This window comes from Cavia porcellus, unplaced genomic scaffold, assembly GCF_034190915.1.
Source record: "Cavia porcellus strain 051 isolate PalLab524CR breed Dunkin Hartley unplaced genomic scaffold, mCavPor4.1 scaffold_1, whole genome shotgun sequence".
Taxonomy (NCBI): domain Eukaryota; kingdom Metazoa; phylum Chordata; class Mammalia; order Rodentia; family Caviidae; genus Cavia; species Cavia porcellus.
In genome coordinates this window covers 147,160,883-147,305,061 of record NW_026947484.1, presented here as the reverse complement: position 1 = coordinate 147,305,061, position 144,179 = coordinate 147,160,883, and the positions used below count along the sequence as shown (strand labels likewise).

Below are 144,179 nucleotides of genomic sequence, written 5' to 3'. Positions count from 1 at the left end.
ATCTTCCCGCCCCTGGAAATTTACATATGGCGCCAAACCTAGGACCAATGGGCTACCTGTGCATCTCTAATGCCCGCCTTAGGTTCCACCCCAAACTGAGGCTATTTACATGCCCCCACACCACGTGTCCGCAGGAGAGATCGCTGGACGCCAGTGGTGGGGGTGCCGGTCATCTCTCTCCGTGTTCTCAGCATAAAGGCCGCTTTTTATTTTATACTTCTCAGCTTTTGGAAATATTTTTCATCTTTTGGAAATAATCCTAGCACAATTGATAAAAAGGGAACTCTTCTACAAGTACTTACTTGAACAAACATCTGTGAGGCTATGTGTCAGGCATAGCCTGATACAAGATGACCAGCCTGGTCCCTGCTCTCTGAGGGCTTGCACTCTAGTGGCCATATCTGGACTAGGCCAGGTCACCAGAGACCTCAGGATCTTAGATTTGAGGAGAATGAAAGCAGTAGGGGGATTCTCACAACTTAGAGGCATCCTGACCACTTTAAAGATTACCAATCTGGAAATAAGCTGACCCCCAGCTGCTAGTGTGTTGGCATGGAGGAATGGAAATAAAGGTATTACATTCTCTCCTTTAAGAGATTTGACTCCCTTCTTCAGGGTTCCCTCAGTGCAAACCCTCCTGCTTGAAGCTGACAGCGTTACTGTTCTAAAACTCAGCTAGCCTTGCAGAGCCCAACACAGCCATCTTGGCTCTTCATTTGCTGCAGGAAACTCCAAGCACAACCTCACAGGATGATTTCAGCCTGTTTTTCTCATCTCATTCTCCACTTCACCCATATCCATCCTCAAATAGTCCTGGAGTGTTCATCTACCCTTTTAGCTATGGTTCATGCTCTTGCCTTGTTTCTTGATGGTCTCTATTCCTCCTCCTTAAAGGACCAACTTAAACACCATCACTCTTGAAAGATTCTCAATGCCTTTTTTTAATAACTCAACAAAACATTCAGCATATTCCTTTTCTCCTAGTGCCTAGTACAGTGCCCTGATACACACACAGCCTAGTGGGTTAAATTCTTAGAATATAAAGTGACTTCAGCCAGAGATATGTTTTAGTGACACAGCACCTGCCTGGAAAACACAAGGTCCAGAGTTTGATTCCCAGTACCAAAAAATTAAATGAATGAATGAATAAATAAATAAAATGACTTCACATGAAATCACCAATGGAAAATTCCAAAGACCAGAAATTTTGCTAAACCTTGTCCATTCACAGAAGCTAATGGAAGATTATACAAAGAATTTTCATGCAACATTTCTGTCATACAGAAAGTACAGTGATTGATTAGTGATATTTTCATAAAAAGGATTATTTTTCATCCTTTCACTGCACACTTCCAAAGCGCATATACTCTTTTGTCATTGTCCGTGTAATATAATCTTGGTTGTTTATAAATGTTTTAAGGGTAGTCTGGACTTGGTTGTTTCTGTTTTGTAGCTCTCTGCTGCCCTTCTCATTCCCTTCATCCACTTTGGCCTGTTGACTCCTGGACGCTGCCATAAGAGTTCCTAACTTTTAAGCTCTGGCTAACTAATAAAAAGAATCTTTTTTAAAAGCAGCTGTATTAAGTGCCTTCCACTGATATTTGAAATTAGTAAGGTATTATTCCTTGGAGCCTTAGTTTTCAACGTTCTGCACCTCAAATGCTGCTGATCTCTGCAGAGCTAATCCTGCCTCTCACTGTCTCCTACATTTGATTAATAATGTGTTCTGGATACTTAATAAGAAAGCACAATCTGGCTTTCATCCAGATATTTGGAGAGCAAAATGCTCTTCCAAAGAGACAAATATACCTCTTTCCATCCTTTTTTGAGCAGATGCCCACAGCAGGACTATTTACTCCTAAAGCTCAAGCCAGTTCTCTTGATTTTGCACAGAATACTCTACTTGAGGTCTCTAATGCGAATCACGTGGTCCCCACAGTGCCCTGTGATCAAAGTCAATGCACATAAAACAAGAGAACCTCCGGAATTGGGGGTGAACGCAGGTTTTATTTACTCTGGGTTATTTTTTACTTTTTCCATAGGCACTGAAAGCGATTATCTTCCCATTCAACGAACCACTGCAGGGGAACGCAATCCTTGAAAAGCCCAAGGGCACACAGGTTTCTCTGAGCAGAAACATGCTCCTGCCTGGAGAGGCCACCTGGGATGGCTGTACCGCCCAGGAAAGGCCAGGGAACCAGGACAAGGCAGGGAGGCCATGCTGAGGCTCCCCTGGAGGGGAGGTGGCTGCCATTTGAACTAAGCTTTAACAAGTCTCCTGCTGAGGAAGGAAGAGGTTCTGACGGATGTAATGAACCAAGCCTCCCAGGGATGTGCAAGAGACCAGTCCCATTGGCTGGGTCCCTGAAAATCAGAGCAAGAGAAACGCTCTGGCAGAGAAACGCAGAAGAGTGAGCAGTACAAGGGCCCCCCAGGAAATGGGCTGGAGCCCCAAAGTCGAGGGCCATCAGTCAGCCCTTCCGCCCCCTGTGTCTCTCCAGCAACCGAAGGTGGACCAGCAGCTCCAAGCAGGAGGCTCTGTGTGTCTTAGGATGGGCTCCTAGCTGGTGGGTGTGGAGACTGCAGCCAGAGACAGGGAGCTATGCTCTCCTCCACTGATGCCCCCTCACAGGGTTCTGCATCCCAAGCCCCCACCCTTCCCTCTGGGCACTTAACCAGTCCCCTGCTCTCACTGTGGCCCCAAAGTAGTTTCTCTTGCTGCTTTAACAAACTACCACACACTGAGTGGCTTCAGACAGAACCCATGGATTCTCCAACACTTGTGAAGGTCAGATGTCTGAAACGGATCTTCTCTGGCAGGCAAAGGTAATCTCACTGGGGTTTTGTCACTCCTAGAGTCTTGGAGGGAGGATCCATTGCCTCGTCTTTTCTGGCTTCTCGAAACCCCCTACTTTTCTGGGCTCATGGTCCTCTTCTTCATCTTCAAAGGCAGTAGTGCAGCATCTTCACTTCTGTCTTTTCCTCTTCTAAAGATGTTTGTGCTCACACTGGGCCACCTGGATAATCTAGGATAATCTTCTCATCTTAACATTTTTAGCTTAATCGTGTCAGCAAAGCTCTTTTCATGGAATCAAGTTCTGAGGGCTAAGCTCTGGCACCTTTGGCAAGTCATTCTTCTGCCCACCACATGCTCCCAGAGTCTAATTCAACAGCTGGAGTAGCAAAGAGCCAGGCTGTTTCAGGGCTGGGGCTCAGCAGGGCGCGGGGAGGAGAGCCAGGTGGTCTGGGGTTGGCCCAGCTAGCATTTCTTACTCTAGCAGTTCACCTTGGCCTTGGCTGAAGTTGCACCTCCAGGGAGAGGCTTTCTCTTTGGCTACCTTCTGAATGGTTACTGGAGCATGAATCCTCTCTGTCATTGTCCTGAGTTTGGGCCTTTAGAGGCCTCTTTTCTATTATTGCCTCAGTTGGGCTCTCCACAAGGGCCTGACAGATACAGAACATTAACAGACCCTCTTCCCTGCCCTCTTCTTCTCCCACTTGCTAGAAGCAGCTCTTGGATCGCCATAACACAAGAGGGCATTGGGTTCCTTGACATCCTACTGGAAATTAATGCGCATTTTCCAGTGAAAGCAGTGTCAACGATCACAGAGAGAAATCACATTCTATTCAAAGTACATTATGTCGGGTGGCTGAGAACAGCCCTTTGCCCTAAACTTACTTCTGGGGCAAAACTGCTACGTCCTCAACAGCAGACATTCATCAGCAAGCTCTGCCTCAGTGACGCTTCCCAGCTACCACGCAGAACCTGCTATTTCACTGCATCACCTGCTCCACACTGCTGCCTCCGTTACGGCTCTGTGAAATTGCTCCCTTCCAAGGAGTTTTATGATTTCAATGGGGGTTTCATTTTCTTCACTAAGCTATTTGGAGATATTGCATGTGCTTCTTTGCCTTGCACACATAATTTACAACAATGAGACTTTGATACAAGGTTAAGGGAGCAAAGAGGGAAGAACAATTGATAGTCAAACTGTTAGAGTGCGTGTAGTCTTGTATAGCAAATGAGGAAAGTATCCTGTGGTGACAGAGTCTAGGCTGAAGATCAGACCTTCCTGGATTTTAATCCTAATTCTGTCTTCCCAGCTTTGTGACTTGAACCAATCTAAGCACAACCTCTCCTGGCCCAGCTGCCTTTTTTGACAATGGAAGACAACAAAGGTACTGCAACTGGTTCATCCAGGTCCATCTTCCTTGCCCAGAGCATACGTCCCATGTTGCCCGATTCTCCTTTGCTGCCAGGGAGAGTCCTACATCCAAGCTGCAGTTACTGGGCTGGAAGTCCAAGTCTGTGGGGAACCTGAGGAAATAATTTCCTTTAGAATAAATAACATGCATCAAGGGAGATTCCTTCTCTCCACTTTCTTGTCTTGTAGCTTTGGATGTTGTCAGGTGACACTGTGATGGAGAGATGCTGTCCTGGTCCATTTTCTGTTGTTGTAACAGAATACTACAAATTGGGTAATTTATAGAGAAAAGAGCTTTATTTGGCTTATAGTTCTGGAGGCTGGTCCATCCAAGATCAAAGGGACACTTCTGATGATGGCCTTCTTGCCATGGCATAAGATCACAAGACTTATCCTGTGTGTGTGTCTGTGTGTGGGGAGAGAGAGAGAGAGAGAGAGAGAGAGAGAGAGAGAGAGAGAGAGACAGACAGAGAGAGAGAGAGAGAATGAATTTTATAACAAAACCACTGTTGCCTGCCAGATAGCCATTAATCCATTTTATATTGACCTAAGCACCTCTTAAATATCCCACCCCTTGACACTGCAGCAGTAATAAACTTTATGAGTTTTGGAAGAGACATTCAAGCTGTAGAGGATGCTCACCTAGTACCCTAGCAGCTAAACCACCCTGAACTGCTGACCTCTTTAAATGAAAAGATGAAAAAGATGAAATGACTGTGGTTTCAGCCACCCTCAGCTGACTATTCAGATTCTTGCAACACAAAGCATTCTAACCAATATGAATTCCTGTCTTGGGGAGTTTTTAAAAAGATTAACTGAGATAGGCAAGTCAAGTACCTGGCACAAAGGTATCATTTCATGGATGGCAACTGAAAATTATTATTAACACATAGGGATTTAGTGTTATTTGCTTCCTACCTTCCTCCTTTTCAGTATCACCAGTCCATCAATTTATGCTGATGCTGGGAGAAAAGGCAAAGTCTCACAAGCTCGGTTGCACTGGTTCAGTAGTTGATATCCTCTTTTGGGATCTAGGACAAGGGCTCCTTGCAGCCAAAGTCTCTTTTATTCACCAGTGAGTTCTGTGCCTGGGGCTTGGAGTTCCCTGGTGGCTGGATGGAAGGAAAACTGTATGGACAAGACAGATGGACAAATGAACTAACCCCAGAGTCTTTGCAGAGTAGCTTCTTACCCAGCATTAGCCCTGGACCATCTATTGTTCTGTGTAGCACATTAAAAAATAAAAAATAAAAATTAGATTTTTATAAGAATTTTTTATTTTTAGCCTTGAAACCCTAAACGATGATGACTTATAGTCTACTCAGGGATCTTTGTACGGGGCTAAGAGTACAATTTAGTGTCAGCATGAGCCAACCTGTCGATTGCTTTGATGAAATGTCTAAATATGCTGTAAGGCTTTTATATAATGTGTGTCTTTTTTTTTTTTAAGGAACAAGATGACTTGCACAGAGGAGTGTTAAAAGTGCTTACTGCAAAGAAAAAGTGATGTTTTTTGAACTATCAGGGCAAAAATAAAAGGTTTTCAATAACCCACTTCTGTTGAGGCTTCTGCAAGGCAAGGTAATCTGATTTCTGAGTGATTGTAATTATTCTCTCGTTTGCAAAAAAGTAGCTTAGGAAATAGATGTTGAATCAAGAATTGAGGATCAGTGCGAAGCACACACAGAGCATGCTTCAAAACTACTGATCATTAGCTCAGGCAATATTTCTTACTCTGTGTGGCCTAATGTAGAAAGAACATCTATGCAGATAAACCATCCTGTGGGGTGTGTGTGTATGTGTGTGTTCAGTCTGTTCTTATTTCTAAGTTTTCCTGCTTATACACAGAAATTTTATAAATGAAGACAAATGGATCTTTTCTTACCACCATTTATACTCTGACGCTCTTCCTCACTCTATCTCATGCCTTCCTGTCCTCCTGTATCAGGTAGAAATCCCTGTTGCCTGCTAATCCCAGCTGAGGACGTGTGAAGAGTACATGACTGCAGAGACAGCTTAGGTGTGGTCTGGAAGCTCTGTGGCGCCTCCAGGAACTCGGCCCTTTGTTCTTGTTTAGCAGATGCTTTCCAGTTCCAGGACTGCCTTGTCCACGATAACTCCAGCCAGTATGCCTCTTTTCCAAACAGGAAGCAAAAGAAAAAGAGAGCAAATGACTTGCTTTCTCCCATTCTCCCTGATACACCACCAGCCAGAAGGTATCCCTGTGTGAACCACAGCAAAGGAGACTAGGAACGTGGCCTTTTTGCTGGGCACATTACTACCACACATAAAGCTACATTGCTGAGGAGGAGGGGAAATTGGATATTGAATAGAAATGATTGGTTTATGCCTCCCTCCATTTTTGTTTATCTCCTGTCACTTTGATGATATATCTAAGTTGTGACTTCAGTTGAGACCTTGGATTTCAAGTTTTCTTAAGTCACTGTTTTGTTTTTGCGTGCATTGACTGACTGACTGGTGGCACCACTAGTGAAGCACTTCAGCTAGACAGACTTAGCAACTCCACCAAGCACTCACTCCTTTTAAGAATCCCAGTGCCTCCAGGAGACCTACTCTTAATATGCTATCAAAGATCCTAGTGAACAAAGAAGCCAAGAATCTATGAATTGAGCCTTTACTGTGCCATCTCATTATAAACCTGTTTCATAGGTGAGAGAAGCATCAGATAGGTTAAGTTGTGAGTGGGATTTAAACGTGAGTGTGTTCTATTCCTAAACTTTCCCCACTATATTGTATGGTTTAGGAAATTCTAGGTGGTCTCAGAAAGTGAGGCCGGAACCAAGCTGAACCTCACTGGAGGGGTGGGGAGGAGTCTGCTCAGAACACACCATCCCCAGTCTGGTTAGAGTTACTAATTTCAGAGGTTGCTCTTGGCCCTTCGCCCAACTGCAAGATGAAAACAGGAGGGATGGTGGGAATGTCTAGCCTCTTCTGATCTAGTCTCCAACCTCTGTGCTTGCCCAACTTCTTTCCCGCGTGGTGTAGTAAACAATGGTGCTATTTGTACAGCCTGGGGCTAGCAGTGGCTGGCCTAAACTCGATCTTGCTGGAAGCAGAAAGGTCCAGATCTTGACTAGTTGGCCCCACGACCCTTTCCCTTACTGTCCAGAAACACTGACGTCCTTTTTCGTGATCTAGGATCCAATCTAGAATCTCATATTACATTTTGCAGACATATCTCTGTTGTGTCCCCCAAACTGTGACACCTCACTCTTTCTTGACTTTGACACTTAAAAGTCTGCCCAGTTATTTTTATACTTCTACAAAATCACAAATGGTAGTTTCTCAAATTGAGGTTCACTGATGCTTCCTTATGATTAGATTGAAGATACACATTTTTGGCAAGAAGGATGTGAAAGCCATGTCCCTTTTAGCCCATCCCAAAGGGGGGTGCCAATATAACTTTCACTGGTGCCAGTATAACTTTCACTGAGCTGTTGATGTTGACCTTTTGCTTAAGGTTATGTCTGCTGGGAAAGTCCCTTAGTAATTAGTGAGTGTTTTAGACAAGACACTTTGAGACTATCTATATATCCTGTTTCCTTTCAACTTCTTCCCAGTAAGTTTAGCAGCCACCTGTGAATCTTGGTAGGTTAAAGGTTATTTTATATGTCTCTCATTCCTTATATATGAATTCTCATTCTGTAAGGAAGGTTTGTCCCTTATTTATTTATTTATTTATTTTTATTTATCCAATTATGTATTTAATCAGCACTGACTCATGGTCTTTATTCTGTGAATTAATTCAATGCCATCATGATTTGCTGCTCATGCCATCCCTGCAGTGACCCCTGGAGACTCTCTCGGCTCAGCTCCGCTGTCCTACTGCTGTGCCAGCATCACTTTGGGGGTATTTCCTTACTTTCTGGCACCTCCAAAGCCTCCAGGCTCATCTTGGATTTTCCCAGTCCCAATCCAATAATCAACTACTTTCCCCCAAAGAATTTCTAGTTCATTTTACTGAAGAATAGTGCTTTAAAAAAAAGACATGGTTGGTGCTTTGTGGAATTTCATATGCTGCCTTTCATATGGCTAAAGCAAAGGCTCAGGGGCATGGCAATTTGCATTTGATGAGAAGGGGAGCGGAATGGAGGTCTGCTGGTTGGATCCCCATCTTCATTGGACCTTCACAATCCCCAGACCTAGCCTTGTGTGAACAGGGCCACCAGAGGATTCTGTATTTCATGGCCAGGTCTTTGGGTTATCTGAGGTCCCTGTCTATACAGCTGGAAACTTCCGCAACTTCATTCCCTCTCTGTGTTTAATTTGCAACACCAAGTAGGCTTCTTGCTGCAGTCATGGCTAAGACTCAAGACAAAATGCCTAGAGATGGGGAAATGTGATAGCTCATTGAGACTGGTTTGTAGCCCTGGCTAGAATGCCAGAGGTTTGCACTTAACTGGTTGTTTACAGCAGGCAAACTCTTTCTTCTCTTTCTGAATTCTGCCTTCGGGCATAAAATGACGTGGTTGGCCTAGATGACCTCCTCTAAGGTCCTACTCTGTCTTTGAAATCCTTGGGATCCTCAAATTCTCTTCCAGAATTTGCCTGAGGGTGCTGAGAGCCCTAGTTTCATTGATAGAGCTCTTCTGCCACCTAGTGGCTGACTCGTCCGCCTGGCTCGCCCAAGGATGCTTTCCGCTCCCAGGTCGCGATTCAGTCACAGCAAGAGAACAAAGCCATTTCAAGCCTTCCTTTGCAGGAGAGTGGCAAACTGCCAGGCCCAGGAGGAACACATGTTTAATTCATGTCCTAGAGAGATACGCTGGGTGAACACAATGCCACTTCCTATGGCAAAGGCCTTGGCGCAGTGGACATGTAGTCACAAAGCAGACTCCTGATGTCAACAACACCCAGCGAGGTGCCCTGATAAATGCAACCCAGAGGAGATGTGTTTGGGTTGCTCCCCGTGAGCTAATCTGTTCCACGCTGGTTTGTAATGCTTTCAGCTGCTCCCCAGTTAACACTCATTAAGCATGCGTGCACCTCCTGCATCCTGAGCCTTCCCTGCTGTCAGAACACTCTTCCAGACACCTGACGTAGAAAGCCATGGGAAGGATTCCCTGGGTCTCATCACTAAACCGGAACAGTCCTTTGTCCAGTGGAAGGACCTTTTCCTGACATTCCCAAACACATAAAAACTGCCTCTGAAGCCTGCCCGACTTTCAGAGTTTGAACCATCTGGGCCGCGGGATGTTTATCCCACATACCCTAGTATTCGTTAACTGTTGACACAGATCCCAGAATTATAACCCCTCCATCTGATTGCTTAGCTTGCTCTCATGGCCTCTGCCTTTCACCTGGGCCTGAAAGTTCTGTGTCTTTTGCATTTGGTTTCCATAGTCAGAGAGGCCAATGCAGGCAGTACTATTGGTGCCTGCTGTATGGAGGAGAAAGCCAATTCTATGATTGGGTTAGGTGACTCACTAGGTATCCAGACGAGGAGAGGTAGAGTTATACATAATAAAGCGAAGATGTTCTGACTGCCTTGTTCAGTCATGCAGTGTTTGGGGGTTTGTTTTTCACAGTTCAGTGAAGCGTCATTGGTTTACATTAATTTTCACCACAAACACTATTGAAACCATTAATTACCTGTACTTTATGCAGCAATGTAGGTTTTTGTTTAATTTTTTTTCTTTCCAAGCCAGATAATGTAGTCAGTAAGTGGAAGAAGCCAGAAAGCTTGGGCTCTTTTTTGACAGGGCCATCTCCAAGCTAGTGGCCTTGGAGAATTAAAAACCACTGAACTTTCCCCTCCCTTTTCTCCTGGTGATCTGGAAGACAGGACAAAGGACACTTCCCTCCTACAGGTACAAGGTACAGGTACAAGAAAAGGGTACTTCTAATTTGGACATGTTTTAGTGTCTCCAACCTTGGATCTACCCATATAAATCGATGTAGTGGGATATCTTTGCCTAGCAAATGAGTACCATTCACTAGGTAGCTCAGATTGTTCAGGTGGGTCCATTATTTATTGGTCTTTTCACTTGTTTTTAATGATCTGGCCTGTTCTTGGTGCAGAATCCCAGAACTCCCAGGTGCTACATTTCTCCTTTTCAGGGTGGCAATGACAAATATATTTCATCTAGAGTGCCCTTTAAATCAGTGAGCAGTAGGAGCTCTGGATTAAGGTGGCTGAGACCACAGCAGGCCATCTTGTAAGGCTCCGATGGAGAGGGATTGATTAGCCATGTCTGCCATGGGCAGAGGCTGTGAAGCCTAGAAGGCAAGGGCCCTATCTCTGATAGAAAAGCAGAGTAGGAGAGGGCAAAGGAAACCAGGCCAGGTGCAAAGGCAGAGAGCTGCTCAGAAACACAGCAGGATGGGGACCCAGCCCTCCACCTTCCAGTTCAGCTGCCTTGCATCCCAGTCTCCTTTCTACTTGGTTCTTACTTGGCGATCAACTGCTTAGAGAAGCTTTCTGGGGATGATGATGATGATGACGTGATGCTGCAGGTGGAGGAGGGGAAAAACCAGGGTAAAGATGGGAGGATGTAGAGTGAGAGGGGTAATGGGACAATGAAACCGGCCTTCAGCCTCTCAGAGGACTTTTGAATGAGAGGCTCCTGGCCTTCAGATGGTGAATTCCCTTTCTGAGAGAGGCTGGCTAGAGAGACTCCCTGCCCAGAGGGACCTGCTCTTCTCTGAAGGAACACACTGTGTTTCCCAGCAGGCAGCGGGAGCCCAGGCCATCAGCTTGCCCTGGCTGCACACTGAGAGCCCCAGCAGCTTTCTCACTGGGCCCAGAACTTCTGACCCAACTGAATGCCTGGGACCCGCAGCAGGCCATCTGTCTTTCTCTCACTGGGGAGGCCATATGCCACCTTGTGTGTGGGGAGCTCTCTCTGCAGGCCCTGGGCAGATGCTGCTGGGTGGAGAAGGCCTGGAGCCTGAATGTCCCCTTTGTTTACCATGAAATAAAATCTACCCTTTTAAAAAGCAAAATATCCACACTGCCAAATTCCCAGGTAAGTGGGGTGCAGCTGGCATGCAGCTCTGGAGGAATTCTCCAGCTCTGGGGGCTGGGAGCCCTCAGGGAGGCCCAGCCTAGCTCAGTTGATTGTTTCCCCTCTGCCACAGGTGCCTCCTTTCATGGACCTCAGTGGAGGTGAGGCATGGCCGGACCCCTCTCAAAGCAGTCAGAGGAGAAGCTCTCAACCCAGAGGCAATGTACTTTGCAATTGGTTCTCGGGACAAGGGCTTTCCACTCCCTCCATGGCTGCCCCTCGCAGCTCTAAGGAATGCTTGGCTCAGAGTCAGGCTCACCCCACATCCCACACCCACCTGACTCTGATCATTTACAGTCCTGACTCTGACAAGAACCCAGTTGTTACTTAAGCCCCAAGGCACCTGGCCTGCTCCTCTAAGGTTATTTATTTGTTTGACACCATCACCACACATCTCTCTAATAAGGATGGCAAGTCTGCAAATCTGTTCCTTCCCATGTCATGATCATTCCCTGGGGGATGTGACAGACTTTGGATCAGTCAGAGGTGAGCCTGCTGTTAACCAGCTGAGGCCAGAACTGTTTCTGTCTTGGAGGATGCCATGGAGAAGGCAGAGCAAGAGAGAAGGAAGCTCTCATTCTGTAGGACAAGCTGAATTCCAGCTACTCAAGCCACCCTTGCCCCTGGGATTGGATAAGGTGGTTTCTGTAGGGATTCCCCTCACAAGCTGTCACTGAAGCCAAGCATTAAAGCATTAAAGACTCTTTCTTTCTTTCTTTCTTTCTTTCTTTCTTTCTTTCTATCTTCTCCAGTACTGAGAACTGAACTCAGAGAGTACTGAGCTCTATCCCTAGGCTTGTAAAACATTATTTACTTTGAGATAGGGTTTGGCTAGGTTGCCAGGCTGGCCTCAAACTTTAGACCCTCCTGACTCAGCCCTCGGAGTAGCTGGGTTTATGGGTGTGTGACACCATCCTGACTAGAACTCCAGATTTAACTGCACCCCACTCTTACCTTTCTTCTTTGGGCAGCTATCCCTTCCAGCCTGTCTGTTGTGTGACGTATCAGGAACTGCAGGTAGATACATTAATCAGTAAGCAAAAATAATCACTTTTTCTCAAAGAACTGAAAAATATCTTGCAATGTGATTAAAACCACCAAATGTACATCATCCGGGCACAAACCTGAAACCTTTGCTGGATGTGAGAAGGCACTTGCTAGTCTGTGAACATTCATCACTGGCTGGTGTAAAGTGCTTCTAAATAGGCTTTCCGTAAGATGGACTTTGAACCGCAGTCTTTTATCTTCTCAGCCAGTAAGCTTTTCAAATGAAGTCACCGTACATGCCTCAACACGGTGTGTCTTGATTTAATTTGCCTCTTGAGTGGGAAGCAGACAGATTTGGGTCTGGTAGCATCACATCAGACTTCTGAGAACAGTGCTGCTCAGAAAGCCCCAGTAGAGCTTTTCTTCAACGGAAGATATGATTATGTAAGAAACAGTCCAGGTTGGGGAGAAAAAAGTGAAAGAGGAGGGGAGGGGAGAGGAGAAGAGAATAGAAGAGAATTCAGAGAAGGGGAGGGGAGGAGAGGGAAGAAGAAGAACCTGTCCATTGCCAGAGACCTAAACATGGCCCAAGAAATCCAGCAAGCCTTGTCCAGTGACTCCGTAGACACGTAACTTTACGTGGAAGTTAAAGGAAACACTCTTCCACCCCACATATCTGGGCCTGCCCCTCACATTAGTACAGCAAGTTACATTCTCCACACACACGTTCATGATGCCAGGCTAATACACTTTTCATGACATCTGTTCATGGGCCTTATCCTAGACTTAGAGCCACAGTTACCTTGTATATCACGCGGTGTTAGCGCGGAAGCAGTGTTCACTCCACAGATAATGATTCACCCCAGGGCCGAACCCAGCTTCCCCTTTACCTTGCAGATCCCGCTGCTCATTGTAGACACTGGAAAATTGAATCGTAATACAAGTTACTGCATGTAGAAGTAGAATTACTGCATTTCTTTCTCTTTTTTTTTCCTATTTGTTATTTAATCTTTCACCTCATGCTCAACTTCTCTTTCTCAGGCTTTGGAAGCTGCACATCTGCTTGTAGCAACTTGTGAAAGTGCGTATCATCTACAAGCATTGCATTTAGAGCCATCTAGAGCCATCTCTAAGATCAGTTTCCCCTGGTGGCCGAGGTGCATTATTGTGCAGTTGAATTATCTCGCACCCATTTACCTCCCATTTGGATCTTCCAAGCCAGAGAGCCCAGGAGCCCGGGGGAGGCAGGCCCAGGTTGTTTTTGTGCATACTGACCCTGGCTTCCGGTGGCCTCCTCCAGGCAGCAGCAGTAAAGAGGCTGCTGTCTGCCCACGGTGTCACCTCGCTGCTCTGCAAGGTGCCATCCATGGAGCAGTGATGTGTCAATCACAGCCAGCTGCACCCCAGTGCAGCCAGCTAGAGCTAGGAGTGAAACCCTGTCTTGCTTTTTATTTACTGAAAATCCCAAGTGAGCGCTGTGCTGCCATTAAAAAATAATTCCTGAGTTTAAAAGCAGCAAATTGTCCATAGCCATCGGTTAGTCTGAAGACATGATTTTTTGGCCTTGAGAGAGTGCATGAGGTAATAAAGAACCCTGAGGGAAGAGTGGAAGGCAGAGGCTTCCATGCACACCAGGGTGGAGAGCTCTGGCCTGGCGTCTCTTCAGGCTACAGGTCCCTAGCAAAGAAGCTTAGCAATCCCTTCCAGCCCTGCACGGTGATTGCTTGGCCCTTCTGGGCTGTGGGGCTTACTGAGCACAGTGCAGTGCCTGGGAGACCAGTTCTTCTCATCTCTGCACTGGTGGCTCTGATGCCCAAGGCTTGTCCTCGATATGCATAGGTCCAGTGACCAGGGAACAGTTTTCAGCTATGCCATTGAGCTTGATCGTAATCTAAGCAGGAGAGAAGCCACAGCGCATTCACTTGCATACAGTGTGTATTTTCTTGACAACAGGAATCCAGCAGTGAACACAACACAGTTGGTATCTTGGGGCTGTAGTGAAAGGAGACAAAAAAGAAGCAATTAACCCCGTTAATATGTAATGCAGCCCTGGGCAATGATGCTATGAAAAGGATAATGACTCTAGGCTGTGGTTAGGGGAGCTCTGCTGAGCTGGCCTTTGAGCATGGTACCCACAGGAGAGGACTGAGCTGTCTGGGGCTGAGTATTTCTGGGGAATCAGCAGGTGCTCAGTAGAAGGAAGAATCTAGCACTAGGGACTCTCCAAACAGCTGGTGTTTAAGGAGTGCTTACTATGTGTCAAGAAACCGTAATTGTCTGAACAGTCCTGAGACATAGATACAGTTATTCTCCCATTGCACAGATGGTGACACAGAGACCAGAGGGTCCCCTAGTTTGCCTCAGATCACGTAACTGAGACACAGCAGGTAAGGCTTGAGCCTGTGTCAGCTGAGGCAAAGACCTGTGTTCCCAACCCCCACTGCAGAGGTGAAGAAGCCCCCGAGAGCCCCCGGACAGGGCTTTGTAGGAGGAAGAAGGCTTAGAGGGTAAGGGCTCCCTGGAAGTCACTTGCTCTTTATGCAAGCCCACTTTATTTTTTCATTATGTTTTCTTTCTTGTTTAGAAATATCGTCCAAACAAAGTTGCTTTTTACAATGGCTTCGTTAGGGCCTGGGGATTTAGCTCAGTGGCATAAGCGCCTGCCATGCAAGCAGGTAGTCATGAGTTCGATCCCTGATACCGATAAAAAAAAAAATTGATGGTACAATGGCTTTCTGAATGTTCGTTGCTTCAGTGTTTTATGTGGTAAATGTGGCTACCATCAGGAGGCAAACACATGTCACTGGGGTGTCCAGCTTCATTTCAGGAATTCCTGGGGTTGAGGAAAAGCTACATCACTGTTTCAAGAACCTGGTGGGTAGAACTCAGCCTGGTGAGGTTGCTAGTTCTGATGTTAGAAACAAAGATCCATGGGCAGAGGTCCTGGTGGGCACCTCGTTAAGTAGATCCACAAGGACACAAGGGTGGAGAGGCAGAAATAACAGCAGTTTGAAATCAGTCAGTTCGCAGTTTTGTAGCTTCAGACCAAAGGGCGGGGGAGCCACATGATCCTAAGCAAATGAACCCAAAACCCCAGGGATCCACACTGAGCCTGCAGACCCTCATCTTAACAGCAGATGGTCTTCTGTTCACCCTTCCTCAAGGATGTGCTTCTTACAAAGGGCCTTGTCCCTCGCTGCCTCGGCCTCAAAGAGTGAGAAGGGAGGCACCATGAAACCCCTGGGGTGGAGCCCAGTTCCTGTCCCTTGGGTATGAAATGCCAGCATACTGCAAAATTACCCCAGAATTTATCCATGTTGAAAGGGTGGTTTCTTCTGTTGGCTGCCTTCTGTCTTCAGCCAGCCCACAGGAGGCAAAGCAAGGTCAGCAAAAGGTGTTGCTCCAGGCAGGAGCTGCACAGAATCCATCCTCTATCAGGACATGTGGGAAATATTTCACAGAGCACATTCTGAGTATTCCCATGTCCACTGCAACACTGTTTATGGTAACCAAGTGTGGAAACCAGCTAATCACCTGTTGATGGATGAGTGGGTAAAGATATTGTGACATGCATATGCAGTGGAATATAAGTTAGCCTTTAAAAAGGAGGTGCTAACATTTTCCACAGTCTGGAGGAAGCTGGAGGGTTTTGTATGTTAGCCTGACACAGAAAGATAAATAGTACATGATCTCACCTGTGTGGAGAATCTTTTTAAAAAGGTCAAATGCACAGAAACAGAGTAGAACAGTTATTGCCATGGGTGAGGGCGGAGAGGGGGAATGAGGAGGACTTGCGAAGGGTAAAAGCTCCCAGTTTCATAGGATGGACAATTCTACACAACCAAGGTACAGAGGCCCATAGCTAATTAGCATTACTTGCTACTTACTAATTTTATTGAAAATTTGCAAAAAAAGTAGATTTTTAGGTGCTTTTGATGTATACTCAAAAGTAGAGAGAAAGTGAGAGGGGGAACGGGACTAGAGAAAGTAGGGAAGGTGATGGATAGATTAATTACCTGTAATAACTATTTCACCATGTATAGTCATATCAAAAACATTTTATACTTCAAATACATACAATATAAAATAAATTTAAAAAATAAAAAAAAAACACTCTGGGAGGCTGAGGCAGGAGGATTGTAAAGTTCATGCCTAGCCTGGTTAATTTAGGGAGTTAGCAAAAACCTAAAGCAAAAAACCTCTCATATATATATATATGGGGGCAGCTGGGAATGTAGCTCAGTGTGAAGGCCATGGGTTCAATTTCTACAAATATATATATATATATATATGTATATATATGTCATGGTTTATGTCAGTGGCCCCCAGGCCTCATGCTTTTGCAATGTGCATTTGTGATTGGTTCATTGTGTAGCGCTTGGATTGATGGTGTCAGTGCTACACCCACATAGGGGTGGAGCCAGCATACACTGGCTCCACCAGCATTCCTACCTAATGGCAGGAAGAAGGCATGTCGTTCTCTGTTGCTGGTTTCCGCCTTGCTGTTTGGCCCCACCATGCCACCCTGCCTTGGAGCCAGTTGAGTAGGGACTAAAACCTCCAAAAACTATAAAATAAATCTTTCCTTTCCCAACTTTGGGCAACAGGTATTTTGTCTCAGTGGCAAATAAAAAGTAACTAAGACAATATATATATATGAAAAATACATTTTGATTTTAAAAATCCAAGATATACATGTACACTTGGGTAGCTGTAGATGTCATTAGTATTTAGTGCACGATTTCTGAGGAAATTCCTTATATGTTCAGATTATGGCGTTTTCACTTTCCAGGAGCTTGATCTAAAGTTACTTAAGTGACATTGCTAAACCTTTATTTCACCCTTTGTAAAGCTGATGATAGCCCCTACCTCAGGATTATTATGAATAACAGTAAAAGAATAACGTACACACACAGGCTGTTGGCCGGGCGTGGATTACAGCAGGCTGGAAGAGCTCTCCGGTAACGGAGCAGGAGGACTGCTAAGTGTATGCTGCATTGTCGTTAATTAATTTCTCAAGAGCTGCAGTAATCAGGAGGCTCATTAATGTGTTTCAGCCTGCCTTTCGTTTAGAGAATGAGTGCTAAATGTAAATGCAGTGCATTTAGAAATCTTAAAAATCCTCCAGTGCTGCAGAGGGAGGGAGAAATGGTGGCAAGTCTCTGAGGAAAAGAAAAAGCCCACAAGGGCTTCTTTAATCACATGAAAGAGGAGCAACTCTAACTCAACAGCAGCAGAGGCTCCCTGTGGTTTTTCAAAATATTATCATTTGGACCTGGCTGCTCCTCTCCTCTTGAACAATGTTTAAAGATGCCACACTCCATCCATATTTATATATCTCCCAGCGGGGAGTGGAATCCTGAAGGACAAATCCCTGGGCTGGGGCTTGGCAGGGCCCTTCCTAAGGACGCTGCCTTGAGGTTCCTTCACAGACCAGACTGATTCTGCCCCCTACTCAGCGAATACACAGAAGCTTAGTACAATGCCTCCCATGTGCAAGCCCTGTAAAAGTGTTTCTTAGTCTCAAGACTGTTATTGCTAACTATTGGTACACAACGGGTCGCCAAATTTGGGGGAGGGGCTTTATTCTTCTCCAGTTTTCCATCTTGACTTTTTTTAAAATAAGGGGTGTGTGTAATATTATTAAGAAGTTTTAAATTTTTTATTTATTTATTTATTGGTACTGGGGATCAAACTCATGACCTTGCGCTTGCCAGGCAGGCGTTATGCCACTGAGCTAAATCTCCAGCCCCTGGTCCTGACCTTTTTTGATAATAATCTTGATGTAGGTGAGCACACAAACAACCACACTCGGATGTGCACTGGAACCTCCAGCCTTCCTGTCTTTGCATCCTCATCTTCAGTCCACGTAAGACAGAAGCACCTTCTCTCACTCTCTCCCGTCCCCAGTGAAGCAGAGAGGGGGCAAGGCCTCGGTTTACCCCATCCTCTGGAGTAGGAGGCACTCTGATGGGGTCTCAGGAGCCCATGGGAAGCAGAGCTTCTTCTGGATTGAAGAGGAATGTCAAGTAATCTGTGCTACCACCCACCCACACACACTGCTCCACTTGTCCCCCACCTCTTCCGGGGGAACCTGGGTGAAGCTCCTCCCATGTGACCCCAGTCAGCCTTTCCTCTTGAGTTCAGTCTGACAAACATCTACGGAGAACACACCAGGCACCGAGCACTATGGGAGGTGCTGGGAATACAGCATGAATAAGATTTGTCTCTACTCTTAAGAGGGTGGTCTAGAGAGGAGTCACAACCAGAAACATGAGTCCAGTGAGTCGGGGAGCCTGGGAGAGGGCTGGGAACTCAGCCCAGGCTCCCAGGCAAGGGGTGGGAGCTGAGGGTGGCTCCCTGGTGCTGAAGGGTGGGTGAGCTTCCAGAGGTGAGCCGGAAGGGTGCCGTCTGGTTTCAGGTACCTACGGTGGTAGTAGTTGCTCAGTGCACAGATCCGGCTGACTGATGTGAAAGTTGTTGCCTTGGTGGAGGTGGCACTGAAACTCATGCACAAGGAAACCCTTGAGTGCTAAGCACTCATTCCATGAGACTGTCCAGTGAGGACTTGAAGCAAGAGGAATAGAGCAAGTTTTCATCTTACTTGCTCACTATTATCTTACCCCAGAGAAAGGCTCGGGAAAATTTTGAAAAATTGGCTTCAAAGACTCTTTAATATTTAATCTTGGGCTACTTGGTCTGAAGTCAGTAGAGCTTTTGAGTTTTACTGAGACGTTTTCTCTTACGAACTGTTCCTCCTAGTGACGAACCATCCTGCTGCCTGTGCTTTCTGTGCAATGCCTGTGGCCTCACGAGCACACTTCACACACTGGAGCGCACAGTCCTCTTTGTCAGCTTGTAGTTCGATTATTATTATGCCGCAGCCTGGATTGATGTCTCAAAAGTGTAAGCAACATGGTACAGCATGGAAGAGAGTCTTAATTCCAGTCCTGGGCACTAACTGGGCCAAGACTGAAGTTCAGAGGAGCGATGTTTACTGTGATGTTAGTTTTATAAGCCTGAAACAGGCCTCAGCCCCTTAAGAGTTTTACTAAATTTTAATGCTTTTCTTTTTCTTATTTTATTTTTATTTTCTTTTATCTTGAAGGCAGTAAAATACAACAAAACAAGACAGAACAAAGCCAATCAAGACAATGCAGTGAAACTGATACAGAACTATAGAGCAGGAGAGCAGAGTACCAGGATACCAGTAGTAGGTACCCTGGAATAGCTTGTTACCTTCACAATAGTTGTCCATTCAACCAAGTATAGCAAAATCAAACCAAAAGCAGAACACTATAAAACCAATCCAAACAGAATATTTGAATAGAAAAAAGCAATTAATCAGAACAAAGCAAAACAGTGAAAACAATATTTGCCTTCAAAGACAAGATAGAAGAAAATCCCTCATATTTGCTATATTGCATACTGTCCTCCTCCCAAGAGATGCTCAGACCTCTGGCCTCAGGTCAGCATAATCAACCCAACAATACAAGCATTTAGTTGCTGTAGTGCCTTAGTTGCTACCAACCCCAGCTGACCGACACCATCCAGTTGCTAAGGTGGGGGTGGCACAGGCTCACGGGAGACTCTGACCTGTTCTCTCCCTGACGCGCCCTCTGCTCACTTGAGCCATCGCTGCTTTCCAGGCAGGAGAGCTCGTTGCTTTCTTGCTCAGCCCCCCAAGTTCCAACGTGGCTGGCTCTCAGGAGACTCTGACCTGTTGTCTCACTGGCAGGCACACTACTCACTCACACCACTGCCACTTCTGCTTTTACTGAAGACTAAATGAATTAGTGAGTAATGTACTTCAAAGATGCTCTGCCTGGGTAAGCTTTCAATAACATTGCTTGGGTTAATATTGTTAATAACAATGTTTGCTGAGAAGTGAAGCCACTTACAGTCCCATGGGTAGATGGAAATGATCTACTGTGACAGAAAAGTTTGGTGTTTTTTGTGTTGAGTATTTTGTTTTTATTTAATGGTCGACTCATTCTATAATGCCTTGTGTTTATGTCTTGGTACTATAATTTGACTGTAAGGATTTTGAAGGCAAGTATCTTACAGATTTTTCTTTTTGTCACTCAAAGAATTTAGCACCTGCATGTAATAGATGCTCAATAAACACACGATGTAGATTGACTGCCTGTTAGTTTGTAAATGAGTATGAAAATGTTGATCACTACAGGACTTGGCAAAGGTTTTTATTGCTCCCTAGTTCTTTTCTTTGCCTCTGTTTCTCCTCTCAGGGAAAGGAATAGGACAGGGATTCATGGATGGGTAATGAGCCCTAAAGACTGCAGACCACGCTGCTTGACTGGTTGGTTCACATACCTTGGCTTATTGTGTCTGTTCCTCACACTGTACACTGGCCCAGCAAACCCTGTGACCGTTCCTGACCCCGCTGGGTTTAGGGCCCACACTGTAACACCAATTCCCCAGGCTATCTGTGGTGCTAAAGTGCAAAAGGTCTCTCCCGGTGTCAGCAGAAGTGCTAGGGAGGGTGCTTTCTTCTTAGACATCACCTGTAACAGGTTGGGGCAGACTAGTTTGGCTCCATCCTCCTTTTCAAATAATTAACCATTCAGTCTTGAGGAGAGGGATGAGTCAGCAACCCCCAGGCCATTCCTGAGGCCCAGACAGCTGCCAGGTGGACCGCCCACTTCAAACAACCAAGTAGTTTGAGCACCAATTAGTATGAGCAAATCCAGGCACCTCTCTCTGCAAGTCCTAAGCAGGCACGCAGGTCTGCATGGCAAATGAAGTGGTTTCACCCTCTGTGGCATGAAGCCACTCCAAGAAGCCAGCTTTATTTCTCTCATCTGTGATTTGTCAGATGAAAAATGATGACAAGTGACTGAAGTCATCTGCTAAGGGAAATGAATCCAAGCACAGTACAAGACATTCTGTTGCTTTTTCAAAGCACATCAGTCAACCAGTCTTAGAAGAAATGCAGAATTTTGCTACCGGGTAAGACAGGAGTTATTTCAATCAACAAATGTATTAGATATAGAAGGTAATAAGGAATAAAATGCTGAACCCAGTCTGGTGATATATTCCTAAGCTTCTTTTTCTGGTTCCAGTCAGGGTAATTATAAACACAGAGTGGATGTAGCTGTTGGACAATAGGATCTTTTCTTGCAAGTGGATGGAGTCACAAGTGCGCTGTCTGCTAAAGAGGCAGCATGACCCTGAGGACTATATAGACAAGGACGCTAACAACACAATATTCAGCCCGTGCTAAGCCTAACACTCTTTGGCCCACAGTGACCCTGGCTGAAAAGCGGGCAATGAGAAGTTGTGTGTGTGTTAGTGAAGCAATAGCCCAAAGATGGCTCCAGCTCCTTTACTGCAATGAACTTTTTCAAATGAATTATAAGCACCTTCAGGATTTTTATTCAGTGTCTTCATGAATCTTCTTTTTGATTTTCACATATAATACATTTCTGAACTTGCAGAAAGGAAAAGAGAGAGGATGAGAGAATGAAGGCCAAGGCCTCCTTGTACCAGGAAGACTGGCGAAGCTGGCTAACGTGGCAGAAGAGACTGAAGCAGCTGAGAGTCTTTTTGTACATGTAGCACATCTGAAGTTTCTGCTTTGATTAGTGTCTCTCTGTGTTATCCGATAAGTCTATCACAAAAGAAAAATCTGACAGTGCTTCAAGGAGCAGTTGACAAATCCAATCTTAAAAGGGGAGCATAACTTCCTTAATAATTGATAGATCAAATAGCAAAAAAGTTCAGTAAAGATTTTGAACAATATGATGAACCAGTTTGGCATAAAAGACATAGCCCTGCAAACAGCTATCGGAGAATACCCAACCTTTTAATTATAGTTAAGTGAAATATATCTTACCGGTTACTTTAGGTGAGTCATGAGATCCAAATCATAGCACATCTAACATTTTTAAGACACATATATAACATTTGACTAGGAAGAAATTCTAAGTTATTGTAGACAAACAATAGACATTGCATTTATAAAACCAATCTTTTGTTATTATCTCAATCAACTAACAAGCTCGATGGAAGTACATTACCAACTATAAAGACATCTTTATTCATATCTTGTTAACTCATTGTTAACCCTGGGAACAAATATTTGGGCTATAAAGTAAGTGTCTACTTATTTATATACCAATTAAAATAGAACATATACCTGGAAATTGACACACAGAAACATACACAGCAACTCAATCATATATAACCTTTATGCTATCAAACTTTCAGGCCTTTATTTGTAAGCTACTCTGAGTACATTTACTGTTAGGTTACACTATAGATTCACAACAGGTCAAAGTCAGAAGGGTGAGAAAAGAGCTTTGAGGTTTAGTCCTTTTACTCTCTAATTCACCTCTGGATTCAAATTAACTTTAAAAATTCTCTATCTTAAATTGGTCCCAAGTTCATAAAATATGCATTTTGTGGATACATATTGAGTTATCATAATCATATAAGATTTGTTACATGCCTCTAAGATCTCACTTGTGTACCTCTGGAAAGAAAAGAAAAAAAGAGAAAGGATAAGACCTTATACCTCCAGGTCAGGCTTCCTGAGCTACCTGCCCCCAAACCGTGTTATATACAGGTGCAGCCCACTCCATTTTCCAGAATCAAAACTTCCTAGGAAGTAGTTCTGCTCTGTTACCCCAGGGAAGAACCTATTATGCAAACATCAGAACAGACTAAGGGAGCAGCCTTGCTCAGTTTTCTTGACCAAGTCCAGAGTTAGCGTCCTTGTTTCTAGAACACGACTATTCCAACAGATCAGGAAAGCAAGAAAAGAAGTTGTAGACACAGTTGGGCTTTATTCAAAAATTTATCCTGAAGATTTTTTTTTTTGGTCTTTTTCGGTACCAGGGATCGAACTCATGACTGCCTGCTTGCAAGGCAGGCGCTTATGCCACTGAGCGAAATCCCCAGCCCCTATTCTGATTTTTATACAGAGAAGGTACTTAAGAGGATTTGTAGAGTCTGGAGATTTCATTTAATAACTAAAGAATATATATCAGGGAAAACAGAGGCCACATCCTCCCCTTCCCAACATGCTATACACATTATTCCCTATCTCTCCCTAGCAATAATATCAGAAAAATGTTAAAAGGTTTGAGTTTTCTGACAGATGAAGTTCTGAGTGTAAGACAATGGACAAAGAGGGCCTTAGGGCTTTCTTAGGAAAGACTCTACGTGAGTGGGGCAGCGAGCAATTAGGGTCCTCATTGGTCTGAATCAATAGATTTCACCAAGTTTCATGGATAGCATCAGCTATCATTCAATTGACCACTCATGGAAGATCACACTGGGTTCCACAGACCCATCCTTTACTTTTCTATTGTAAATTTTTATTTTAATGTAATACTAGCTGGTTGTGCATCTCAGCACCTTTCCCTGAGGGACACGGGAAGCAGTCTTTGTGTTTACCCACTTAATACAATGAAAGGCAAAGTATGTGCACATGTGCAAATGTGTCAAACCAGGATTTATACCCACATGATGCTTTGTGGAACAGTTGTTGCACGTGTTTACCTAAGCATCACAGAGGATATAATAGACCCTATCACTCTGGGGGTTTCTTGCGGGGGTTAGTTTTAAGACAGAGTCTTGCTCCATAGTTCAGGCTGGGCTTAAACTTACTATGTAGCTAAAACTCAGAGCAATTCTCCCACCTCAGCAGCCTGAGTGCTGGGATTACAGACATCCATTACCAACTTTGCTAGGGTTAGTTTTAAAAAGAGTTTTCTTTTTATATTTCTGGTAGAAGTAGCCCAATTCAGTACAATAGCACTTGAAAAACCAGATTTTCAGGTTTTGGTAGAGGTCAAAAGTAACTCATCAGATTACTCTTGCATGGATGATGAAGATGATCCATTATAAAAAACTACATGTTTTCCTAACAGAACAGTGGTGTGAGTGGATGATGATGATGACTTTGACACCGGCCATGCAAGCCAAATTTCCTGTGACAATGAAATGGAGCAAGAATTGACAGACACAGGCAATGAAGACTTCCTTGAATCAGATGATGAAGGAAACAACATTTGACTAGCTGAAAATGATCACACAACCAAATAGAACAACTCAGTGCTAGAAGAGGATTTGAAAATACAGTGAGGGCCTGGTGGAGTGAAACATATTGGATAGAATGCCAATAGTGCCATTCAGTGTTGGAATTGCAACAGACAGAATGCTACAAGCTGCTGTGAAATACGCAAAGGCTAAAATGCAAGTAAAATGTCTATGTGCACCAATGGCCACATTCAAAAATGTTTTTGTTATGACACTTCACTAGCCAAGCTGAAAGCTTTCATTGGTCTGCAGTATGTAGCAGGGATTTCTCATGGTAATAACAGGAATGTAAAAGATGTATGGAAGAATGATGAGTCAAAATACAGCATAAAAATATGCCGTTGTAGATGTGAAAATTTATTATGCTTTAGATTTAGATATTTATTCTGGAATTCAGCCATCAAGTCCTTATTCATATAGTAATAAATTGAATGATATTGTGAATAGACTTGTTGCTCTCATCTCCCAAACTCATCAGAATATGACATTCAACAGTAAGTTTACCAGTTTCCAATTGATGTTATATTTGCTAACCAAGCACAAGCTGACTAATGTAGAAACGGTACACAGGAACAAAGCAGAAATTCCAGATGAAATGTTGCAATTTCAAAACACAGAATTGTATATTACAATCTTTGGATTTCAGAAAGATAAAACATTGGCCTCAAATATGGCAAAAGCAAAAAAAAAAATAATAACCTGGTAATGCCGATGTCAATGCCTTATTATGATGGGAAAACATTGTTAGGGAATCCTCAACAAAACTGAAACCTGAAATGGCAACTTTCTACAACAAAATCAAAGGTGAAGTAGATGTTGTTGAATTCTGCAGCATCAATAATGTCATTGAAACAGAAACCACTGTGCAACAGCTGTTTTACTCAATTCTAACATGTCTAGCATACATAGTTTGATAGTTTACAAAGAAAATAACAAGTGGACAATATCACAGAGAAATTTTCTTAGAGAGTTGAAATTGGAGTTCATAAGAGATCATTTACAGTAAAGGAAAAACAAAATGTTTCTGCCTATGGAACTACATAAAATATTGTGGAGCACACTGGTGAGCTGACAGGTGAACAGGCAGGTACAGCACCACAAAGACCTACTAGACAATAGGAAAACCGAAAAGATGTCAACTGTGCCCTACAAGAAAGGACATGAAAAACAAATGTATGTGGTATTAGCATAAGAGATACTTGTATATGAAACATGCAGTTGTCATATGTGTAGACTTCCTTGGGTGTGACAGTTGAAGTAAAGATTAATTCTGTGGTAGAAATTTGTTTGTGCTTTCCTTGTGGTTCACATAGATCTTTGCTTCTGATGTTACCTCTTAGGTTTTGTAAGCAAGTAAATAGGTGATGTGAAAATGTTGGTATCTATTCTAAGTACTCATTACACATTTTGACATTTTATGCTATTGATATCTTATTTCCCTGCTAAGTGCATGTTGCACAACATAGTGGGAAGCTCCTGAAGAAACAGGAAGAAAAGAAGGGTAAGAAGGATGGCCTACCACATACAAAAGGAAAGCTATGCACATGTGCTGTCAGTGTGAGGCATGTTCATGGAACATGAAGTCATGTATGAAGACTGCCTTGAGTATCACAGTTGAAGCAAAGATTATTTCTGTGGTAGACATTTTGTTTGTGTTTGCACTGTAGCTAACATAAGATTTTATTTCTAATGTTACATCTCAGTTTTTGTAAGCAAGCACACAGCTGATGTGAAAATGTTGATGTGTGTTCTTAATGCAGAATACATTAAGAATTTAATACTTAACTTTATTGATATTTTATGTTCTTGTTAACTACACAATGCATAATACAATAATATAATAAGAACCGCCTGCCAAAACAGCAAGACCAGCCCATGTCAAGTATGCTCAACCAGGAAATTGAAATAAAGTGATATGTGTGTATGGAACATGCTTTGACATGTATGAAGAATGCCTTGGGTGTGCTAATTAAAGTAAAGACTATTTCTTTGTAGAGTAGTATCCATTGGTGTTTTCATAGGAATTTATTACTATTGTTCTTTTTTAGACTTTATACCCAAAAAATCAGTGCATGTTGACAATGTTAATGTTTTTTATATGCAATAAATATAAAAAATGCAATACTTTATTTTTGTGATTCTTTTTCCTGTTAATCACACCACATTATTTAATATGATAAAATTCATAAAATTAATAATTCATCAGTAGAAATATTCTAAAGAATAAATATGAGTGTGACATAGCTATGGTTATAACAAAAAATGTGTATATCTGCATGGCTTAAAACATGTTCCATCAGGTGGATTGAGCATATGCCCTTTGGTTTTTAGAGAGAGAGAAATAGAGAGTGAGAGAAAGAGCAATGTAGAGAAACTCCCTCAAACTAAATGTGTTTAGGTCCCTGCAGATGTACATGCTTTCGGAGATTGCTTTCTCCAGTGTGACCCAGAGGCCAGTTCTACCAACTGTGTCTCAGGACTGAGTTTACCACGCTGGGCACATGAGTGACTTTGCTTGTGAGCCCACTGGCCTTCATCTTTACTTTGCTTTCCCTGGATGAGAAAGCTTTCTAGAGGAATCACCTAACTTAGCATGGGGCATTGTGCTAAGTTAAAGGAATACCTAATGAGGCTGCTACCTGTATTGGAGAGTGTCTCCTGAATTGTTTTCTAGAGGTTTAGGAGTCTCTAACTGCTGGAAAAGAAATTTTAAAAGACCCTGTGGTTACAGAGGGAGAGAAAGAGAAAAAGATAAACTGTGCTTTAAAGACAAAGGGATTGGGGAAAAACTATACACTTCAGAGGACCCAGGAATTAGGGGGAAGTAGGTGCAAGGAAAGAAAATGACTAAATAAATTAAAAGCCATTTGGCTGGACTTACCAAACCAAAGCTGAGGTCTCTGCAGTTTCCTTGTCTCCTTTTAGGTCCCCTTGTGGTTGCCAAGATAAATGTCACTGGGCTGGGTCTGAGGGTCTCCATAACTAAAATAAGGAACTTAACCCACACTTTTAAAATAATTTTTCGTTTGCAGACTCCTGTTGTGGAAAAAGAATTTTCAGAACATGTCAATAGAAGAGACATGAGAAAGACTGATTAGAGGTAGATACAGTATGTACTCAAAAGCAGAGTGCAGGTTCTCAAGGAAATGAGCCAAAATACAGTTGGGAACTGGGGACTTTTTATGCATTTTGGGTGGTAAAAATCTGTAGAATTTGATAATCTGTAATCTTAGTCTTGTTTAGTTGGTAGAAATGGATGGCCCATAGTGAGATAATGGTCTATTCATATGGAAAATTCTTTTTAAAAAATCTATTCATAGGTAAAAACAAAATGGACAAACCTATTTTAGGGTACCAGGTCTATTATGTTTTGGGAAAAGAGAAAGAGAAAAAAATAAAGTAAGCTGACTTTGTGTCCTGAAGCTGCAGTTTTCTTCAAAGTATAGCTTTTAAAATCTCAATCCTTGTTTCCTTTCTGTCTAGCTTTTATTTCTTCTACCCTACCTCAAAGTAGGGTATGTCAGTGAAGAAGAATGTTTTTGTGGCTTTGCGTAAGGAATTTTTTTTGGTACTGACAATTGAACTCATGACCTCATGCTCGCCAGGCAGGAGCTGTGCTGCTGAGCTATATCCCTGGCCTAAGAATTATTTTCTAAACATGTCTTAGTACTTTTCTCTCATCACTGAAAAAAAAAAAAAAAAAAAAAAAAAAAAAACACCTGATAACCCAAGTTAAAGAAGGAAAGGTCATGGTTTGTGGAGGTTTCAGTCCATAATCAGCTGGCTCCAAGGTAGGCCACATGACACAGGAGCAATAATTCAAGGCATCAGAAGACAGCAAAAGCAACAAGATCAAATAAGGGGCCTCTTTTCCTCCTTTATATTGCATGCAGACTACCCACCTGGAGCAGGAGTAACATTCATATCCTCTCTCTGCTCTCCTCTTGTACAGGCTCAGGATGTTTACAAAGTAAGGACCCTGGTCCCTGCTGAGTCACTTAAACTTTAAAACTTCTCAAGTTGATATGATGTATCAACTATACAACATCCTGTGCAGTAAGCAGCCTCCCTAGAGCATGTCCTCTATACTCCAGGATGTAGAACTGCCCAGTTACTTAGTTAAGTTTTTAAACTTCTCAAGTTGACACAATGTATCAACTATTACAAAGCAAGACCAGAACATACTAGCCATGATGGAAAAGATTGACAGACTAGTGAAATTATAATTATGAATTCCTTTTTAATCAAAAGACACCATAAGTAGAGAAAAAGACAAGCCTTAAATTGAGCGTGGATATGTTCCATGCATACAATTACCATGAACATGCAGAATTCATGAAGAACTAAAAAATCTGTAAGCAAAATAGAAACTACCTAATAGAATAGGGATAAAGGAATAAAAAAGCTTTTCACAGGAGAGGAAATATAAATGGCCAATTCATATACAAAAATGAGTTGAATTTCATTGGTAACCAAGAAAAGGCAAAATGAATATGCTATAGGATTTGGGGGTACTGTAGTTTTCTTCTGGAGGAGTTCTAGGTTCTTTCTGTCCTGAGCAAAGAATTGGTCAAGACAAGCACAAACAGTAGCAAAGTTTTATTTAAAGCAAGTCTCATTGTTTATAATTTCACTTAGTGGATTCAAAGCTTTGGCTTAACAAAAAATAAGTGCTAAGTGTACTCTGGGCTGGAGAGTCAGTAGGAGGGTCTTCCTGGCCTCCTGGGGCAGGCCAAGTTGTTTGTAGCTTTCCTCTTATCTCTGTGTTCTTGTGGTGATTACTTCAACCTATTCCATAACAAATAGCCTTTGCAGGAATCTGCTAGGTCAGGCTTCCTACCATCTACCTTTCATAATGTCTGAAAGTGTGGTGCTTTATGCAACTGGGAATCCACTTGCAGTTCATGTTTCAAGCCATACAAAATTTGTAACCATCAAAGCTCTCTCCTATCCTCCAGCTCACCTCTCCCAGAGAGAATGTCACAAAAGAGAGCACAAAGAACATCAGATTAAAGAGGCCATTACTGTAGTATAAAATCACTTGCCCTGTCTGTGGGAAAGAGTTTACCGGAGTGAAGAAAGCCTTCATAAAAATTAAATGATGAAGACTCCCTACATAAAGACACTTCTTGAAGTTAATGCATAAGAAAATGATAAAGAGGGACCAGAAAAATGAGGGAAATTTTCCAGCATAACACGAATAGCTGGGGGCAAAAAAGGGAGTGATTCCATGTATACAGAAGAGATTCCAACCAGATCTGTCATTAAACTTTTCCTGGAGACAGAAGCCAGGTCAGTCTGGCTCACGGCTGCATTTGCAGTGTTTACCCCAGGGACTGCCAAAGAGTTGTCCTCAGTACACATTTGTGGGTGGAATCAATAAAGAATGAAAGCAGTAGCAGAGGGAGTATTTAAGGTTATTATCAGATCATTCTAAAGGTGGCATTAAAAGGTCACACCAGAATCTGCCTGCTGATGCTCTTACAGACTTCACTGTGTATCAGAATGTAAACTGCTTACTGATTACAATTTGAAGTCTAGGTTTGTAAAGTCCTGTTAAAAGAACTCCTGGTAGAAATCTATGTATCTATACTAGCCAGGAAATGTGACCAGAATGGGCAGAACCAAAAATGCTTCTCCAAGAGACCTCGCTGATTTTCTCCGTCAATCCTTGCAAATCGTTCATTCAATAAACATTTATAAAACATGTGCCAGTATACACTTGAGGTAGCATTAAATAAACAACCACTAAGTAGCAGGTCCAGTGTTAAGCCCATGACTTAAATTATATATGCAGATATTGTTATTATCATTTTTGAGGATGAAGACCCTCAGAGGAGAACAGGACATGATCAAGAGCTTCAAGAGGGCTGACCAACATTTGCAAATACAAAAGCAAAAACTGATCTGAGACTTCCCAAAGGGAACATAAAGTATGTCACCTAAGAAGCTGTCCTTAATCACCCAAATTGGTACTTCATTGTCATGTAATTAATCACATTACCACTAAATTAATAGCTTCAAACAACACACACTTATTTTCTTATAATTCCAATGGATCAAGAGTCTGAGTATAAACTGGGTCCTTGGCTACAGAGTGTCATTTTCAAACTGTGACAATGTGTGGGCAAGGCTGGGTTCTCTTTCCTACCTGGGAAGCAGAAGCATTCACTTTCATGCTCTGGCTCTGCAGCACCTTGTGGACTGAGTATCTCCCTTTCTTCCCTCCTGTCAGCTGTTGCCTGCTCTTAAGCCTTTGCATGTGGCATCTTCATCCTTACCCAATATGCCAGCCTGCTTCTTCACTCCCCAAAGGAAAGTGTCCCCTAGCAAGATGGGCATTATCATCATATGTAACATAACCCAGAAGGCACATTCTATCTGTCACTTTCACCAGGTTACAGTAGTTGAAACCAAGTCACAGGTGCAGGTACAGTGGTGGGAGATACAGTCTAACGAGTTGGTCAGCTTGGAAGTAAATGCAGATTTTAGGACTGGCAGCTACACACAGGGAAACCCATGATAGAGCAGCGGTGAATGGGGAACTAAGTCCTAAAGAGAAAAGGTTACCGCTTCAGGGTAATTATTCTGTGGTTTTTGCTGTAGGGACAAAATTGGATCATCAAATTAAACAATGTTGGGCATATTGGTGTATGCCTGTAATTCCAGCTCTCAGGCAACCGAGGCAAGTCTGTGCTACATAGTGAGTTCAAAACCATCCCGAAGATTTGTAGATTGCAGTGGGAGAGAACCAGGAGGTGATCCCCTTCTGGAAACCATATCATTTTCATTGCTTTTTGGGTTGGGTTTTATTCTCTTTTGTTTTGTTTGATTATGCTAAATCTGATGACATGAGCAGCTATTTGAAAGATAGCAAGACATATTATGATAACCATTTTGGATTTACTGTTTATTTTATAATCCTTTATTGCATTCATTGTTTTGCTTTCATTGTTTCTGCTCTCTTCTGTTCTGTTCGATTTTTATGGTGTTCGAAGGAAGGGATCTGCAGCTATTTTGAAGACCACAAGAGGCATGATGGTAACGGTTGCTGATTCTGAAAGGTTTTGAAGTCTTGTATCACTTATACTAGTTTACCTTGACTGGTTTCATTCTGTTTTATTTTCCTTGGTTTTATCCTCTTTAAAATAAATTTTTTAAAAATGAAAAAAAAAATAAGCAAACAAAATCAGCCAGAACTACACAATGAGACTGTCTTAGAAAACTACAAAAACAAACAAACAAACAAAAACCCACTCTCTAAATTAAACAAAATAAACAGGCAATCAAATACTTGCTTGACTGCCACCTTCACCGAGTAGTCCTGGGAAGGAGAGCCAGGAATGAGGGACGCCAAGCTTTGATGGGATGCACATTATCTGCTCAGTCACTGGAGGCCTTTGGACCCGACGTTCCTCTCTGTGGCGGTGGAAAACAGTCACTTTGACTCAGAACAAGCACACTCACCAGGGATTCAGGACCGTCAGCTCTCAGACCGCAGCATCGATCTCCTTCACAGTGTCTGGACTCTGATCCACTTCTGCTGACTGGCTCCCCTGGCTCTGTTCTTGTAGGATGGAACAATTAAAAAGTTTCTTTTATGTTTCTTCTATTAAATCTGAGCTTGTGGTGCCCTCAAGGGCTGTTTGAGGGCAGTAAAAACTGTTAAGAGGTTAATGTTGCTTTTAAAATTTAATATTCAATTTATTAAAGTTACAGATTTGAAAAACCTAATTTTTCCCAAAGCTTTTAAATTCAATGACAAATCTTAGTGTTCTTTGCATGTTGCCACAGCCTGCAACATTTTCAAAAATTATGCCAGGGTTCTTTGAATGGCATGTAAACTTATTTCTAAGCTTAGCTAATTTTAACATCTTCAAATATTTTAAAACATATTTACAAAGGAAAGTATTCTGCTTACTTTTACAAATTACTTCATTGTTTGATTAACCTAATATAACCTTCCTGAGTATCCCCCCCAAAAAAACCCCACAGAACATTAATAAATCAAACTCATAAATAGGGCTAACCTTAACTTCTTTAAATATTTCAATACTGTCTATAAACAGTAAAAATTGTTACTTAGAAATCTAAGTTTAAAAAAAAGAAAAAAATCAAAGCCAATTACCATATATTATAAAATGGTATTTAAAATCTGTTAATTCTAATCTTAGTTCAAATTGTCTTAAATATTACAGGCACATAAGACACCAAAAAGAGGCTTCTCCATCAAAATATTAATATACAACACATTGACCTCCTTGAATCCACCCATACTTTGTTCTCCCATATCAAGACAGTTGTCCACAAATATTTTAATATGTATATTTAAATCAATCAAAGAAAGCATATATACAAATATGTCCATAAGCATTACATTTTTTAATAAAAATGTATAGGTGGGACATTGTTTTCTTGGAAAAAAATAAATCCACTTGGAGATGAGCTATAATGGCTTCTGAAGACTGATGTAGCAAATCACCAAAAATTGAGTGCCTTAAAAATAACAGAAGTTTATTGTCTTACATTTCTGGAAACCAGAAGTTTGAGATCAAGAGTCAGCAGGGTGCTGCCCCCTCTGGAATCTCTGGGGGAGATCCCTTTCCTTGCCCCTTACCGCTTTTGGGTGGCCTTTGGCTTCCTCGGCTTCTTTGGCTTATGGCTACATCAATTTATTTTCTGCCTCCATCGTATTGTCTTGGTGCCATCATTCAACCTCTTACCCTACCAGAAGAGCTGTCTTTCCAGTGAGTCATGGCAATGGCCAGAGGTTGTGGCCAGTATACTGACTCTTTTCCTGGCAGCAACACTGCTGGAACATAGTTGAATCTATTCATGGCAACACCATCAATGCCCTTCTGATGAGACTGTCTTGCAGTACGGGACCTCAAGTCTACATTCTGCTTTTTTGAATTTCTCTATCTTCTATGGAAGTCTGTGCCTCACTTCTACCCTCAGACTACACACTTCTCTTGGTTAAATTTTGGATGTGTTAAGCATATATGTAGGTTCTGGTTATCTCTAAAGACATCTCTCTTAGTCACTTTCTTGTCACTGGGACAGAATACTCAACATCCATAATTTAAAGGAAAAGAGGTTTATTGTGACACACAGTTTCGGAAGTTTCAGTTCATGGTGAGCTAGCTCCAAGGCAGCAACAGCATGGTAGAAAGACCTGGACAGAAGAAAGCTGTTTGCATGAGGGTATCCAGGCAGCAGAGAGAGAGGAAAACCAAGGAGGTGATACATCCTTCCAGATTATGCCCCACGAGACCTGCCTCTTCTGACCAAATGCATCAATAAGTATAGAGTTCCCATAATTGGACCACCTTCCTAACATGTGAGACTCTGGGGGGCCAATTCAGATTCAACCCATAATACAGTGTAATTTTGCATTCTTTTCATAACCTTCCACTCTATTAAGATTACCAACTCTTACTGGTCACTAAAATGGCATTAAATTGAATTCTGGCATCTCTCTATGGCATTGCATGTCTAGCTGATTAGACCTTGAGGTCTTTCTATTGCCATTTTCAAACAGTTGGGTAGGAATTCTCAGGGTTTTGAGCAAACTATTACAAAAGATCAGTCCTAAGAATAGGTTTTATTTAAAGGAGATAGATTTGTGGAGTGGTTAAGAAACTCTCCCATGACCAAAAAGCAAGCCCTCCCTGCAAACCAATGTCATGTGTGGGCTACTGCTGCTGGCTGGCAGATGGTCAGACCCAAACCTTTCCCCATAAGTCAGCACCATTTGTGGACTGTGGGGGAAGAGAACAAGGATTCACCAAGAAGCAAGCCTTCCCTGCGAACCAGCGCCATGCATGGGCCACCACTGCTAATGCAAACAGCCAGACCCCAGCCTTTCCCTGTGAGTCAGTGCCATTTGTAGACTCTGGTAGGGGGTAGGGTGGGGAGAGTACAAGGCTTCACTAAGAAGTAAGCCCTCTCTGGGAACTGTGCTACACACAGGCCACTGGCAGCTGGAGGACAGTCAGACCCCAGCCCCTTCTGGTGTGTGGGCTGGCATACAAGAAGAGCCAACACCCCCCCCCCCCACTCTCCCACCCCTGGTAAGTGACTGGCTGATTCAGAGAAACACAGGCTGCGATGATGTGTGATGCAACTTGATGCTTGCAGTATTTGGTGTTTCACTGACCTTGCAGGTCTAGGGCTGGTGGTCTCATCATCTATTCAGAGGTTAACAGTATGCTGTATGGCATCTAGAGGAATCTAGCCATTGCTAATTCCCTACTATCTTGTTTTGAAGCCCCGTGTCATTTTCACTGTTTTGTTGGCTTAGGTTTTATTCTGTTTTGTTTTGTTTGATTTTGTTATATCCAATGGCATGGGCAACTACTTCAAAGATAACAAGAAATATTGAGAACTCCTGAGATCTAGCCATGGTGGGACTCAGGCAGCTTATTCACCCACCCTCTTGGTAAGCACCCGTGATGTGGGCTAGGAAGAGAACCACTATCTGTGAGCCTACTGCCACTCGGGCTGAAGAATTAAGCACCCTTTACCCGCCCCCCAAAGCTCCTGAGGATAGATGTCTCAGCATCTTGGGAGGATGACCATATGCAGTATAGCAAATATAGGGGATTTCCTTCTATCTTCTGTTTGAAGGCAAAGGTTGTTTTCACTGTTTTGTTATGTTTCTTTTGCTCTATTCAGTATTCTCAATTGGTTTTATAATGTTCTATTTTTGGTTTGATTTTGCTATACCTAATTGACTAGACAACTATTGTGAAGTTAAAAATATACCACAGTACCTATTACTACTATCCCAGTATCCTACCATGAAATCCTGTACCAATCTCACTGCATTGTCTTGATTGGCTTTGTTCTATCTTGTGCTGTTGCATTTTTACTACCTTCAAAATAATATTTAAAAAAAGAAATACTATGGTAGCCATTTTGGATTTACTATTGTCTTGGTTTGAAGTCCTTTATTGCATTCATTGTTTTTTTCTTATTAGTTCTATTCTATTCTGCTGTTTGATTTTTACTATGCATGAAGATATCTGCAGCCATATTGATGATAAGAGGCACTATGGTAGTAGCTATTGTTGATTTTGTATTGTTTTGAAGTCCTGTATTACTTACACTGATTTGTTTTGATTGGATTTATTCTGTTTTATTTTCTTTGGCTTTATCCTCTTTAAACTAAAGTAAAATAAAAAGAATTTTTAATAAAGCCCAGCTAGTATAGTGTCTCACTACAAAATTACAATGAAACAGTGATTTTTGACTTTGCTCCTTGTCATGGTTTATGCCAGTGGATCCCCAGCTTCATTATGAACTCAACCAAATCTAGCATTTGTGATTGGTTTGTTGCTTAGTGCTAGGACTGGTGGTATGTGTGCTACACCTACCTAGGGGTGGAGCCAGGATATGATGTAATGGTGGGAAGAAGGTTTCTCTCTCTCTCTCTCTCTCTCTCTCTCTCTCTCTCTCTCTCTCTCTCTCACTGGTTTGTACTTGCTGTTTGCAGCAGCCATGAACCATGCCATGCTGCCGTGGTGCCAAGTATGGACTGAAACTTCCAACAACTGTAAGAAATAAACCTTTCCTTCCCTAATCTTGGGCGAAACTTCCAACAACTGTAAGAAATAAACCTTTCCTTCCCTAATTTGGGGCTTCAGGTATTTTGTCTTAGCAACAAGTAAAAATAGCTAAGACACTCTGGTAACAAAGTAATCAAAATACATGTGCTCAGCTTATTATGGTACCTAATGTGGCTCTGACTAAAGTCAAAAGGCTATAGATGAGCTTTGTCTGTTTGAGTCATAAGGGCCATGAAGTCACTTAGATGGATGACTTCTCAACGAGAGCAGCATAATATTTTTGTACAAGACAAAAAAATCTAGCTTGGCACCAATAGACTGTGATCCTAGCCTACACTCAATATTCATATCATGACTATTTAATTTATCTGTCAATGACTTGCTCCTGATTTGCATTACACCTACTTGGCATCTTTCTACCGACAGTAGAGAATAGCAATTTTTTTTCAATGCAATGTAGAAGGATCATTCTGAGCATGTGAGAAACATTTTTTCTAATGCTGTTTATTTTATCAAAACACAAATTATAATTGCAGTTGTTAGAAATTAGATATAATGGCATGTGAACTGAAATCCATAAATATTCTAATAATCTTGCAGTTTCAAAGTGCTTTAAATTAAGATATGGAATTCAAATGCTAAAACATCAACTAAAATGGAGTAAGAAAGAAGATTATTGCAAAACAGGTCTAATACAAATAAGGAAGAATCAAGTTTTAAACTTACATGTAGAACACAATTTATAATCTAGTAGAATGCAAGGCCATATTCTTACAAAATGTCAATTATAGGATTGTGCTAACTCATGAATTCATTACATCAAATTATTTTTATTAATGAAGGCCTAAACATATAAGAGCAATTTTATTTTCCTTTGTTTTATTTCATTTTAATGATGTATGTTTAGATAAAATATTATTAGCTTACCACCTACTGATAATGTAGATATGTCTAAAGCTTTAGAAAATCAATATCTTTATTTGATTAAGAAATTGTGATAAACATTGAGGAAAATAAAGAAAGAAAAAAACTCTTCAATATACAGAATCTGACAAATAGCATATGTATACACTTCAGGAAAAGAAAAATATTATATTTTTCAACAGATGATTTTACTCTCATATGGGGGACTATGCTGTATATTGCAGAAAAACCACTACCCTGATCGGCCTTACAGAAGAAATTGAAAATGCATGTGCAATAATCACAATGACCAAGTTTAGACAAGTAGCAGTTCACCATACTAACAAATGGAGGCTCAGGGTCACTATTTTGAGCATTGCTTGTAATCGTAAGACCAAAGGTAACTTGTATTAACCTTATGGTACTTCAGTATATTCAGCATTAAAATATTTATACAAGCTTTTCTTTTCCTGGAGTGTGCATACAATTTTTTGATGGACTTTCTACGTAAACTGTATGGCTTAGGGGAATTGCTCTTTTTGTGCTCCCACATTGGATGTTGCAGATTACAAGAGATGGTGTACATATAGTGCTTCCAGCTAATAATAAGCACACAAAAAGTGTTAGTGCTTAGGATACTAAAATTTGTGTACCTGGTAGTTGTTTAGTCACTGTCATTAACTTCCAGAAAGTTTTAAATTTCTTCTGTGATACACTGGATGTTTAGGAATATATTGTTAATTTTCAAGGAGGTTTTACCTTTTCTGAAATTTCTTCTACCATTGATTTCTATTTTAATTATACAATGACTTGATAGCATGCATGGGGTAATTTCACTTCTTTCATGTTTATTCAACATGATTTTGTGGAATAGTACATGATCTATTTTGAAGAAAGTACTATGTGATGCTGAAAAGAATGTATATTCTGTTGTAGAAAGGTAGAATATCTATTAAGTCCATAAGTTCAAGAGTACAATTCAGCTCTGATATTTCTTTACTATTTTGTTTGTTTAGTTGATTTACCTTTTTGCAAAAGCAGAGTGTTAAAATCTCCAGTATGTTATCATACAGCTGATGTGTATTTTTTGTCTATTCTTTATTACCTCAGTAGTGTCATGCTACATATTATAGCCAACCTATTGCCTATGAGAAATATGTAAGATAATGCATTTATAGCCATGGTTATAAGTATATATTTTTCTATATTGCTTTATATATTTTTTGAATGTTATGTAATAATTGTATTCTTGATTATTTTCTGTGTATTACTGAAAAAGATATAAAATTCACAATTTTGATAAATGAAACTTTCTGATTATTTATGGTACTTATGGTACTGGGTGTGCTGTCTTTTTAGTTAGCTCATTAATGAACACTTTAGATACTTTTAGGTTATAGTTGGAATTTTACATGCATTTCATTTTAATTCTTTTGTTCTTTGCTGTTCTTTTAACCCATAGCATTATTTTAATAAATGTTATAATACCAACCTACTAAAAAGAAATCTCCTACTATGATTGCTTTAGTGTTTATTTAATCTTTCAATTATAGCAGGTTTTGTTTTATGAAGATACGTGCTCCAGTATTTGGTACATATGTGTTTATTAGTGTTATTTCTTCTAATCGAATTGTTCCCTTAAGTAGTATGTAGTGACTTTCCTTGTGTCTTCTAAGTAGTTTTAGCTTGAAGTTTACCATGTCTGATATTAAAATTGCTACTTCTACTTTTTGGGGGAGAGAGTCCTCTGGCAAGAAATATTGTTTGCTATCCTTTAATTTTTAATCTATGAATATAGTTTTGGATTAATGAGTTTCTTGAGTGCAACAGACTCTTGGATTCTGTTTTTTGATCCAGTCTGCCGATCTGTGTATTTTTAATTGGAGAGTTGGGGCCATTAACATTGAGAGCTGTTACTGAGTGTTGGTTATTTACTTTTTTCTCTGTTGCTAAATGCTTTGTTTTTCTTTACCTGATGTTTTTTGCTACTGTTTACCAAATTACCTCATTTATTTCTATTTTTGTGATTTCTATAGAGAATATTTTGAAGTACTTTTGCAAAAGCTAGTTTTTTTTTTTTTTCCTCAGTGCTGGAATCAGACTCGTGGCCTCATGCATGTTAGACATGTGCTCTACTACTGAGCCACATCCCCAGCTCCTCCCCATCTATTTTGAAGGAAAGCTTTGCTAGGAAATTAATCTAGGCTTGAATTTATAGTACTTCAGTCCAAGTTATCCTGGTCTTTAGGACTTACGTTGAGAAATCTGTTGTGATTCTAACTGGTTTAACTTGATGCATGATTTTGTGTGGTTGCTTTTAAAATTGTGGGGTTTTGCAGGATATCTGATAATCTAATAATGATATGCCTTGTTGAACTTCTTTTGTCACCATAATTGCTTGGTGTCTACAAACATCACTTAGTTGCATTTTAATTTCTTTTCTTATATTTGTGGAGTTTCTGTCATCATGGTAGTAAATCCATCTGTGCTATCTTCTAGTTTTTCTCTAACTCCAATTATCCTTAGATTGGTCTTCTTACTGTTATCTAATAATTGCTGAATAATCTGCTCTCTTGTTTTCTTTTTGGCTTCTTTGAGCTTTTCATTGTAATTCACCATTTTTCCTGAGTATCAGACACTCCATCTTCATATTGGTCATTTCTTCAATTTATTAATTCTATGCAGTGTTTTTTTTAAAGGTATTTCTATCTGAAATTATTCTCAAGGATTCTATATCCTTGTTAAATCTGTCACTCAAATCTGAACTCTTTAGGTTAGCTTATCCAGTTTTTTATCTATTTCCCCAACATTCACAGTGGGCTTATTGAGTCAAATACCTGTGAACATTTGTTTAATTTGTCTAGTGTCTTCATCCCTTCTATGAACTTTTTATAGAGTTCTGCTACCTGGTATTTGTTTTCTTTTCCTTTTGTGATCACCTCTCTGCCTTGGGAGATTTAGATGAACTTAGAGATCTTCTATTGCCTTCCCCATGCATTCCCCCTCCTTTTCTGGAGGGTACTGCAGGTTGAGGACTAAGAAAGTAAGGAGAGTTTAGGTTTACAGCTTGAATGGAGATTTTTTTTTTAGTATAATGTTGCCTTCCTGTGAATAATTTTCATCTTTGTATGTCCAGTGCAAGTATTTATTACTTTTTTTTAACTTTACTTATTTAGACTTTGTCCCAATATCAGATTCAATCATATAGTCTGCAGTTACACTTTCTCACTTTGTCTACCTTTTATGCACACTGTGACCATTTATTATTTGTAATTATTCCTCAATGAGGCAGGTGAAATGGAGAAAGGAGAATGGAAGGAGGTTGGATGAGAAGTATAAGACACTAAGGGTGATGTTGGAAGGGGAGATAGTGACAAATGAGAAAAATTTGATGTGAGATCTGATGTGTTTTGTTGGACTACTTTTAATGGAGTTGAAGGACTAGAATTGAGAGTTTTCAGAGGATATTTGTGGGGGCAAATGCGAGATGTGGGAGGATAGAGGTTTACTTTGTGATTAAGGTAAACTATATAGTTGTCAGACATTGCTGATAGGACAGTAGGCTAGGCAAGATAAGTGAGCACTAAGGGCTTACGATGGGAGGGTTGATGTTTAATACTAGGGAAGAAAGGAGTGGCTATAGAGGTACTTAGTATGGGATGTTAAAAACTTGGGAGAAAGAGTTTATGTATTTGAATAAAGAATCAAGAAATGTGATAATAGCATTGCTTAGAGGTTTGAAATGAAGAAGCTAAATAGGAAGCAGAGATGAGGGAGAGAACTTGGTCACCTGTTAAGTCAGAGGCAAGGGAAGAAAATATATACAAAAGTTAAAACCCAATAAACATACATACACAAAAAACAACATAATTCCAAACTACTAAATAATTCAAGGAACAAAAACCCAAACGTATCAGATATCCAATGGGAACACGGATTAAATATCTCATGAGAGAGTGTATATGTGGTTTACATGTAGTATGCTCGCACTCCAATCTTCCATTGTACTGAAGCTAACTTACACTCAGGGCTCCTTTCCACCAGGTCACAGAGATGCTTGCAAACTCTGAGCCAGTCTGAGTTCTTGGGTTAGGAACTCTTGCCATCTCTCTCACTGCATGTTAGCAGTATTCCTATGGAATCAAATCAGCTATAACAGTAACAAGCTAATCAGTTACAATATTACCTGTCTGGGCACAGTAAAACAATACAATGAGACTCACTTTTGTACCTCTGTTTAGTTTAGAGATGAAATCCACAGATATAGTGTAAGCATCATAACACATCCAAGTATCAAATATACACTATACACGGCAGATGTCTCCTCTTACAGTAAAAAAAAAAAAAAGAAAGCATTCAATAGTAATTTTATAGAATCAACTATCTAAAGCTCAGAGGATTGGCGATTGGGTAGTGCCACGAGGCTGCAGTATGGAGGGTGTTTAAAGTCTTCTGCCCTGTGGTATACGAGGAGGTCATAGGAGGGAGGCGAAGGATCCTAGTGGTGGGAGAGCACTATGCTATATATTTGTATAGGACAACACAGAAAGCCGAGTATAAAAGCAGCAGTGAGAAATGGAGGTAAAAAAGGATTCTGTGACTGATACAAATATTAGAGAAAAAGTTAAAGGGAGACAGATAAGGGGGGGAGAAAAAATAGAGAATAAGGAACAAAAGAAAGAAGTCAGGTGAAAAGATATGGACAAAAGCAGAAGGAATGAAAGGAACAGGGAGAATTTCCTTAGCCTCTATAAGCTACACTGGAAGAAAAAAGCAAAAGGAAGAGAAACACATACGCACTCACACACACTCAAAAGAAAACAGAGGCAAATAATGGAACAGAAGCGTGGGGAGGGGTGAATAAAAAAAGGAAACCAGTAATAAATAAATAAGTAAATAAATAAATACAAGGAAAGATGGAGAGAAAGAAAACTTTCTATTGCATTGGACCTGTGATTCTTTCCACAGCCTATGCATAAGGAACAGAGCTCAAACCAAGACTTGACCCTGCGCATGCTGGAGTCTAAGGTGCCAGCCCACCCCCAAACTGGTGCTGGATGCAGACATCCACATATAATGGACAACAGGTCACCAATTTGACTTTCCAACCCTGTGTGGCTCAGGTTCGACAGGCTTCTGACTGCTCAAAGCAGCTCTGTGTTCACCAGTGCCAGCTCCTCAGCAGGACTCCCTCCAGCCTGCGGTCCAACTGCCAGCTGTTACCTGTGGCTGTCCTTCCTCAGTCCACACTGGGAACTTGACTGTGTGGAGTGAGACTTGGAGTCAGGAGGTTGCACTGGAACTCATGTTCAAACACTGAGCCTTTTCCTACGATTAGTGTCCTGACTAGCTCTTCCACAGTTGTGGTGACAGGCACCAGACCAACATCGTTCCTCAACTGTGTACTGTGGAAGGCCACTCTGGAAGCTGAATCCCTTGTTTTCCTTGCAGGTTGCAACTGTCACTGATTTTCTCAGTCTCTCAGTTCTCTCTTCTTTGTGGAATGTTCTATAGTTGTCTCTGAATACTGTTCTTTGGGTTGGACTCTTCAAAGTAGAATTTAGACAAAGTCACAACACTGTGTTTGGTTAATACATCTCTTGTGTCCCTTTTCCTTTTATGATAGAGTCTCCTGTCTGTGTTTCCTTGAGTCTCTCCAACATAGTTTCTCCTCTACTCAGCCATGTTGGACCTTCCAGAATGATCATTCTACTCAATGGGTCTTTCCTCATCTTCTATCATGTGACGCCTCCTCTAGTCAGCCATGTTGAATTCTCTATTTCAGACTTTTGCCTTTTTTGAATTCAGGTTCGTTGTTTCTGCTATCTCATACAGAGGGGAAACAACATAGAGGCTCTTTTGAAGGATTTTTGTTTGTTTTTTTGCCTTTTTTCTGATTTCTACCTCATATGGAGTAGGCTCTGCTGACAACACTAATAGCTGGTAACACCATAGGCAGCTACCTTATTATAGGCACAATCAACAGTCTACTCTAGGCCTCTTTCTAAGGAGAAAGAATAGAGGAGATAAAGATTCATTTTGCCAGCAAGTTCTAGTTTTTCATGTGATTCTCAGTTGTCTTTAGATTTTTTTCCTGCACTCAGACAGTTATAAAATTGATTGGTTGAAAGCTAAATAAAATAGAACACAGTAGCCTACTTTATCATTTGATACTAGCTATTTATTATGAGCAGTGCTGTGTTGGGATATCGACCCTGAGATTAAAGCTGGAGAAATATAGATTCTGAGATTCCACGGGCACATAAAGCTCCCAAACCATGGTGACAGATGATAATGAGTTTACACTTAGAGCCCATCTTTTATCTCAGTGGAGCCCAATAGCTATCATTTTTTTAAAAAATAATGAATTGTGCAAACAAAGCATAGCACATTCACTTAGCAGTTTTGAAATGCAGCTTCCATGGGTCTCAAATACATTGTTAGCTGCTAACTGTATGACTATTGAGAATAGATTCTCTCAGTGCTTTAATTTGTTCATTGGATTATTTATTCCTTCATTTACGTCAATCCACCTGGCCTTAGGGAGAAATACCCTTCTCTCCGAGTATGCCTTACACTCATCACATTCTTCCTTGCATCCTTGCTAGTTTCTTCTGACTGGAAAGGCTTTTTGCTTCTCCAGAAACAAACCTCACTCCTTTAAGAGTGAGACACAATTCAAGTCTCACATCTGCCATGAAGTCTTAATTTGAATCCTGAATTCTGGTTTTGCTGGTTATTAGTTATGGAGCTATGAAAAACTCTGATTGCCGTCCTGAGTCTCAGCTTATTCACTCTAATATAGAGGTTGAAATCTTTATCTCCAAGGGTTATTTCAGGATCAGGGGTATGAAGTGCTTAGCACAATTCCTAATCCACTGTAGGGATCTAACTAGCATTAGTGTCCTGCTCCCTTGGCTCCTACTCTTTAAGTTATGATTGTGATTAGATGTACAGTCCACCCCCAGGTAGTTAAGCATCACTGACTTTTTTTTTTTTCTTGGTACTGGGGATCGAACTCACAACCTCCTGCTTGCCAGGCAGGCACTTATGCCGCTGAGCTAAACCCTTGGCCCACATCACTGATCTTTTACAGCTGGATTTCCTGGACTTCAGGCTCTTCAGTGCACTCACTTTTCACTTTTCTGCTTTCATCTGTGATTCTCAACACTGACTGTACATCACAATCAGTCTGCATGCAGCTACCCAGAGATTTGGATTTAATTGGTGGATAGAACAACTCAACTCCTTTTTATAGCATGACAGCCAGGCAGATGGATGTGAGGGAGAGGTGCATAGCCCTATCCGAAAGACTGCACCCCAAATCGGTACTGTAGGCTCGAGGTGGGCCTTGTTCTGGCAGCCCTGCTCAGTCCTCTGGCTCACACTCTGTGTTGCTCCTATGGACTGTGATTTATTACTTTGTCCTCTTCTCTGATCCCAAACTTCTCCTAACTTATCATTATTTTCTGGTGATGACTGGGATATTCTTTCACCCATAAGAGAGGAGTAAAAAAGTGTACACCCCACAGCTACATCTTACAGCTTCCTGCATACATACCCTGTCTTCTCTCCTTTTACTGTTGGTGCAGTGTTCCTGTGCGGGCCCAACACCGGTACTTCTGCCTATACACCAGAATCTGTTTCTTCCACTTACTCCATCTCTATTGGGCCTTTCCCACCATCACATAATATGCTGCAATGATTCCCACTTAAAACAAATGCCTCCCCAGTCTCATATGTCCTTTAGCTACTGCTCCATTTCTCCTTTTCAGAAAAATCACACACACACACACACACACACACACACACTCAAAAATCATGTCCTGGTAAACCCCATATCCTCTGTGCTGGTGGAGGCCCTAATGCGAAAAAGCAAGGAAGTAATGCAGCCCCCACACCCTGTGCACTGGGGAGGCCCTAACAGCCAGGCAGCAACAATACGGAAGCCATGCAGCCTCCCTGCGTGCTGATGGAGGCCCTGCTGGCTGGGGAGAACCAGCAGGGAAGCCACCTCTGCCCCCTGCCTCCCCACAACCCATAAGCAGCCAGATGCGACACAGGCTAAGATGACCATAACTGAAGTATGCAAGCAACCTGACATTTAAGTTGTTTAATTGACTTTGCAAGCCTGGGGCCAGTAGCCTGAGCAACTAATTAGAGGATAAAATTATGCAATATAGTAATGACTGTGGATTTCCCACCGTCCTATCACTGTTTTGTTCTTTTTTACTTTACTGTTATGTTTTACTCCTTTTAAAATAAAATTTAAAAGTCATCTGTCCTCATGATCTCCAACCCCTTCTTCCCATTTTCTCCTGAACTCCTTTCAGTTGGTCAGGCTCTTATCCCCACAGCTCCATTGGTGTCGAGGTCACCAATAACCCCTAAGATCACATCAACAGTTCAGTCTGAAGCAGTCTTTGCTTTGCTGTCTTCGACAAAAATTTTTGTTCCCAGGTCTTCACAAAATTCTGCTTCTCTTTCTACACTCGTGACTTCTTTTCCGTCTCCATCACTGACTTATCATTTGTCTGACTTAGGAGGTGAGCTCTCAGATCTGTTCTTATCTCTATCTATACTCACTGTCCAAACGATTTTATCCAATCTCACCATTTTAAATACCACCCACATACTGGTGACTGTGAGACTGATATTACCGCCTGGACCTTTTCCCTGAACTCCATATTCATTTATCTGGCTACTTCCTTGACATTTTCACTTGGCTCTGTCTCTGTGGCATCAAACATAACACATCTAAAACTGAATTCCTGAATCCCACTCCCCCCAACACATTAGCCACTCCTACCTTGTTCTCTTACTAAAAAGCAATTCCATTTTTGTAGTAGCTCAGTATCCCTTGAAGTTATTCTTTAGACATATCTCTTAATATTAAATTCATCAGTAAATTCTAAATTAAATTATTTTCAATGCTAGTAAGTTATGTATACTAATAGCAACCACTACACATACACAATGCCCTACTCTGTTCTAAATGCTTCACATATAACTTCTTTAATCTCTATAACCCTATGAGACTGATGTGATTACTAACCCCATTACATAAACAAGCTAAATCACAGAAGTTGCCCAGTCATCCAACTAGCATGTAAAAGAGCCAAGATGATTTTAGCATTTATGTGTTCAACTCTCTTGACTATGTTTTACTTTATTTAGATTATTTAGAAGCTTGAAATGGTTATAAGTCATGTTTTATTTTTGTTTGTTTTTTTAAGACAGGGTCTTGCTATGTAGTACAGTTTGGCTTGGAACTCATTATGCAGCTCAGGCTGGCCTCAAACTCCTGAAGATCTTCCTGCCTCAGCTTCTGAAGTGCTGGGATTAATGGAATACACACCTGGAAAATCATGTTGTTTTAATCACCTTTGTGTACAAAGCCTTTTCCTTGGTTAGAATCATTTCTTTAGCATGTGTTTTCATAAGCTGAATTGCTCAAAGAGCACAAAGATTTTTTAAAATTAAAATTTTACTAATTTATTTATTTTTATCTAGTTGAGATGGGGTTTTACTATGCAGTGCAAGCTGGCCTTCAGCTCACTCTGTAGCCCAGGCTGGCCTCAAACTTACAGCCATCCTCCTGCCTCTCAGCCTCTTGAGTGCTAGGATTATAAGTACGCACCACCACACTCTGCTAGCACAAAGATTCTTAATTACTAAAATGACTAGTCCATTCTTGGTAAACATCACTTTTTTGAAATCTAAAGTTACATGAGATTCTTAGAAAACTACATTTTTTTCTAAATAGAGAACAATCTAAAAAATTTAGTTAGTTTTGATCCTCCAGTTAGTTACTATGTATCATAAACATTCAATTTTATGGTCTTCAGTTTCCTCACATGTAAAATTGAGATAAACCTTACATTAAAACTTCTCCGTGGGTGCATTAATTTGGCCTTCATTTCTATCAAACCAAGAATGTTATTTCTTCCCCAAACCATAAACCCTGGAATTTAGGTCTATTACTATTCCTTTCTGAAAAGGAGTTTGTCTATTGCACTGTGTAGGTGCACAGCTACACTGAAGTCTGGCTTTTGATGACTTTGCCTATCTGGATTATATACCTACTTTTGCCCATTCATTAATGTTTCAAGATCTGGGGTCCTGAAGGAAAGATTATGTCATATGTATGTGCCATAGTTGTGTATCAACTGTGACCATCATAGTTTATACTTACAGTCTCGTCTTAACCTTGATTTTATAGATCTACATAAGGAATCTGTAATAATCTGTAATAGTAAGTAACTTACATTCCTATGCCTTTTTTTCTTCAGGTTTCAGAAAATCCCATTTCTATGCTATGTGGCTCTTCTATGTACTAGTATTGTATTCTCTAGATAATTTTCATCCCTTATTGTAGACCTAATTGTAGTGTCTTCTTTCTTCAATCAAGAAAAACTACTAGAACTGGTACCTTCAAAAGGAGAAAATTCCAGAAGCCAAGAATCCTCCTCCTTTCCTTCTTTTCCTGCCAGGTACGCTGGCTTGTCTGTTGGCACTCAATTCTGATGCTGATGTCTTCTGTGCCCTCCACGGTATTTCTCAGAATACAAATCCAGTAGATCTGCCTGCTTAGATTCTGCCAGCACCTACCTGGCAATTACGATGGCGGAAGAGGTAGAAGGACGCAGCAGCGGCCATATTCTTCCTCTAGCAGTGAAGGTGAAGATTGAGGCTTCCATCAATCTCCTGCCTCTGGAAGCCGTTTCTGGAAGTTCCTGGCCTGTGCAGCAGTGATTTCCTAAAACTTAGCTGCAAAACTGAAACCTAATTGTGGGATTTCCTTCCATTTCCCTCTTCTAGCCTTTCTACCTTTTTACAGACACTGAACTGGCTGTTTTAAACGCCTTCCTGCTTCAGATACCCAAGGTGATTTCTCTTTTTCTGACTGAAGACTGACTGATGTGCCTTAAATTTATATAAACCTGTGGCTCAGCAGTCACCTCAGCAAAACAAAGCAAGCAAGTCTAATTGAGGTTATCAGCACCAGAGCCTCAACCCATAAATTGAAAAGTGTTTTCAACTCAAAAAAAAAATAGCCAATTTATGATTTCCTTGGTCTCCCCAGATCTCACAGAATTTCACATCTATGAGAATTTAACTATGGCAAGTTGAAAGTGCTGATATAAAAAATACCATAAAAGTTGAAAGTGCTGATATAAAAATATTATGAAATTTTGCTGCATAAAATTGCAATCCTCTAAAAAATCCAAGAACTGTGATTTTTGAGGCTAGATAAAAAATGCCGCACCAGTATCACCAGAGCGTCTACACGTCCACCTCTAATATGTTGAGCTCCTTTTTAACTTTCAATTCCCTTGATGTATGTATCTGTTTTACTTATGATTTTGTTAATTTTTAAGGATAGGACTATGTTAGGGGGTTGGTTGGTTCCTTGATTCCTAGGAAATGTTCAAAAGACATTAGTCAAATTAAATATAAAATAAATAAGTGATTTATTTGCCTTGAGGGAATAAACAGCAGCTCACACACTTCAAATTGAAGTCACTTTTAGCAAACATAAGAAGATCACTGAGGGATCTCCATACGAATGACAGGTGCTGTCACTTTCTTTTAGAAATCTTTTCTCTATGTATTCAAGATGGATTGATGTTACGCAGCAATCTACAGGTATCCAATGAGCCTGGCAATCGCTACAACCTTCAGCTTATCAATGCTGGTGCTCTATGTAGGAACTCAGGCCATTGGCATATCCACAACAAGGGCAGCACACCTTCCATGAGCACCATCACTCACTCGGCACACATGGACATCTTCCAGAACCTGGCTGTGGATTTGGACACTGAGGGTCGGTATCTTTTCTTGAATGCAATTGCAGATCAGCTGCGGTATCCAAACAGCCACACTCACTACTTCAGCTGCACCATGCTGTACCTTTTTGCAGAGGCCAACACTGAAGCTATCCAGGAACAGATCACAAGGGTTCTTTTGGAACAGTTGATTGTAAATAGGCCACATCCTTGGGGTCTTCTTATTACTTTCATTGAGCTGATTAAAAACCCAGAATTTAAGTTCTGGAACCAGGAGTTTGTACACTGTGCCCCAGAAATTGAAAAGTTATTCCAGTCGGTTGCGCAGTGCTGCGTGGGGCAGAAGCAGGCACAGCAAGTAATGGAAGGGACAGGGGCCAGTTAGATGAACTCGATCTCCAGTGTAAAGGTGTCACTGCACCACGTTCATAAACTGAAGAATCCTTTCAACTCTTCCTGACTTTCCCAGCCCTTTGGTTCTCGGGGTGTCTGTCCCACTTACTGTTGGGGCCGGCCTCCTGCCTAGGTAGGCAGGTTCCAAAGTTTAAATGCATTTTTTTTACTCTTGATGCTGTGAATATCAATCACTTTGAACTTGTGTAAATATATGAAAAAAAAAACCCTTTGGAAAAAAAAAAAGATGGATTGATGAGAATATATTTCCCACCTTCCTCAAACAGATTTTAGATGAGCTCCCCAAGTGATTCTTATGCACCCTAAAACTTAAGAGCCACTGCAAAAATTCAAAACACATTTCCTCTTCTCTTTTTCTTTAAAATCTCTATGCAAGGAGTGAAATCTAAAGAATCCAAAGACGTACAGCTCTTTCTAGGATTACAGCTAAGAAATGATGCATGAAATTGGAATTTTGAAGTTCAAAGTTCCTTACAGATCATTTAATTTAAACTTCTCATTTATATCAGCAGTCTTATCTATAGTTCTACACACAGTTTGAGACAGAAGAGAAATCAGAACTGAGATAGTCTGACTTTCTATCCAGCACTTTCTAAGGCAAGGTTGTCACACACATTTGTATGAGTGATGAACTGCCCAACACCACGCATGTCCATCATGCTGTGGCCAGACATATGCATTAGCATGGTTTTCTAGTCAGATAGCAGCAAAGTTCTAACAAAATTACTTTTTTTTAAAACAAGTAACAGCATCTTGAGGAAGGGCACAGCTTTCTAATATGCACGAAGATGTAACATGGGCTGTGGCAGGCAGCTCCTCCTCCTTTTAATTCAATATACCTTACTTGTGTACAATACGCAGGTTCTAAACTCAGCAACAAATACAGCACAGATTCATTTATGGGAACTTCAACTATGCAAAGCTGAAATTGCTGATACAGGAAGATCTTATAGAGTTTTGCTGCATAAAATTACAACTCTAAAAAGCTGCCAGAACTGCAAATTCCAAAACTGGCTGGCCCAGTGAATTGCAAATGGTGTTCATGGACTGTCGTGCAATGTGCTGCATTACAAAATGTGGTGTGACCCACACTTCTATTGATGTGTCCTGAAACTTCTATGTGTGACTCGGTAACCACTGCAATACTGTTTACACTATAAGCTTTCAGGTCAGAAGTGATAGATCTGATGGAACCCTTAACTACATAATCAAGAGGCTCCCATCTGTTAATTTAGGAGAAAGCACACTTGAAAAGCCACTGGAGAAAATGGCATAAAAATAAAATACAGCAGTGAGGCCAAAACCTACAGGGACATCATCCCATCTAACGTTTATTCCTTTGTGAGAACTAGTCTCAAATTATGAATATTTCAAATTATGTAATGTATTCAGGACAGCATCCTTTACCTAAAATGCAGCTCGCTTTACTTTAAAAATCATGTCTTTAAGTAATCCTAACCCCAACTCTGTGCCTGAAAGCCAATGTATAAAGTTGAAAAAGCCCTGGGGGGTTTCCAATTTAACACCACAGTTAGTGACCCACAAAGGGAGTGTAATTTTATGGTAAGTGTCCCAGAAGTTAGATCCGTTTTTGTGTGTTCTTAATTCTTTTTAGTACACAGTGAGATGCATTATCACATAGGCAAATGCTGTGGTCAGTTTTAGTTCAGGCGCTGATAGGTTTTGAGTTTATCATTACATTATGTCAATTTAACCAATTTAAAAAAGAAGGTCAAACAATCTTCTTTCCCACCGAAATAGCATAGTAATGAGTCAATAAGCACAAAATACTTTTAACCTCAGGAAACCTGATTTGTAAACACAGAGCATGGTAAGCCCTAATCTACATAGGGTAACATCTATAGGTAAATAGAGCCACACCTTCTGTTGCAACTGATGCTGACATTGTCCACCTACCTGGTCCTTCCTCCCAAGCCACCCTAGCATGGATTGACCATGAGCTCTAGGGCGCCGAAAATGATATATTTTGATCCTTAGTCTTTGTAAAAAGCATCAAATGGCTGATTACAAGGGAAACTGCTGGAGGCTTACACTTAACTGAACCATAAAAGTTTTGGGATTGCTTTTTATTTGGAAGTGCACAAATGTGGGTAGGGTGTTTCCATAGTTATATCCAAGCCCAGGACTTCTAAAGCCTATAGACTGGTCTGAGGTCTACCAGTCAAATGAAAAAAGAAATCCACCAAGAAACTTCAACAAATTGTTTCCTACCAAGTAAGCAGTCTTAATAAAGGACTAACTTCTCTCACCAATAGGGACCGATTATAACAGCTTGGGCAGTGCTACAAATCTAAGAACATGAAATCTTGCTTTGCTAGGGATTACCTGCTAAAATCCTGATAAAATATTCACTATCACTATTATAATGACTTTCAGGTCAACTCAAGACATTAAAATCTGTAAAGAGACATTATTCCTTTGCTTTATTTCTCTACTACAGGTGGGCTGCTTTTGCTGAGTGGTCTTGGCAAGCTCTGTAACCCCCGGCATTCGTTATTTCCGAATACTCACGACTTCTCTATTCTGTGTCAAAGCTGAGATGTGTGAGTGCATAAAAACAAAAACTATGTATTTCTACCCTGCATTTCCACACCTTGGATCCCTTCCAGACACCATTGCAAATATGACACTCTGCTGCAGGGTACTAAAAATGGTTCTTTCCTCAAAATAAAACCTTTAAAGATCCCTTAGTAGCTATTCAGGGACTGGAATTCAATTTCAATTCTCCACCCTTTGGCCAGCTGTAGATTCAAAATGCTTACATAAAACATCAAGAGTATTTCTTCATGGCAAATTTGATTTTTCTTCTGCAGTAGAAATGGTGCCAGAGTTATCACAAACTGTATTTTTACTTACAAAACACACAAAGCAATAATGTGCCTCAACAAGAAAGAATAGATCTTAAATTTTATTTTATAGGTAGGTTTGATATAAGCTTCAGATAGACCACTTACTACACAGAGCTTATGAAATCTACACTTTGAAATCATAATACTCTATTCTAGGCCACAATATCTAAAAGCACAGCTTCTCAAATTCTTTTATTTACAAGTAGTTCCTGCACATAAATGTTATGCCACAATAGCTAAAAAAATGTAAACTTCTTTTGCAAACTACATAAATACTATATTATCTGCCTTGAAGTTATTTTTATTTTAAATCACAATATACTTTAAATGTCTTATATAGAGAACTTTGGTAGCCTATGAGGATAACATACTATTTTTCTGTTATACTGATTTGCCTTTTATGTTGCCTACTTGGGTCTTTGAAGGAGAAAAATTCAAAATAGAACCTGGATCAAAATTTATTCCACAAGTAAGATACATTCCAAAATGTGTTGATAACCTTGGGCAAAATATGAGACGTGAAATTATTCCACAAATACTAAATCTAACAAGCCACCAGGAATATGGAGGAAACTAAAATTAAGGATTCCAGTCATGCTCAGATTTGATCCTATATGGAACTGATTTCGTTTGCTTCTCAGTGTATCTTTTCTCAGTTATAAAAACTCACTTTAAGTGAAGTTTCTCTTTTCATTTACAGCACAACAGGTCACATCTATAAGTGACTGGCCTAGGCCAGAAAGTCCAGGTGAGCAGTGAATTTATTTCACCAACCCTGTCCTCGGTTCTTTGAACATGAAGTTAAATTGTACGGGTAGCTGTGCACATGTGCGTGCAGGCATGGGGAGAGGACCACACCAAGGCCTTTTCTTACTTCAAATGTTCTTTTTCTAGAAAAAAAAATATCACATTTACTGAGGTGTTATTCTTCGATTTCGACTAATACCTAGCTACCGGCCACGGTTTCTTTGAGGGAAAAACAATACCATTGCTGAAGCACTTCTGAAAGTCTTAAATGCATGCAGAAAGAACTACATAGGTTTTCTTAGCAGCTACATGAGGTGGCTCAAGTAACATTATTTATTATTTACTGTGGCCTAAGCCACTTAACATCTTTTAAAACACAGAAAATGGCTACAGGATGGCCGAGGCAGATGCTCTGAGCAGCGGACCGTGGCGCTGCCTCCTGAGTGTATGCGCAAGTTCGCAAAGGGCACAGTGTGGTCTCTGCACTGCTCACACTTCGCAACTGTGACATCAAGGAGAAAATAACATTGTTTTACATCTAGCGATGATTCATTTAGATAGACCTCATTAACACTGTCATGGGCTTCAGAGAGACAGGGAAGCATTTTAACAGCTCGGCTTCCAGGGAGGCCTGGGTGAGTGGAGAAGAGTCTGGAGCTCAGGAGCTGCTTTTGTTGCAGACCGTGCCTTGGCTAATACTATCTTCCATGCACTGGCTGCCCGTGTCGCTCCTGCTGAGGATGGTGGAGGGGATGCGGGAAGGCTGCCTCTCCGGGTTGCTCTCTTGCCAGAAGCAGATCATCTTCTTCATGGTGCTGTACATGTCCTCATCCTTGTACGAGTAGATGATGGGGTTCATGACCGAGTTGAGCAAGGCCAGCAGCAGGAACCAGCGTTTCACGTGCTGTACGCCGCACTGCGTGCAGTTCAAGCCGTCCAGGAGCAGCACTACCAGGCCCGGGGTCCAGCACACTACAAACGCACCTGGGAGAGAGAAGAGCAAGCAACACGCGCTCAGACTTAAGGCTGCCATTCAGGCTGCTTTTGCAGATTTATTTTGTCAGCTGCCAAGCAAACTCCCAGGCTGCCTTGAACGTTTGAAAACCTGGAACCTCTTTTCTATCCACCACATGCTACTTTGCTCCCTTATGTGGGGTTATTACTGAGGGTTTGCATTTACACAGCATTACTCGGGCACCATCTCTGAAGGTCTCTGGACTGCAACAGGAGACAGCTATGATTATTATCTACAGCTGATGGATGGGGAAACTGAGGCCCGGTGTCAAGGGTGAAGTGTGAGGCCTTTCTGATTCCAGGGATCATACACTTAACCTTTCACTCGTCTGTTCTCCAAATCAGGCTTTCTTGAAAATCTCGCTGTGATTAATTCAGTCCTCAAATAAAACCCTACACAAGCTTTGTTATAAACAAGTAACCATTACCTCCAAGGCATTCTTCTGGTGCAGAAGGGATGTGTGCAGCATCCAGCTGTTTGGTATCAATTGAAAGCTCCAAAAATCCCACCATCGCTGCCCTAGTGTTTTCACCAAGTCACTTGCTCAAAACTTTTACTCTTTATAAATTCTCACTGATGTGAGCACTGTATTCCTTCTGACATATTCACAGACCATTTGCTTAATCATCTGCTCTAGATTTAGATTTCGGTCAGACATAAATCTTTCATGACAAGATAGTCAGAAACATGCTTCCTAGATTGCAGCTGAACATAAACAGTGGTCTCTTCCAAGTTTCCAGCCATTGGATCACACGTACCTTACATCTAAACCTCCTAACATTTTTCTACTGAAATATGAGACCCAAGTTCAGTATTTTGCAATTTACATAGCTGGCTTTTATAGCATGCTTACTATAAGCCAGACAATGGTGGAAATGTCTTCTTTGATTATCTCAAAGGACCATACCACGTCGTTGGTGTTATTATTATCCTCAGGAAACTGAGGCACCCAAGAAGTTACATAACCTGCTTCTGATTACATAATCTTTAAGGAACACCTAATTTTAAACGCAAGCAGTCTTTATTCATGGCTGTGTCCTGGCCACTGTGTGACCTGCCTCAAGAGTCTTCCGATATACTTATCATCTCAAAATGTGCTTGCACATAACCCATTCAATAAATATTCATCTCAAGTTGACTCTGTGCTGGGAGCTAACTCAGCAGTATGTGAGATGAAGGTGGTATGCAGGGAGCTAAAATGCTGACATTTTAGCAAAGAATGAACAAGGAAGTCCATAAAACCATACCAAAACCTAGCTCTGGAATTCTGGACATTATTCATTTTGTGTTATCTTTCTTCTGAGAGATATAACACTAAGCAAGATGAATCAAGAACTACATAGAGACAATGCACAGCAAGGAAGGAGCATGACTTTTGGGGTCACACTATGCTCAGCCCCTGTCTTATGAGTTGCCCATTTTAGGCAAATTACTGCTTCTCTGAGCCTTCCTTTTTCCCCTTCATTCTTATTGAGCCATGAACTATATATTAGATACTGTTCTAAAAATTTTTTATTAACTCATTTAATCCTCATAGCAATCCTTGGAAATAGGTAAATCAATATTATCTTTATTTTAAGCCTGAGGCAACTATGGCACAGAAATGTTAGGTGATGTGCTCAAAAGCATTCAGCTAAGTGTGAGAGTCAGGATTTGATTCCAGGCATCCCAGTACCAGAGTTTGTGCTCCTGTCCCTGCACTAGGCTGTTCCACGGTGGGCATTTTACAGAAAGCATCTTACAATGAATGCATGATCAGAGGCTACATCTGGACTTTAAGGTCATATCTGACTGTGAAGCTACATATACCAGAACTAAGTCATTCTTCAGCTAACAGAAAGATTTTCTAGCCAAAGAAAGGAGAGGATAGAACAAGAGAGGGAGTGAGGTTGGCTCTGGTACAAAAAGAATGAAATAAAAATATGATGATTTTTATCTTTAAGCTCTTTCCAATGAACAGGAAGAGGCAAAGTCTTCATTGCCAGAAGAGCTAAAAAACAACAGGCTACTAAGCTGGGCAACAGCTGCTTCAGAGATGTTACCTTTAGCTGCTCCCAAGCATACTTCCTGGCAGGCAGTAATCCAGGAAAACATAGCCATTGCAAGATCCCTCCATCCAGAGGCCAAGCTCTAACCAAACACATCTCAGAATAGAGGCACAGTCTATCTACCCATCCATTCTTTAGAGGTTTTTATCATATGTCAGCAGCTAGATAAGAGGCCCCAAGAAAATTAAAAAGAGAAGAAAATGTGAGGAATGGACTTGGCCCTGGGCATCGGTAATCTTGGAGAATTCTTAGAGAATGTGGGAGATGTCAGAAACATACAAATGGGCAAATGTACTAATTCTTAAAGGGGTGAGAGAGAAAGAGAGATCAGTCAGAGCCATACCAATCCTCAATACATTCTAGAAGAAAAAACTAAAAGTAATGTTCTTTGAGTATTTAGCCTTAAGGATCCAACCATTACAATGAAGTACCAGCTGTGTTCAAAGAAGTTATGACTGGTCCAAATCACTAAAAAATAATCAGGTATCATCAAATAGGAGTGAGTCCAGAGGCATCTCTCTGGGAACCAGGGGATATGTTTTTCCCAGGTGGAGTGCATGATATTTTAACTGTTCCTCAAAACTAAAAGGCTTTCACAGAGAGAAGAAACATATCTTGAACCATTCTAGAGTATCACTCAGAACAGAAAGGCACAATGAGTGAGAATTTGGATTTAAGACTTTGAGTAATGGAGGTATTTAGAAAGCAACACATTATTGTGTGTGTGGGGGGGGCTTTAACCAGGGTATTTCCTTTACCTGGCTGTTCCTGTGTGTGTGTGTGGGGGGCTTTAACCAGGGTATTTCCTTTACCTGGCTGTTCCTGAGATATGCCAAGGGAAGAGATTTTTCCCTACAGGAAAGGTAAGCGATGTGTCTTCTGATTTGTTTTCTGTGCAGAAAATTGCTAAGTTCTGTGAAATTTTGACTTTCAACTCTCCACAAAATTCAAACAAATTTGATTTGCTTGTCAGACATACTTATAAGATGGTACGGCTGAAAACTCTGATGAGAATGGATTCCCTAAGCTACTACCTTTCCCCAAGATATCTGGCCAAATGAACCACCAAGGGGGGCCTTTTAATAATGCAGCCTCTAGTCCCATATCAGACCCAACATCGGAATCTCTGCGGTAGGATGTGGAAGTCTGTTGGACTGACAGGTTCCATGAGTGATATTATGTGAAACTAGTTTTGTAAACCATTTGTCTATGCTGACACAAAAATGGGTTCCATTGAGCTGACCCCCACAGCAAACCTATAGACTCCATGGACTTAGCAAAAAGGCATCAGAAAGATAGGAGGCCCTGAATTCTTTAAAATGAGGAAACACTATGTACAGAGATCAATATATTCACCTCGTGTTTGGAAAACTGTTTGAGCACATATGCATAAATCAATGTAAACTCTAGCTGCAAAACTGGTGTATAGGCAAGGCACACCCATCTTGCCAGAAATGTCTTCCTGTCTCCTCATCTAAGTCTACTTTTTCCTCTATGCTTGGTTCATATTCTGCCTCCTCCACTGATCTACTGATCCCTGTAACCCATGCTGATTCTCCCTCCTCTCAACTCCTGTGGTACTCTCCACCTGCAATGCTTGTGTGGCACTGGCCACATTACTTGCTCCATTCCATGCTTTCATTTTCTGAGAGCTCTGGATCAGGCAGAAGCTCAGGGTTTCATACATATGTCCAATCCAAAGCTCACAGCCCTGCAAGGTTACTAGTCTTACTATTGTGCTAGTGTAACATATGATGTACTTGAAGTTTATAGTGCTTCCACAGTTTTTCCCGGGTCTGTAAGACAACAAATAGAAGAATCACAATTTGAACCCAGGCCCAATGCCCCCATGCAAGGCACTCGAGCGCTGTGTAATCCTGGAGGTAGTACTTTATACTATTCTTAGGTACCATCTCCAAGCTTATTATAAGCCCTCTAAGTATATAGACTGTGCGTCACATTTGTTTGATCTTAGATCTATGGATGGAGCCCCACACTCAGTAGCGTAGGAGATGAGCAAGGTGACTATAGCTGAAGTTTACCAAGAGCCAACACAAGGCCAGGCTCTGCACTAGTGGTAGCACCTGCTGATATAAAGAGTATACCAGTTCTGGCCTTCAGGTGTTACAGGGATGGACACAGCATCTGATGACTCAAAGAAGAGCCAGGCTGAAGTAACAGATGAGCTGGTTGCTGAAGGTCAAGAATTACTGTGTGGAGGTTAAAAACACAGCATGATATATATGGGGAATTCCAAGTAGTTCAGGATGGTTTTAACCCAGGTAGGTGATTGAGGAAGTAAAATGAAGTCCAAGAGGGGAACATGGGCTAAATCCAGACCTCTATGAGCGATACTCAGGGGTTTGTATTTATTGTATAGATTAGACATTCTAAGCCTTTTCTAAGTCAGGAACTCACCCAGAGAATTAAGTCTGAATGCGCTCACATAGCCACTTCATGTAATAAATAAGCTCTTATCAAGCATCTAGAATGGTATGAGTTATGCACCATCTTCAATAGGTGCTATGGCTTAAATACAAAGTGTCCCCCAAAAAATATGTGCTGACAGCTTGATCCCCAGTGCAGCCATGTTCAGAGGTGGAGCCTAGCTAAAGAGGTGACTGGATCATAAGGGCTCTAACTTCATCAGTGGCTTCATCCACTGGCAAGTTCACAGTTGAACAAGCCACTAGAAGGCAGGACCGAGCTGGAGGGTGCAGAACACTGTTATGGTTTTGAAGGGTGCACCGTGTCCCCAACGCCTCACTTGCTATCTTTCTGCTTCCTGACAGCTCTCCTCTACCACACCTTTCTGCAGTGACATTTCTGCCTTGAGGCCAGGCCACTGTGGGCTGAGATCTTTGAAACTCTGAATCAATACACACTATTCTTCTTTAAGCTGTTAACATCAGGTATATTGTCACAGTGATGCAAAGCCGAATAATACAACAGAGATAAAATGTTTCTGTATCCCATGGGTCATAAAGGAACCCCAATAAAGAAGGCTAGATCAGAGGTTCTTCAAACTCAGTGATAGCAACTCAGTCAGTAGGTTATAAAATCAATTTAGTGGGTTACATTTAGTGATTAAAAGAAAAGAAACAGAAGGCATCAGAATATGTCGAGTACAGCAAAGGTATATTTCACGAAAATTATTTCAGTGACAGATATGTGCATGCTAGGTTATCATTCAGAATTTACACTATTTATTAGTGTGAGCCCCATATTCAAAAAAGTTTAAAATCCACTTATGTTAGATTAGTGGTTTTCAAATTGCTTTTCAGTGGAGTATTTTTCCCAAAGAAACTCCCTTGTTAAAACCAAGGTTTTTCTGACTAAAGAAAGGGCTAAGGAAGGCATGTTGATATAGCCTCATGTAGCAAGATTTATTCTTGTCTTCAGATTCCAACACGCCCCCTCCATACACATGTACACATTGAGGCCCCTCTGAGGAAGCCTCGGTAACTCCACTAAGCACAGGTGGAAAACTACTGCTAGAAAATGGTAGCTTGTGGCTGGGGATTTAGCTCAGCGGCATAAGCGCCTGCTTTACAAGCAGGCAGTCGTGAGTTCGATCCCCAGTACCGATAAAAAGGAAAAAAAGAAAAAAAAAAGAAAGAAATGGTAGCTCTGAAAGATTTCTTTTGTCATGTGTGTGAATAAGTCTTGAGCCAAGTGTTATCTGCATGCTCAGGTTGAAGAGGAGGCACATGAAGTTAGAAGTGTGTCAGAATCACCCGGGGGGCTTCTCACCATTGAGATTGCTGCCCCCACAGCCCTGCCCCGCTGAGTCCCTGTAAACAAGAAATCCAAGAAGGTGGTGTCTGAGAACCTCCAGTCTTGACCAGCTCCCTGGGAAACGCTATGGTACGGTAAAATTTGAGAACCACTGGCTGCGGCGGGAGGACACAGCTGAAGTCTGGCCAACATCCAGGTGAGACTGACGGTGACTGAAAAGGCCACGGTCTACAGGAGGAGTGAATGGTTTAATTTTAGCGTCAGGCACTTAGAGAATCTGCAGCTTCTCTGGATGCATGAAGCAGTAAGAAAAGGTGTTTGTGGGGTCAGAACTCTGAGAGCTCCCAAGAGAAATGTTGTCTTGGGCATCAGGAGACAGCAACAAAGCCGTATGTCTTTCTATTAATAAATATTTACTGAGCAATCATCTGCCATGTGCCAGCTACAAAGAGTGGATAAGAAGTCTAATTTCCTTCCATTGCTGGGTGACAGGTCCGATATATTGATCATATGCAGTTATTTTTTATTTGGTGTTTTATCTTCTTTTCAGAACCTATTTAAGAGACTCACTGAGTCTAATTAGACTATAAATAAGCTTTGCTCTAGTAATGAAATAAATGAGTTTGAGTGCTACACTCAAAAATCAATGAGTTCAATGTTAATTTTTAAAGTATAGTGAATCATATACTAGAATATTCAATTACAGTACTGAAATGACATTTTAATGCTGTAATTTAAAGTAATCAGACACATCAAATTAAGAAATATTTAATGCTTTACAAGGTACAGTTATACATGAAAATATTGCTGATAAGTGACATAAAAGATCCTTCAAAGTGCTTGAATGAATATTAAATCTAGATAATCTATAAGTATCCTACTCAGATTAGGAAGTGAATAAAACATCTCAAACAATATCCTGGCTTATCTCCACATTATAGGAAATAAGACAGAACAGTATTCTATCTGGAAGAAGTGCCGTTAGTGGACGGATTTAAGACAGTTCAGCATTCCTAGGGTTTTGGTGACAGGATGTACATAAGATGGTGACCTCAAGTTATATGAAACCTGATCTTCAGGACTCCTATGTGTATATTTCTATCCTGTCTAGTTGCACATGTCACTCTATTTTCATCTGTTTAAAAATTCACACATGTAATAAACAACAGCAAAAGCATCTTGACATGCGAGTGGCACACAGAATATCCATAGTGGCAAAAGCAATTACACAAAATTGTCTCACTTTGGCACATGGACTGCTAATTTCACCAGACAGGAAGATATATTTTAAATCTGTTCACTCTGTTATTCTTTGGTATTTAGTCCAGGAAAAAAGCAGCAATAATACTAACCCTGTAAACCACAGGGCTGTCTGATTTACTAAAATAGAAAATTACAGTTCTCCATAAAAATCAGGTTGTGGACCTCATACTAGAGAAGTGCTGTTTTTATTTGAAATTTTAAAAGTAAAAATTTTAAGTAAATGGCTAATTTTAGCCAGAAGCGTTACAATGTGTAAGTTTTACAATAACAGAATATTCAAACAAAAGTGCTTCTATGACATTAAATAATTTGTTGAACAATTTAAAAACTAACACTTCCAGATGGGATGTGCATTAAAATTCATATTCATTTACCTGTATTGTTATAGAAGTCCATTAATTGAGAAAATTGGTTGTCACATATATGAAAGATATAAAAATACATACTGCTAGTAAATCTGAATTATTTGTCTGTCAGAATATAGAAAAGCAGTGAGATACTTCAAATAGATGATGAGCAGTTAAACTTCACACATATGGTTCATTTAATACTATTGTTACTACTCTTAGAGCTTTTGATTCTAACAACTGGTTTCAGACACTTGTTTTAAATTTATGGCCAGCTTTAGAAAATTGAAAACCTTGATGCCAGCGGGTGATGAGATAAAATTTAAAGCAGAGCCTACCAAGTAGGACCACAGCCTAGACCTAATTCTAGTGTTTAACTCTAGGCAACAGCTGGGAATCATAAACTGTGTAAGTAAACACCACCTCCTCCTCCAGATTCCTCTTTAAGCATGCTGTCTATTGACCAGCAATACCTCAGCACCTCATTAACTGTCCTAGGAAGGGCTCCCGAGTTAAGAGAAGGTGTGAGGCCAGTTTGTGCACATCAGCAGAGTGGTAGCTATTTGCCTGGTATAACCCTAAAGACTGACTGACCCTAACTAGCCTTTCTGAGGATCTCAGGATCTTCTCAGTCAGTTCTTCGGATTACAAAGGCATTGTGGCACCTTAGCTAGACACACTAACATACTGAGCTGTAGGCATGTGGTATTTTATCACATAAGCCACCTGTTACACACAGTGGATGGAGAAGGGATATCTTTGACGGAGTGGAAAAATTCAAAATCCTGTGCAGTATCCACACAGGAAAGTTGACCTAAAAAGGCCACAAGATTCCTGAAGTGCAACTAATACAAAACACCATTCTGAGCAGGAAGGGTGGGGAGAGGAAATAGTAGGAGCTTGAGGAACGGGCTGACATATGCAGAGATGAACATAGAAGAACCACAGCTTGATGAAGTTAAGAAACTAGAAAGTCCTGACAGAGCTCCGCTGCCTGTCCTCCACCCTCTGCTACGATCATTAAACAGCCATCACACTCTCGCTTCTGAGCCCAGGCATGACCCACAATCTACGGCAGCACAGTGCTCCAAGCAGCCTCTAGCAATCAGATACAATCTGCCTTTGAGTAAATACCCTCTCCTCCTCCCCATTACAGCAAAAAGAGCATAGGCTTAAGTCAAGTAGAACTTGAGCTGAAATTCTGGTTTATGATGGAGGGTAAATTGGTTCACTTTCCTGAGCCTGCATTTTATTATCTATGGGGTGATGTTACCAGACAGGGTTTTTGTGAGAATTTAGTGAGATAACAAGAGGGCCCAACATAGAATACATCAGTCCTAACTGCCCACACAGTGCTGGCTACTTCCGTGCTCTGCGTGGTATACAGTTTATCAGCAGATCTGGCAGAGTGCTTCAGCCGCTCTTGTGTGTCACATCTGTGCATGTGCACATGCATGCAGCGTCTCGGTCCATTTTTTCTGCTATCTCAAATACCACAGGTTATCCCAATGATGCGCAATAGCTTATCTATCTCCTGATTCTGGAGAATGAGAAGCCCAAGAGCACGGTACAGGGAGCATCTGGAGAGGGCTTCATGCCATGGGATAACCTGGCAAAAGGCCAAGCAAGCATCTAAGAGACAGACAGGGCTAGAGGGAGCTGGATTGAAAGAAGTCCACTGTAAGATAACAAACACACCCCTGGGTGAATGACGTGAATCCATTTGCGAGAGCAGAGCCTTCATAATCCAATCCCTCTTAAAAGTCCTGCCTCTTCTTGTTTTTACCATGGTGATTATGTTTAAAAGTGAGCTTTGCCAGCATATTCAGGCCACGGCACATGCATGCACTGAGAATTTAATCCACTTTACCTTGTTTCTATAGTACGCATGTGTCTCTCCTGCTAGACTGACAACCTCAGAAGAAGTCCCTTTTGTCCTTATTCCATTTGTGATACTTGATGCTTAGCCAAGTGACATACACCTGACAGATGCTTAATAAATGTTAAACAAAACAGTATGATTCGAATCCAGCCCCTGAGCTACAGCATGATTTTAAAATGCATTATTCTACATCTCTGCTCCCAGTTTCTTTGTTTGTGTACTAAAGGAAGAACCACCCACGGGCTGCTGCTGGCTTTTCTATTTGATGACTATGAGATTCCCTCACAGTTTCCTTTAGTCACAGCCAATACACAGTCCAAGAAATGGGAGAAAGGCAAAAATGGATGCTCTACCTAACTCCAGGTAAGAGATCTTTGTGATAAAATTTAAGATGGAAGACACAAAGCCAAACAAAACTGGGGTCTTGGCAGGACAGCCAGAATGCACCAAGCTATCTGAGCTCCTGTCAAGTGTCAGGGGCTGTGCTATTCACTGGCAAGAACAAGTCAAGGAGGCAGAGGAGTACGTGGTTACCGGGCAAGGCGTATGTGAGATGCTGGCTGGGCTTACTGCCTGAACATTTCCGTGAGATCTGAGTGAATACGCTCCATCGGGCCCTGGGGATTGATTTTTGGAATGAATAGATATATTACAAATACCTCTGGCTGCGCCTGATGATAAAGGTGATGCAGGGGAGACCACTGAATCGCTCCTCTTTCCCCAGAACTAACTGTCTGATCACAAATCTACAATTGCTATCTGGTGTTTATAAATTCCCTGTGTTTAAATGTGTATCATTAAACAAAATATTCCCAGGTTCAATAATGGGTCCTAAGAAGCCTCTTACTCAAACAGGTCTAAAAGGCAGGGCCTGGCTTGCCTTGGTCAGAAGCAAAGCGGATGGTCCCTCAGGCTCTCAGTCCCAGCGTGAGCACTTGGAAATATCTGACAACAAATAAAAGGACAAAGGTAGAAACAGCATTTAAAAGTTACAAAGCAACCAGACTAAATACTGACAGATCTCCTCGGGTGACTGAAGTGATAGCCAGCAAACACATGGACGCTATATCACTGCAGTGTAAGACTTCACAAGGTTACATTGCAGTATTCTAGAAAATGTCACTCACAGGGAATATAAGGACAATGGTGCCCTTGGGGGCTGTACAAGGTGATGACTAACACTGCTCAATAGCGCAATAGTTACTCTATTTATATAAAGATGTTATATACTTATTTATATATGTGTTATACTAACTAGTTCTCAATGACTATATCTAAAAAAGAAAAAGATAAGATGTGATTTTTACAGATAGTCTGAAGAATATCCACTAACTCATTTGCCAAGCTAATCTCTGTTATTTCTGATCTAATACGTATCACAAAACCTCAATAGGCATTTGGTTAAGCTTTCATGCCTGAAACATTCTGTGAATACTGTAGGTTTTTAAACTCCTGCTTTCCTGGCCGAGGTTTCCTTTGAATGATTGAAAGCACTGTTTATTTAAGATTTTAAAAAATCCTCGGAAATCCAGAATTTTATAATAAAACTAATAGCCCTGAAAACCCTAAGATTAAAAATGACTTGCACCAAGGGAAGCTTATCTAACAAATTATGATTTAATCAAGCAGTAAAATACATTTAACTCTTTTTTTTTTTTTTTGTCTTTTTCATTTTTATCGGTACCGGGGATCAAACTCACGACCGCCTGCTTGCAAGGCAGGTGCTTATGCTGCTGAGCTAAATCCTCAGCCCCATACATTTAACTCTTAAAAAAGTAATGATTTGATGTAAAATATGCTCTCAATTTTTATTCTTAACAAGAAAGTTTATAAAACATTATACATAGGTCTGTGGCTAAATGAATAGATTGTTAATTCAGTAAATAAACTGATGAATCTATTATACATTCAAATAGGTATATTTGTGTTCTTAGAAAAAAATCTTAGCATATAATATATTAATGGCATGATCTAAATTATGTTTATCTTCTTTATAACTTTCATTATTGTCTTAACTTTTTGCCATGAACATATCTTTATTTTAATAATATACCCTCACTAAAACTATACGTTTCCATTTTGCGACTAAATATATTTTCACTCATAAGATTTCTACTGCAACAATGCCGTAAGATTGATTCTATCAGAGGAGACGCTAGAAGGTTGTGACTGACTCTCCTAAAAAATCTCTGAGTGGTAGATTCACGTCATTATTCACTCTGTTTTGTCTGCAGTTAGTTCACTGAATAGGAAAATGCCAAGAAAGAGTATGAAGGCACCATTAAATGGCAAAACCTCACAGTTACCTTTGAAATAGAACCTGCAAAGATCAATTATGGAGAATGTGAGGATTTATTAATGAAAAAAATAATTAGAAAATTTTATTTTTGGAATTTTTTTATCAGTTGTACATGAAATCACAAAAAGTACAAAAGCAAAGAAAGGGAAATACCCTGTGCCATACGCTGAGTCAAAAGGTTCCAAGTAGTTAGTTCTGCATCAGGTCCAAAAAACACGACTACTGCTGGTCTTTACTGAATAAAGGGACTGGTGGAGATGGACTGGCGGAGCTGCCGTAGGTTACACGCTATGGCTGTGAGGAATACTAGTTTCCATAGGACAAAGTCCATGTCCCACATTACTGAAGTTTAAAAGTCTGAACAGAGTCAATTCCTCCCTTCCTTGGGAAGTGGAACCTACTGATGACACTTGTGGCTTTCCTTGAGAACCCACTGCGAATACCCTTCACTCTCAGAGTGGGTAGACAGACAGCTGCCTTTCACTTGTCCCTGGTGACAGAAGTCACCAACTACAGGCACTTAGCATGCCCTCTGCTTCTAACAATCCTGTGGCCCACCCCATTCAGTCTGCTGGGTCTAAGGTACTATAGATTAAGAATGTAAACAATCATAGTTGCTAAGAAGCTGAAGTGAATAAAGTCAACAGAACTCTGAAGAATGACATCAGAAATAAAGCACATTGTAAGTGAGATAACTATTTTTGTTGGGAGATCAATTTTCACTATGCATTAGGTATCAGAAGATTGTCAGGGATACCAGGAAAACACAGTATCTCTCCATATGGGCTAATTTTAAGAATTCACTCTCTCCCATAAAAGATAAAAAATTAACCCACCATCATCTTGACCACTTAAAATCAAAACAAAACACAGTGAAATTTCCCCTGACATGCTCTCTCCTCCAAATCAACAGGTTATTAAGCAAGTAGTTATAGCTTAGCTCCAAATTCCATCTGAATTTGGACACTGGAACTATGATATAAGAAAACACAATCGCCTCTTTTATTTCTCACCTATTCAAACGCCATACAGTGAAAACAGGCTAAGCAAGGAATGGATGTACTCAGAGGTAAAGACAATATGCCGTGAGTATATCCTGCAAATTCTTAAATAACCAACTTCAATAACTCATTTTACTTTTTAAAAATGCTTTCATCTGCCAAGAAGGATTCAAAAGAAATTCAAGTGACCAACATCTATGTATCTGACATTTTAGCTTGGCAGGGATATGATTCAAAGGACCAAATTCTACACAATACCTTCTACTTGCGACCATAGATCATATGTGACTTTCCCCTCCATTCCCTGGAATTAGTATTTATTGTAATTCGCTTCACACGAATGTAGTGTAACAATACTTTTGTTCTCTAAAGACGTTTTTAAAGTTTTCTTTGAAATATACAAAGCAATGCCAATAAAACCACAATGCCAGTACCAAGAATATTGTAATAATTACTGATTAATTTTTTTAAAGGATACTGTGTAACGCTATGGGAGCAAACAGATTTGCTTTCTAAATCTCCTTGTTCTCCAACTGCTTAGCTATCTGCCTGCATCCACAGGATCAGAAAATTAGTGGCTTAAGTAACGATTATAGCAGAAAGTGGCAAAGTGGAAGAGAAGATATAATAGAGTATGTGAAAAAAATGGAAGTGAAAGGCAAGAAAGGACAGATACGGGAAGCAGGACAAGTGGGTGTCAGTGAAGTATCTCATGTGAACCTGAAACAGGAGAAAGGTTGCTCTGGGTATTAAGTCACCAAACAGAGATGGGACAGTTCTCACATCCACAAAGCCTTTAATGAAAAATCTGACTGAGAACAACAGCATCTCAGGAAAAAACATCATCAGATCCAGGGATGTCTAGGAAGATTAGCTTAGGTGTTGACTATCTAAACCTATTGGTACTTACACCTTTCTGTGCAAATTAATACACTGGCATTGTAGTTAGCGCACACATACTCCTAGGGAGAAGAAAGAAGGAGGGAAAGTCAGTGCTGACCGCTTTCCTCTCCTCACATTCTTTCCTCTGCCACTGTTTCTGCAGGGTGATCTCATTCGTTAAACTAAAGGCCAACTCATTTGTCATCCTTCTGCAAATCCTTCCCCAGTCACTTTCCTTGGGCTGAGTCAGATATTCCCCTCACCTCATTCCCATGGCCCTCTCCATATACTTATTGTCCCATTAGGCACCATTGCTGGGTCATCCCTCTCGGTGGCCAGCGAGAAAGACAGCACGCAAGGGGCCGAAGCCCCTCACCCTGTATTCTCCTTGAATTCCCCACTCCTAATCTGGCTGTCTGCTTAGTAGTTACTGAGTTCTCATAGAGCCAGGAAAGAAAAGCAGAAAGGAAACACAGAGGTAGCCCAATGGTGGAAAGTACCATTTTTAGACAAAACATTTCTGAAGTAATGGATCCAGATCACTTTTGAGGCTCCTCAGGACAACAGCACTGAGAGACCTACCTGACGAATCCATGCAATAGCCAATTCTGATCTCACACTTTGCAAGTTGGTTGGCTGAAATTCAATATGCATTTCATAACAAGTACACTGAGAGATGGGGCTTAGGTCTTTCACAGAAGCCTATTTCACCCACATGCTATCGATCATTTTATAGCTCAGGGGCCCCTGATCCCTGGGCTATGGACAGGTACTAGTCCATGGCCTGTTAGGAGTCAGGATGCACAGCAGTAGTGAGCAGGGGTTAAGGGCAGTGAAGATTCATCTGTGTTTACAGATGCTCACATTATCACCTGCCCTGCCTTCTTTCAGATTAGCTATGACACTGGATTCTCATAGGAGCTCAAACCCTTTTGTGAACTGCACAGGCAAGGGATCTAGATTGCATGCTCTTTATAAGAATTTAATCTTTGCTTGTGTATTCTATAATTTCAGCGCTTAGGAGTCTGAGGCAGGGGGATCACTATGAGTTCCAGGCCAGCTGGGGAGTCAGTGAGTTCAAGACTAGTCCGAAGTACATAACTACATAGCAAAACCCTGTCTCAAAAAACAACAAACAAACAAAAAACCCAAAAAATAATTTAATCTTGAAATACCACGCCCCTCCTGTTCTTAGAAAGACTGACTTTCACAAAACTGGTCAGGACCTTGGTGCCAAAATGGTTATGGACACTATTATAGGCAATACAAGACTTACAGCAATTTGATTTTATTTAATGATTTTATTCATTGATTTATTCTTGAGTAGTTACATGCTTTTTATCCTTGCTAATATTAAAAAAGAAAAAATTTCAAAAGTCTCCTCCCAAACTGTAAACTTCCAAGTTTACAAGGGGTGCACTCCCAGGTCTTATAATGGGTAGAAGAGGTATTTGAGTTTTGGGGGATTGTTCTGCTTTGTCTTGTTTTGTTTTAAAGAGCTTTTAGTTCATTCTTAACACTCCGTATACCTCTGATACTTTTACTTGAAAGAAAGCTAAATTAAATCTTAAACCATACTACTCTGTTTACTTTATATACACATACATACACATATACACTTTAAATATACACAGCTGCTTCATATTATATACAAATACAATTTAGAGTTCATAGAGTATTGATAAAAATTCCCACTAGAGAAAGACTGAACATTCCACGTCCTTGGGTCAGAGCACTGTTTTCAACTAAGACACTGTTTCAATTGAAAATTGAATAGCATTTAGTCCTTACCATTTTGTCCTGTCTGAAATATGAAGAGTCCGTCTGCTAACAGTGCAGTATGGCTGGACTCTCACCTTCTTCTATGGGAAAGGAAGCTCACAATTCCAGTCTGTGCTGCCAACCATCAGCAGGCTTCTGCCGCATCTCGGAGTACTGATATAAATGCTAATGTGCTCCTTTCTCTTATTTTTTTCCCATAATCATCATCAACACATTTATTAATCTCTGTAAGAAATACTGGAAGTCAAGATAACTCAGAGACAATGCCTGTCCTCTCACAGAGCAAAAATTTCAGCACAAACATTAAAAGAAACTGTCATAAGTGAGCATATCACACGAATGGGATGGGCAGAGGAGATAGGACCTCAAAAAAGAAGCCACAAGTTGGAGTGACTGAAGAAGAAATGATGGCAAAGATAGGGCACAGGATGGGGGGTCATAAAGGAAATATAGGAACTGAATTACTAGGGAGGAAGAATACTCACAATGTGTCCCCCTGAACTCTGGCCAAACATACAACATGCAAACACACCACACATCTTCAAGCTCAGGCACCATATATGACACTATAACAATGAAGAGCCAGGAGAACTCCCAATCCACACTTCACTTGGAGACTAAGTTCCCCAGTACCTGGGAGGTGAGGTCTCCTCCTCTCATTTTGAAAAGATTATTAATGTTTGGAACAGAAGAAACCCATGCCTTCTTACTATCCTTGTTTTTCTATGACTGGGCAAATCAAACACATTTGAACTACATTACATCATGGTTTGAAAAAAAATTCTTTGTTTAATAAGTTACTTTTACTAGTACTTAACTTACTAGCATTTAATTACCTTACTAGTAATCAAATGAGATTAGTAAGTAAAAATGTATAAACAAAAACAAATAATTTTATAAATTGTGGATTAGTGAAGAGCAAGCATCTAAATCACATGAACACAGATGCTGTGAAAAACCACCTAATGTTTAAAGTCTTTCTTTGAATCAGAGATTACTACCTTGGTCCAGGATACAGGACAAACAAACATGCTAAATTCAACAAAGGAAGCCTAGAATGCCATCTCATTTAAACTATGGTGTGAAAGACATTGTCATATTCAATTGGCAAAAAGCTCATCTTCTTGTCCCCTTTACTTCACGGGAAAAAGCTTAAAACTTCCTCTTTCCTTTTCATTTTCCTAAAACAATTATGTTTATTACTTTGTACAGTGACTAATTTGGTATTTTTACCTGTTGACATGGATATACTAGAGGATTTACTAGTGAGGTAAACTTGAGTAATACTTGTTACTCAAGCCTGGTTTCCTTATCGGTAAAACCGAGACGGTCACCTCCTCAATGGGACTAAAGATAACTGAGAACATGGTCCAAAGGCCCTTGTGTGCAACATCTGGCACTGGGTCACCATCACAATCATGACTGTGACTATGGCGTCTCATTACCACTCCAATAAAGGGCGAACACAGTCTGACATTTGGAAATATAGAATGGTAGGTCAAGGGGGCAATAAAGGTTCTGATGGCTAGCCCCAAGGCCAGACTGCTGTGTTCAAATCCCAGATTACCACTCCCTTGAGACCAATGTATTCTTTTTAACCCCATTTAGTCAACCAGTACCTCAGTTACTTTACCTGTCAAATGGAGTTAAATAATAAAGATTATCACCTGCATGAATGGTTGTAAGGCCCAGATGACTTCTTCAAGGCCATTCTTGCTGTTGATCCTGCCGTCCACTTTTAAAGATGATCAGAATGTAACCCAAGAGTTTGGGAAAGGTTGGAAAAATGGTGAGAAACCAGAGTTATCTGAATTTCAGAAACTAGTTGCTGTTCTCTGAGGAATCCCACTCAGAGGGGAAGAAATTATTAAAATTAGTTGCTCAGAATGTAGTTACAAAAATGAAAGGAAGTGAAAAAGATCTGAGCAGCAGAAGCAGCATGTGAGACCTAGCCACTGGGCAAACCTCTACGGTAACACTAGCACAAACTTTTGAAAATTTTTGTGTCCCTTTCCTCAACTAGACCCGGTAGATCACATGGACTGGGTCTATAGTCAGCAAATTTACTTTCATAGTGCCAGCTTTTAGCAAAGTGCCTGTCATAAAGCAGACACTTGATCAATATTTGTTCTTGGGTGAATTATCAAATGCTTGAACGAATGACTAGCTTAGTGATGCATGTAGATATTTGCCCAAGTGAAAGACCAACAGAGCAGCGTTTAGCCTTCTGATAAGCAGGCAGGAGCCACTGGCAGATGAGCAGACAGATGAACAGGAAATCCATTCCTACAACCCGAATCTCAATTTTATAGTTACAAGGTGACTATTTTTAATGAACAGAGGTTTTATGAATCACGTTGTTTGTTTGGCAGTTCTAATCAGCCCAGCCGTAACAAAGGTATTTCACAGGCTGTTGGAAGACCGTTTTGCTTTATGCAGATGATACATACCCAGGCAATTAAAGTACTGGATGTTTGTGCTAATTCAAATAAGCTCAAGTCTTCTTTCCATACTTACAAAATTCATCAATGAATCTAATAAATATTTTTGTAGAAGCACAGATGCTGAGATTTATAAGAATTCTTTTTATTCTTTTGAGACAGAGTTTAACTATGTAGTTCAAGACTAGCCTTGAACTCACCGTGTAGCCCAGCCTGGGCTCTAACTGAAAAATATTCTCCTACATCAGCCTCCTGAGTGCTGGGATTAAAGGCATACACCACCATGCCTGGCTAAGAATTCTTACAAATAGCCTATGTATCCTTCTACTCCATGAAAAAAAGCCCCTAACATTATGTACAGGGTTCATCTAACACATACCTTATCACCTCCAACTAGAAGAAATTCACATCACCAGGTAGTCAGCTCCATTAGAAAATACTCTAATCTTGAGAAAAATTTTCTAACAATGAGAAAAAGGTATTCTATCCCTATTTTCTACTCCCTGATCTTACTATATTATAACTATGATTACTATAGTATTTCTGAACCTCTGAAATACAATTGAAAAAAATTTTTTTGTGTGTAGTATTGGTCAACCCAGGGACCACATAGCTATAATCTCTTGGCCCTAATTTTTTTTTTTTTATGTTGAGACAAGGTCTTGCTTCTTGAATTTTCAGTCCTATTGCCCGTCTTCCAAGTAGTTGAGATTCCAAATGTGTGCTACTATACCTGGCTCCAGGTACAAGTTTGTACATGTTTTAAAATAAGTGTTATGTCCCTATTTCTTCTCTTCTTTGGTAACATTTCCCAAAGTCCTTTATCCTCTTCTTGGCGTTGACCATACTGACAAAATTCCTCTTAAAAAGTGATGCCCAGAACTGGCTTAAAATGTCACCATGGTCTTACTTGTATCCAGAGAAAGCAAATAATTTCTTCAACTAAGGATTCTATACATGCTACAATTGGCCACAAAGAATGAGTCCTCTGCACTACAGTACTGTGGCATGATTTTAAAAAAATACTTGCTGATCTGGAGAAATAATAACATTTCATTTTTAATCACCTGTATTAAATTTTGTGGGATTGAATTTAGACTAAAGCAAAATACTAAACTCTAGTGCTCATAATTAAGTCATTTGTATGTTTTCTAATTGCCTAATTTTATAAATGAGAAAATCAATACATAAGGGATTAAGTAAATCTTACTAATGACTGACACAGGGAAAGTTAATCTGTCTTGCAAATTAAAATCTATGTTCATGAGAAAAAAATTCTACCTAAAAGGAAAAATTCAATCTAAAAGGAAAAAAACACTTGATATGAACAGAATACTTTAATAATTTAAAGATAGAAAATTCCTCTAGGTTGATGGCATGTAGTCAACAAATATGCTTCCCTGTAGATTTGAGACAGTTCAGGACCAGTAAGAGTAATTTGGGGTCTTTTCTTATTCTAGGGGGAAAAAAGATCACTTCAACTTTGATAGCGTCAACAGAGGGATGTAAAAATATCATACTTAGGCCAGGGTTTCTCACTATAAAACATGGAAATATGGTACCTCAGCCAAGTGTTTATTATATACATTACTAAACACTCACATACACACACACGTTGGCATGGAAAAGAGAGCTGAAATACTAATAGTGGCAATAAGAGAAACAGGAGACTAGTGAGACCAGAAGTTTGTACCAATCGTAGGAAACATCTTTTCTCATATATACCATTTCTGAGCCACTGTAAAGTCAAAAGGGGATATTGTTTCTACCTGTGCATAGAAACTTATGTCACTATTTGTGCAATAGAGTGAGAAAACTATTTGGAGCTGGAATAAAAGATATAATTCAGGAACAAATATCCTTAAAATGTATATAATTCAGTACTATGATATCTACTTGTGAAATAAAAATCCATTTTGGTTGGTTAAACCAGATGGCCTCTGGGGTCCCTACTGATATAATATAACATAGTTTGAAAATATCCTTAGAATATCAAAGCTCTGTAAAGCACAAGTCTTAGCATGGATTGGGGCGTAGAGAACATCAGGCCAACTCCTGGAGGCACAGGGTGCATTCATCTCCTGGCAGGATAGGACCTGGAGCTCAAAGACAAGCAGGGGTCCTCAGGCAGGAGATATCTGAAGGGAGGATCACTGCTACCAACAGCCCTCTGCCAAGTCTGGTCATTAGCTTCTTGGCACGAATGCTAAGAAATATGTGGCAATCAGTACTGGCAGCTGGGTCGGTGTTGGGTGCCTTCACAGCTCACCTCTTGCACTGTACGCTGTACCACATGCCTCTGTAGTGTCTCCCTAATCCATTCATTTCTTTACAACATCCTATCCTTATGATAGTTACATCATATCACTATTACCTGTAGTCTGGATTAATCCAAATGGCCTTCCTGCCTCGGGTTTGTCCCCCTTGAATTCATTTGCCATAACCTTGTCAGTGATCTTGATAAAAGTCTGACAAAGTCTACTTGAAATCTGGATTTTAAGCCCATCACCTGACAGGCAGGTTTTCATGGTCCCCCCCAGTTGATCCACCAGCCTCTTTGATCCCCTGGCCAGCTCCTCTTCTGATTTCTTCTTCCTGCCTCCTGTGTTATTTGCAGCAGTGCCCTGAACTGCTTATCTGGTCTTTCATATCTGGGTCTTGCTGCTCCCTCTGCTTCTAATTAGTTTCACAGACCCACAACCTAGCTCTTCACACAAGCCTATCGTCTGCACCACTGGACTTAATAAAAATAGTAGCTTATACTCATTGTGCAGTGCTCTAGTCAAGACAATTTTGTACACTCAGCCGCTTAATCCTTACTTACATCATTTGAGGAAGGTACAGTCATGTTCCCCTTCTACTGATGAGGAATCTGCGGTCTGGAAAGGGTACCCAGTTTCCCAAAGCTGGGGTGCCTCTTCTAAGTGCTCCCAGAACCTCGTGTGGAATATAGAACTGACAGTGATCTGTTTTCTCGGTTTTCTATGCCATAGACTGGAGGCTCTTTGGGGAGAAGATAGGTTTGAGTTTTTCTAACCTCACAGACAAAGCTTAATTTTCATGAAATTAATATATGACAATGTCATGTAATATGATGTAAGCGTTAGGGCATACTCTGGAACCAATGTGTTTGTGTTCAGATCTCAGCTCTTTCAATCACTGTGAGATTTTGGGAAAATGATTTAACTCTTCTGCCTAGAATGCAGATAATAATAATCCATATTTTAGAGAAAAACTAAATGAGCAAATATCTGCAGAGTTCTTGGTTGAGTTCCTGGTAAATAATAAGGATTATATGTGTTTGCTATGCTATTATAAGCATTTAATGATAATGAAGAAACTAAAGCACTGGTAAATGAGATTAATATCATTAGCTCAGTTTTATAGGCAGGAGAAATAACAGAGATAAAGTGACAATCCTCAACTACACACTGTCCCAGAATTAAATAGCATTACTTGATTTACTATAACATCAAACATACAGCTCAAGGGTTCTTTATAAAATATCCTACTGGTAGATTTTTAAAACAAAAGCAGCAGATGACTGAGTAGGCACTGCAGAAACAAGGACCCAGAAGTGTCATTCAGAGCGGCAAACCACTTGCTTACATGAAGGACAAATCCCATATGTAAGCACCAAAGAAGTTTCGTTTCATTAATATTTCTGAGGAATTCATTGACTGACAATGAAAATATCTACATCCTCTACCTTGCCAGGGAATTTAATCATTTCCTCTTCAAAGTAAAGAAGTGTTTCACTAAAACAATAACTTTCGCTTAAGAAAAGGTAGAATGAAAAGAATCAACAGTGTGTCAGGGTTTTATAGAATAAATACTGTACCTCTTATGAGGGACAATCTTTAAGATGCCATTTCCTAAAAATAGTGGTTAGATTTCGCCACAGGAGACATAGAAATCTAAGGATCTTATTCAGAGTCCACACTCTACTGAGCAGTGCAAAATCCCTGTTCTCATGTCACTTTTAAATGTCCACTGGAATCTACTGGTAAAGAAACAATAGCTGGAAATTTTACCATAAATGGCACCCAGCTCTGAATGCTATCTTGCCATTGGCAATGTTGGCAGTGAGAATAGTATTCACTGACGTTCTTATCTTTCCTTTCTAGATCATGGATAAAAAATAAATTTCTGAAACCCTATTTCCCATTTTTATGAGGTTATATGTCAAATTCCACTCAAAATATAAGCATAACCATGAAGATATTTACTTAGAGGTTTGCATGAACAACTGGTGACCCTCTTCGATGTATGCTATTTATTTTACTCATTAATGTAATTAAAGCATTTTGAAAAACAACAGCCCATTATAATTAAATATCTGGAGAGTTTTTGCATTTCACTAAAGTGGGGTTTGTTGTTTAGAGGAAGAGAAGTGCTGTCTGCATCTCCCTATTAAGTTTCTGTCACACACATGCGTGCACACACACGTGTGCACAATCCATTCATTGAGTTCCATGGGTGAGTGTTGATTCTGCTTCTGACCAAGATTGGTTGCTTTAGAGCATTTGTCCCACACTACACCAATCAAAATCTCCTTTGAGGGAATATGCAAATGAGAGAAAGAGTAAGACTTTGTTACATGCAAGGAGGAGCTAAGACTGCCAGGTACTACAAAACAGAAACAAAAGAAGGGGAAACCAAGTTTTCAAAGGAAAAATAAAATAGACACATAGAGAGAGACTCAGATAAGAAATGAATGGAAAGAATTTCCTGGATAACACAGGAACCTCGGTTTCCAGGCTGCTCCTTAGGCACGAGAATCTCCACACCTTCAGTTGTATGAGACATTTCTTTTTCCATATAAGCTGACATGTGTTCTTCCTGATTTTCCAATCAAAACAATACTTAATACATGATTGGAAACTATATTTCAAGATAGAGCCCAGAACTGAAACATTTAATTTCTTCCAGATATACAAAGACTACCTTCACATCAATCATTTGGTATAATTTCAGATTCCCAAACAGAAGTTCAGTTACTGGTTAAAGTTCCAAAAGGTCTCCAGAGAGTTTGAAAAAAAAAAAAAAAAAAAACCCTTATTGTAGGGCTTTCAAATGATTTTTAATAATGTAAATGAACTAGCAGGCTTCATTTCCCTTACAATGCTTTTAGCTTTATAAGTTAGAGCTTTGAAGAGATGTTTTAAAAGAAATGCACTTAAGTAGATTAGTTTTCATTTTGGTAAAATGAAAAGTATTAGTGCAAATTAGAAACCTAATCAGTACGCTTATTCATGGTACTCTTCAAAAATTGTCCTCTTAAAAATTATCTATTGGTGTACTTATGAACAAGCACATTGCCTTATAAGTGAGGCAAATGAGGATAGACTTGGGAGTTTCTTTTCTAAAAGCAGAAGATAATAATAACAGCCTCGTGTTCGAATTGCAAGTTCAATATCACATTTGGCATGAATTTCAAAGTCTTCCAGGGGTGCTGTTTTGTTCACAAGGAGGTTTTTCTTGTTTAAGCCCTCTTGCATAAGACTTGGAGGAGAGTAATGAGAAAATAAAAAGATTCCCTACATGTTGAGACAAGGAGGAATTAGCTTGCAGGAAATGAAAATGACTCAATAAGCGATACTTTCGTTTCTATGAGCTATCACTGCAATATCATCTTTTTCTCAAAGTGGGAAGTTTAGAACAATAGAGACCAGGAGACATGAACTCCTGACCTGGTCTTCATACAGCTAAAAATCAGTCAAGTTTGAAGTGGGAAACAGGGTGGAGCCTCAAATCCAGTTCTGGGGAGGCTCTGCCCTGCAGGAAAATTCTAAGCCCTGTCTTCATCCTCGCATTTGAAACTGCCTGTTTTCTTTGGCCTCCTCCTCCTCCTTTTTCCTTCCACATAGGCACCCTTCTGCTTTTGGGCAATGCTGAAATCTCTAAGTAGGGGGTGCTGACAGCACTGCTAAGTGGAAGTTTCCTCCTGTGACCACCAGCGAACAAACTTCATTTTCAACCCTGAGTTCTCCTCTCCAGTGGAATTCAAACACACTTCATAAGCAACTGAGTTCTTATGAGGCAACAGAGGAGAAAGAAGGACCTGTCAGTCCTAGGAAGGGGCTGGCCTAGCCTTTTCCGTGCTGGAGGAGCAGTGGGTCTGTTTCACCTTGGAACAAACTCTACCATGGCCTCTTCTGCCATGGACATAGGTTGTGCAGGATACCACATCTGCTGGACTTTGGTGGAGACCTGTGGATGAATTTCGGCAATAAAATGTTGCTTGACACCAAGGGCATCATTCTTCTATAGAGACACGGTGGTTGACAAGTTCATTCCCCTGGGTGGCATTCCACAGAGAAAGCAAACAGCCCCATTTTCTTCTGGCAAGTTGAAAGTCTAGGCAGAGCTATGGGGCTGGAACCTGCCAAACTGGATCCTTTCTCAAGCGTTTTGCACTTGCCTTGTTAGTTCTGCCTAGATGGAGCTTTCTTCAGATTGGCAGTGCATTCAGTCTTCACCAAGCTTAGGCTCTTAGTAATCACATCAGCAGAGAAAGCTTCTAGGACTACCCTGTCTTCAGCAGCCTCCCCTCCCAAACTTGGCTCTGCCACCCTTAGCCTTTTCTCTGTTTCTCTGTTTTTCATCACAGATCCTAACAGTGCTGGTGCTATATGCTAATTTATTTGTTTATTTTGCAAGCTCACAAAGGCAGGAACTCTGTCTTATTACTAAACAGAGCCCTCAGTAAAGGTTATTTGAATGAATGAGTAGAATGGAAGTCACATATCTCCATTTCTAGCTTAACAACCACTCATCGCTCACCTCTCTGTCAATTTTAATTTGCTTCATACGCTTCCTGCCCCAGCCATTACTTTTTTCTGACAAGGGTGATAAGGCAGTAGCACTTACTTTTTCAAATATCTTGCACTGAAAACAGAAAGCTATGCAAATTATAATTTAAAGGCGTGTAAATTATAAAAGTCCTAATATGAAGGGAAAACACAAGCAGAAAGATTTATCACAGTATTTGTCTGAGTGTAGATTAAAGCAATCCATTAGAGGACAATTTAGAAATATCCAATGAAATCTTAAAACAAGAAGTTTCTTGATTTAGTAATACTCAAGGAACACAGTTCATGAAAATAGTCCCGGAATGCTTAAAGATGTATATATACAAAGAGGCTCATTACCACATTATTTGTATAGTGAAAAATTAGAACTAGATCATAAAATATTAACAACTCAGTGTGGATACAACGTGGTCTAATAGCATCATGAAGAGAATTAGACAAATATGTTGATAGTGGTATAAATACTATGATAGTGTCAAGTGAAAAGCAAGCTGAAAACTATTATATCAAGAAAACATTTCTGTACAAAAAATGATTATTGTGTATAATTTTATTATTTGCAGGGAAAGTGTCTACAAGGTGGTAAAACTGTTAACCTTCTGAAAGCTCTAAAGAGAGAACCAAGGACCTCCACTTTCTTTATGTTATGTTTAGCTATGTTATGTTATGTTATGCTATGTTATGTTATTTATTTATTTATTTTTGGTACTGGGAATTGAACTCAGAACCTCACAGATGCTATGCTGCTGATCTGTGTCTCCAGCTCAACTTGCACTTCCTAAATTATAAATTTTGTAATATGTACCTTTTAGTAGCAAGCAAATTCTTCATAATATGAAAATAATGAAGATGTTAAATTTATTTCTATTTGGAGTCAAAGTATTTCAATATTTATAAAACTATTTAAATTCTAAACTCTGGTGTAGATGTTTTCATTAACAAATTCTATCAACTTTCTAGGTTTTATTTTTTCCTAACTCACAAGGCTAGGAATACTTGTCCTGTCTAATACTCATGTATATTAACTGGCTGAATCAACTTCATGGGAAATATTTTAAAATCACAAATAAATTTCAACCAGCCATTATGTACATTATTTAAGATTTTTCTTCTCATATTTCATTCAAAATTAATATTATTATTATACTTCATTTACTACTAAGAATATACTCTTGGCATTATGACTTTTATGAGAAAACTGCAGTATAGAAAAATTAAATTTCTTCCTTGGAAAGCAGAACTAAAACCAAACACTTTCACTTAAAACTCTGATTCTCTCTCAGACATTACCCAGAAAGTAGTTGGTAAAAAGATTTTGTGAATTGTAAATCTGTCCCAGATGAAAAGGACTAGTTTCATAAGTTAAGGCAGTAAAAATTTCCCTTTGAACAACAAAATAAAACAAAACAACAGTGAAAAAATATATATGTTTTTTAGTCTGCACAGAGTGTTGGTCTATTATTACCAAAACCAATTCCTCATTTTAATTATGTACAAATGAAATGCTTTTTGGCACCAAAAATGCAGAAATCAAAACAGTTTAGGAAAACCTCTTCATGGCATTCAAAATTATTTTTAAAAGAAGAAGGAGAAAATGTGAAGTGTAAGCACTGATTAAACAAAAATGTCTTTAAAATGGAAAAAATCAGAGAGACTTAGAAAAAGCAGGACAATGAATCCACAAAGATATAAGAGGAACACCCACTGGGAAGTTTCTGAAAGCTTTCATGTTAGAGTAACTCCACAGTTATATACAAACAATGCATCCAAACAGTTCTCCCAGTTCTACAAAGCCACAGTCCTTAAATTACTCATCTTGCAAGATTCAAGTAAGTCTGGTTTTTGAATAGATGAATAGGCTCCAATCCCTTCAGGGTTAGGCCAGCAACTAATTTAGCCCAATATTACCAAGTTCTATCAAATTCCCAGCATCACAGGTCTGGAAAGATAATACACAAATTCAAACCAGTAAGTTTGTTGATCACAAAATATTATCAGAAAGACTTTACAGATAAAATTTCCTTAGTGTGACAAAAAGTGATCTTAAAGATGTTTCGGCTACATAAGGGGCCAGTAAAGAACTATCAGTCACACTGCCCCAGTCAAGAGTGGAAATGCTCTACCTAATTTGCATCCACTCTCCTCTCAGCCTGTCTCAGAACACAAAATGACAGAACCTCATGCAATTTTTATTTTCAGGAGGCTGCAGGCTCCTGTGTCCAATTCAGACATCCTGGTGACATGCCATTTAATACTAGTAAACCTTGTCATCAGGTTAATTCTAGAGGTCTCCCCTCGCCTCTCATTTATAGCTACTTATTTCTCTCGGCTTTTGCTTATGGCTTTTCTACTAGAAGCATCCTCTAAAATATTTTTCAGGCCAGACTTCATTCCATGCTTCCTCAAGAGTGCAGTAATCCTGGAAGCACAGTTTGCAGGTCACTGTAAGAGGTCAGTGAGAAGCCCCCTGGTGTTAATAGCTTGAATAATACTGTTTTCTCCTTCACACCACACCATTAAATTGTTTTCATTACCCACACAGGGGTTATTGTGTCAGAGCAAATGAGATCAGATACAAATTCAAATTGGCTAATTTCAACCTAATAAAGCACTCCACGTAACTAACAGAACAAGACAACCACAAACATTTTTAAAGTTTTTGTTTTGTTTTGTTTTGTTGTTTTCTTCATGACATACAGACCAAAGAAAAGAAACATATTTTACAAATAAATTCTACCAGAGCAAAATGATTCAGCCTCTACTGTACTTGCTATCTAGAAATTGGAGTTGGGGGGCAGTACCCTATAGTTTATCCTGTTAGGGATTAGAGTTAGTGGGTATTTTCCAAAGGTTTTAAAAGAATATATATTTTATGTTCTCCAGGAATATCAGAGATTTCACTTTGCCTTTCTTTGTTTATTTTGGACCTTCCATTTCTTTTTCTTTTTCTTTTTTTTTTTTCTTTTTTTGTCTTTTTCATTTTTATCGGTACCAGGGATTGAACTCACGACCGCCTGCTTGCAAGGCAGGTGCTTATGCTGCTGAGCTAAATCCCCAGCCCCACCACTTCTAAAGCACCATTTCCTTTGTTCCTTCCACTAACCAAATGTAGTACTCAGAAGCTGTATTCATACTTCTATAATGACAACCCTTTACACCCAGGTGCTTGGGGCCAGAGGAATCCAGAGGAATCAAGGGTCCCAGTCGCAGCTGGTCCTCATGTCTAGGACCCAGATATCTGCTTTACATCCTACCTCCCAGTAGTCAGCCTCCAGGGTAACTTGACTGGTATAGCAAGTCTGCTGATATTGAGTTTCCTCTCAACTCCTTCTCACTCTTTCAGGGACTCACTGTCCCTCCTGAGAATGTGTCCACTCATTCTGACCTACCCTGGTCTATGCCAATACACAGGTTCTACTGCTACTGGTTTCTTTGACTCTAACTTCTGACAACAGAATGCCAAGGACACTTAAGCAACGGGCTTTTAGGAAGTAGCATCCTCTGTCCCCCAGTGCTCCTGCTCTGATCTCAACCTTTTGTTGGTACCTTCTGGAGAAGCTGAGTTGAGCCTTATCATTCAGGAATTGCTACTTTATATCGACTTTCTGTGGTTTTTCTCTGAACACCACCTTAAACATCAGGCACAGCCCTTGAGAGTCTGCCCAGGATCACCAGTTTCTCCTTTCCACTGAATCATCCAGTAACCCTGGCCACAGCCTGCTAGACACACCTCTCACCCACTGTGGTGCTCACACAGTGGCAGCCACAGGGGCAAATGTTGTCACCTTGATGTGGCCAGCCCCTATATGTACTATTTCCTGTACCTGAAACGTAGACCCTGCCATTACCTTGTGATCCTGGTCTGGAGTGCTAGAGAAGCTCCATTAAGGTTCCACAGAGACTATTTGGTTCTTAGATATCTAGGCATCCATGTCCTTATCTTGAAAGAATGGCTAAAGAATTCTCTAGGAAACTCAACAGGAGCCCAGAGATGCTAGAGGACTAACCTTCCACAGAGAAATGCACATGATGACATTTACACCCAATCTCTCATGCTCCTTTTAGAAAGGGCTATCTCGGCCTCCTACCCACGGGCTGATAAAATGGAACATTTATTAATGCATGCTAGGAAGTCTGTAATGTACCTTATGAGAATGAGGCCTCTCTCACCAAACCCTCAAAGTATATGCTACCCTCATTCCATTATCCAGCATCGCCTCTGGCACACGGGCTGCATAAGCTCTAGCTTGTCTATGTCCTCTGAACCTCCACGTTAAATCAGTCTCTATGTCAACCATGGTGGCAGAGGCCCTGAGCCTCTTGAGGCTGTCAGTAGGTCCCCCAGAGCCCCAGAGTCTAGCGCCCAGGCCTCTACAAAAAGACAGTAGCTTCAGAGTTGCACACAGATTCAAGGAGAGCCTCCAGGACACCTTGGGTCTGTGTGCCACCCTGGCATCCTCAGTAGTTCTCCAGTTCCAGCAGAAAGCACTGAGCTCAATGCTGAGAGAGCATTCAGCAGTTTGCTATCTGAGTATGGAGTCACAGTGGGACATGCAATCACACAGAACCTCGGAGTGTTGCCATCTTTCTTCAGCACCAAGATCCTTAGAAGTAAATTCAGCACAATGTCCTGGAACTCAGAGCTTTCAACAGAATGTCAGGCATAACTCTGAGAAGCTGTAAAACCAGGGGCTTGGAACAATTCCTGGGGGGGAAAGCACTGACCTTCCAAGCCTTGTCTTGGACCAGATAGGCAGGTTCAGAAAAGATACAAAGTAGGAACAGACTGTCCTCTGACTCACTGGTGAATATAGTTCTGAAAGCCTAGGAACGTGGAAACTTTCAGGGGAGCCCTTGGGACTCACCAGTGGTACAGATAACCACAGGAGGTCCCAGCCACACAGTGCCAGTCTTCCTCTTGTTGGTACTCCAGGGTAGTGATAATGAACCTTGCCTGGAAAAATACCAGCCCTGGAGAAGAAAAGAAGTCTCTAAAAACTACTTCTCAAAAATTGAGAACACTGATCACGAGACTATCCATGTGGCTAGCCCACCTAGTCCTGGGTCAGGAGCATGTTTCAAAGAGACTTCTTATCCCCAAGTGCCCAGATCCCAGTAGGGCTGGTCCTGGGTTAGCTAAGGCCAAGGCATAGTCATGGGAGCCAGGGCAAGCTCCTGGGCTGGGCACAGGGTCAACACCAAAAGGACCTACACTTGGTTTAAAGTTCTGCTACTACTATCTGGAAGTCCTCAATAATTTTATCTTTAGTTCTTTTTTGTAGGGAAGCCAATAGAACATAAGAGTGAGCCAAAAAGATAGGTAAAGAGAGGAAAGAGCTGTATGTTTTAGTACCACAGTGTACTTTCTCCCTAACTTTCTGAACAAGAGATCCACAAATTACATAGCAGGCCTGTGGGTAATTCTGAGTCCATACTCACACTGTGAAGTAGAGAATCACACTAATTACCACTAAGGACCCTGGAGACCCCTCAACCTCTAGACTGCCAAAGAAACCTTTTGTGTTCTAGGACCACTCACAAAAGTCAATTCAAGTGACAAGGTAGCTAGGTACCTTCCTCAGACTGCCCCCACCTCAAACAAAGGCGGTCATTGGTAAAACCCAGGACACAGGACACAATCATGTCATGTCATGGCACCACAGCATTAAGTTGACAGGTTCCTAGTGATGCAGAACGGCTTCCCATGGTGATGACCAGCACAGAGGCCAAGCAAGCTGTTCTGTGCACAAGCGCCCCAAAGGGAAGTTCTCGCTGGTTCTCTCCACCTGGCCACCTTGCCACCTTCCAGAGGGCTGCTGAACCTACTTTCTGCACCACAAGGAGGCACAGCAAGTGGAACGGGGTTTGGATGGAAGCTTTGTAGCACCTCCATATATAATTAGATGGGGGAGATGATAGCTTTTAATGGTCACAAACATTGGAAAGCAAGAATAAGGACAAGAGTAGGCTTCTGGCTCGCCAGTCAAAATCCCAGCTTCCACAATGGATTGCCACTTCCAGGTTTCTCTGGCCTTGACCGTTTTTCTGATGGACTCACATCTTCACTTCTACTTCCAGCAGTCCCTGTGGGCCTCCCTGGCTGCTGCCCCCTCCAGTGGACATGACCTGCTACCCTCCAAGGTGCAGTCCTGTAGCATCTATGAGGACCAGCTACACCTTCCTGTGGTACAGCTCCTACCCATGTTGGCTGCCTACCACCCACAGCCTCGGGCCTCTCGCAGGAGTCTCCTGTCCTCTCTTTCTCTCTCTCTGTCTCTCTCTGTCTCTCCCTCTCTCTCTCTTCCTCTCTCTGGTCCACCTCATCTTTCTAAACCTCTGCCTTGCATTCTACAACTCCCACCTTCCTCTGAGCCCATCAATGACTCAAGACCTTCCTTGGGTTCAGGGGCTCAAGACCCTCGGACCTATTTAATTTGGCCTGCAGAATCTTTTTACAACAATCTTTATATAAGATGTGATCCATCTGGTTGGCCCCAGGTGCTACCCCTCCCTATTCATCCTCACCCCCACCACAGGTTCTATGCACACACTCATGTTATCTTCCTGGACTTTGACAGTAAAGGCCACACTACAGCAGAGTTCAAGGCCTCCCATTCTCTAGGTCCACTCTCCCTCTCAAAATAGCCTGCCACTGCTGTTTAGGTCCTTATTACAAAGGCAGTGTGCCCTGGCCCCTACTCTTCTACAGCCATGGCAGCGCCTCCCCTAGATATGTGGAAGCCATTTCCTGCCCTTCCCCTCAGCCTGCCTATAAGGTTTCTCCTTCCTCCCTACTCTTCCCACTGAAGTCTGGCTTTTCTGAGGGAGCCCCCATGGACCACTCAAAACCACAGCACTTCTATTTGTGCTTGAATTCTTCCACTTAAACCCATTCTCTTCTAAGAGGAGGCTTCTCATTTCCTCAGATAAGGCCTAAGCAGGGCTCCCTGTAAGTCACACATGCCAAAAGCCATACGAAGAAGATATATCTGTCTGACCTATCTTTCACATGACATGACTGTTGACTTATAAGCCTTGGTCACCTCCTGGCAACCTTAAAACACTGGGGCAAGCCTGGGTTCAATTTGCCTTCAGATTCAGAATCTTAAGGCCATGTCTTAGGGTCAGTATTGCTTAAAACCTAACAGCCAATAAATGTTTATGGTGAGAAAATACAAAAAGCAGAAATTTCTTCTTGTTGAGTAACATCAAGAATAGGGTATGCCCTCTGGTAAGTGGTAAACCCTCTGACCTCATGGAAGCCCATACTGTATGTCACTGTCACTTGGGCATCTGGGACAGGCTTATTCCTGCAAAGGCCAGGTAGCGGGACCCATTAGAAGAAGCAGGAACGAGGAAATCGAGAGCTCTGGCCACAGCACTAGCAATGATTTACAAGGTGAACTTGATGAAATGTCTCCACAGATACTGATTCCTCAGGGCAATGGGGTTGTTCCGGGCACACTGCAGGCATGATAACAATCTGGCAGTGAAGGAGCAGATGCTTGGCTGGGGGAACATGGGTCAGAGCAGGAGGCAAGGGTTGCTCGCTCGTGGTATCTCCCCTCTGATGTTTCCTGTTCCTCCTGCCCTTTACCCAGATCCCTTGCTGATTCTTAGGTCTGTGATTCTAGCAAACACCCTTTACTCCTGCCGCCTCCCACATGTTTGCCTTAGCTACACACTGAATGCAGCAGCCCCCAGGTGACATTTTCAAAGCACAGTGTTAATGTCAATTCAGTAAAATTCTCCCATGGTCCCAACTACCTCATGTGCCCCTGGTGAACATTTTAGAGCTTTCAATAATAATAATAATAATAAACCAGCCCAGTGTGGCAAGTGTGCCATAGGTTCATCATCACTGCTGGGCCTTAAAATTGGTGGTGGAACAACTGAGGAACAGATAATCAGATGGCAATCAGGGCCCTGGGTTCTGAACCTTCCAGGACACCAGTGTTGGCAGAAGGGCGGGATGTAGGCAGCAAACAGAACTTCTGCCCAAAGATTCTTCTCAAAGAGGTCAGACCTGAGAAGTGCTTCTGTCCTTTACCCTCAGAAAAAAGACTCCATAGTTGTTTGTTCCAACTGAAGAAGTAGGTCTGTTTTCCAAGAGGAAGCAAGGCCCCAAAATTGTTGTCAAGAAGGAACTATGAAAGAGGAATGAAAGAAGTTGGGTGCATTTACTGTAACAGAATGGAAAGGGCATAAAACAGGAGGAAGAAAGCGGAGAGGGATGGCTCTGGAGACAATGACTGGGAAAAATGGCTTCTACACCGACTGCAAAGGGAGACATTGGGGAAGGTACCAAGAGCCAGGCTCGGGATGACAAACAGCTAAGTACGGCAGAGGGAGAAGAAAACAGTCAGCAAATCCTAAAAACCCTGCAGCGTAGGAGACGCCAAGAAGAGACAGTAACATAGGAAGAATAATAGGAATCAGGGACACAGATCTTTTGCAGATGGGAAAGGGATCTAGAGATGGAGAGACGCAGTAAAAAGAATTAAGATGTGTTTTTGCACTCACTCGTTCTTCCCTTACCCTGAAAGCAAATGTCCGCCTGTTCTGAAGGCCCCATTGCAAGGACAGGACGCACACAAGAATAGCATCACCCGCACAGGTGGCTCTTCCAATGCGCTGTTTCCAGACAGAAATACAAACACCTTGAACTTCATACTAGGTACCAGTGCCCGTGTGGTTTCATCCTGAAAAGATTTCGTCCTTCTTTATCAGATATGGCAACAATCTGTTTGTTCCACAAGGCGGTGCTTTACATTTTTTTCAGATACTTGATTGTAAGGTGCGCACTGTGTCGAACATGGAAAGCAGCTTCTGCACACGGCAGCAACTACAAGGCCCTGAGAGCTGGAAGGGAATGCCTCAGAAAACCCCAGGGTCCCTGCTTAGCTCCTCCTTCCTCCTGGTTTTGGGGTGTGTGTGTGTGTGTGTGTGTGTGTGTGTGTGTGTGTGTTCTCTCTTCTCTTTATCCCTCTACTTCTCTTCCTTTTTTCTCCAACTCTCCTTGTTTTCATTCAGAAAGGACATTTGTTTCATCAATGAAGCCCATGAACAGTCTCAATGGCCTAGGTCCTGGTCCTAGCTCTCTTCAGACTCAAAGCAAATATTCCAGTTCTGGCAAAGGGGAAAAGGGCACTTCATTAGTAGGACCCTGGCAGGGTTTGTCAGCAAAAAGGGGACAGAGACAGTGTCTTAAGAGGAATGTCCTGGACTTCTACACACATGACATTGGTGCTATGTTACAGGTTGTATTATCAAACTAATGCCTGGTGGTCAAGGTCTCATTTATTATGTTTTATTCATAAATCTTGCAAAAGTTAAATGAATCATTAATAGTAAAGGCATCTGTCAGAAACAGAAATGCTTACCAGAACAGAGGGAGAAGGTATTTATAGGGACCAGCCATGTAAGCCTAGAGTTTTTCACTTTTGTGATGACCTTGTGAGCTGAGTGGCCTAAGTTTCCAGGAACAGAGCCGGCTGCCTTTGCCAGCTGTCGGGCAGCCTCTGCTAAGCACACACAGCCAACTTTCTCTGAGATACGCATCCATCTCTGAAATTCTGCCATCAGTATGGCACCATCACTTAGCATCTTACCCCTGTCTTCAGGGTGCCTACCACATTGTGGGGAAAAGGAACACTGCTCAAATATAGGACAAAGCTTTTCAAAGTCAAATAAAGGCTTAAGAATAGTAACTATAATATTTAGCACTCACTATGCAACATCTTAGGAGCTTAATAAGCATCAGCTCACTGAACCCTCAAAACCTCACCATGTCAAAGGTGCTAATATTACCCTCCTCATCTTACTGGTGAAACAACTAAGTCCCAGAAGGTCAGGTAAATTGCTCAAGGCCACACAACTTGAACATGACAAACTTAGGACTTAGATATGGGTCCCTCCCTGACTCTAAAGCCTCCACTGTCACTATAGTTGCCACAGGTATAGACATTGCAATAACTGTTACTACTGCTGCAAAATCCTCAGAACAAATCAAGATTGTGTTAAATGTCGAAAGACAATGCGATGCCATAGAAATAACTAGAAATCAAGGGCAATACCAGTTACAAGCCTCTGACTTGGGTTTATGTGATTCTAGTCCCATCACCTGCAAGAGGCCATTAACTGAGTTGGACAGTGAGTTCCTGGAGCCAATACGCTTGGGTTCAAAACTCAGCTCTGCCCCTATTCTTGGGAAAGACATCAAACCTCTCTGGGTCTTGGTGTCTTTGTCTGAATCTTCCTCACATGGTGTTATGAATACCGTATGAAAACATGTCTCATTCTGATTCATGTATAATACCCATCGAATATTAACTGTGAACATTTTTACCTGTGTGAGCTATAGGTAAGATATACCAGGATACCCCAATTTCCTTGACTGTGAAATGCCTCTGCATAGAGTCATTATGAAGGCTAAGTGAAATAAAGTTTAAAAAGCAAGGGACATGCTAACTTTTGTCACAGGAGATACCCAAATAAGAGTCCTTCCTTTTCTCCTTCCCAAGATGGTGCCAATGTTCACCCTTCTGAGAACTTAGCCCTAAAAAATGGGACACCCACCCACTTCTTGCCTCTGTCTATCTCATAGGCATGTTCTGACCAGAGCCTGCCAGAGACCAAGCTGGGAAGTAAAGAACCTGGGCTTTACTTTGAGTTGCAGATTTTGAAAAGTCACTCATTTCCCTACAACTCAGATTCTTAATTCTTATTTCTTGTTCATGCTATCATAATCTCAACAAGCATGTGCTAGGGGACAACATGTCAGACATGCAAAGATGGACTTAAAAAGGGACAGTCCTTGACTTCAAAGCATACATACTCTTGTTCAAAGTAAAGGCATGTAACCGACTCACGGTGTTGACTGAGGTACAGACAAGATTGAGAGGTGGCTCAGAGGAGGAAGTGACCAGATTTACTCAAGGCAAAGAAACAGAGAACTTTCACCCTTGAGCTGGGTCTTATGAGATGAATGAAAGTTTCTTAAACAGAAACAGAGGAAAGGTATTTCAGCAGATGCCAAGGCTTAGACAGGCAAAATGGGAACTGCCAGTATTTTATTATAGTTTAAGCACAGCATTCATCTAAGGAAGTGGCAACAAAACCTTCCTTTCTTACTTTGTGGGTCTTCCATAAGACCAAATAAAAGCAACATATTAAAACATAGAAAAGGACATACTATTGCAGAAACATCATGTATGACTTTTTTTTTTTTTTTTTTTTTTTTTTGAGATAGGGCCCCACGGTGTAGTTTAGGCTGGCTTTGACCTCACCATGTAGCCCAGGCTAGGCTTGAACTCACAGTGATTCTCTTGCTTCAGCCTCCCCAGTGCTGGGATTACAGGAGTGGGCCTCCATGCCCAGCTATCACGTACGGTTATTAGCATTACTCTATCAAGGCCCTTTGTGATAGTTAATAGCTCAGGCATTGTTGCTTCCTTTATCACCACTAGGTCTTCTTCTTCTCCTCCCAGTGAGAAGGATGAGGACTTAGCGTCCATTCCAGTGAGCGGAGGGTAAAAGAACTGAGAAGGAAAATATTAAGCTCCTTGTTTCAATCACCACAAATCTTTACAAACATCTTCTAAAAACAACAACATTTCATATTTTAAAAAACCAGTCCAGTCCTTATTGACCAAAAATAAACCTTGCTAAGATCATGGCTTTCAAAATGTTTTTGGGCATAACCCATGACAAGAAACACTAAATTTAGGTCATGACCCAGGATCTATACGTACATGAAAGGAAAGGTTATGAAACAATATCTACACCTATTAAATGCAATGTATTCTAACATTTCTTTTTGTTTGATATAAGGTTAAAACTACACTGGTTAAAATCCCAGTATGATACTCTGCCTTTATTCAGTTTTACCTTCCATAGCTTCAGGTAGCCACAATCAACTGCTGTCTGAAATGTTAACTGGAAAATTCCAGAAATAAACAATTTATAGGTTCTGATTAATGTGATGGAATCTGGTATTGTTCCACTCCTGCCAGCTGACATGTGAATAATCCCTCTGTCTAGCACACTCACATTATGTGCTACCTTCTGTTAGTCACTTAGTGGCCATCTCAGTGATGAAACCAACTGTCCTTCTATCACAGTGCTTATGTTCTGATAATTTATTTTACTTATTAATGGCCTCAAAGTACACAAATAGTGATGCTGGTGATTCAGACATACCAAAGAGAAGCCATAAAGTATTTCTTCTAAGTTAAAAAGTGAACATTTTCAACTTAAGGAAAAGAAAAACAAAACTGTATGCTGAGGTTGCTGAGACTTATAGTAAGCTATTGCTATTTCTTACTCTGCATGATTTATAAATTAAACTACCACTGGTTCAGATCTACAGGAAGAAACATAGTCTATATAGGGCTGCATGCTAGCCATAGTTTCAGCCATCCACTGGGGGTCTTGGACTACATCTGCCATAGATGAATAGGGACTAATCCAGGGAGTCACAACCCACAGCTGGAAAATATCACCTACAGAAACAGGAAGGTTGTGGAAGACTTCAAATGTATGAGTCATAAATCCCTTCACCCTTTCTTTTCATTTGTATTTCAAGACATTGCAAAACAGAAGAAAGCCCAGCCCATTTTCTTAACCCTGTGTGCTCAAGTCACATGGTGCTGTTTGACAGTAAACACGGGGTATCTTATATGTTTGGTTACTGTAGCTGATTAGTCTTGTCGATAAGCAGGATTTTGAAATGCTTAGACAGAGCCTTGATGCCCTTTGGGAAGCAGGATTATATATCCCCCTGTGTCTTTTCAATGAGAACCAGTAAGCAACATCTCTCACACAAAGGCCCCATCACACATCATAACCCAGAAGGAAACAAGCATTCTGCCTCGGGGCTGCTGAAATGGGAACAGGGTGCCTACATGCCTTACCAATCATGGGCTCACAATCACTGCCCTCACCGCCACCACCACCCTCGAGCAAAGAGTCTGCTAGCTATGCGGCTCTCTGTGCTTTTGTGTTCAGCCAAAATCCCACCGACAAAGATTATCTGGTCTACTCTTCCCTTCCAAAGAGAGCTGACTAAACCTTTCCAGCTCACAGATTCACTATTTTTTTGGTGCCACAGCAAGCATCAGTGTTCCAAGGCCCTTCCTTGTGGCTTTGCATGAGCTCTAGATATTTCTACCATCATATTTTTCATTACAGGATTTCATGCTTAGAATGTCTTTTTCTCCTGCCAATACAAATCCTACCAGTCCTTCAAGATGATATCCCAAGCTCTCTAAGAAGCTTCCCAAAACTCCACGACCACTGTCTACCCTGTGCCCTGTCTTTGGACTGAGATTAAATTCAATAAATTCATGCAGCCACTTAATTTTACAACTTGGAATGAACTGAAGATTGCTTATTCCCTCTCAGATAAGGAGATTTAACCAAGAAAAGGTAAACTAATGGCTGCAGATTACCTTGTAGAAAATAAAAGAGTTGGGGATAAACCCAAATATTTGTTATCCAAAGAAATCAGAAGCTAGAAATCTTACAACCTTTACACTGCGCAGGGGTTCAGTTTCATTTCCCCTGTCCCCAGACCTCTTGTCTTCCACCAGATCCCTCTGTCTCGCCACGGAGGAACTTCCCCAGGTCCCTCAACACCAAACTGTCATCCTGCCATTAACCAATTCCCCAGTGCTGCTTCATCTTAATCCCACGACTTCTCTATCCTACTGGGCATTTTCATTGTTTATTTCCGTTTTTCTGTTGCCCAACATCACACTTGTCAAAACCACAAAGCCCCTTTGTTTTAAACTCCTCTTAACTGTTCCAGATAAACTTATACATAACAGTATGAACTGAAGCCTTTCCTGTCTCCTGCTGTATACTGTTGATAATAGTATAATATACTGGTAAAAAATGTTTTTCCAAGAAGGAAGGTAATTCTTCAAGACACACAACCAACCAAATGACTAAGCCTACCAGTTAGAGATGGGGGCAGGGCAGAGTTGATTGACACAATCTATCAGTACCAACCTTTGGTCTTTACAAACGTACATCAACACTCTTTCGAGTTCAAGAAGAGAAATATTGATGAATGTGAACTTGCCCTTTCTTATTCTTCTCACAGTTTGAAAAAGAGAATGAGCAGTCAAAGCAGAAGCTGGACAAAAAGAACACCAGCAAAAGTCCAAATAAATCACAACTAGCTGCAGAGGATGGTGTCAATGACTTGTATTCTGGTGCCAGCTGCACAGGGAGTCCTTGGCCCCAGACTACCAGCAAAATGATGTATACTCTCCGTTCAATCGCTTCATCTGGTCAACAGTGATGGGAGGGTTACCTGCCCCACAGGGTTGCCGTGAGGATTAGACAAAGTAATATTCACAAAAAATGGCAGTGTCTAGCACAAGCTAAGCACTATATATATTTTTATATAAAGTATATATTTTTAAAATCCTCAATTTAAAATTATTTTGATAATTGTTTTGTTTCTCTATTGATCTCAAAATCTTGCCAGCAGTAGCAGTACCTGGGGACCATATTTTCCTTTTGTATGACACACATGCTGCACCCTCCAATATCAATTATCTCCCCACAATTTATTTTATAGCCTCTTCACTTCGAGTCCTGATAGAAATATACTTCTGGACCTCTGTATCAGCCCCCACTGTAGCAGCCACCACACAAAGAGAAAAAGAGGCTCTCTCCTTCAGAGGACAAGGCCTGTGAAAACACAGGAGTTCTTGCTTGTCCACGCATCACAAATTCTGCTTGTAACCCAGAACTGGAATCGGGGGACAATAAGCCACTGACCAAAGAGAAGTCAAAACGTCAGGGAACATTTACCACATCAGCCATGTCTTTGTAGGACGAGGCTTAGAGTGCAAAGCAAAACTCCTTAGAGCTTTCCAAACTCACTTTCTTAAAGCATTTCTTCCTTTTCTTTCTTAATTTTACTCTAGTTAGGCTCTCAGCTACACTAAATTTTATTTTCTCAGTCATTAAAAAAAAAGGCAACATTTAGCTGAACCCAGTGGGACTTTGACTCCACCTCTGAGGAGTATTAACAGTGCTAACACAGTTGAGTTCCTCTGACCCAAGAATCCAAAGTCCGAAACACCTCAAAATCTAATTTGGGGACTGGTAATATAGCTCAGTGGTGGAAGTGCCTACCTGGCAAGCACAAGGGCTTGAGTTTGAATCCTGGTGCCAAAAAAACAAGCAAACACACACTTAAAATTTTTTGAGCATCAATGCATAAAAAGTTCACAGAATTTCTTGTCTCACACACTTCAGTTCAGGATCCCTCAACTGATACTGCTTGTCCTTGACTGCAGCCTTCTCTTGCATCTAGGCCACTGAAGCTCCAGGACATTGAGGCCCATCCCTTGACCCTCTTCTCTTGCTCTTCCGACATTCACATTCCCCTCGTGGTGAGCTCACACAGTCCTTGGTGTAAAGCACCAGTTCTTCCCCCAGCCATGACTTTCATATCCTGCATTTCTGATGCGTACATCAACAGCATATTAAATAGGATCGGCACTCCACTTGAATGTCTAACAGGATCTTAGATTTGGCTCAAACTCCTGACCTTCCCCCACACTTCCTCCTCTTCCATCTTCCTCATCCCTGTTAAGGATGTTTCCCACCTTCCCCCTCCTCCCTTCACCTCCCATCGGCAAATCTTATCGATTCTATCTTTAAAAAATATCCAGGATCTGAGCATCACCTCCAACTGCCCTCTAGCCTCTGTGATCCTTCTTAAGCACTGGAATAACCTTTTAAGCAGTTCTTCTGCTTCTGCCCTTATCTTAGTACAGTCTTCCATTAAAACAGCAGCAAGAGAGGTGCCCTAAAATTTAAGTTAGATCATGTCAAAGTCCAGAACTTTCCAGTAGTTTTTCATCTCATTCAGGAAAGTCAAAGTCCTTACAATGAGAGCATTGCAGCCTCTCACCATCAACTCTGTGACCTCGTCTCCTCCTCTGCCTCACTCCACTATAGCCACACCAGTCTCCTTCAAGGTCCTGGGCTTGCTGCGTCTTCTACCTGGAGTCCTTTTCTATGCACCCAAGTGGTTCACTACTCGTCGTCTCTGCCCCAAAACCAGGGATCCTGAACTGAAGTGCGTGAGACAAGAAGTTCTGTGAACTTTTTATGCATTGATGCTCAAAAAGTTTTAAGTTTGTGTTTGCTTGTTTTTTTGGCATCAGGATTCAAACTCAAGACCTTGTGCTTGCCAGGTAGGCACTTACTGTAGGTGACCTTCATAGTGTTTTAGTTTTTTCTTTTTTAAGTCACAAATTTAACATGCTTGGCACTCCTAATTGCCTTTCTTGGTTTATTTTTCCACATAAGATCCTTCTTATTTTATAAATTGTATTTATCTCCCTCTAGTAGAATACTTACTTTTTCTTCCCCTATTTGAGTACAATCTCTAGGTGACGGGGATGGATTTATGTCTTTTCTTTTGCACTGCTGCACCTTGACTGCCCACTACGTGTCTTACATACAACAGATGCTGAATAAAAAATTGCTAATGAATAGGAAAAATGACTCACAAGGCTCCTCTTACCTAAGACAGTCATTACTGTCTTCATGAGCTTCATGGGAGCCCGCCGGCGGCTGATGGACCCACTGGTATGTGAAGACAGGACATTGGTTTTCCTCTTGACATACATGTAGATCCGAAGGTATACCACCACCATGATGAAGAAGGCCATGAGGTTAGACACAGTCCAGAAAATGAGGTAACTCCTGCTATAAATGGGGGCCAGGGAGGAGCAGGTAGAGATGTTGCAGAGGCAATTCCAGCCCAACGTGGGGACCGCCCCCATGAAGATGGCGATGGCCCACACCAGCAGAATGAGCAGTATCACCCTCTTTTTGGTCAAATTGCTGTGGATCCGCATCCTCATGATTGACATGTGCCTCTCCACGGCAATAACCAGCAGATTGGTCAGAGAGGCAGTCAAGCTAGTGTCCAGAAGCCCCTGGCGAAGAAACCAGCGGTTGACAGTCAAAGTTTTGGAAACTGGGCCAGTGTTAAACATCAAGTATACATAGGCAATGCCAGCAAAGAAATCTGCAGCAGCTAAATTTGCCAATAGATAATAGAAAGGGAAATGAAACTTTCTGTTTTTGATCACAGCTGCGATGACCAGAGAATTAGAAAAAAAAATAAACAGGCAGAAAAATGTCCCAACACACAAAACAATTAAGAGTTTTGTTCCTGTCCACTCATCAGCAGTGTCGGTGTTGCTCCTGTTATAAAAAAAGTCCATCCGTTTATCATAGTGACACTCATTCATCGTGGAGAAGAGCAGAACATCCTACAAAGAAATTTTAAAAAGAAACAAATATCACTGTTTGTGAAATCAGCACTGAGACACCAATTAACACTTGTGGTCCCTTCTTCCGCTAACTTCCACTAGTCCTTCATCTGGCAGGAAAAATCCCCTTGTTGTAACACACTGGTCCCTAACTTCCCACCACAGCATTTAGCTTGCGTGTTGTTTGTTTACCAGGGAAGGCGGCAATTTCAGTGAGACAGCATCTGTGTCTATTTTGTTCATTATGAATAACTGCAGGATCTGCTCGTTCTGCCTGTGGTCCACCACTTTTGCTTCCCACTCTTGACCCTCCTTTGATCATTGTTTAGGTTTCAAGCTACAATCACATTCACTTTTAAGCATGTAGTATATACAGGGAGAAAGACTTTGAACACCTCTTCCTCCCCTTTGTGTTCAAGCCTTCCTTATAGTCTCTTAATCTATACTATACCAATATATATTTGTTTATTGAATTTTCCAAGTCAATCACTTAAATTTCTTTCTTTGGAGAGTCTCAACCAACAGGTGGTAGAGGATGAGATGTCTATGTGCAAGACTTAGATCTAGGGTTTGAGAAGATAGCCAATATAATGTGAAAGAAAGTCCCTTGGACAGATGTGTGAACAGAGACTCCAACCGGGAGGGCCAGGCAGACAGAGAAGATGCTGTTCCTCTCAGTACAAAATGTCCTGGCCCCTAAAGGTGAGAGATTCTGGATAAGGTAGGGCTGGGCGGGACTCTGAGGACATCCATCTGCCACAGCTGGTAGGGAAAACCAGATATTCTGCCTTTCGGCGGTATGATCAGCCCTGAAGAGGTCCACTCCATGGAGACCAAGGCTGAAGATTCGGATTCAGCCTTCTGACTAAAATGACCCTGGGATCCTTCACAAGAAAGAAGGGCTAAGTGTCCACTAAAAATAAAGTGTGCAAACAGCAAAAGTATAGTTAGAATCCCTAGGTTTTAAAGTTCCTGCAAATGCCTATAATCCAATGTCATATCTACAATCAGGGTAAACAGACCAGAAAACAATTTTAAGTAGTACAAAACAGAAATGTATCTCAGACAGTCTACTTGCTAATTTATATTTTAATGAGACAATGATACTTTTAAACAAATTAGATATTTGCTTCTCTGTTGTACAAATGGGAGGTAAAGTACTACTTTACATGCTTAAAATAAACTAGGAGTGGTCTCAAGAGGCAAATGATTCTACTGCTTTACAATTACAAAGAAGGACTCAATTTTAATAACAACAAAACAAAAGTCAGTCTCTTTTGGAGACATTCATCAATGTTTAACTGTAAATATCCAGTAATTTCATATAACACACACACACACACACACACACACACACACACACACACGCTATACTGCAACAATTTCCCGAATTAAAAATACAGATTGTATAATTTTAATAGCTTCATAATATTTCATACATGAATGTATCACATTTTACTTAACTTATTCATAAGTGTTGAAAATTAAGGTTGTTTCCAGTATTTCACTTTTATAAGGAAGGCTACATTCTTGTGCATTAATCTTTATATACTTGACCAATTATTTCTGTAAAAATAATCCATTGATTTCAAACTGAAGTAAAGAACAAAAATTTATTTAAAGATTTCTGACACATCTTGTTAATCTGTGCTTGAGACAGATTACATTTCTGATCCCAACAGTAACATAAGAGAGTTAAATAGAGAGAGGATAATAACCTAGTGAAATTCAATTTAAATACCCAAGGAGAAAATTCAGTTTTCAACCATGTTGAAGTCTATAAAAATTGAAGACAAAAAAAGATCCAAGATCCACATGCTACGATCTGAATGTCTGTGTCCCTCTCGAATTCATGTTGAAACCTAAATTTTTAGACCATAAAGGCTCTGCCCTCATGACTGGCTTAGTCTCCCTGTTAAAAGATGCCTAAGGGAGATTTTTTTATCTCCTTTTTTTACTCCACCATGGAAGGGTACAGCCACAGACTCCATCTTTGAAGGAGAAATCAGACCACTCTTAAGACAGCAAATCTGCTGGGACCTGTATCTTGGACTTCCTGGCCTCCAGAATGGTAAGTGGTGGATTTCTGTTGTTTATAAATTACGTAGTCTAAGGTATTTTAGTTGTAACATCTGGAATAGACTAAGATAACACATGAAGAATCTTAACAATACAATTATTATGCATCCTCTCATTAATTAAAAATTAAAAGTTATTCTTTTATGCTCTAAATAGTTGAGAACATTCATAATTTTAAAATTATCCTTCACTAATTTGCTAAAAATGCCAGGATGGATGTTGTCAAAATGATACTGAAATGCAGATGCTACAAATATATGTTAAAGTTTTCCTAATTTTTAATATTTAGAATTGTATATCTTTAGTTTTGGTTCTTATACTTGGCAGAATTTGTAATTATATGACATACCAAAACCTCAATGGATTTACCTCAAAAATCTTCCAATTAAACTTTCCCTCTTCAAAATCAAAATGGCAATTCTTACATCTTTTTCAGAAAAACTTGTCTTGAGACTAGAAGTAGTTTTGTCTTATAAAAGTTGAGATATTACAGAAAACTTGTGATTAGTCATGAGAACATCAAAGTTCATATTGGTTATTGGTTTTTTAAAAAACAATTCTACAGGTTGAAATGTTATGCTGTAAATGAAAATCACATCCACCATGAAGTTATGATAATATGACAAAGAGAACACCAGTATTTTAATTGTAAATAATTATACAGGTATATACATATCCAGACTCACATGTCCATTATATGTTAGTCTGATGAAAACTTTCTAAAGCTATAGAAAAAAAATAAGGAAAAATTCAAAACTGTAAGTCAGAACAGTGGAACTTTGAGTCACTTTAAAAACCTTATTTTCAGTTTATATATGTTCAACATTTTCTGTAATAACTAAATAAACAAACTTTTAAACACTAGTTTGCAAATTCTGTCTTAGGACTATATAGTCACATAATGTATTCTTCCTTTCTTCTTCAACTACTGCTGTAAATGTAGTGTTCAGAGGAGACGCTTCAAAGATCTGTATATGTTCACTTCCTTCTTATCAACACAGCATAGAGCTTTCCAGTAAGTAAAATGAGATAATTTTCCACTTACAATTTCACAGAACCATAAAATTTTTTACTGATAAATGACTATATCCAGATGTCACTTTCATTAATTCTTCTGTAAAACATTTCCCAATGTTTTTATCTCAGAGGTCAAACATGAGTAACTGGAAGCTTTGTAACAAGTACTGCCAAGCTTTTGCCAGTCCATTCCCAGGCCACATTAATCACAGATTATCATATAATCTTACCTGGAGATCACTAAAATCTTCAGAAAATGACAGATCTCTGATCTTTTGACCTTTCTTAGAATATGACTCTGTGAGTTTAAACAAATTAATGTTATCTCAATTATAGCATAAAAGTTCTATTCACAAAATTCCTCCCCTGATCAACTCTAAGAAATCCTGTGAAAAGTTCTGTTTGAGCTTCTGCATATCTACCCAATAGCTCACACTGCCCATTCTCTTCTCTTATTTATGTACTTACTGTTCAACTCCCACCACCAGGTCATTCTGCTTTAGCACAGCAGGGACCTTGCCTATTATGTTCACATTCATAGTGTCAGCATTTGTTGAATAAATGAACAAATGCATGAATAAATGAATGAATGGATGGATGGATGATGAACAGATATATATATGTATGAATCAATGGATGAATGGATCTCTATCTTACAGTATTTTGTTCCATCCCAAAATGAAGTTTGAGTTAAATGCCTTTACTAATTTATACATCAATCATTAAAGATGACAACTTAAGAGCTCCATCTTTTCAAACTATATGTTTTTTTAACTATGTGTTCATAGTTTTTCATATGTTCATAGTTTTTTTTAACTATGTGTTACATATGTGTCTAAGCATGTGAGTTACTTAATATCTGCACTCTGGTCTTGCTATTTTTAATTATTCTATTTGGAGCACTTACTCTATGCCAGTACTAGGCTCAAAAGTTTACTGGATCACCTAATTTAATCTTCCCAATAATTATGTAAATATAATTATTATACCTATTTTGCAAGTTACAAAAACTGAAAGATCTATCAAAGGCCACACAGGTGGGAAACAAAAGATTCTATCCAGGCAACCCTGTTCTATAAGCCCAAGCACTCATTTACACACTATGTGCTCTCGTTAGGCAAATGAAATACCAGATGGATCCAAGAATTATCTTTATAGTTGCATTAACTATAGAATTACAAACAGAAATATCTGATCAACTCATATTCCAAGACTGCCCCAAACTATCAAAAAAAAAAAAATAGATAGGTGTCCTATGTAGCTTTTGATCTTTATTTTTTTTTTTCTTTTTTAAGCAGCCCTGAAAAGGGTAGAAAGACACTTTTGAAAAATGTTTTCAACTTGTTTAGAGAATAGGGCATCATATTATTGTTAATTTCTGGATTACATTAATGTTGTTAAACCTGACTCCTATGAAATCCAAGCTGGTGTTGGTTTGTTTGTTTTTATACTAAAGGGTTAGAGGATTTAATGTTCTGACCCAGAAACAAAAGATGCTAAACTTTGGAGCAATTACCACAACTTCAAACTTCAGTAATTTAAGACTTTATAAAATGATGGTTTAGAAGGTCTATATGTGGAATCCAAATGAAAACTTCGTGAGCAAAGCTTTCATTTAGACTCTCCCATACTTGCTTCTCTGAAAATATGTCCAGCCAGCCGGAATGTGGAAACAATTATGAAGATTAAGACATTTGAAAACCACTCAAACTGCTTTTATTTCTAACTACATTTTATAAGACAAGTTGCTGCCTGGCTTGTTAGCTGGCTTCCAATGACACTCTCCCCTTCCTCCCAGGGAGAAACATGTTTCATCAAAGGCAAGGTCAGTCGATGCTGTGCACAGTTTATTTTCCTCCAGCTCACAGACAGAGCAATTCTCTCCTCTGTAGAAATCTCATTCAGATGGAAGTTGGACTGTTATGTTAGTTTGTACCTTAGCAACCAAATCTGCATAAGCATTTTCATTTACTGAATTCTCATCAATAATTCACATTAACAGTGAGATCAGGAAAGTAAAGAAAATGTAGATCCATCTACAGTCCGCAAGGGTCTTTTAGCCAACTAAAAAGTCAGGCAATTTCAAGGCCTTTGCCCTTGCCATTCTGTCTGTCCAGAAACCTCTTCCTCCGGGTACCCACAAGGCTCATTTCTTTGCCTCATTCCTGCACAAACATCAGTTCGTCAGAGAGTCCTTCCCTCTACTCTCCTTCTTCATTTTTCTTTCCAGCATTCTCACTGTCTGCCACTGTCCAGTGGGAGTCGTGGCCTTTTCTCCAACTAGAAAATATGCTTAGGAAGGCAAGGATTTTGTCTTGCTATGACACATTCCTAGTGCCTGGAACGATGCTAAACACAAAAGACTCTCAGTAAATACTTGTTACATCTAGACTTAAAAAAAACATCTGTGTATACCCATGCCCAGAGGCCCCCAAGCCTGAGTAGAACTCAAACTGACCATTATTACTTGCTTCTTCTTCTTCTGTATATGTGCTCTCTAATTTGGACCCCACAACCCTTTCATTCCACTGGATAGACCTGGCACCAGGTCCTGCTGGCTAAGAGGTGTGAGGAGTGGTTTTTACCACCAGTAAGTGGCAGCTTAACCACAGCAGACAAGTCGAGGTTGTCTGGTGAGCAGTCCCGCAACACAGACCAAGCATGGACATCAGAAAGTACGATCCTCTTTGAACATAAAGTCAAAAAAGAAGGAGACTCATTGACCAAAGCTAGGACAATTCAAATAACAACATAATTAAAGTAGTACAAGAATACAAAAGTATCTAAAGTATAAAATAATCATGAATCCATACTGATACAAATAAATTACTGAATAAAATAATCAATGGAAATAAAGAGACAAATTTCCTGGGCAGAAGAACCCCCTTAAAAATTATATAGATATTGCACCCTAAAGGACAGTAGCATAATTCCACATTCTTTACCTGTCATTTTACTTAGTGACCTCCTTCCAAAGAATACAACAGGGAGGGGCTGGGGATTTAGCTCAGTGGCATAAGTGCTTGCCTTGCAAGCAGGCAGTCGTGAGTTCGATCCCCAGTAGCAAAAAAAAAAAAAAAAAAATCATGATTAAAAAAAGAATACAATACTTCAATCAGATGATCAAATTCAACATCAACTGTCCTAAGTCTGTTACTAGCCATGGTGTGTTAGGAATAGCAATTTACTGTGACATCTCTTGCCTAAAACCCATAACTCCAAGCTCATCATGAGAAAAACATCAGACAAATCTCAATCAGAAGAAGACATTTGACAACAAACCTCACCAAAACTGTTAAGGTCATTGAAACTCTTCAAAACTGTTAAGGTCATTGAAAACAAGGAAAATCTGAGAAAGTATCACAGCCAAGAAGAGCTAATGGACACCAGATAAAAACTAAAGAAACTCAAAGTTAATGCAAACATTAGATTTAATAATAGGGGATGGTATGTGTAGTAGAGGGTATAATGTAAGAGTTTTACTAACTTCTGACATTTTCTGCAAATATAAAATTGTTCTGTAAATAAATATTTAAAATTTCTTTAAAAGGGAGAATGCTATAAATTTTATATTGCAATAATTTCAAAATAAGTAACAGTTACTAAAGTACCACAGCTCTTTGCCATGATAAAATAAACAGAGGAAGAGCAACCTGTTACAGGTTAAACATAAATGGATGCTGTCTGCAATACTCTTAGGAGCCCTGATAATCTTGGACACAACTAATGCATTCATTTTATGGGTGTTTGTGAAGCAAAGGGGTGCTTCCTTCTCTTACTCAACTATATGATTTCTCTTGAGAAAACTACCATTTAACTTGGCTAAAGTTTCTTTATGCTGTTTTTTGAGAATGATTCTTAAGCTCTGGCATTTAACACTATTCTGAAGGCACAGCTTCTGTTATTCATGTAGCAACAAAGGCTCCAAAACACTCTATACCCATCAGTATAGGTCCCCAGGGGAACAGTGACACAGGAGACAAGAATCACCTGGTGCGCTAGGACAGATACCTAGGAGAAATGAGTGGTCCTGATCTCAAGTCATCTCCAGCTCAGAGATGGTGATCTGAGAGGAAACTGCAGCCCGAGCTTAGCAGAATAAACAGTTCATTGTGTCCAAACACATTAGCAAGCTCTTTGGGCAGGGAGCACAGTGTGGAGCATGTCAGCTAGTTCACCTACTACCTTCGGTTCCCATGGAGTGGGCGGATTTAGAGTATGTGCTATATACAGGCAAGCTTCTACCCGAGGACTTGTTTAATAAACAACTATAATCAAAGGTATTGTTCCCCAGATGTTCCCGATGACTGCAGACTGTACTAAGCCTCTTGATTAAACAGGAAGGCAGACATGGAAACATACAAAACTAAATAAAGGAGGTGACACATAGATTTCATGTGAGCAGCAAATTCCCTAACTTGGTATATCCAAATGTTGTGTAAATCTTTAATTGTGTTTACTTTGTCTGTTATAAAATTTTAATCTCTAACTTACTAGGCTAGAAAAGATAAGACACATTTTGTTCATTGATCCTCATAAAAATAAAAATGCTAGTCAAAATCCTTCAAATTAATGTAGTTGAATGCGATATTACTCCATACATTCTACAATATAGAAATAATCTTTAGACCATTGTATAATTACATTTCAGTACTTTCACTGCTGGAAGGAGTCAAGAAAGTCAAAATTTAAAGCGTGGACAGTCATAACTGAAAGCAGTATTTTTCTTGCCCAAAGAACTTGGTCATGAGTAAAAATACATTTTGAAAAAATTTCAAAGTGTTTGCTTTCACCAAATGACTTTGCAGAGAAGAAAATTATACTTCTTTACACTATAAAATTTACAACACACTCCCTTGCTCGCCCCATTGCGTGACCCGTCTCCTGCCTCCCACCCTGAAAAGGGTATTCGGGAGTCTCTGCCTCTGCAGGGTTTGTTCCAGATAATCTGGTACAGTTACCAGCAGCAGGTCACTGTTGATATGCACTGACTCGGTCCTGTTTCTGGACATCATAGCTAATGGGGTCATAGATTGAATGAATCCTCAAACTTTCCATAGAAAAGGAAAATAATATTTTAAAGATATGTGGGAACTGTTTTGCTAATAAGAGTTCCAGAGACCCCAAATTCCCCACGAGGAATATAATTACTACGTACTGCAAACAGGTAGTAATAAAGAAAAAGAAAACAACCCCAATAGCCCTATTTCAGAGCTACATGAAAGGGAAGGAGGGAGAGAGAGCTCAAAGAAGAGCTTCACTAATGCTAAACAAACAAGAAAGAGCAATCCTCTGGTAAAATTCCACACTTCGACCAGGAAGCAAGATTCATCACTGAGAGATGAGAATTCATCATCCCCTCCTCTTCGTGCCTGTGCCTCTCTCCCACCTGCACCTGTCTGGTGGTCAAAGCAGCCAGGTCCTGTGAAAGAACTTTAAGGGGTGCGAGAAAGCCAGCCTGACCTCCTCAGCTGCTCCTTCCCCACCCTGTCCATTGCTCAGGATCCTGCAGAGCTGGTCAACAGCCTCCTTGCTTTCTAGCATCTGCCAAGGAGAGCGACTGTGTGTGTGTGTGTGTGTGTGTGTGTGTGTGTGTGTGTGCGCGCGCGCGCAGTATTTAACTCGCCGCATACGTACCTGCCTGGCAAGCACTAGGTCATGAGTTTGATCCCTGGTACTCAGAAGAAAAAGAGAGACAGACAGAGCATAAGATGAGAAAGGGGAGAAGGCAGGTTACCATGCTGATTTCTTCTGCTCCTTCCTCCCCAAGTGGATGTGGGTGGTCCTGGTTTCCCTCCCCTTTCTCTCTCCCTGGGTTTTCTGCCTGAAGAGTGTTGCCTGCCTCAGGGGTGCTGTAATCTCCTTGTCAGTTTTTGTGAGCTCCACCCTCACTCTATAAATACTATCCCCTGCCAATTGCTACTTTGACTGTATCACCTCTTTCCTGTGGAACTCACAGCAGGCTGCCCAAGCCATATCCCACACGCTGTATGTAGCCCCAGACAGGGAGTAATGCAGCCCCATGGGATCATCAACTTTTAACACTGTTATATGATTTTTTTTTCTTGTTTTGAGACAGAGTCTCACTATGTAGTCCAGGCTGGCCTTGACCTCAAGGCAATCTTCCTGTTGCAGCCTCCCAAGTGCTGGGATTACAGACATGCACTACCATGCCCAGTATATTATGTGATTTTTTAGCAGTGTCTTTTTCATGACTCAAGTACGCAGTGCTCCGTGGTGGACTGCCTAGCTATTATTAATAGAAGTAATACTGATAGTGGAATTCTGTATAGCAGAGGGCACAGTGATAACTCCAGCTTCTGTGCCCGCCACATACAATCAATTCAGTGAACACTTCTGTGTATCAGACGTTACACATGCTTATGAACTTGGCTAATGCACTGATTATTAATAATCATATTTCAACCTACTTAAATGTGTGTCTGTGAAGACAGGCATTTATTACTATTAAGCAGGCATGATAGTTTTCTTATTTATTAAGCTTGGTTTTATTGTGTTTGTTTATAAAATAATTTAACTCATTAAAATATAAGACACAAAGGAAGTTTCAATATTTAGATACCTTAACTATATTATATAGTTTATATTCAGCCTAACACAATTCCTCTTTACTCAATGTGGTCCAGGCAAGCCAGTGCTCTACAGAGTATATTATAGTACAACAAAAACTATTATTTGAGAAGTTATGTTCCTGATTTTCCTAAATCTATTAGAAAGCCTAGTACACATAACATTTGCTGGTTATAACAACTCTCAAAAAAGTAAAGAAGAATACATCATATTCCCAAGGGCATGGACCAGTATCACAATTCTTTTGATGCCTCTAATGTCCCAGAACACATACTAAACCCCAGGAGATTTCCCTGTGTATGGTGAGTGAGTGATTCTCCCATGGTTATAGAAGTTGCATAAAATAAAGCCTGTGTTGAATGCCAACAGAGACAGGTACGCCCATGTCTCCCTCCCAAACGTCCTTCAGTAGATGAGGTGTTATGAAAATCTATGCTAAACTTTTAAATTAATATTAATAAAGGACACATTGCCATAAATATCTCTTGAAATACTCTTCCTCGCTCTGCAAACACCCATCACTCTTGCCACTTTCTGAAGCAGTTAGAGATACTCTCTTCGGTGAATGTCTGTTTACACTGCCGTGGCTGCCTCAATGTTTGGAATCAATTCAAAACTTTTACCTTTCATTTAGCTTTGGGGAAGAGAAGTCACACAGTGCCAGATCTGATGGACGAGTGGTCTGCCATACTTTTACAGAGCCTGCCTTTCCATTGGATGGCACCAGGCAGCAGTACTTAGTATATTTTTTATCGTACCTTATAAAGACACACATGAAAGAGGTCTTTTAGAAAATGGCAAGATTAATAGGATAATTGTATTCAAAATGAGGGGAAATAATTTAAGGGGGATGAATAGCAAAGTGTCTTTTACTGTAATACATGTTTAAAAATATAAACATTCCCCATATATTTTGATCATGGTGTGTATTTTAGGATCAGTTCCAGCTCTGTGTTCCTGGCTTTGTTTATCATGGGAAGTATCTGATGTGGATTTAAGTCTTAAGTCTAAGGGTGAGCCAGGTTTGACATGAGGCTAGTGTAATGCCAGCCAGGGCCAAGGGAGTCCTGCAGCCTGATGTGCGGCATTTTTGTGCGTGCCGACCCTCCACAGAGGCATTTCTGGGGGATCACAGGCAGCCACAGGGGTTGCTAGGGAAGTATTGCTCTCATGAAAGCTCTGTGGTCTGCAACTTCGATGGAACTATTATGATGGCAAGCAATCTCCAGACCCTGGGGACATGAGTCAGACGCGGTTTCTGAGAGGACAACCGTTGGAGCTCAGAGCATAAGCGGGGCGCAGGAATACACTCTTCCTTACCCACGGCCTTCCAACTCATACCTTCCAATCAGAACAGAAACATGCTTGGGGAAGACCAGAGGCAATCCTCCACTTGCAGATTCAGACTCTGCTTTAGTCACTGGGTGGTGGGGAGGTAGAGAACCCTGAGATACTACACTGCTGAAACATTCTCCACGCCCACATTCACCACTGGATTAGGAGTTTCTCAGGGCAAGAACACATACGTTTGTACATCTGAACCTTGGTATAGCAGCATGTATGTGGTATGTGTGCAATACAGATTTAACTACTAGGTTAGTTAGTTGTTCAGTTTCAGTTAGTTGGTTGAAGATCATGCAATGGAAACCTAATCACATTGTGTTGAATGCTAAATGATGCTTAGATAGCACTGAAATAGATAGAAAGCACAGGCTGTTCTTTTAAAAAATGTGGTTGATAAATATTTGGCGCCTTAATCACACTTTTAAATTTGTTGAGAGCAGAGCTGGTATCCTTCAGACTTCCTGTTCCTTGAAGCATAAATGACAGAATCATGACTTTTTAATGCATTTCCAGCCCTCCTTTTCTTTAGTCTCCCTGTGGAAAACAACAATAATTAATCCCTTCTTAAAAGTCCCCTCTCTGGGCATCTATGGTTTAACTCTTTTGAGTTTTTTACCACTTCCCTGAGTTTTCCTGTCTCGGGCAGCCACGAAGTGTAGACAGCCTTAGACTCGGTTCTCAGTCCTCTCCTCTTCCTTTGTCACTCCTTTCCACCAAAAAGATGTCTGTTTCAATTATGTCCTTTTTGTGAGTGACCCCAAATAATCACCTCAAGCCTGGGGACCTCTCACACCCACTGTCTCTCAGGCTGCGCTCCCACCTGCATGCTGGAAATCCAGTGTGCCTTGGAGTAAACCCAGAAGATTCATCTCTGGGGCAGCACACATCCTCTCAGAAGCATTCACCCATTGGCTAGTGGAGGGAGATTAAAGTTTCAACTGCAAAGGCTATGACTGGGGGGGATTGGGGTGACCTCAGACTGCCTTTGTTGTTTGTAGGGCAGCATTAGCAAGTCGGTAGGGTGGCTCAGATGACTTCTGTCTCTCCATTGTTTTACTGAGGCTCAGGTTATACTACTGTAGCCACAGCCCTGAGACCCCCTTTGGGTCCTACCTGGAATAGGACCCGCCTGTCTTGTGATCTGCTTGTTGACCAAGCACTCCAGTCTTACATAGCCTTGTGAATTCTCACTCAACTCCCAACCTGGGTGTTTGGTATCTGGATTTCCCCTGAGATTGGATCTCAGCTTCTCCTCATATGAACTTCCCATTACTAACCTCACCATGCAGCACCTCTAACCGTCAGGCTGCGTTAAAGGACCAACAGGACTCTGGATTTGGTTCCAGAGAAGCCCTCCTCTGCGGGGTGTGACACTGAACTCCCAGCCATTCTCCTGGCTCATTTGCCCAGAACTGCACACTGTCCTGGGACTTCTCTTACAATTATTTCTTTGTATTTTAAACTTGTGTTCCGCCAGACAGATTGCTACATCATGTTTTCCTTTTCTTACAGAGTAAGAACTTGTAGTTGGGCACCTGGACATCCAGCTGGATACTCCCTTTTCCTTCTCCTTCCCGCTGGGGTGCTTACATGACTAAATTCTTGCTAATGTATGCACACGAATGCTATGTGCTGCCTTCAGACACTTGAGTTTGCACTCTTATACACTCTCTTCCCTTCCCGCAAGCTGGAACACAAACAGGCTTGCCATCTAGCACTGTATGTTAGTTAGACCATGGCAAAGTCCTAAGGCAGCCTGAATCAAAGCAACCCACGGGCTAGTGTGTGCCAACAAAGAAGTAAGTACAGAAAGTGAGAATAAATACTTAAGATTATAGCAATCTGGCATTGCTGTGAGTCACAAATGCACAATCAATGAACAATTTCTGAATACAACATAGAGCAAAATTATTGCTATTTGATAAAAACAACAACAACAAACAAACAAACAATTACACAGAGAATTTGAGAAGCAATTCCCTAGTGAATAGCCAGATGAAAAGGATCTTTGAACCTGTACAACTCACTGCTGGGTTCCACATGAGAGAAAAATAAACTTCTACTTTCTTCAAGTTAACTGTATTTTCAGTCTCTCTGCCTAAGAACCTGTCATTGTAGGTAAAAAATTAGAAAGAAACAGAACCTGAGCAAGGAAAGCCTTCACCTTGCTGCCTTCTCCTCACAGGAAGAGATGAACTCAGGCAAGAATTGTTTCTACGTTTGTAAGTAAAGATGGAGAGGAATGGACAGTGTCCAGAAACCAAGGGCTTCGAAGGACCAGAAAACTTGGTTGCTTCTGCAACCCTGAAGAGCAGGAAATTTGGATACGGGGACTGCAGCGTGGAGCTGACTAGATGCTAGATGAAGTGTGTAAGGAAGTGTGGTCAAGGAAGCACAGCTTAGAAAGGCCATGTCCATCCTCTATAGAGGAGCACACGCTTTCCAGCACTAACTTCAGCCATGGTCCCAGGAGAGTCAACAACAGGGAAGGAGTCTGCAGGGGAAAAAGAGTCTGGGCCTCTGGCAGGCCTGACCCAGAGAGCAGAAGCGGCATCCAGCCACACAACCTGCTCCTGCCAAGACAGCGAGGGTTTCCCAATTCCTGCCCAGGGGCTGCATCACCTGTGGCAACGGTTACTGCTACGTGTCTCTGATTCTTCTGGCATGGGAATACTATTCTGTTTTTCTTATTTCTGTCTCTACATGGAATGCCATGGTATGGTGACTGATAAATGGAACAAAGAAAGAAAAGAACATTTTAGTATGAACCTGGGTCAGATAGAGACCCGTCACTTCCAGCAGTGGTTCAAGGCCTGTGTCCCACTGACCTGGCCAGAACCTTGTCCTTCTTCTCTGAAACTGGCAGACTTTCTATGCAATGGATTGCCAAAAAGATTACAGCACAAAATACTCAGTAAGTGGCAGGGAATACTTCTCAAGAAGGCTAGGTAGCTCCAGATTCCTAAAACTTCAAAGCAATATGCAACTGGCATTCTGGAGGCTTTAACTGTTCATGCTGTAACACCTCAACTTAACAAAGAGGGAAGACAAAGTAATTCTGTAACTACACTAAGTAACAATAGTCCAAGAAAGACTTACTCCTACCTGACTACAAGCTCAGTGCCTCAGTGTCTGACCTTCAGATCTGTCACTGTCCCTGTCTTGCTGCTCAGAACACAGCAGCTGGCAGGAGCAGAAAGGGCAAGAATTGCCAGCAAAGAGGAAACAAACTTTGGTAGAAGAGCACAAATTTGGGGGTTCAAGTAAGCAGGTGATTTAAGTGGTTAAAGAGCACGGCCCTCACAGCAAGCAACACGCTCAATGGTGAGAATCAGAAAGCTCTTCCTGTAGGATCAGTTACAAGGCAAATGTATCTACTCTCACAGCCTCTAGTCAGCATTCCAGCCAGAGAAATTAAGCAAGAAAAAAAAAAGAAAAGGTACACAGATTGACTGTTTGCTGATGGAGTGATCTTTTATGTAAAAAATGCCACAGACTCAAAAAAGACACCTCTCGGAGCTAAAAAACCAGCTCAGTAAAGTTGGAAAGAATAATAGGAACATGTAAGTCAGCTGCATTTCTACACACTACCAATAAGCCATCTAAAACAGCAACTAAGAATTAAAAGATGAAATTTACAATAGCATCAAAAAGAGTAAACACAAGAAAGAAGCTTAATCTAGAAGATAAAAGACTTTTACATTGAAAAATACAAAATATTAACGGAAGAAACTATAGAAGACACAGACAAATTGAAAGCCATCTCACATTCATGGACCAGGAGACTTAATATTGCTAAATGGTTCCACACTACTCAAAGTGATCTACAGATTTAATGTAATCCTTATCAAAATCCCAATGGCCATTTTTAAAGAAATAGGATAAAAATCCTAAAATTCACATGGATCCTTGTTAGGCCTGAAGAGTCATAACAATCTTGAAAAATAACAAAACTATAGGCCTTCAGTTCCTAAGTTCAAACTTGCATTACAAAGCTACAATAATTAAAATAGTGTGTTACTGGCATGAATACGGATATACAGATCAATGCAGCAGAGTAGAGATCTCATTTAAAAATCCATCAATCATATCCGCTACAAGAGTATCAGGAATACACAGTGGGGAAAAGGTAGTCTCTTCACCAAATGGTTCTGAAAAGATTGGATACTCACTTGCCAAAGTGTATGGGCTTTGGAGTCAGCAAGACTGTTTGAAGGCTTGTTTACCAGCAGGTTAGTTAGCCTCTCTGAGACCTAATTTCCTCATCTGCAAAATGGGTATAATAATGCCTTCTTCCTAAGTCCACTGGGAAATTTAAATAACATAGCCTCTAACATGTAGTGCTAATTTGATTACAAATTATTATCATAGGGTCTGGGTAAAGTTACTTAGCCTTATGTAGCCTCAGTTTATATTTTATAAATGAAGATCTAACTTAGGTTTTTAGAATGAAGAGTGACATGGCAAAGGTAAAATCCTCATGACTCCTGGGTTTTGAGGAGTTGGATACACACTGAGCTCCAGGGGAAGCTTGTTCCCAAGAGGTTAAAAAAGGGACCCACGACAGAGATGAAAGAGGAATCATCTCCCTCAGGCAGGGTGGGTCACTGGAATAAGAGGCCTGAAGCCAGGGCTTTCTCTACTCCCCGCTCAGAGTCACTAGTGGTATTTTCTTACTTCCACTGAAAATGTTTAGTTCTAGATGACAATGTGTAACTCGGAAAGAGGCAGCTGGGCTGAAAACTGAAGTTTAACATTCTAACTACAGATGTGGCCAGCTTGTCATGGTTGTATCTATGATTTTATGATTTTACAACACTGCACAAATAACATAACATTCAGTACAAACTGTGCTTTGAATCTGGAGCCTTGATCTTCCCCAGGCTGTCAGTGTGCAGTAAGGTTCTGTTTGGATGCTGGGCAGTGACAGCAAGAGACAAATCCCTCGCATCCACATGACCATGAGAGAAAACAACGTGCTGTGTGGCTAAGCTGGAAGGTTCAGCAGGTTGGGTTACTAAATGCATTTTGAACCTACGATATTTTCCACTTATGATGGATTTAGCAGGACATCAGTTTGTGGGAGGTCAAGGAGCAGTTGTCCACTATGTCACTTCCTCTAGACCACTCCAAGGAGATCTCACAGTGGCATCAGGATGGTCACAGTACACGGGGAAGAGTTTCAAGAAGGAGGCCCATCCCTTTCCCCATCTGATCCCCCGGTGAGATGGGCAGCACGGTCTGCACCTCACAATCACTGGGAGATGCATTCATTCTGACCTGCTCTCCTCCTGGCCCAGGCTCTTTTCAGGACACTGACCATGGGAGCCTCCTTTTGGAAGCCAGTTCTTTACTTCCATTGGGAGTGAAAGGGCACATGTGTTCACCATATTGACAATAATGCCTTCTGCCAGCGTTTCCTGACTCTAGAAGACACCCCAATCTGACAGTAGTAAATGTCAATAAAAATGTGTAAGTGCATCTTTCTAAGAATTTGTGACACAGATTCATGGAGGGAAAGTCTGTATGATCAAATGAAAACATCAAAATAAAACTCAAAATACATGAGAGAAAATACAATGATAGTCTATTGGCCTGTTTCAGAGAAAGCCCCAAAGTTGGTTTATATCTAGAATGATAGAATGTAACTTTACACTTTTTTTCTAAAACATTTTACTTTTCTATCAGCAAAACAGAGTGTACTAGTTAAGGAAGGGTACAGATTTCAACTCTCTGACTGTAAGAAATTAGGGTAGAAATAACCTGAAGAAGACACTAGTCTTCTAGTGTCTAGTCTACTAGTAATTATCTGGTAGCAATCAGTGGCTATTTAACCTTGCTGGCCTTCCGCTTCATTTCCCTCCATTCCTAGCCCTTGCTTTGCATATGTGCAGGGCTGCAGGCATGTAATGGAGAAGTTCCACTGGCCCTGCTAGAATGCATTCTTCCCAATCACTGCTTCTTCTTACTCTTGTGCAGTTAACAGTTGCTTATTGTTCATGATAAGCAAAACAAAGCAATGTACAAACTTGTCTATATAAAATGCCTTTAGTAAGTTTGGAATCTAAAGCGATGGATTTCCAGGCAGAGCTAAGCCTCTTTCCCTCCTAGAGACACCTGGCATATGTAGAGATATTTATGATCATCGCAGCTGGGGTTGCTGTTTGTATCTACTAAGTAGAAGCCAGGGATGCTCCCAGACATGCATAGACAGCCCTCGACACAAAGAATTACACATAGAGTCTAAGATGTCAGAAGTGCCAAGGTTTTAGAATTCTTCCCTACTGGGTGGGATGAATTAGAAAGGCATACTACAGGGATAAGTGTTGTAGGAGCTGAACGCAGAGAAACGTGAAGGACTATTAGACTAACAACATTTAAAGAGATAAGTAATATTCATGTATGGCAAAGATGTGGTTAAAAAGAAAAGAACTTTCATACTGTTGCCAAGAATGCAAACTAGTATTTTTGGCAGGGCAATTTGGCAATGTATATGCAAAGACATAAACGTAAATACTATCCCTATGTTTGCTTTCCTTCTATCTTCCTTTTCTTTTCTCTTCCCTTCCCTTTTCTTCTCTTCCCTCCCCAGAACGGTGTGGGCACCATGTAGCTGAGGATGCACTATGGTGACAGGGAGTGCGGGCAGGTGCACCCAGACACGGGCTGCTGTTGGGAGTCACACGAAGCAGTGAGCTGGAAGCTGCCCAGAGACACGAGCTAGCAGGTCCGGCAGCCAAGGACCTGGGCTGAGTGGGGAAAGCAGAGGCGAGCAGAGGCAGGATGCCTCGTGGTGAGGGCGCTGGTTACTGCAGATAATGGGAGTCAAGATTCAAACTGCCGAAGAAAAAGAAAGAACAGAAAGGTCTCCGAGCAATGGATTGAAATTGGAATTACTAGGGTGAATGTAGGATTTTAAAATTTATGGCTTGCTATAGGAAAGCATAAATTTATATGTGTATATGTATGTGTGCATGTGTATTTCCTATTCTGTCTTCTGAGAGATCTAGAAGCAAGGACACCACAGAAACAATGAGAACATCAACCCTCCATACTTTAATGTGTATGTAATGTCCTCATGTTGCATACTGTATCTCTGATCTTATTCACTGTATATAACTACAACTTTGCACCTTTCAACGTGCATCTCCCCATTTCCCCTGACCACTTCTCTGCAATGCAAAACAATAGGAAGATTTTAATAATCTTGTACAGTGGCACTTTGCCAAAAGAACAGACTTTTTAGGTCCTCCTTCCATACACACAAAAAGATAACTATAGAAGGTGATGGTACATGTTAATTTGCTTGACTACAGCCATCATTTCCATATACACAGGTACACTGAGGTGAGTATATCAAAACATCACGTTGTATCCACTAAATATATACAATTTAAAAAAGAAAAAAGAACAGTATTCTAATAAAAGGGAGAACAAATCAGGTCAGTAAACACCCAAGATCAACCTAGAAAATGTTGTGATGCCAGAAAATAAAGAAATGCTCAATAAACAACAGACTTGTGTCAAAGGACACAAAAGCCAACTACATAAAACTTCCACTGGCCCAGCTGAGGAAAATTTCAGTAACAACAGTAAAACATTTCAATGTGTTGCATACAAAAGGAATCCATAAGTATTTCCTCATATCAATAAATAAAACCATGGGAGTGTAACTGTTTTCTTATAAAATGCCAAGTGATATACTATACGTAGAAGTAAAGAACCATGTTCTAGCAACCCTTCCAAATGTAGCTGATTTGGGCTTACCCAAATCACTGAAGAGTAAGTCTGTGAGTGTAGGTTTAATGAGGAACAGACCATTAGCATAACTTTATAATACTTCCCCACAAACACCAATAAATTTCAAAGGCCCAATAGTCAACTTAAGGTGGAATGATCTGGTGGAACAAATGTAATGAGGTGGCTTGGCATCGTGTACCTTTCATTGTGAACAGCAGAGACGAGCAGAGTTCCATTCCTGCAGTATTTCTGCTAACACTGGAAGACCTCAGTCTGCACTAAGGAAACACCTGACAGATCCTGGCTGAGTGTCATTCTACAGGATGTAAGACCTAAACTGTGCAAAGACCTTGGGAATAGGAAAAGCTTGAGAAAGCACTCCAGAAGAGACATGACAAGTAGGTGCCACATGATTGCAGATCACATGGCGAAGAAACATTTGGGGGACATGATGAACTCTCAAGAGATTCTCTGGACTTTATGGTTAGACCAATATTTAATTCTTTATTTGATGCATTACATGCTGTTATAAAGAATGAAAATGTACCTGCTTTTTAAAAATTTCTGAAATATTCAATGGTAGACGAGAGTAAAATGCAACCTGCAATGTGCTCTCAAAATATTCAGAATAAAGACTAATGATTATATGTGATATATATATATATATATTTATATTGAAACATGATATGTAGTTCATAATGAAATTATAGCTAATGGATATATGTTTTATTTTGAAATTATATATTTATATACATACACAGAGAATAGGGGAAGGGAGACAAATATTTTGATTGTTATGTCACAGGAGCATAGAAAATGATTATATAGTTGTCTCTTAGTATCTTTGGTTTTTCTTTTTCAGAATTCCAATGACTGTACCAACCCACGTACATTCAAATTGTTATATAAAGCAGCACAGAATATGCCTGTAACTATAAACATTCTCCTGTATACATTCAATCATCTCTATTTTACTTATAATAAACATTTAATAAAATGTAAGTGCTACATAAATAATTATAATCTATTAGGAAAGATAGAAATGAAAAGAGTCAGTACATATTAACACAGATACATGTTTCCTCTGAATGTTCTTGATCTGTGATTCATTGAAGGTGTGGTTGCGGAAACCATGGAGAATGTTGGGGCTGACTTACTGTCTTTTTATCCGACCCATAGGACAGTGTCCGGAGAAGGAGCCCTCAGTAAAACACTGACATGAAAAGTCCAGCAGGACAGGAGGCAAACGATGTTCCCCCAAGGGACTCTAATTGAGTCCTTGATTCCATAATGAGTCTCTGCCAAGGACCAGCAGCCTTAACCGTAGATTTCTAGTTCTCCTTGGGGAGCGAATGCCTCTGAATATCCCCACTGCCCACCTTTAACTAACATGGTCTAAGATGTCTGGGGAAAGCTCCACAATTTCTATAGAAGGTGGGGTTTGCAGCAACCTGGCTTAAAAGACAGACCAGAGCTTTGTCTTAAAGCTTTATTTATAAAACAAGCACACTGCTTTTTATGCAGATTGCTTTATTTGTTTGAAGGGCTTTGGGTGATCGGTGCATTCTTCAGAGGAACTAATATGTTCTCCAGTCCCTGCCATCTGCCAAGCCATTCCTTGATAACACCACCAATCTCCACCAGGCTGAGCCAAGGTAAGGCAGATCCTCTGGCTGAATCTCTAGGGAACAGGGATACTCGGGATGAGCTGGTGAGTAATTTAGAGGTGCTGACTGACATTCCCAGGAAAAGCCGGGCGGGCAGTACTGAGAGAATTGTTTTCCAGTGTAACATGCTGTCTGGTCCAACCTGAGGTGTGTGAGTGATTCAGGTACGAAGGCAGACAAGGTTCATGGGAGTAAGGCAGTGTCAAGGGTCACATGCAGTGACTGTAGGTAACAGGCCAGCAGGTCAGGGGTCAGGGGCTGCAGAGGGACAGAAAGGACACAGGCCTGGGGGCTGGTGAAAAGACAGATGAGCATAGACCCAGGAAGATGGAACCTTTATCTCCATGAGTACTACTTTCCTGGCTCCCAGCCACGCTGCGCGACACACATCTTTCACACTGAATGAAATAATTTGTTGAACTGGCTCAGGCAGGGAATGTTTTGAGTCATGCTGTTGCTTCATGGAATGAGCCTTAGGACTCATATTAGCAAGAAAGCAATGGAGAGGAAGGATGCTTATCAATGACTTCCACTACTATGTTTCTGACCCACTGAGTAGATATCTAGTGCTTTATTTTTGCCCATTAAGACCTGAAGTGAACAGACAGCACAATACTAGTAATTTTCAGAAGGAATTAAAGCTTCTTTAGAACTTTGCCCCATGCCTTCGATCATATCCTGTTGGGTAATCTCAGTCCCAGATTTAATCTTCCTCTTGTATTCCCCACAGAGCAGTTTCTCAATCTCTGGATGAGAGAACAGGAGAAAGGGACCTGAATGAACTGCAGCCATGCCTGCTTGGCAATGAGATGTCCACATGGAGATCCTGCCACCCATGCAGCCAGTGCAGAGTGCGTCCGACTGGATTATCCTACGTCTGCACGGCCTGCCTCTCTAGTTCTAATATTTATATGGCCTTTCATACACATGGGCCACTAATAACCCATACAGATAGCAAGAAAGGAATTCTTATTCCCATTGTTTAAATGATAAAACTGATTCAAGGACAGCAAGTAATATACGCAAGGTCACAAGGTTCACAAAAGTGGAGCTGGGATTAAAATCCACAGACATCCGTACTCCAAATGCCTCAAGCCCATTATCTGTAAAAGCACAAACCCTCAGGTTTATGCCTCAGACTGCTCCACAACCTCACCACCTTGCTGCCCACAGAAGGATTGAGATCGCTGGGACACCTCCATCTACACACAAAAGCTAGGACAAGAGACAAACAATTATTAGGGCCAAAAAGGAGGCTCAACTCCTCTCCTATGGAGAGAAAGAGAAGCACAAGGCCCACGGTCAGGAAAGAGAACAGTGCCTAAGTCTGTACAGCGTCTCTAAATCACCCAGAGCTTGGGAGTCCACCCTTCTACACTCCTCACTGGAACTGCACATATTTGCACCCATGTTTACATAAATGTCCATACTTCAATGTTTATTTTGGAGAGAAAGAAGGCAATCATTTAAGAAGTACTTCCTGTATACCAGAGACTCTTAAATTCTTTTTTTTTTTTTTTGTCTTTTTCTTTTTTTTTTTTATCGGTACCAGGGATCGAACTCATGACTGCCTGCTTACAAGGCAGGCGCTTATGCCGCTGAGCTAAATCCCCAGCCCTTTAAATTCTTTCTGTTTTAATCTTGGGAGATAGATATAATCTTTTTTTTCCTTTCTTTTACACAGATGGTGAAATTAGGGTTTAGTTCAGTGAAAACAATGTGTCCAAATTCACAAAGCCCAGCCGGAACAAAGTCTAGTCTGACCATGAAGCTTTCTTTTGCCTTTTCTCATTAATGTCTCGGGCCTGGTCTCTATCTTTAAAAGCTTGCAATCAGACTTAACCACTTTGGGGGTATGATCACAGGCCAGAAAGCATCTAAACTAATGTATACTCCAAGGAGAATGCTAATGGGTCATTTGAGTTATGGTAATTGCCATTCAGTCACAGTGATTCCCCTTGCCCCAGCCCAGAGAAATGAGAGGTTGGGTTTAAGTTATGGTGCACTGCTGCTGCTCAGCAGGAAGCTGGGAAACATGAAGTAGTAGCCAGTCTGAGGCATATGTGTTCAACTGACTTTGGGAGTGTGTATCTTCTTTGCTACCTGGCTACAATTCTGTGTATCTACTGTGTGTCTTTAAAAAATGATATAGTAGTTAATTTATAGCATTTTAAATGAGTTCTGATGAGCATGAATGAGAAACAATTATATTTTCATGTATTTGTTTCAGTCTTCCTTCACAGAAAACATATATAATTCTGTTTGATCAAACGTCTTATGAAACACCCAGATAGCCAAATAGATCTGATCTGACATAGTCTAGTAGCTGATGAATGCACTGGTCAGATTTAGAAAGGAAATAGCTGTGTCACTTGTGATTAAAGCAAAGCCCCAAGCTTTGAATTCTGAAGATTAAAAAAAGAAAAAATATTTTTAATGTGCCAACATGATCTATTTTACTCATTATATGGCAATTAACACAAGTATTGTCCCAGCCAGGTGTGGTGGTACACGGCTATAATCCCAGCACTTTGGAGGCTTAGGCAGGAGGAAGTTCAAATTCAAAGTCAGCCTGGGCTACATAATGAGTTCAAGGCCAGCCTGCCTGCCCATCAAAACCCTCTCTCAAAATAAAATAAGTATTGTCCAGATGGTTAAATGTCCACATCTCTCCTTAATTCTAGGTCTATAGTCTCAAGGCACAAGAGAGAGCTCTGAAGTCATAGTCTCAAGTATACAACCATCATTGTAAGAATTTCCTTGCTGGACTTTTTAGAATGGCTGTTTGTTCAGACAAGCATGGTATTAGTAGAACCAAGGTTGTGTGTTTCTAATTGTATCATTTCTGGACAAAAAAGAAAAGAAAAAAAGAAAAGATGGAAATTCTATTGACTGACTCTAACCATCACACAAATGTATATCCAGTATCTCATGGAAAGCAGAGTTAGATACTACTGATAGATACTCCCTGGAAAAAACAAAAACTCTTTTGTAGTAATACAAAAGCTCATGCATTAATGAATGAAATAATGCATGCGTGAAATGACCACCTACTTGCTAAGAAGATTATTTGTGACTGATGCTCACTTTATTGCAGTCTCCTACTTACAAAAGACACGCAGAAACCCTCAGAAGTCAAGTAACCTTTTACTTCCGAAATGCCATTCCAAGATCAGGTAATGAGAAGGGAGAAAAAAAGTTTCAATGACAATTGCAATTTTCAGTTTAAAAACTAATCTACAAATGCTTTTGATTGTCGTTTTAATGATTACCCTAGTGAGACCAAATTGTTTCCAATATTCACAGTCACTCACTCTTAAGAGTTGCATGCTTGAGAAATTTCTAAGCAAGTTTGGGTAGTTGCAACTTGCTGGGGAAAAGCAATAAAGTAGCGCTCTGGCAAAACAAAGCACTCTTGTCTGCCAGCAGCGAGGGGATCGCGCGGACTTTCACTTACTCCTCCGCCACCACCCTGACAGCCTTACAGATTTCTTTAGATGCCTTCACGCTGTTTTCCAGCGGACACACCATCGTAGTGTACCTTGCCGTACAGTGGAAAATCGGGGGCAGAAAAATGGGATCTCCCCCCGGCTCCACAGGCAACCCCACTTGGGTTTCCTCAGCACCCACGGCCGGCGAGGCCACTGTGGCGCACACCTGTGTCCGGCCGCAGTCCGCGCCCCGCGCCCCGCAGCGCAGGCGGACACAACTCCGAGTTTGCATCGCGACTGCGTTTTGCTCCTAGGGAGAAAAAGATGGAACACGGCACGATGTGCCACACACTCGCCGGAAAAGTTCTGCCGGGAGTCCGGAGAGGGTCTGGTGCCCCAGGCTGCAAGCAGGCAGCCCCCTTAGGCTGCGTCCCCACGCGCCCCCCTCCCGGTGTCCGCGCCACACTCACCGCTCACGCTCGCCCGCGCCCGGAGCCCGGGAGCCGCGGCTGCCGCATGCCCTCGGGCCGAGCGCAGGGGGCGGCGGAGCACCGGGCTCCCACAGGGCGCCGAGGAGCGGCGAGGACTCCGGGGGCGGCGGGCGGCCCGGCGCCTCCTCCCCAGCGGCAGCTGCAGCGCACCGGGGCAGGCGGAAAGTTCGGCCGAGTCAGGCGGGGAGGCGACGGTGGGACCCGCCCGCCCTGCCCCGCCCCGCGGGTGCGTCCGGGGTTCCCACCGCAGAGCGCCCCCCACCGGCCAGGCCGCGCCACCCAGCGCGCCCAGCTCCTGGCAGCCCTGGGACTGCTTCCCAGCAGGGTGGCCCGCCTAGGTGTGGAGGGATTCCCCGGGGAAACAGGCCCGCCAGCGTGCCTTTTACTGCGGGGTGGGGGTGGGGGGGGGGGAGAAGGCTCCGCGTTAAATCGCGGACCCGCAGTCCTGTGTCCTCCTTGGACAGGGAGAGATTTGCTCCAAGTGTCGGGTTGGGGGACAGTTCACACCTGTGGAAGGCAGCCTGGCTGTCAGGCCTAGATTAGCAGCTCCAAAACCCAAACCTCAAAACTACCAGAGGCCAAGGATGTTCCTATACATCAGTCCTGGAACCATCCAAGCACCCCACCACCACCGCCACATACTTCTTTTTAGATTGAAACAAGATACAAAACTTATCTAAGCTTCTTGGAGAGACTTCTTTACTTCCTGGGGTAAATAATCCTGAACAAATTGTTTTTCAAAGCTGACCCACCTTTGGCAAAGAAGAAACATGCAAAGTAAAGCAGGTGTCATAAAAGCTTTGTTCTCTCTGGACTGAGCAAAACAAAACAGGTCACGAAGGTGCTCAAAGTTGAGTCTTCCTGGGAACTCGCAAGAAAGAAATACTAGAAGATGCAAAGTCCTTTCCATTCACGTCCAAAATCCGAGAAATCCTAAAAACGTATGCCCAAGTGTCTTCCCACTTCCCTTTGCCATTCATTCATTCGTTTATTGGGCATTGAACGTGGCCAAGGAAGCCCGATGCGATAGAGCTAGCCTCTAACCATAGCACTCAGGAGGCTGAGGCAAAAGAACTGCTGTGAGTTCAAGGCCAGCCTAGATGACATAGTGAGTTCAAGGGCAACCTGTATTACAGTGAGACCGTGTCTCAAAAGAAAAACAAACAAACAAACAAGCACAACAGTGAGCTCTTCCGTGTGCCCCCTGGAAATTACATCCTGGGAAACAACCTATCACACAATTGCCTCCTACCACCAAAGAGACTCTGCTGTGGCTGAAGATAATATTTTAATAACATTATATTCATTGCCCAGTGGATCTCATCCCATAGACCTTGATGCCTCCAGGGATACTGCTAAATTCCCACGGATACTGCTAAATCTTAATCAGTGTGTGCAGATAGTAGTTGCTTCATCTGGGGGAATTCAGACAATTATTATGGTGTCTTACAAACGCGCTATGTGGAGAAAGGTGCAATTTGCAAAGCCACTGCTAAAGATCATATGCTGAGTAGAACAAGAACGCTTGCATGTGACACCTGAGAAGGCCGTGGGAAGCAGACAGTTCTACTCAAACACCACGGTGCTGAAGAACAAGCTGGCAAACAAAAAAATTCTTAGCCACCAGCGCTTAGCCAATGCTCGACTCAATAAATGTGTAGCACATAGTTGTGGTAAGCTGGATTTGGGATTGTAAACACCACTGAGAGCCTGGTGGAAAAGTCTGTTCCAAGTGACAACTTAACAGACATTGGAAATACATTATTTTGTAACTTGGGGACTTCCTAAATGTGAGCATTGCAAAGAAGGGGAGGGATCTTGCAGAGATGGGTGTGGTTACCTTTAAGATGTTTACCTAATAAAGTAGAAAGAAGGGGTACAGTGATCCCTGCGGCACAAGAAAGCACATTCTGGTTACTAGGTGATTTTTTTTTTTTTTTTTGTCTTTTTCGTTTTTATCGGTACCAGGGATCGAACTCATAACTGCCTGCTTGCAAGGCAGGCGCTTATGTTGCTGAGCTAAATCCCCAGCCAGTGTGGGTTAGTGTGAGGGGAAAAGCAAGAAGTGACAAAGGAAAATGGGAACAGCAATCATGACCCAGGGACAGGAGCAAGGTAAAAAAGGCAAAGGACAACTAAGAAGAAAGAAGTGGCCTTCAAAAGCTAATTTTTAGGATGACACTCAGGAATTATCCACTCCATTCTGGGTCCTTGTTGGTCTATGGTGTCTCATTCTCTACCAAAATGTTTTCATTAAAATTACCACCAAAAATGACAAGCCGGAAGCCTGGTAAGATTTACTTTCTGTAGAAGTCTCCGGCTGTGAAGTCATTCAGAACTTTTTCAACAGACACTGCTGATCAGCTTTCTTGTATTTTTATGTTCCTGTACACAGAGATTTATCACATTGTCTGTGTGACAGGGGGTATGTTGCACAGTACTTGATAAACACTAGTGTAATGGCTGGAGGAATGGTGGACTTGGAGAACAGGTACCAGACAGCATTTACAAGGCAGGCATAAATGTTGCAAGACAAATAAAATTTAAAACCTTGGCCTTCTGCCACAGTGCAAAACAATCCAAGACTCGGGCAAGACTTCGTACTGTCTGGATTTGTGGGAAAGTCTTATATTCCTCAATTCCCACTCAGCTTGGACCTGTGAGCTTACGGGCAGAGGTCCATGCATTTGCACCGTTCCCTTTGGAAAGTATCTGAATGAGGCTTTGTTGGACTGTATTTATGTGCACTAATCAGTGATGAGAGTGCCCAAGCAGGTGAACAGGATGAGAATGCAGAATGGCATATACAGTGGTGGGAAACCTAAGTGGTACCTGCAATCACAGCTAGCTAAAAGGTTCCAAGGAAAGACAGCAAATAGCTGACCACATAGAAACCAAATGGAAAGAGTAATGATATAAACCAGGAAGGCAGCCTTGTGTACTATGCATCAACTGACTGTAAATTCAATAGAAAGTCATAGAAACTTTCTTGAAAATCCAAATCAGTATCAATTTAGACTGAGCAAATCATTCTGACATGAATTTTGGACAAACTTCACACATGAAGTAAAAATACTTCTCAGATATTCATCTTATCACTGCTTAGCTCTGTATATTTCTATGCTTCAGAAAAAAGCTACTGAAATTTGAAAATACATCATGAGGGAAATCTTGTTCAAGCAGATGTGAAAATATGTCATAAAACCATAGTAAGTAGCCCAAGTTTGTTCCTACCATCCAAACATAACTCATGTGCCAAAGTATATATTTGACTGCTAAATTATATAGTCATCTGAATAATAATTTAAGTAATTGACCATGGGACAAGAATAGAGGTAAAAAGTATTAGATTAGGATAGATATCCCATATATAGATCCTAGTAAGTATAAAAATATTGGTATTTGAAGAAGTTGACATCTTAAACTAGTAGGAAAGGTAAGACTTAGTTGTATTGGGACAGGTCATTGACTTCTCATGGAAAAATAAGGTTAGACTATCACCAAATTAAGTACCGTTACTATGCATTAAGGAATTAATTTGTCAATACAAACAGCAATAACTGTGAAGTAAGTAGGAGAAAATAAAGATTAATATTTATTTTAAACTCAGAGAGAACTTTTTAAAGATAAGAAAAAGTGAAGAAATCAGAGAAAAATGTTAATTGGCTTGGTTACATGCAAATAGATATATCTGTGCATAATAAAAATAATACCATAAAATGAAATAAAAGTCACACTGAAACCTAAGGCAGAAAAGTATTTGCAACATACGATAAATAAAAGATTAACATCCTTTCTGAATTGCTTAGCAGGAGGCATATAGAGAACTCTTAATAGATAAAAGATTAACATCAGAACAGAAAAATCAGTCAATATTCGAACAATTGGCAGAAGAAGAAACAAGCGATCAAGAATGTAAAAATAAATTTCAGCAGGTCAAACAATGAAAGAAGTACAAATTGAAGTGAAATACTGCGTTTCACCTATCCAACTGTAAAGATTTTTCATTATAGAGATCCCCAGTATGGAATCAAGTGTAAAGGAAATGGGTTACTTCACATGCTGCTGGTAGGAGAAAAAAAAATCAGTAAAACTTTTCTAGTCAGAAATTTGCAATTTAATATATCCCATTCCTTTTTGAAGGTACATTTTAAATATCTCTGCATTGAGATGTGCTTTGTGATTTTAAGAATAGATGGCAGTGGTTGGAAGCAAATCCTGGAGCAAAGAAAGGGATATATATATATATATCCCTTTCATATATATATATATATATATATATCCCTTTCATATATATATATATATATCCCTTTCATATATATATATATATATATATCCCTTTCATATATATATCCCTTTCATATATATATATATATATATATATATATATATATATCTTTCATATATTTATGAAAGATAACATCAAAGCATTAGTGATGATACTGAAGATCATGGACACCAGAGAATTGTAAAGGGACTCAGAAGAATGGGGAAGTTTAGGAGTGAATACCTTAGCCATGATTTTTGTTCCTTCTTTACAGCTGATAAGAATAAAACATAAACTAATTTTAAATTTAAATAACCCCCCAAAAAACTCTTTCAGTAATTATAAAAGTTACAAGTGGTAAGAAAACATTGTTCAAGTGGCATTGCTTGATTCTTACATAGATAAAATCATATATAAAAAGCATAAAATGATAACTATGTATCTTAGAATTTATTGGATCTTGTATATGAGAAACAGTAGTATATCAGGAATCCTAACAACATTGATACGATTTGACTCAATAATTTCACATCTGTGAAGTTATCCTAAAGACACCATTATAGGCACACAATATTTTAATGCAAATGTAAACATTTCAGTGTTATTTATATAGTTTAACTGCTAAAAACAATATAAATGTCGGATAGGAAACTGATCAAATAGGTATAGCCATGGGACAGAATGCCGTGCAAGCATAACAAACATGTACCAAAGGATATACAATGGCATAGGAACATATTCATTACCTCATTAATGTTTTCATAAAAAGCAGAATATAACACTACATGATCAATTTTATTTTCCTTGCTTTAAAGCAAGTGTTTGCATGCAAGAAAAAATACTACACGTAAATGCTCCTGTATGCTATGTTATTATCTGGGGGAGGTGGGATTATGTGTCTATATGCTTCTACATTTTCCAAACGTTCTGCAGTGAGCCTGTATAATATTTATAAGCCAAATTTTAAAATGATTTTAAATGGTGAATCCTATAAGTAAATATATCCAATGCCTTTCAAGCATAATTATAGATAAGAAAAATACATACAACTTAATGGAGGTAGGAGGATTTATTAACTTTTAAATGGTCCACAACGCCAGACTCTAAATTGAACTTCCTGATTCATTCACTTCCAAGTGAAATGAGAGTGGGTCCACTTGAGTATTGATGTGGCACACCCGTGAACTTGCCTGCTGCTCTGCCACAGACAAACGTAATTCTCAAAGGAAAGATCCCCAGCCAAAAAGAGGAAGATGGCATTGTAAATCCTTGACACATTTTTCACCTTGGAGTTCATGGGATGGTAAATAACAATTCACAACCACCAAGGTGAGCATTCTTTAGAGACTCACGCAGGGTGGCAGAGCCCAGAGCCTGTCATCCAAGCAGGCTTTAGTTTAGCCATGACCTCACTACCTTCCAACTGAGAGGAGCTTCCATCCGGAGACAATGATTGAGGTTTTCTCTGATGGACATCCTCTGTTACCCGTGTAAGTCCTTAGCCCATCGAGCCAGGAGCATTTGTTGTTTCTGGAAGCACCCAGCAAGGGAGGACACAAAGCAGAAAAACAAACAACAGATCTTTAAAAGAAAAGAAAAAAGTGGAAAGAACAAAGTCAATTCTCAGCTGCAGGTCCTAAATGGGTTTTCTTAAACTTGTAGCAGAAAAAATAATCCTAAACACCAAAGTTTGTGATTTGCAAAAATGAGTTGTCTCAAGTTTCAAAAGACTAAGCACAAAGGAAGCTGAACAGGAACGTTTTGTCCACAAATAACCCATGAGAGAAGAAACGCACAACCAGAATGCCTTCCCTGGAGATGAGATAGGGTTTCCTGACCTGGGCAGAAGAATTTGGGTTGGAGAAGAAACAAAACTGAAAGCCATAGGCGTGGGGGTTCTGACACCTCAACATGCCTCAGGTTAAGTTATTAGAGAAACATGGATCCCCTTAAGTTTAGCAATGTGGAAATAAAGTGGTAAGTTATGTTTTATTTTAGTTGTTTAAAATTTTGTATTAGTACCTGTGTGTAGTATAATGCTTTCATTCCTAATGGGGAATTAATGCATGTTTGTAACACATCTTGATTCTGGTTTTGCATCCCCCTCTTCTATCCCCTCCCTCCATCTCTTGGTCTCCTCCCCTTTTGCAAAAGAATGGTCTCCTATTTCCTATTATCTGTATTTTATTTTAGTTTTTATTTGTATTTTTGGTTCTTCATATAAGAAAAATCATGCAATATTTAAGCTTGTGCATCTGACTTATTTCATTTAGTATTATGCTCTCAAAGTCATTCTACAAGTGATTCAACTTCATCTTTTTAATGGCAGAGTATAAATACCGTATTTTTTCCATTCATCTGTTGATGGACATATAGGCCACTTCCAAGGTTGAGCTGTTATGAGTTGCACTGCTATAAACATGAATAGGTTGCATGTTAAAACATACGCTGTGATATTCCAGGAGAGAAACTGTGCACTATTGTCAAACTTACACATTTGACTTGCTTTGGCCAAAGTCTTAGTTACTTTTCTCTCATTCCTGAGACAAAGTGCCTGACACTCAAAGTTAAAAGAGGAAAGGTTTATTCAGCTTAAAGTTTGTGGAGGTTTCGGTTGATAGCTCCAAGGCAGGGTGGTGTGGCAGAGAGGTTTTGTAGAGAAGAAACAGTTCATGGTGTGCTGAAGGTAGCAAAACAAGCAAGGGACCTTATCAGTGTTTTTTTTTTTGTTTTTTTTTTTTTTTTTTTTTGTCTCTTTCATCTTATCTAGACTACTCAGGGAAGGTAACAATGACACCCTTCATCCCAGTGCCCACGAACCTAGCTTTACACCGCGAATTCATTCCAGCATCACACACTCTAAATCCAGCCCCTTCTGAAAAAGACCCACCTGTGTCCACAGGAGGCTTTGAGAAGACATCTAGAAACAAGCCAACAGCCAATAATGTGGGTTTATGAAACAGCACGAGGTTCGCTTTATTCTCTTCTTCCTCTACTCTTAAAGCAGCGTCAGCTCCATCGTCTTAGATCCAGTGATGAGAAGGAGATGCAGCAGCACCAGGGCTGACTGAGGAAGGCTAAGCAAACGAGAAATAAACCTTTCCCCTTCTAAGCCATTGAGATACAAGCAGCATTCAGCACTACAGCAAAATCCAGCCTATCTGGGCTCATACAGAATACTGTGCTCTGCTTTCTATCTGCAAGTTGGCCAGGAAATGCTGTTTGTGCTTACATGCTCCATGTCACAGGAAACCAGGAGCAGCAATGCCAAAGAGGTCACATCACATAGCCAGGCCCAGGAGAGACTAAACCCACTTTTTTGAATATTCTGTGAGCTTCAGTGTTGTAGAGCAGCACTTGTTGTAGTCAGGGTTTGCAAGGAAAATGATTACATGACAGGACACATAACCTACAGAATTATTTTATAACATTACCCAAAGAGTTTAATACAACAAGTGCAGGAAATCTTTCCACATACTAAGACCCAAGGGCCTGGATCCCACAGCAGAGCTCTGCGTGAAGACCTAAAACCCATGACAATGATATGCAATTCTGCTTAACGGATCTGCGCTGGGAAGGCCCAAAGGTCAGCAATGGAACCTGGAAAGTCGGTGCCAGAGAGATGAAGGATCTGTGCTAGTAGGTTAAGGGATCTGCACTGGAGCCCGGAAGTGATGCTTAAAGAACCAAAGCTCCCCCAAAAACCGCAGCCATCCTCACCGATGATGAGGTCCCGTGCTCTTCCAACGATGAGAACAGCTGAGTTCATATCAGGAAGCCAGCAAGACAAACTTCCCCAGGAAACTGAAAAGCACACATCTTACCCTCTGGAGCTAAGAAACTATGCTCTAAGTAAGAACCTGAACTCCCCCAAAGTGAACCAAAGCCATGCTCAGCAACAAAGTTCTGAACTTCTCCAATTACAATAACAGCCGAGTTCATATCAGGGAAGTCAGCATGACAAGCTCCTCCAGGAGAAGCAACAGCCCCAAAAGAACCATCAGCTGCTCTCCAAGTCTTCTTTTTATCTTGACAACAATCCTCAGGAGGGACATCCACGCTCAGCATCGCGCTGATTCAGTTCCGCTGGTGTTATAAGTGGACCACCAGTTATCAATCCACCACAGCACTAAAATCAGTTCTTGTTGAAAAAAAGCATACAGGAGAACATCTACAGTAGGAGCAGCAGAAACAGAGTCAGCACCCAGAGATGAGGAGGGATGTAGAGAGCCAGGTGTTCACTGCCTGCCACTCCACCCTGACAGCCGGATATGTGCACGTATGTGGCTTCCATACTTAGATGCCACAGTGGAGACAATGGAAGGACAGAAACCTAAATATAAACTTAAAGTGACTAAGAGGACTGTGCATGAATATGCCTGGAAAGTGATAAGATTAAGTTATCTGCCAGTGATAAAGGTAAAATCACGACAGGATTTAAGTCTACTTTTACAAAAATAGTTATATCTTTGCCTGCCTTGGCTTGCAGCATAAGGAATGTATGCTTAGCACAGCAAGGTACTTTAAGACAGTATCATCAGGCTTACGTGTACACAACAAATGTATAGTACTAGGAGGCACTCAGGCAAAGCTGAAGCAACGTGCAGACAAGTGTAACTCCTTCCACAAGAGGCTAACTTCTCCCAAACCTGGCGCTCAAGCTAGGACTTGATGTTTGCCTTGCCTGAGGCAGCCAATGAGAACCTGCTACTAATAACACTTTCAGCTGCGCAAATATTTATTCTGGTCAAACTGAAAAGGAAAAAAGAAATAATTGTAAAGAAATCCTGCTAGAATTTTCTCCATTTATGTACAAAACTTTTTCCTTGTTTTTCAAAAGAAAGCTTTTCGCAATTGGATTTGATGGATTCTAGCCAGTTTATTATTTAATTTTTTGTGTAATTTGAATAATAAGACAATAGACTAGGACACAAATGTACTATACAAACAATAAGCATGGTTAATCTCCACGTCCACTTAAAAGAGTTCATTTTAATTGGAAGGTGAAGAGCTAAGCCATTCTCAGCATTCCCCTTAATGTAATAAAGTTTGAAATAAAATAAAATAGGATTCTGTAATATTATGAAAGAAGCACATCATAATAATATAATTACGTCATATGATTTTATATTTGGCTTTATAATCATTAGTATTTCTGTTACCTAAATCAACAACAATTCATCATTATAAATTATCTTGCCACAATAGAAGATTTTCTAGGTTGCTCAAATCTTAGTTTTATTTTTGGCTTACTTTGATTATGTCCCATAGTGTAAAGAAAGAACAATGAGGAAAATAAAGTTTAAAAATTAGCAATAAGAATAATGGCCTACATATGTAGTAATAAACATATAAGTAAACAATCATAAAAATCAAAAAGATGAAAATGAGGTATGTTATAGAATGTATTGTGGAAGATTGTATTCATTAAATTACCTATGATCTCTAAGACTCACTTCCCAAGTTCAAAAACTTTATTATTCTCTATATATTCACTAGTTAAATAACTGGTCAATTTCACTCAATTTCTATAACTGTAAATAGAATAATGCTGTTTACTTCCACAAGCACTGACAGTTAAAAAGAGATGGTATACTATAATTTTTAAAATAAGCTTAATACTAGCCAAAAATGTTATTTCAAGATAATAAAAGGATCAAGTCATCAAATATCCAACCTTCAAAATATATGAAATAAAAATGTAACTAAAGGAAAAAAATAAATACACAATAATGATTGGATATTTTAACTTTTTTTAGTAATTGATAGCACAGGTAGGTAAAAAACGTAAAGTGGTAGAATATTTGAACAATACCATCAATTAATTTGACTCTATTGGAATTTATGAAACATTATAACTGCCAACTATGAAATATATTTTTAAGTAATTATACAATACTCACACAAATATGCCATATTCTGAATCACAAATTAAGTTTCAATAAATCAAAAAGATTTGAAACTGTTCTCTGACCAAAATGACAGTAAATTAGAAGCTAATATCAAAAACAAAAGCCTAGGAAGTCCCCAAATATTTGGAAATCAAGCAACATACCATAATCCATGGATCAACAAAGAAATCACAAGAGAATTTAGAAATATTTTAAACTGAATAATAATGAAAACACTACCCATCCAAATTTATGGGCTGCAGTATTTAAAAGGATCTGTATAGTTTTAAATACCTATACCAAAAAAACTAAAATAAATTATTGAAAATGGACATGATGGAATATTCCTGTAATCCCAGCATTCTAAGAGGCCAAAGCAGGAAGATCACAAGTTTGACCTAAGGTTGAGCAACTTAACAAGAGCTGGTTTCAAACTTTAAGAAAAAATAAGGATGGAAAAACCCAACTACACAGTGTGAAGACCTTGAGTTCAATCCTCAATGCCAGAGGGAGAAAAATCAGTTTTCTAAAATTTTTACTTTAAAAACTTAGAAAAAATAAGAGAAAAATAAACTCAAAGTAAGTAAAAAAAAAAAAAAGGAAATCATAAACAAAAATAGACACCAACTGAATTAGAAAACAAATAATAGAGAAAAATAACAATCAATAGAAATAAAAATACTTGCTGGTTGAGACTACTAAAATTGATACACCCATAGTAGATCAGTTACTATAACAAAACACCTGAAAAAATTTATTTAAAGGAGGAAAGATTTATTCTGGTTTATGGTTTCAGAGGTACAGTCCACGGGTACTTGGCTCTACCACTTCCAGGCCTGGGGTGAGGCAGAACTTTGTGGTGGGAATGTGAGGTAAAGCAAAGTGACCCAGCAGACAGGAGGCAGACAGAGGGAAAGAACCAGGGAGGGGCGATCAAGGATGACCCCCAGGGTCACACCCCAGTGACTCACTTCCTTCAAATTGGCCCCTCCTTTTACATTTCATCCCCTCAAATTATGACTCCACCAATAGATTAACTCATTGATGCAATTAAAGTCCCAATGATCCAATCGCTTTACAATGGCCCCACTTCTGATGATACTTTTGGCATATATTTAAGATTCAAACCATAATAGTCAGGAAAAGAAGGGAAAAACATAAATATCCAGTATTAAGAAAGAAAGAGGCACATCACGTAGATCCCACACATATCAAAGAGATAATAAAATAATATTAGAACATTTTATTATTCTAATATTAAAATTAAAAGTAAAATTATATTTGATGATTATAATTTTGATTAAAAAAATAAAAAGATATGACTAACCAAAACCAACAGAAGCTGCAATAGGTTATCTGACTAGCTCTATGCTATCGATGAAATTAAGTTAAAAGTCTCTTCACAATCAAAATTCCTATTCCAGATGTTTTCACTGGTGGAGTCTATCAAAGAATGGATTTTTTGTTTGTTTGTTTGTTTGTTTGAGCCATGTTGCCTAGGCTAGCCTTGAACCCCTAGGCTCACACAAACCTCCTGCTTCAGAATCCAGAGTAGCTAAGATTACAGGCACATATCACCATACTAGGCTCTATCAAGTATTTAAAAAAGAAATAATATTAATCTTATAGAAATTTTTTGAGATAATAAAGGAAAGAAGACCTCTGTTTCACCAAGTTCACATAACTTTCATAGCAAAACCTGACAAAGTTATTTTAAAAAGTACAGACCAATATCATTCATGAGCATGTAAAAGTAACCTTCTAAAAATTAGTAAATCCTCTGGGCATGGTGGTACAGGCCTGTAGGCCCAGCACTCAAAAGGCTGAGGCAGAAAGATCACCAGGAGTTCAAGGATAGCCTGAACTACATAGCTAGACTTTGTCTCCAAGGGGGAAAAAAAAACTAAATCAGCTCTAATAACACATATAGATAATACAACATAACAGAAAGATATTTATCTTATGAATGTACAATTATCTGAAAAATCATATTAACAGAATAGAAGAAAAATTATATGATCATTTCAATTAATCAGAAAATTCACTTGACATAAATTAATACTTGTTTATGATCTTAAAAGACTTGGCAAACTAGAAATAGAAGGGAAATTCATTAAGCTGATAAAGGGTACCTATGAAAAATCAAAAGTAAAATCACAATTAATGGCAAAGTTTTGAAAACTTTACCCCTGAGATCAGGAACAAAGTGAGAACATTCCTTTTAACCACTTCTGGGAATTCTAGCTATGCACACTGGCAATTAAGTGAGATAAAAACTCATTCAGATCAGAAATAGAAATACCACGTTAATGTGTTGTTAAGATTTTAATTATCTCCAAGTCAATCTCTAGAATAAATGTTGTACTAACTTCTATTAACACCAGGTCTTTTTATAGAAACTGACAAGCTGATTCTAAATCTAAATGAAACAGCCATGAACCTTCTTTTGAAAAAGATCAAAGTTGGAGAATTTACACTACCTCATTTCACAAATTAGAAAAAAATCCCGGGAATCAAGACAGTGTGGTAGTGATACAGGGTTTAGTAAACAGATCAATTGGATACAACAAAGTCCACATAATTGATTGGCTGATTTTCAACAAAGGAGCCAAAATAATTCAATATAGAAAGCACAGTTTTTATCAAATGGTGCCAGAATCATTGGGTACCTATGTTGAGAAAAAATAAACTTAATCTTAACCTTTTAAGAAATATTATTTGGAATGAATCATTGACCTATACACAGAAGCTGAGATTATAACGCTTCTAGAAGAAAATATGGAAGACCAAATAAAATATTCAAAAATTTGTTCCATAAGAAGCAGAGTGCTCATAGAAAAGAAAAAAAAATTTAAAAACTTGAACTTCAAAATAGTCGAGTTCTGGCCCATAAAATGTAGGAAAAAAAAATGTAGGAAAAAAAGTATACAATCCATAGATGAAAAATTTGTATATGTGTTTGATGAATAACTTGTATCTATAATACAAAAGATCTCTTACAAATAAATAATAATTTCAATTTTTAAAGTGAGCAATAACTTGGACTCTTCACCAAAACAATATAAATGCATTGCCCGATACACATATTGAAAGATGATCAAAAGTCATCAGGGAAACAAATTAAAACTGCCATGAGACAACATTTCACATATATTATAATGACTGAAACTGAAAAGTATAAGAAGCCAAATGTTGGCAAAAACTAAGTGAACTATGAGTCACTGCTGTGGGATACAAAATGGCACCACCATTTTAAAAACCCGTTTGGCAGTTTCTTATAAAGTAAAGAGGTAAAAGGTTGAGTAAGTACAAAAGAAAGAAAGAAAGAGGGAGAGGGAAGGGGGAGGGAGGGAAAGGAAGGAGAGACAGAGAGAGAAAGAATAAAAATAACTCCATTAATACAATAAAAAGAAACCAGGGGAGAAAGAAACAAGAAAAAACGCATAATTTACAGAAAATACAAATTAGGATTATAATAAAAAGTAGATACATATACTAGTAATTAATAAATGTGAACAAACTATTGTGTTCAGATAGATAATAGCTGAAATAGAAATCCAGTTACATGCTATTTGAATGTATTGCATGCAAGTCAGTTAAGAAACAAATACTAAGACTACTAATACTAAGGTGATCAAAAAAAGCATTATTTGAGATAAAAAGGAGTCACCACATACATAAAGGAAGTAATTCTCCAAGAAATTGCTGTGCTGCAAAGTATTAAAGTCATTATCTTACAACATCCATTGAATTCTTTAAAAAAAAAGCATTCATACTGGAAAAAAATTATTAACAACACTTTTCTATGCCACCTTCCAGATAAATCAGATCTAAAACACTAAACCTGGTTCCTTTCTGTTTCTCTTATGTATAACTAACCCCAAAAAGGTGTAAAACTGCTTAAAAATTTCAACCTTATTGAAGGTTCATATTCAATATTTGTGTTATTTTATTAAACCTTGATTGCAAAAAGATGTATACATCTAAAAAAAATTTCTCTACAAGTTAGAACTACCAACTCTATTGGAGTAGCAATATTATATATTACAAAAGAAATAAAAATTTCCAGGCATAACAGTGGATAGTGGCTAGGTTCAGAAACTAAACACCTCATGTCAGGTTTCAGATTCATTTCTTCTAATCCGTGGGCATTTCAATTAACTTTATCTCATTTTTTTTGTTTGTGGAAAAACAAAATTTCCTCATATTCTTATTATGAATCACGTTCCTACGATGGATTGTCAGTGTTAAAAAGCTTTGCTGTTTCTCGAACATGCTTATAAAATCTCAATTATGTGTGATTGTTTCCTTTGTCCAACTTTTAAAAGAAAAACTGCTGTCATTTATATATTTACCTAAATATAAGCAAATCATGGTCCCAGAAAACAATTCTCACCAGTCACCTTTCTGTCACTAGACATTCACTTGAGAGCTACGAAGAGAAATAAAGCTAGTTTTTGATGCTTTGTGCAAAGAAACGATTCTTTCTTAGTAATTGATTTTTTTGTAGCTGTGGTACACATGCCAGCATGGCTCACCCCGCTTCGCTGTGTTTGAATCATTACTCTTAGGTCACCCTGAATTCTGGAAGTAGACAACATGAGCCCTGAAAAGACAAGCAAAAGAACAATCAAAATAACTTAATTTTAAAAAGATACAAATTGCAATACTAACACAGTTGTTGAAGGATTGGCTGGGAGAAGGCAGTGGGAAGGTGATCGCCCTGGTAGATTGTGAGCAAAGCAGCTGGGCAAATCCATCAACTACACTCCTCACAGCTGGAGAATGGAGCCATGTGGTATTGTGACCGCTACACCAATGGAGAAACTGGACTGCACGCTTACTGGATGATGAAAATAAATATCACCCTCAGGGTCGGACATTCTAATAAGGGTAATAGATCGTTTCTGTGTATTCCTGCCAAAAACACATAACCCAAATCCGATCAGGAGGAAACACCAGCAACTCCAGATGAACAGGTTACATGTAAGATTATGAAAATTATTATTCACAAATTTCAGTGTCATTAGAGACCAACTGTCCCAAATTGAAAGAGACTAAAAAGACATGACCACCACATTTGATAGCGACCTTGGAGCTGATCCTGTGTTACAGAGAATTACTGTATTAGGACGACTGAAACTGGATTATGGGCTACAGATCGATAAAAGCCTGTATTGATGCTAAAGTTCCTGAATTTTCTCATTGTATGTGATTAAACACAAGATCATCCTTGAGTTTAGGAAATATACACCAAATAATAAGTCATTCCCTTTGGGCCTTACGATATTTACACTATGCTCCTTTCATAATACTTGCAAACGTCTCTCAAATGGTTCAGAAAGATAAATTAAAGACTATGAAGAACATCTTCCAAAAGGTGCACTGAGACACATACAACTGCGGACCTCACCAATGATCAGATGCTGCGCAGAGGCACGAAGGGAACACGAGTGATATTAGAACACCTCATTAACACCAGTCCTCCTGGTTTCCAGCCAGTGAGAGGGCTAAATCCAGGGTTTATGGGGTGACTATCTTTTTAAAATCTTAACTATTCAGTGACTCACTATTGCTCATGCCAGAAAACTCCACCCCAGTGGATGCCATTATTTTAAGGTGCTACTTGGATAAGATTCTAATTGTGGGCAAACTGACTTTGATCCATTAATCAGTACTGCCACTCTGGTTTACTGTAAAAACAGATACTAGTTAGGAAGGACATACACAGACAGCTAAAACAGTGTTTCATATACTGCTTTTCACACATTTAAATTTTTATTTTTATTAGTAGGTGTTTGCAGTACATAATGATTACATTTCTCGTGGAGAATTGGTGCATGTACATAACGTATTTTAATTCTTTTTTTAACCATTTCCTTTTACCTCCTTCCTTTCTTCCTCCATTTCCTGGTCCCCTTTCCTTTTGCAAAAGACCTACCTCCCCATTTCCTATTACCTATCTTTTGTTTTGTTCTTTATTTACATTTTGAGAAATCAAGTGATATTTAAGCTACACATATGATTTATTTCACTTAATATTATGGCCTCAAGGTGCATCCTTTTAATTATACACAATAAAATACCACTCTGTCATACATTTTACAGTTTGTGCACAAAAACAGGCTAGTATAGTTTTATCTCCATTCACCCAACGTGTCCAGTTTATCCTTTGAGGTGGGCTTGCTTCTATCCTTTCCTCCTGGACATTACATCAAGCTGTGAACTTGCCAGCTTTGAAGATGGACTTTTGCCTGGATCTGACTCCCTTTCTGGTTTTTACCACCCTGTGGCCTTGGAGAAGGGAGACTCTCTGTACTCTCAGCTGTATCATTGCTGTGTTATAGAGAAGGATTTGGAGACTTGGAATGGTTCAATTTGCCTAAACCTTTCAGCTCCCCTACAAAGGTAAAAATCATTTTCCATTAGTACCAACACTATCTGAGTTCATGTCATGGTGCTTAACAAGGTGTTATTTGAAAACAGAAGTCATATTCCTCATTAAGTAAGATAAACATTCAATTGCACCATATAAATGTTTATTTAGATAAAGGCAGACTGTAGAGTGGGAAGGAGGCAGAAGACTTTGAAATTTGAAATCTTGGATTGGAAGACAGTCTTTGCCATCTGCTTTTAATTCAGGTTTATTTGTTAATAGTATATGTTTGCAGTGCATAATGGCTACATTCCATGTGGGGAGTTGGTATGTGCATGTAACATACTTATGCTTGGTTTTCCCTTTGATGAACTAGAATCCTGATATGTAACCGTATGTTTGCTAGAATGAGGAGCAGTATGTGTAGATTGTAGGAATTCAACCAAATATAGTTTTTTAAAATATATTATTATCTGTTGAACACCTGCTACTTGCCAGGAACTTTGCTAAGTATGTAAAACAGAGACATCAAACATAGTGATTGCCATGGCTCTAGAAATTAGGAATAGCTCTTAATATTGAAGGATATGCACTATAATTATTTTTTCTCAGTTTCCTTTTTAGATTTTTTTCAAGGCACAATTTTCTGAAATTTTTGCTTTACATAGTAAAATTTGATTTGAATTGTTTTTTGCAGCTTTAAATTCAGCTGCTTGACTCCTGCCTCAGATAGTATTCACCTGTATTTTTTCCTAGTTCTTTTAAAGGCTTTAATTTTTCCCATTTAAATGTATAATCATGTGGAATGTATTTGGATACATGGTTCTAAGGTACTGAGCACTTATTATTTTTAAGTCACTTTCCTGATGATACTGGCTCTTTTGACTTGTACTCATTTCTATCTCAATGACTCACTTTCTAAGCTGTCTACTGAGCAAAAAAGGCTGTCTTTCTTTGTAAAAGCCAATAGAGAAGAGATATGTATTCATGCATTGTAACTAATTTAGCTGTCTCATTTTTAACTGAGAAAATAAATGTAAATTCTTCCATCTCAATTATATAAACTTGGAAACTTTGACAGAATATTTACCACGGTCTAAGGGCCAAGTGCCCCCCCAACCTATAAAGAAGTCTGAGCGATATGAGGTCGTATCATAACTCTTTCAGCCTCAGTCTCCAGATATCCTTTATCTGCAGGATTCCCCTCTTTGTGCTTGTCTTTTCCAGAAGAACTGTACATCCATTTGTTTATGCAAGGGAGATACAAACCTAGTAGAAGAATCATCGCTGATTCACCCAACCCCCTCCTCCATCCATTACTCTCATTCCTTAAAAACTCTTCCAGGACCTTGACCTTCAAAGAAAAGACATGAGGAACAGTTTCCATGTAAATTTGGCATAGACAGATATGCAGTTTTGCCAGACAATGGAACGGAGCTGAGACATCTGTGGAGAAGCAGATCACGGCGGGCAGAAAGGTAGCCAAGCATGCAAGGGACAATACAACCTCTTTCTGCTCCTTATATTGTATTTCAGGCTACCAGGATTAGGGTGGTGCCAATCCAAACAGTAGCCTGATCCAGCAATCACCCACCCTTAATCCCAGCATTGCACTATGAATCACACACATACATACATCCTAGATTCAGCCACCTCTGAAAAAGCCCCACCTAGGACTGCATGACGCTTTGGGGAGATATCTAGACACAAGCCATACAGGGGCATAGACAAAAAACAACCCTTCCCATCAGTTCCCCTTCTCCCTTCCACACACACCCTTGCTCCTTACTTTTAGTCCCTAAGAGAGGCCTGCAGCTAAGTGCTTCCTACTCTGCTCGGAAAGCTCCCTCCCTGGCAGCTGCACTCTGCTCTCAACCGTGGCCATCCAGCTGCCCATCTCCATTGCTGCCACAGTAGGAAGGCGGGCGGTGGGGTTGTCAGAAAGGACCTGCACAGGGTGAGGCTGACTACTGATGTCAGGCTGACCCTGTAGGTGGATACGCCCACAGGCTCGCCACCTTTACAACACAAAACTGCTGCTGGCCAAGCTCACAGGACTTTAGAGTGTGGAGTGCACATGGGTGGGGAGGCTATGCAGAAAACAGAAAGTCTTGGGTATGCTTCTTTTCTCAAAACAAAGAGGAGAAATCGTCATGTGATAGAAATATGCTTTCAACCCATTCATGTTAACAGATACAGCTCTCTATAACAGAAGTTAGGGGAAAAGGATCTTTTTAAGCAACCAGGTTCTCTGTGAAATGGCCAAACTTTTGCCATTGTGTTGCCTTTAAACAAACCCCTCCTCCCCTTACCACTCCAGGTTTATCTGGTTCAACATAATGTATTCTCCAGGTGTCTCAGTTCTACCATTGTCTAGTGTCTACAAGAGACCTTAAGTAACCAAGCAAGGGAATCATCTTTCTGTTCTGCTTTAGCACCTGAGATTCACCTTGTACTAGCCTCGTTTTGTATACGGTTGTCTGCCCTACTGGATGCAGAGATCCTGTCAATCATTGCTTGCATCTGTAACACCTAGCATAGCCCTGGAAATCAACAAATATGTGTTGAGTTAGTGGTTTTTAATGGCACCATCATTTTCCTCCTACACATTACGTAGTTATTTAGTGTTTTAGAAATTGATGGTACTTATCACTTTCCTTGCCTGGCACCTGGGAAACATCCTTTAAATCCCACAACTAGGGAAGATTAAATATTGATAGCAGCACTCTGATTTTCCCCCAAAGGCAAACCAAGAGTGAAGACCAAGCTCCACTGTTCTGTCATCAAAGATAACACATGCACGAAGACACAAACATACTGTGCAGTGTCCAAAAGGCATTATTAATACCCTTTCCTTCTGCAGACCTGGCATGGCAGGCTCACAAGCGAGGATATAAATTCACTTTGTCAGAGCAAACATTTCCTCTGGGGGGGAATCCACTCAAGCTCACAGAGAGAGTAATGACCACAACCCACAGTCAGCAGGGGATGAGTAATTTACTGCTGCTAAGCAATTAGTGTTGCTAGGGAAAAAAATGACTTTCATTTAAAATTCTCTTTAAACCATATGTATCATGGCTCATGGGATAATTTATGTATCATTAGAAGCTAAGAAAAATACATCATGCTAATAAATTGTCTCCTTGATTCCCATAGCCAATAGCTCCCAGGGGTCTTTAAGAAGTCAGAGTTTTGCTGTCCTTGTTAGATAAGGTGGTGTAAAATGTTCGTGTGCTGCTCATTCATCCCATTTCTCTAGCAGAGACCGATAGCAGGAGACACATTTGCTATTATTTTTATTCACCAGTTTGCAGCAGCATTTGCTGTAAATGAGCCCAGAGCAGAACAGCCATGAGTTGCACTGCTTTTCCTAACAAATTGGGTGACTGCTTTGAGATTTGGCTTAAATGTTTTCAGTGCTATTACACTCCTTCCTTCAAGAAACAGCATGTTTGACAATTCTCCTGCTTCCCATTCCCAGACAGCCCTGCAGACTGAAAGCAAGTGGCTATGAAGTGATGGAGAGAGCACTCAAAGTATGCTGTATGGCCAGGTATCAAAGGTCTTCACTACAAAGTCTCAGATCATCTGGAACCTGGGCAGCCATGCTTGACTCTAAGAATCAAATGACCTTATGCCAGTTATACCTTAAAATAAAAATGTTACTTAGAGAGCCAGAAAATGAAGCTCTGAGATAAAAAAAAGTATGGGCATGAGTATGAGTCAAAGGGGAACATCACAATACCTGACCTCCCCAAACAACATGGAAAGTGACCCACAGCACCAACCGCAGGAGTTTAATCTATACTGGTGCGACAAGTGGCAGCTCCACAGCCTGCATTTGTGAGGGCATGAAAACAGTGTGCTCAAGTTCCTGTGAACAAGCAATTCCATGAAAGACATGGAGGAAACTGACTTGTATACTAGTAAGTAAAAGAAGTCAATCTGAAAATATTGGGGGATCCTAACTATGACACACTGGAAAAGGAAAAAACCATAGAGAGAGTAAAAAGCTCAGAAGTCACCAAAAGTCAGGGCCAGGAGGAGGGAGGAATGGCCGAGCACAGCAGAGGATTTTTAGAGCAGTGAAACTTTTCTCTACAGTACCATCATGGTGGATGCACGTTATTACACAGTTGTCCAAACCCATACAGTGTCCGACACCCACAATGACCCCTAATGCAAAGTATGTGCTCTAGGTGATGATGGAGCTCCATTAGTGGGATTGCAGCAAATGCACACTCTGGCGTGGCATGAGCAGAGGAAATTGTGCACAGCTGGGAACAGGGGAGACACGGCAGCTCTGTACTTCCAGTTTTGCTGTGAATCTTAAACTGCTCTAAAAAAAAAGTCTAAATTTTTTAAAAAAGCAATTTCAACTCAGGTTAACTCTTTCCTTTTACTAAACCTATTAAATTAAAAGGTGTAGGACTATATTTAAGGCCTTTCTTTAAAAGGTCAGGACGGGGATTTAGCTCAGTGGCAAAGCACCTCCCTGGCAAGCACAAGAACCTGAGTTCTGTACCCAGCACCAAAAGTATAGAGTCCTATCAATAGGACTCGCTACCTCATTTAGGGCACCAACTGAACAATGAACATATGGGCCTCCTTGTTAAAAAAAATACTAAGAATTTCAAGATGGTGGTGGTAGACCACTGAGTCAAGTATAGGGTTCCTTAAGAATAGACGGGTCACATAGTCCTAAAGATAAATCTGCATATTGTCAGTATCAAGAGCCTGGGACATCTTGAGGGGAAAAAAGAGCAGAGCTGTTCAGCCCTTGCTCCCTGATTTCCTGTTCCTGTGTCACATGTTCACTGTCCTTTCTAAAGTGGCTGTCATCAGAATGCTGTGCTTAACATCTGTAGTTCATGAGATCCTTCTCATTCTGTCAGGCAAGTGCTACTTTGCGCTTTTGTTACAAAGAGGATGAGATTCTAGGTATTTGATCAATAAAGACTTGGGATCATTGGAATACATAGTTGAGATGTTCAAATTTAAGATCAACCAAAGCAAAATAAAATTTGCACAAATCAGATGAAAATAAAAATGGAACTGATAAGCGATAAAGTGAATTCTACTCATACGATGTTACTGTGATATGCGGTTGCCAAATGTGAACTGTTTAGGTACCTAGAATCATATCCAGAAGCATCATAACACTGTATGTTATCAGGAAGCAATTCTGTGATCAAGACTATGGTAGTGGCTTACTATCATTCTTGTAAGAGATGGAAGTCTTACTATGTTGTCCATGTAAGAACTGAATTCTTGGACTCAGGAGACCCCTCTGTCTCACTCTCCCAAGTAGCTGAGACTACAAGAATATGCTTTTGGGCCTGCTCTAGTAGCAATTTATTGAAGATATTTTGCCATGACTTCAAGCCTCCTGACCATTAGTACTAGTGCCAGGAAATTTTTGCACAAAGGTTATTGGGCCCTAGAATATGACTAGCTATTTGCCCTGAGGTTAAAGGGCTACTGTTGTTTTAATAATCCCAACGCTCCACATCTGGCCTGCTACTGGGTCAGTGCACTGCTCTTACGTTATTATAGTACAGGCTCTTAGCAGAAGCTGGGGCCAGCGACTGGAATGCCAGCAAGAGCTTTGGCTAATATACACCCCTTCACTGTTCTGCCTTCACCACCTTGGATCAGTGTGGGCTGAGAAGCATACTGACCTGCATTTTACACATTCTAGTAAGTCTGGCCAAGGCAGTAAGATCCTAGTAGAGGACTGAGAGTCTCACCAGGGTGAAGAATTAAGTGTTTGCGACTACTCGTAACATCTCTAGGAACTTTGCCCTCTCTTGGGATAGAGGTACTCTAGTAGCAGGGCTTTTCTGCTGTTTCCTCCTGCTGATACCAAGTGTGAACGTCTTGGGCTTGAAGTGATGATCACCTCCAGAACAAAGCTGGGTGGGAGACACTTGCAGGCTTCTGATCCTAACCAGAACAAAGTCCACAAAAGTGTGGTGAGCTCCTTACAAGTTAGATTTTCCTGGTTGACCCAGGTATAGAGATGTAAACATTTGTAAACGTGCAAGGAAACTATTTGAGATCTAATCTTCATTGTGCACTCAGGAGTCATGCTCTATTCTACGCACTTTACCTCTGACTCACCCAGTTCTTACAATCTTCATTTTACAAATGGGGAAATAGAGGCATGGAGTATGTGATGGTTAATCTTGATTGTCAACATGATCAGATTAGAAGGTATATGGAGAGGAGACTACATTGTGAGTGTGATAACCTCACTAATTAACCATTTAATGAGCTCATAGGTGAAAGGGCTATTAGACAGTGAGGTCTAGCTGGGGGATGATGGTTACTGATGGGCATGACTTTGAGAGGTGTATCTTTTCTTGGGCTCTTTGTCATGCTGTTTCCCAAATGTCATGAGATGAGCAGTTTCTCTCCCAGGCCCTTCTGCCGTGATGTTTCTGCCATGGAGCTGATGATTGACTGAAACCTCTGAAACTGTGATCCAAAATAAACTTTTCCTCCTTTAAGTTATATATCTCAGGTGTTTTGCTCCAGGAACAAAAAGCTGACTAACAGAGTGTGACTTGTCCAAGGAGATTCATATGGGAGGAAAAATGGAAAAGCCCAAGCAGAGGGCAGAAGTGGTGTTCTCAATGTCTGTACTGTCATGTGGACCCATAGAAACTCCTTACAAATACATCAGAGAATCAAAACAAAAGAATGGCTCAAGCTCCAAATCAATACAGGGCCCTCCATGAGTTATGTGACTTAAATGCCAACCTCAGTTTGTTGAGATTTATCATCATCAAATAAAATTTAGGCAAGAGGTGACTTGTCCACACATCAAAGCTCCGAGCAAAGCTGGAATTTTAACTCAAGTGTGTCCTGATGCCTCATAGCCATCTCTTTCCTACCATCCCTAAGTCCGCAACTTAAGACATCACATCTGGGTTTGACTGTTTTACTGCAGGCCAAGAAGGTAAATTCTACAAGGTGTGGAGAGCCCAGAATGACAGTAGTAGGCAGAGACTACATGTCTCCTAACTTTTATGTCGAACTCCTGAAATGGAGGCCAAGGAAAAGAAAGAACATGGTTTGTCCCCAATACATCTATTAGCAGAATTATGAGAAATTGTATAAAATGGTTCAAATAATACTGTTGTTAAAGTGATAAGTGTTTAAAATTACTGAAAGGGAAGAAAATAATGTTTCCACAGATGCAAGTAACCTTAGAAAAGACTTTTTTTCCTGAAAATGTCTCATCCAGCTGGAGTAAAAAGAAATAAAAGTGAAATGGGAAGAAAACGTTCAAATAGAAAGGAGAAGTAGGGAGGGAAGAGAAGGAAAGGAAGGAAGGAAAAAAAAACAAGAAAAGAAGGTAATAGTGGAAACAAAGCTTCTGTAAATAAGGAGGAGAAGAAGGGTTAAAGGGAAGAGAGAGGAATGGGGAAAAAAGAACAGTCAAGATAAATCATGTACAGGTATAATCCCTGTGATGAATGTGATCATTATGAATGTCTACAGCATACCAATAAACTCAATTAATTAAAGAAAAGAAATAAAAGGAAACATGAAAGTCAGTAAAAGAATAACATGAGCATGAAAGGCCATCATCAATCTTCTATTCAAATGACAATCATGGCTACAATCTAAGCAAGAGGAAATTTTGTTCAGGGATAAACTAACAATCTAAGCAAGAAGAAATTTTGTTCAGGGATAAACTAAGTCTCTAAGAATACACTCAGTTAACAAGTGATTTAATCACATACCTGATTCTTAAGTCAAGCAAATGAATCTAGAACTAATGGTTTAATGGCCTGTAGTTTAGAAATCATAACTATTTTATTAAAAAAATTAACAAAAAAAACTCCAGTGAAGTATTCTATGTATAGACCA

At 40.5% G+C, this 144,179-nt stretch overlaps 1 protein-coding gene across 2 annotated transcripts; it reads right to left on the bottom strand.

The window, feature by feature from the left end:
- Window positions 1–51,878: 51,878 nt before the first annotated feature.
- On the bottom strand, window positions 51,879–128,009 carry Lpar3 (lysophosphatidic acid receptor 3). Of its 2 annotated transcripts, XM_063257532.1 has the most exons (4): window positions 127,752–128,009; window positions 126,922–127,108; window positions 94,648–95,404; window positions 51,879–53,563 (listed from the first exon to the last, which is right to left on the bottom strand). In XM_063257532.1, exons 2-4 carry the CDS (start codon window positions 126,949–126,951, stop codon window positions 53,238–53,240), a joined length of 1,113 nt encoding a protein of 370 aa, XP_063113602.1. In that variant the 5' UTR covers window positions 126,952–127,108; window positions 127,752–128,009; the 3' UTR covers window positions 51,879–53,237. The 2 variants fall into 2 exon arrangements, with proteins under 2 accessions (XP_063113602.1, XP_003479111.2); XM_003479063.5 differs by lacking the exons at window positions 126,922–127,108; window positions 127,752–128,009 and adding an exon at window positions 119,744–119,946.
- Between the last annotated feature and the right edge of the window lie 16,170 nt (window positions 128,010–144,179).

Bases quoted from the DNA above. Each gene is read 5' to 3' on its own strand.
- Lpar3 (XM_063257532.1), bottom strand. From the start codon at position 126,951: ATGTCTTCTCAAAGCCTCCTGTGGACACAG. The intron at 95,405-126,921 runs GTGGGTCTTTTT...ATTTCTTTGTAG, and splicing joins AAAGCCTCCTGTGGACACAG to GATGTTCTGCTCTTCTCCAC. The intron at 53,564-94,647 runs GTAAGAGGAGCC...TCTCTCTCCCAG, and splicing joins GACAGTAATGACTGTCTTAG to GTGCGTTTGTAGTGTGCTGG.